Source organism: Artibeus jamaicensis, unplaced genomic scaffold, assembly GCF_021234435.1.
Source record: "Artibeus jamaicensis isolate MK-2021 breed Jamaican fruit bat unplaced genomic scaffold, CSHL_Jam_final contig_1132, whole genome shotgun sequence".
In the NCBI taxonomy this organism is placed as follows: Eukaryota; Metazoa; Chordata; class Mammalia; order Chiroptera; family Phyllostomidae; genus Artibeus; species Artibeus jamaicensis.
In genome coordinates, this window is record NW_026521221.1 from 4,952,377 (window position 1) to 5,096,555 (window position 144,179).

The 144,179-nt window shown below is 36.9% G+C and overlaps 1 protein-coding gene and 2 pseudogenes across 4 annotated transcripts; 2 read left to right on the forward strand and 1 right to left on the reverse strand.

The window, feature by feature from the left end:
• Positions 1-1,436: 1,436 nt before the first annotated feature.
• Positions 1,437-120,645, forward strand: SPRED1 (sprouty related EVH1 domain containing 1). 4 transcript variants are annotated; one of them, XM_037143756.2, is made up of 7 exons: positions 1,439-2,684; positions 54,454-54,628; positions 76,368-76,536; positions 78,764-78,813; positions 95,160-95,312; positions 116,303-116,404; positions 118,892-120,645. In XM_037143756.2, exons 1-7 carry the CDS (start codon positions 2,653-2,655, stop codon positions 119,540-119,542), a joined length of 1,332 nt encoding a protein of 443 aa, XP_036999651.1. In that variant the 5' UTR covers positions 1,439-2,652; the 3' UTR covers positions 119,543-120,645. The 4 variants fall into 4 exon arrangements, with proteins under 4 accessions (XP_036999655.1, XP_036999662.1, XP_036999651.1 ...); XM_037143760.2 differs by lacking the exon at positions 116,303-116,404 and having other exon boundaries at positions 1,437-2,684; XM_037143767.2 differs by lacking the exon at positions 95,160-95,312 and having other exon boundaries at positions 1,437-2,684.
• Positions 12,948-14,719, reverse strand: LOC119048118 (Y-box-binding protein 1-like; annotated as a pseudogene).
• Positions 89,201-91,813, forward strand: LOC119038026 (nuclear receptor coactivator 4-like; annotated as a pseudogene).
• Positions 120,646-144,179: the final 23,534 nt, after the last annotated feature.

Here is a 144,179-nt window from a genome sequence, read left to right on the forward strand (position 1 = left end):
CAGGAACAAGATTTAAAAAACAAAAGCCTCAGGTTCAGGGGTAAGAGATAAGATCTGATTATCCCAGGATCCTCTCACCCCTTCCTGTCACCAACATTACCCCTTCCTCACTTGGAGTAAGGACTATGCTGCTCCTGCTGAGGCAGGAAGCAAGAAACCTCAGAAATTAACAGAATGCTTTTTTAAGGGGGGCAAGCTAACTGGCTTAGCTCCTTTATTAATTTGTCACACATTTATTAAGCACTTACTATGGACAAAACATTGTTAACAAGCTAGTGTGAGTGCTCCTGAGAACAGCAATCCTGAAACTTCCCGGAGACAGATGGCAGGAGTCCTGGCTTGTGTGGGAGGTTCTCCTACTTTCTTCTTCCTCAGGAATTGTTCTACCCTTCAACGTGGCAGGAGCAGCAACCTTCATTCGCAGGTTGCACAAACCTGAGAATGAAGAGAAAAAGCACTGCGCACAAACCTAGGGAGATGCGTCAGAAAATCTGGAGCCCGCTTAGGATTCAGTCCCCCAGGCTGGATCAAATATAGACTGGCTTTCTAAGTAGAGAAGAGATAATAGAATTTGCAAAGCCAGGAGCTCAGTCCTCTGGTCCAGGAGCCCCTATACTACAGCCCGAAACCTAAGCAGGTTTTTGTGCAAAACCCTTTTGAGATTACTGCATACATTGTCCTCTAACAAAGCAAACGTGACAGCTGCCTATTCAATTCTCGTCCCGCCTCCGTTCAGAGGAGTTCATGCCACAGAAGCATCTTCTGCGCTATAGTTATGCAACCTCTCTCGCAGCGGGACTTATTTCCTGTGCTTCTGGCTGCGCCAGATTCATGTAACACGCCTACCCTGTGCTTCAATGGAAGTCGTTCTCCATTAACAACCATGCTAGCTTTCGGAGATGAATGCTCTGCACAGCATACCCCTTGCGCAGTAAGGATCCAAGGTATTAGAACCAACTCTTTCTCTAACACACGCGCGCGCGCGCACACACACACACACACACACCCGCCGGGCATGCAGCTAGGACACTGCAGCAATGCAAGCAGAGGACAGCAGGCGGAGCTCTCTTTGTACAGTCCCTCTTCGAACCCCCACTAACTAAAGATGAACTCATGCCAGTTCCATTCTTTGCAAGAAGACACACACACGACATATACACACATACACACGTCAGATCAGAGTAGCCTCCAATATTGTCCTTGAGCACACAGTCATACTAGCCTCTTCGTTCAGGCAACTTGGATATTCCAAAGCCAGTAACTGGGAGCACCGCGCCGCAACAATGCAGCCTCCCAAGCAGCTCCCAGTGCAGCTCACACCCCCGCCCCCTTTCGCAGCGTGCCAAGAGTTTGGAGCGCGCGCACGCTCACCGAGCCCGTTGCCTAGCGTATCCCTCCGCCTCCCTCCTCCCTTTCCCCGTTCAGTGGCTTGACAACGATTTGGGAAATGAAGGGAGGAGGGAACTACTTTCCTGAAACTTGCTATGCTGCACACGACTTCGAGTTGCAGTGATTCGTCCGGAGACCGCAGCTTTTAGTCCTCCAACCCGCACGCCCTCACTCCCAGGGCACCCTGCTCGGCAACCCCACCCGGTGGTCACTTTGGCCCTCGGGGGAAGCCGGAGGCCGGGAGAAGTCGCCAGGGACTACTTCGCCTCCTCCTGCGGGAGCCCCCAGTTCGGGCAGCAGCGGCGGCGGCGGCACGGCGGAAGGAGCGGGCGGCGTGAGCGCTTCCGCCGCCCCCCTCGCGGCTCCCCTCTGGCGGGTGTGGGGAGGTGAGGAGCTGGCCCGCGGAGCTGCTGCCGGGCACTGGCTGGTGGGGGACTTGCGGCCGCTCTCCTGGCTCTCAAGCTGCTTCTCGGAACCCTGCTCCCCGGGAGTGGCTGGTCTTCGTCGGCCCGGCGGGAGCGATTGGCTTGCTTGCCACCGCCGCACACGCTCCCCGCCGCCCCCTCTTCCCCCTCTGGAGTCGTCCCGGCTGGAGCGTGTCTGGAGGAATCTGCCACCGAAGGCCCCTCGCCCGGTTCCGCTCGTTTTTGAGGACCGCCCCACTTGCTGCCTGGGGCTGAGCGGGTAGCCTGCAGCGAGGCGGGAGATGGTGGGGTGGGCTCCGGTAGGACCGCGCCGCCGTTGCCGGGAGCCTGGGCTCGGCACCCCCCTGCCGGCCCCCACCAAGCCGAGCTCTGCTTCCTCCTCGCTGCATCCCTGAGGGAAGCGCCGCCTCTGCTCCGGGCTTCTTTGCTCGCCCGCCCGCTCGCCCGCTCTTTCCCTGCCGGACCCTGCCGGACCCCGCCGCACTCCACCCCAGTGGCGGGAGGAGCAGCTCTCCAGTCAGCCCTTGCAGGACCCCTTTCTTTTTTCCTTTCCACGGACCCTCCCCGGCCTCCTCGGATCACTTGGCTGGGCACTGAGTCTAGGGAAGAGGCTGGGGTCGCCACGGCGGAGGTTGTTGCCGCCACCCCCCTGCGGGGGTGGCCAGGGTTCCCGGCTGGGGGGGCACCGTTCTGGGTGAGGCATCCACCATGGTGAGGCCCCTGAGCCGCTGCCCCCTCGCCCCCCCGGCCGTCGCTGCCTCCTGCCCCTCGGTGCTGCTGCTGCTCCTCCGCCTACTGTTGCTCCTCCATCTCCAGATCGGATCACGGTGAGGGAAAGATGAGCGAGGAGACGGCGACTTCTGACAACGAGTAAGTGCCTTATTGATCTTGATTACTAACCCCCCACGCCCCATCCGTCCTTCCTCCGCTGACCCCCAGACCCCTCGAAGACTTGGGTGCCGGAAAGCTTGCAGCCCTAGAGAGTTCGGTGCATCTGCAGATATTTGATTTCTTTAGCTTTTTTATTTTATGGCAGCAACCCCTCCACCCCCCATTTAGTTGTTTCCTTCTGGGAAGGGGTATTGAGGGTTGGGGTTGGAAGGCAGTTTTATGTCCAGGAGATGGAGTCATGTGGATGGATGGATGGAGCCAGGATAGAAATTACCCGTTTGCCTGGAAGACCTTTGGCCTGTCCTTTTCCCCTTTAACATGCCAATCAACATACCCTGAATATCCATCCTGATTCCTTTATAGCTGTTTCACTTGCAGACTATTGTGTGGGAGCACCTCTTGCAGCAAACTGCTCTTGAATCTTAATTCGATGAGTCAGTGACTCTTAAATACCGATTAAGCCTCCACCCCCACCCTTCCTTTTTTAAACTTATGACCTGTAAGATTCGTGTAAAAAATGGGGCTAGGGAAACAGTTTTAGAATTTAATAAGGTAAGGACACCTGGAGTGTGGGAGATGTTGAACTAATATATTTTACCTTCGCGATCATTCGGCATGCCTTTATCAGGTGCATAGAATAATTTCGAATGTTAATTTTCACTCCTGAAGTATATTAAAACACACCGTTGACGTTGACTTAACAGTATTTACATTGCTGAACATGTTGGTGACTCCATTGATTAACTTCTGGAACATCCCGTTTAAGATTTTGCTTATTTTGGCAATCCTTATATTTTACAAACAAAATACTTTGCCTTTAACATATTGTGCTTTAACGTAACAACTGCTTGGAGAAATAATGGTGCTGTGACAATTTTCTGTTGAGACGCGATTTAATTTCATGCAGGATATTAGCATAGGTTTTCTTGTAAATCAGGTTTTGTTTATCTTTCGAGGGTTGGAAAGAGTTAAGTGAGTAAGGGCTAGTCCTAGGATGCATTCCTTTAAATAAAGTGCATTCCTCCAGTTAGACTTTTCTGAGAAAACTTTAAAGTCCAAAGCCTAGGCCTGTTTAAAATAAAATAGCTTGAGAAATGCAAGCAGCGTTTCTCTTTCCCATTCCTCCCCCCAACACACGCTTCTGATGAGCGGGTGTGGGAGAAGGTAGATTGCTGCAGTGTCAGTGCAGTCTAGAAGCAGAAGTGGCCGCCATGTTCTCTCTTTTTTTGTGAATCGCCTTCATTTGCATAGCACACTCTTCATTCATAAAAAAATAATTAAACATCCATCACCTTGGACATCTTGAAAGGATTTCCCAAGGAAAAAAATTCGAAGCTTAATAGTATTCATGTAGATTTTTGAGTTCGGTAAGTAAGGAGAATTCGAAGTTATAAGTTAAAGTAAAAAACATAGGCACCCACAAATAACTACCCTTGTTCTCAGAATGTTGACACAGTTATGTGGGAAATATCAGTTCTGGGAGGTGCTGGGATCACGTGATCGCCTCCATTCATAAAATACCTGGCTGTCCATTCACAGTGCAGTACACTGTCTCACTGCCTTCTGCAGATTAGACCTACTTTGAGAGAGATCAAGAAGTACTGTATCTCAGATAACGCCTAGTTAGAAGAAAAGCTTCGAAAAATTCCGAGCGGAATGATGATAATTTTTATTAGTATCTTTTAAGAAAGTAGCTTGGATCAAACTGTCAAATTTGTTTTAGAGATAGGAAAAGACTAATTAGCATATTTAAAGTAAAATACTGAATACCTCTTTGTTGGATTCAGCTAACAGAAAAGCGAATGAGAAATGTGAATTGACACACACATGTAAATATAGTTTCTAAATGGTCTCTATTAGCAATACTTGCCATGGACAAATTCAGAGTGCAGGGTTTTGGTGTAGTGATGTCTGTGTGCTATTACACGAAAAAATGAGTAAATATTCCCAGTGGTTTAATTCCAAAGATGTTGATACCTGAAACACCAAATGGCTTTTTTTTTTTTAAACTGGGAGAATTGCTGCTTTGTCTTTTTTCTTTTTTTAAATTTTAATTGTACTTAGTATGGGACTCACCCAGGCTTTTAGAATTCTATTTTTACAAATTTATCCTGCTTTATCGATGAGTTAGTCTCTAGGAGCTTTGTTGCAGGACAAAAATAATGTTTAGCATGTAGTATTTTGCTGTTAGATGTTAACTCTTCACGGAGACAAATTATTGGAGTTTTACTTTTTTTTTAATATTAGAAAGTGATGTGTTTATCTGTTAATCAGTTTTATTAAGGGCAACATTGCTCATTACCCAAACCACAGGAAACTTCTTTGGAATGTAGCTTTTTTTTTTTTATGTGTTGATTTTAGAGAGAGGAGGTGGGGGAGCAGAATAGAGAGAGGGAGGGGGTGAGAAAGAGAAACAAATCTAATTTGTTGTTCCATTTATTTATGCATTGTTTGCAATAATTTATGCAAAATTTATCCACTGGTCAATTCTTGTATGTGCCCTGACCAGGGATGGAACCAGCAACTTTGGCCTATTTGGAGGACGTTCTAACCAACTGAGCTAACTCGGCTAGGGCTGGAATGTAGCTTTTATTCTGATAGTTTATGTATCTTATCTTTAATATATAAAGTAACATTTCAAAATGGCAATTTATTATTTATAGTTATATATTATGAAGAAACCAGAGATTATTATGGCAGATACCCTTCAAGCCTTACCACACTTTAAACCTGCCCTGTAATGTGGATTTTACCATTTTACTTACAAAATCTTCATGTATATTTTTTCTTTTTTCTCATTGTTTTAAAAGCCAAAATTAATAGGAATTTAATTACAGTAGAGATTGTTCTTAACACTTGAATGTTTTTTCACCTGATTTCAAACTTTAGAGAAAAAGTGAAAATCACCAATGTCTTGAGACACCTTAATTTAACCTTTTTTTAGCCATTATGGTAAAATCCAGTAAGGCCTTTAGAAGCCTCATTTTTAGATCCTCTTATTATATACCATATTATTTGAAATAAGAGTTCTTTGTAAAGAGAAATCTTCCAGAAGTTGATTGTGAGTATATATTTAACCAAGAATTAGTGAAGGATCTATTACGGGTAAGACTTTGTCTTACGCAATACCAGACTTGGTAAAATTCAGCTTTTCTTCTCCAACCTTCGATAGGAACTGGAAAGGAATTAAAAGTGCAGTTTAAAAACGATGATTTCCTCCACTTAGGAGTAAGAGTTTATTTCGGATAATGTACAAAATGGTCTTTAAAGTGAGTACATAATAATTTGTTTGCATTTCTACTACTAAGATAGTGTCTTAACATTTGATATATAAGCATGCCTTTCCTTTCCTATGATGTTGATGAATCATACTCATTTATTGGATTTTTTACTATGTGCCAAACGCTTTAATAAATGCTTTACCCATGCATTATGTGACTTATGTATATACATGTATTTTCAACAGAATGGAATTGTGCAGTAGATACTATTATAGCTTAATATTTTGTGAATCTTTTCCTATGTCATTTCTTTCTAGAATACTATAATTTTAATGGCTACATTATATTCAGTATATAATATACATTGGTTTAAAAATATACTATTTTTGGATATTTCTGAACAATGCTACATTTGATAGTGACTTCTCTCTTCATCCAAAAATATAGTTTTTCTTTGAGATACTTTAGGAATGGAGTTAAAAGAGATGCAAAACTTTTTATTTTATCCTTTCATCCAAATTGTCCTCTAGTAAAGAAAAACTGAATGTATGAGAATGCTTATACCTTGAAATAGTCTCTCCCGTTCTAGAAAGAAATATTTGCCAGTTTTGAATGAGGAAATGAGACCTTGTGCCTATTTTAAAAAGGTGCTAGATAGTAAAATAGTTACTTAAAAAATTATGAGATTGTTTTCAGGTAACAGAACTATTTTGAAATAATCTATTGTAAATAGAATTACATTGTATGCGATCATACAACAGTCATTTGCAGATAACTTATTTAACTTTACCAACCTTTATGCAATATGGTATAGTGTAAAGAACATTGGACTTGGGAGATGCATTGCTGTCCTGTCACTAATTTATTCTGTGATTCTGGGCAAGTGACAGCCTCTGTAGGCCTCAGTTTGTTCATTTGTAAATCCAGGTATTTGAACTAAAGCATTATTATCAGCACTTCCTGTACTAACTTACCTACCCTAAAGTAATAGGTTGGTAGACATTTTGCAAGTCACTAGACTTGTAACATACATATTTGTTAATTTATTATGTTGTTTTTGAAATATTTGAGCAAATAAAAGACTTCTGGTAGAGATTTGGTAGAATGGTGCCTAAAACCATGAATTTTGAAGGACCAAGATAAAAAATTTAGAAACAATTGGTATGTTAAGAATTTTTAAAGATTTTTTTTACTTTATAGCCGTGTGTCTTTGATGATATGTCATATATATATCATAGGTGGAGAACTTTGTGGTGCTGTTTTTAAGCCTCCTTTTAAGGCCTTTGGGTTTAAACACCAACTTGAGTGTTTCTAAAAGGAATACTTATATATACTAACAAGATATCAGCCCTCTTGTTTTAATTGGCTGAGAAGTGCCAAGAAAAAGTAAGTCTTTTCATTTGGCTTGTTACTTATCTTGTTACTTTAACACTAAAGGATAATTCAGTAGATTAAGAAGTTAACTTAAATAATGTATTTTTTATTTTTTTAATATTTAGATTAGGTTTGCTGTTTATGACAAAAAATATTTTCATAGCAGCATCTCATTTTAGAGGCCAGATCCACAGTCATTATAGACTCCTAACAGGTTGATTTTTGTGTTTTATGGCACTCAAAAAAGTTTTGAATGAGAAAATACTGATGTAATTTTTTTGTTAAAATAGATTATCATTTTCGTTAAAACAGTTCATCAGTAGCGGATCATAGACTAATGTGTTACATTGCTTGAGACATAGAGTTCTTGGAATTCAGGCTACTAATCTCTGACTGAATTATGAATTGCATTCATAATTGAGGGAAATGCCAAAAAACCATAATAGAATTAGAAGTCCTTGTAATAGCAATTGTATTAGTTCCTGAAGGTTGCCATAATAAAGAACCACAAATTAGGTGGCATAAAACAACAGAAATTTATTGCCTCATGGTTCTAGAGGTTAGAAGTTAAAAAAACAAGGTGTTGGCAGGGCAGTGCTCCTTTAGAAATGAGTAGGGGAATCCTCCTTTGCCCCTTCCTAGCTCATGGTGGTTGATGGCACTTTGGCATTCCTTGGCTTGCAGCTGCCTAATTCCATACTTTATTTTCATGATCACATGGTGCTCTCTCTGTGTGTCTCTGTGTCTTCACATGGCCATTTTATAAGTACACTGTTCATTGGATTAGGAGCCCATCCTACTCCTGTATATCTTCCTCTTAGTTAATTATATCTGCAATGACTCTATTTCCAAACAAGTTCACTTTCTGAGATACTAGAGGTTTGGACTTCAACATTATTTATTTTTGGAAGGATATAATTCACCCAGAACAGCAGTAGAAATCAGGTGTTTTTTTTAAAACAATTATTGTCCAGCGGTTAATAGGTATGTTGAAATAGCCATTATTATGGTCTCTAGTATGAACTTATTATAATTATTAAACTACTGCTAGAGCTTATATTTTGATGTTAGTAAAGAAGCACTTATTTTATATTACTGTTCAACATTAAAATACTTTGATAATTATGTCAGTGATTTCTTATAATCCCATGTATTTATTTTAGGCCTTTAATATTGTTCTGAGAAGGGGGCCATAGGCTTCATCAGACTGACAGAGACATCCATGGCACAGGGGGTTAAGATCTCCTGCTGTAGAAGCCTGAACCCAAAGATATGTATGTAAATTGGAAGATTAAGAAAACGTGAAGGATAAGATGAATAAGTTCACCATACAACTAACAGTTCCAAAAGAGATAATGGAGGAGAGGAAATATTCAAAGATAATGGCTGAGATTTTTCAAGAAGTAGCAAGTTAAATCCAATTCAGTGAACTAAACACAAAACAAAGCCTCACAGTCAAACTGGGTTTATCTTGAGATTGCAAGAATGGATTGATGTAAGAAAATCCATGTAGTTTATCTCATTTGAAGATTAAAGAAGAGAAATGATACAGTCTTAATAAGTGCCAGAAATGCGGTATTGTTACCTAATCTTTGCACATAATATGGAAGTAAATGCTCATAATTTATAGATTTATAATTAAGTGTTCATAAATACAGATTTATGTTATTTCCATGTCCTAGAATTTTAGACTTTTTAATTTTTCTGATTGAAAATGAGAGTATTAGATTTGATCCACTTGAGGATTTTTTAGTTCAAGAATTCTAGAATCCTGAGTGATTTTCTTTGTATTTCTGAGCCATATTTAATGTAGCATTTCTGTTACTCATAATATAGAATTTACTAGTGAAGGTTTCCTTGTATCTGAAATTTTTTATCTTGGAAGGCATTTTCTTTCTACATTTAGAGTGCAAAGAATAAGCTTTAATAAATTGAGTGATTGGAAGTAACATTTAATCTGATTTGTGTTATAATTTTATTTGTATAACAGGGATTATAATTTAGGTAAAGGCCATTATGACTTGAAAGTAGAATGTAATTGTTTTGCTGATAGTATTTAATGATACTATTGCATATGATTAAATACATCTCACTTGTTAATTCACATGTTCAGAGATTACTTTTGCAAATACATGATGTTTGCTATTTGTTAATGACTTCTCTGTATTCTTGTCTTAGCATTACAAGAAATTTAGATGAAATTTAGTAAATCGTGACTCTTCTCATGCCACTTTTTCAAAGTTATTGTACCTTTCATCACATCAGAATGTTTTAGTAACTTGGGCATAAAGTCACTGATTTTTTATTTTTTACTGCTTTACTGTTAAGTACATTGATATTTTAAGGTTGGAATTAGGGATCACTTTTGGGGTTGCCCCCATAATAATATGTGCAAGCATTTCACAGTTTTAGTGGTTGAATTATGTTATGTGGATTTCTTAGAAGTTTTTCAGGATAAATACCATTATTAAATTTTTCTTCAAGAAGTTCATTTCAGTGACATATGAGAGCCTGCTAGACACTTGACTTTTCCTTAGCCTTGGAGATACAAAGATAAGTAAAACCTGGTAAGTGCTTTCACTATCCAACAAGGGAACTAGATCCTTCTGAAATGCGATGAGTGCTCTGCTCATGAAGGTCTTCAAGGCTGTAGGGAGAACGTGATTCTGGGGGTGGATGGCAGGGTGTGAGTTAGTGTGGGAAGGAAGGCTGCAGAACAGAGGTGGCATTTTAGGGGTCAGTCAGAGATGAGCTGGAAAGAGAAGTTATCCCCAAAAGAGAGGGGGGAAATAAAACAAAAACAAGCACAAAAGGTTTGAAGATAAGCAACCACCTTTTTTGCTAAACATGTTTGGAGGAGTGGTTGGAGATAAAAAAAAAAAATGTGGGCCCAGTGAGTAATCTGTGTATCACCAGTCGAGGGGCAAAGAGGGACTGCTAGGATCGGAGCCTGAGGTCCACAAGATAAACGTGACAGAAGCTCTTGGGAACTTTCTCAAAACTTTTTAAAAGTTGAGGGAAATGTATTAGTAACATTAATTGTGAACATAACTTTCATTTATTTTTCAAATAAAGCACTAAGCATTCAAAGAAAATTTTTTTCTTTCAACTACCCTCCCTTCTTACTACAACTCTTAGGTCAGTACGGGTAGTAGTGAAAAGCCCCAGCTTAAGTCTTTATCGTGTAGGCAGCAGGGGAACCATTATTTTAAGTGAGGAAGAGAGAGCAAATTTGTGTAGAAAGCTAAATGTTGGGGCTCTTTTGGACAGGTCACTAGAGAGAAAATAAAATAAAATGAATTCCATTTGAGGAAGAAGATATAATAACGATCAAGGTAAAGAACAGCTGGCAATAGTTCATTTGGAACTGTTGAGGATGAATTTGTAAGGCAATTCAGATTTCCAGTAAGGATGATTTTATGACTGGATATGAAGGAAGGACTAGGAAGAATGGGGGGATGACTTCATTTTAAACTTGGGCTGCTTCGATGCTCTTAAAGTGGGAAGAGGAAGAGAAGGGTTTTAAGAGGAAAATAACTCCATTTTGATCTTTTTAAATTTATGGGTGCCTCCTAATGTATCAAGGTAGAAAATGTTCCATAAGGTGTTTTAATTATAGGTTTGGTGCCCAAAGAAGGTTAAGAGGGCAGAGTTAGAGGTGACAATTCAGCATGTGTAGTAGTCAAAGTTAGTGGAAAATTGCCTAAGGAGAATATTAAGTACAAATGGGAGGTTGAAGTTAGAAATAGCAGTGTTTTTAAGGGACAGTAAGAAGGGACATCAAAAAAGAGTCTTGAGAGGTAGGAGAGTTCAGAGAGAAAGTGTTTAAAACACAATGGGAAGTGATGAAATGGAGACAGTAAAGAGCAATGTTATACTCTTTAGGGGGAAGTTAGGAGCTGAGATTATTTGTTGAATGTGGTGATGTCAGTTCTGGAGGGGAAGAAAGGAAAGATGGGTAATTGAGAGCAAGGCCCAGGAAAGAGGAATCTATCAAGCTGTTTTACTGCTTGTCAGACACGGTGCTAGATTTAATCCTTCTAATAACCATGTGAGCTAAGTATTAGCCATAGTTTACACACAGAGATATCTGAGACTTAAGAAAGGTTTAGTTAACTTGCCCACGGCCACACGAGGGAGTAAGAGTTAGAAATGAAATTCAAATTGCATAGTATTTGTACCACACTGTACTCAGACACTTAATGGCTAGACTTGATTGTAAGTAAAAAATTAATCTTGAAGTGATAGGTAGACACACAGAATTGACAGCCCTTTTGAAGGACTGGAAATGTTAATAAAGTTAAAGGACACACAGAGTGGAACTGGGACAAATTGAAAGATTTTGATAAGAGAACAAAACTTCACAGAGTGATGACACATGAGGGAAGATTAAAGTAGAAATAGGTTGTTGGAGTGGAGGAGTCAGGATCTGCTCATTTATTATAAATGGTCAGTAAATAATGTGGGCCATTCGAGTTGCTGGGTGGGTATGAGGACGTGACTCGGAGAGGAATCCTGAGCCAGCACCATTGTATTTAATGTGCCTGTGGGATGAGGGACTTAGAGTGGTAGTATGAATGCTGACATCTGCCTCTACAATTTAAAGAGACAGGATCTTGGATTGGAGGTTGAAGAGGAGGGTGTCAGGAAGAAGGAGAATAAGAAAAGGGAGGGGGTTCCCTGGGAGGAGTTGAGATTATTGGAAATGAAAAGATCTCATAATGGCCCCATCAGGAATGAGAGCTTTGGAAATTAGAAAGTAGAAGGAAAAATAGACCTGTGAATTAATTATCCAAATTCGGATTTTATTAAGAACTTTAAAGGTTTTTGAAAGACGAGCCAACATGTTGACCTTATCCAAATAAATTATATTGTCCGACAGAAGATTTTCTATTCTTTGGGTACTCCAATCTTAATGGTTAGAAAGGCCTTTTCAAAACAAAATTCACTAATCAAATTTTTATAATTTGGTGTTTACAATTAATTAACATGATCCTGTGGTTACTGCTGACTGTCATATTAAGACTTTGACATAAACTGTCTTTGTGCTTGATTCTCCATCTGTACAATCAGGATAATGTGTCTCTACTTCAGAGGGATGTTAAGATAAATGTAACCTCCCTTCCCTTGAAAACATTTTTTGATTAGAGATAAGAGAATATTAAAAAGAACTTTTAGTTCTTGAGAAGAAAGGTACTATGTTCATGAAATAATCAGTGCTTACTTTCACTTGGGTAGGGTTACTTTTTGAAAAAAAATATTTAAGACCTTTCTGCTTGCAGTTTGTTGACTTTTTTGAAAGAATCAAGTTGTAAATTTTTATTACCAATTACAAATGAGGTTCTTCAGATCTCAACTTGAGCAGATATGAAACAATTTTAAAATCTTTAAAGATGTATTATTAAAAGCCAGGCTTAAAAAAAAAACACATTCATCATTAACAAAAAAAGATGTCTGTACATAAATATAATAAAAACCCCATGCTGCATAGATAATGCAGATAGTTTTAGTTATCTGGTCAGCGGGCAGAAAACAAGCACTTATGGTGTTCAGCTCCAATCTTTTGTTCACTCCTTATTACTGGGATTTCATATTTCTTTTTGTTGAGTGACCAAACCAGGTGATGGTAGAGATAGTAAGCTGGCATTTACTCAGTCCCTCCCTGCTCAGCCTCAGCTGGTGGATCTGCCACGTTTGTCTCTTTGCCATCTGGTGGTTTAGGGTTTTCTGGGTCAGAAATTGAAGTGGCAGCAGTCCTGCTGCTGAGCTGACCTTGGGTCTCAGCTCCCTGATTTTCCTTACCTTCTTTATTGCTGTCCTCTATAGCTGACTTTGGTGAGGAGGGCCCCTGTGGAATCGTGGTCTATAGCCCTGGCACATGTTCTGTCTCACTGGTCTACCTTGTTCTCCGGCGTCCTGGTTGTTAGCACACTCCATTACTTCCTCCTGTACAGGAGAGTTGGAATATTGTGGTTGATGCCCCTGGGGTCTCACATATAGTGAGGTGGGAACTAGGGCTGTTGGGCCTGGACGTCAGGAGCACTCTCTAGCCCCTCATTCTTTTCCCCACTTTTACTATTCAGGTAATAGTGTGGAGGGCCCCTGCAGTGTGGATGGTGTCTGTAATGGTTCCAATCTGCTGCATATTTACTGCCTTGCACTGGAGCTCCACCAGGGCCTGCAACATTTGCTATCTTTTCATTCTTTTCTTCTTCACCAACATCAGACTCCATAGTCTCTCCATCTCCTACACCAGTGAAGGTACTTCCTGGGGTGGGGTTATTCTACTTTGTGGCAGTCTGGTGTACAAATATATTGTCCTTGGTGTCATTCCTATTGATGAGACCCTATCAGTTTCTTACATTGAACCGTTTTACTGTTCCTAAAACCTTCGTTGGGATGACCTTCTTATACCCGTCAGCAGGTACCACCAGTGTGGTGCCATGCTTGGTGTCAGCAGCACTGAAGGTGGTGATGGAGGTGATGATGACAGATGGTGGGTGGCCGCTGGGCCTAGGCCTCACTGCTCATGGTTGTGGTAATGATGATGGGGGCTGGCTGTGGCAGCCCTGGCTCCTCCTGGGATGTGATGGTAACTAGGCCGCAGTAGCAGTAAGGCTCCTTAATGCTCTCTGGGTCCACTGTCCTCTTGGTAGGGTTACTTTTTGAATTTTTTAAAAACTGATTTTAGAGAGGTAGAGAGAGAAACATGGATTTGTTGTTCCACTTATTGGTATATTCATTGGTTGTTGATTCTTGTATGTGCTCTGAACATGGATTGAACCTGTAACTTTGGTGTACTGGGAGGATGTTCTAACCAACTGAGCTATCTAGTCAGGGTAGTAGGGCTATGTTTTTGTTTGTTGTTTTAATATTTACTTGAGGATGTGCTTATTGATTTTTACAGAGAGATGAAGGGAAGGAGAGGAGAGAAACGTTGTGAGAGAGGAACATCCATCAGTTGCCTCTCTTATGTGCCCCCCTGTTTGGTACTAAACCTACAACCTAGGCATGTGCCTTGAACCAGGAATGGAACCTGCGACCTTCCTGTTTATGGGATGTTGCTACAACCAGCTGAGCCACACCAGCCAAAGCAGGACAGGTTACTCCTTTTAAAGACCTACTGAAAAATTTATATTTCAGTTTAAATGTTAAAATGTAGCTTTTTAGAAAAACTTAAAATCTAAAAATTCCAATAAGCAGAAAATACTATGAATCTATATTGTGAACATTTTTCCCATATTCCAAGTAAAGATTGAGTAAAGAGGATATACCAAGTGTTGGGTAAAGACCTAGCTCTAGCCAGTCTTTTTGTTTGTTTGGTATTTAGACAAGTATTATAGTTAGTTATAAAAGGAGACCTTTTTGTAGGTCTCCTGCAGGCCTTAGTAATGAAAGCATTTAAGTACCTGAACACATTTTGGAAATTTAAATAGATTTGACTTCTGTCATTTTCACTGGAAAATATCCATCTTTCTCAAATGTAGGAGCTTTCAAAAAATATTGTACGGAAAGCAAAAATCTACTTCCATGGGAGAGAAGGGGAAACGAAGATTTTTTCCAGCTTACTAAAGATTTAGATACTTAATTTTATGCAACCGTAATCAAACGTGGATCCCTATTAATAGATTAGATCTATCAATACTATTAGGGATCCTTGTGATAAGTGATAAGCTAGATCTGTTAGTTAGAAGCTCCTTGCTCTTGATGTAATCTCTTATCTTTAATTGGCACAGCTAAAGGTCTATAAGTTTATATTTTAGTTCATTTTATAGTCATTAACAACTAAAGCAAAAACTTGTTTATATTTTAATTTAGCCTGATGTTTAGCCTCATTATTCTAAAATGGTATAATTACTGAAACTTGGCTTAGGAATTAATTTGAAGTTAACTCAATATCTTAAATGAACGTAAATCAGGAACTTAAAAATATGATGATTAAAAATTGTATGTATTTTTTGATGAGAGTTATTTGAGCCAAAAAGCAAACGTAATTAACTTAGTAAAAATGAACACGTAACAAATAACTGTAATAATGTCAGATTAAGATATTGTTTAACTCTGTATTATGATCATTTTTTAAAGGAAGGGAAGAGATAGATGAATGAGTGAGACAAGCTAACCTCTAACCACCTGAGTTTTCTGTAGCAATTTTTCTTAGTCTTGATACTTCAAGAGAACAAACTTAACTTCAAGGTCAGTCAAAAAGAAAAAGACATGGACGTACCTTATGTTAAATAGACCTTATTGCAGATGAGTCTGAACTTGTATAATGTATACTGTCTATCCATAAGCCTTAGCATACATCAAATAAAAGACTAGTTTGATTTACAGTTACTGGCTAACTTCTAGTCGTGTCATTTGTGTATATACCCTTTCTCAAATAGATTTAGCTAGGTAGTGGTGGGAAAACTGAAACTGAGCTAAATTCTTTTAACTGTTATGGTCTGAATGTTTGTGCCCCCAGACTGACCCCAAATTCCTTTGTTGAATTCCTAACCCCCAATTAATATTAGGAAGTGGGGCCTTTGGGGGGTGTTTAAATCATGAGAGTGGAGCCCTCTTGAATTGGGATGTGTCTTACATATAAAAAAGGCTCCAAGTAGCCTAGCCAGGTGTCTTAGTTAGTTAGAGCATCGTCCCCCATATGCCCGATCTGTGGGTTTGAACTGTGGTCAGGGCACATACAAGAGGCAACCAGTGAATGAATAGATAGGTGGAAAACCAGTGAATGAATAGATAGGTGGAACGGAAAATCGATGTGTTCCCCTCTCTCTTTTTCTTTCTCTTTCTCTCTCTCTCTCCCTCTCTCCCTCCCCGTGTCTCAAAAATCAATAAATCATAAAAATTATAAAAAGAGAGAGGCCCCAGATAGGTCCCTAGCCCTTTCGATACTACGTGGGGGAAATGAGAAGGCCTTGGCTGTGAACCAGGAAGAAAGCCTTAATCTGATTATGCTGGCATCTTGATCTTTAACTCCCCAGCTTTCAGAACTGTAAGAGACACATTTCTGTTCTTTATAAGCTACACCTCAGTATTCTGTTATAGCAGCCTCAATGGATTAAGATACTGACTTTTTTGTTGCTTGTTTTGGAGAAGACAAGGAGCAATAATTACATGGAAGAAAGAAAGAAAGAAATCAATTAAAAACCCAACACAATTTTCAGTTGATTCTAGATCCATGTGTATATATTTTACTTGTTTTAGTAGGGTATGTACGAATATTTATTATTCATTTTTACTTGATAATACATAATATAAATAATTTCTATGCTTGTACATAGTTTTTTAGTAATCATGATTTTAATGCCAGTAATATTTCATTGAGTTATACCATAAGTTTTCATAGCTATTATCTTCTTAGTGAATACTTTAGGTTTCTAGCTCTTTGCTATTATAAGTGACATTGTAATAAGCATCAATTTGCATAGAATTATTTTCTTTGTTCAGTTAAATTCTTTGGATGAATTATAGGAGTGAGATAATTTTGTCAAAGAGTATATGTATTTTTTTAATAGATATAAATTGTTGATTCCAAAAGTTCACATTTTTAATATTGTGGATTATTTATAAATGAAATTCATTTCCATATTTCTTACATTTCATTTTTGTTCTTTAGTAACTTGTACTTTTTGCGATAGCTCCTAGTACATAATTAAGTGATAGATAACAATCGTTTTAAATACAGGGGTTGGAAGTATATTTACAGTTGTGAGTCCACAAAACAGTTTATTCTTACATTACTTATTTATTATTATTAACCTACGTCTGCCCACCCCTGTAATAGTACTGTTATTACCCTTACTCACAAACATAAGGAAACTTGAGGCTTAACAAAGTTAAATAGTTTGGCAAACATTACATATCTGGTAATGACTCTGAAGCCTTGCACTAAAATAGTGCCTTTTAAACTTTTGGTTCTGACAATACCAAATACATTATACCTTTTGACTCTGTGTGTGTGTGTGTGTATATGCACACACAAAACCTTTCCTAAAACAACTTAGGCTTACTGTGTGATGACATAGGCTGACTTTTGTACTCCTGTTCATTCTCAGTAAAAAAATACTGCTGGTCAAGACATTTAATGTGAAAAATCCCCCATCCTGAACTGCAGTGCAGTGTATGGGATACTGTCTTCTAAGGATGTATCTCCTTATTGGCACTGAAGAATAAATTTTCGTTCAGCTTATTATTCCCTGAAATAAGAGATAATACTCAAAAGTTACAGGATCCTCAAGAGAGTGCAGTTCAAGGTCGAGGTCTGAGAGAATTGCAGGGAATTCAGACATGAACTACTATAGCTAGAGTAAAGATAAGTGTTACATCATTGCTTCTCAGATTTCTTCACTGAGGTGCTCTGACAGATAAGGAAATGCATTCCAAAAGCAGCCTTTAAAAATAAAAAGTGCAGAATTATTTTGAAAGCTAGAAAACTATCTTAAAGATTAATGTGAATATGTAATTCTAATCAGTAATGTGGTTGTAATCCTAATTTGAAATGTCTTGATAATATTTTTATGTTAGGAAAAATTGGAAAGCTCTTTATCCACAAAAATCTTTTGTGCATTTACATCCTATGGCATTATGTGTCCTTAGCCCATGTGGCGCATTAATGGAGGTGTGCTCTCTTGAGAGAGGCAGCCTTTGGGATATACCCAGAGTGTGCGTCTGAATCCAGGGAATGATTGTGCACTGTTACGGTGGTTGCATTTTCAGAGAAAAAGTAGGAACATATTGATTCAGCAAAGATTAATATAAACATATTAAAGTATAATAACAATATAAGCACACTATAGGGAATTTGGAAGGTGACGGATAATACCTATAGAAGAAATTTCCTTCGTGGACATATTTATATTAAAAGTATTATAAAGGCAAAAATATATAGAAGAGGTCTTAAATTTAAAATGTGTTGTTTCTGTAAAAACTTAAGGTAGGTCATACAATTTATATAGACAGTGAATTACCTGTGGAACATTAGCATAGTTCCTCTTGGAGCAGTTATACTAATTGGCACTCTATAAGAAATCTGCATTGTTGTTAGAAGAAGAAACTCAGATTGTCATCTCAATTTTACCATTTATGTATGTGACAGAGCAAATCTTTTCTTTTCTTTTTTTTTTTAATTTTATTTAGTTATTTTTCAAGTACAGTTTTTTGTCTATTTTTCCCATCCCAGCCTCCCCCGCCCCTTGCTCCCCACCTCCCTCCCATTTCCACCCCCCTTAGTTCTTGTCCCTGTGTCCTTCCTATTTGTCCTCCAAATCCCTCCCCCTTTTTCCCCTTAACTTCCCTTCCTTCTCCCCTCTGGTCACTATCCCCTTGTTCTCTATTTCAGTGTCTTTGTTTTTTGTGGTTTTTTTTTCTGCTTGCTTGTTTGTTTTGTTGTTTAGCTTCCTGTTAAAGGTGAGATCATATGGTATTTGTCTTTCAGCACGATTATATCCTAAGAATCCTAAAACATCAATATCAAAGAACCTATGCGCCACAGTGTTCATAGCAGCACAATTTACAATAGCCAAGAGTTGGAAGCAACCTAGGTGCCCATCAGTAAATGAATGGATCCAAAAATTGTGGTACATATACACAATGGAATTCTATGCTGCAGAGAGAAAGAAGGAGCTACTACCATTTGCAACAACATGGATGGAACTGGAAAGCAAATCTTTTCATATGTGAGAGTATCTCTGCTAATGAGGACAGTAATCTTTTCCTATTTATAAATTACTTTCTCATGAAAATTATATACAATGGGTTTATCTGTATGAGTTTTGATTTACTTACAGGGAAAAAGGGGGTTTTCTAGAGGATTGGAATAAAGAAGGCAGACAAGTATAGAAAAGGTTTTTAGCAAAACCTGAGGAAGAGAAAAAAAACTGAGGAAAGTTAACCTAGACTTTAGATTTGAAATGTGTAGGCCTGCTTTGGGAGATAAATGAGATCTGTATAAGGAGTAGTTATGTTAAAGGTTATATAACCTACGTATTGGGAAGTTATATAAGATATTTACATAGTTAAAATCAGTCCTAGAATTTTGGTGGTGGTGTATCAAATGAACTGGAAAATGCTCTTTTAATATATTGATTGTAACGAAACAAATTCATAAGGATATTGAGATCATGTAACAAGCAAGGGGAGACTCCAAACATCTGTAAGTGATCAGGGGATGGAAAATGAGAGTTCATTATGCTAGACCCTTTACTTTTAAAAACTAGGTATTACTGATATTCTGTCATTTGGTCATGCTTTCATTATTGCTTTATTAATGAAGGTAAGGTAATTATAAGAGTTTTCATAGACTCTAATGTTGAAACTGATGTACAACAAGCACTAAGTGTTGGCAGTATGCATTCACATGTGGCCTTGGTATCTTAACCTTATTTTTTAAGTTTTTAATTCCCTTCCTCAACTGTAATAATAATTTTATTATCTTAGTTTGGGAGCCTGTGTTAGTACATCTCCAGCCTTTGAAATCATCAAACCATAAAGGAAGTGTAGAAAAAGAAAACTTATTTTTACTACTAGCTTTTAATTTATTCTCTCACAGTTATTTCAAGTGTTTCTGTTATTTTATTGAAAGATGCTTTTTTTTATGTTAAAATTTGTCTTATTTCCATTTGCTACCATTCGGGCTTTTGACTATCTAAAGCTGCACTTCCATTGGAACTTTCTGTGGTGATGGAAATGTTCTGTTTGTGCTGTCCAGTATGGTACCTAGTATGTGGCTGTTTTGCTAATGAGTACTTGAAATGTAGCTTGAGGGAATAAAGAACCAAAATTGTAATTTTATTTAAGTAGCTATATGTGGCTAGTGATGTCTGTTTAGATAGTACAGATCTCGTGTGTTTCTAGTTCTTGAATCCCAGCACACTTTTGAAAACAGTGAATGACATCTTTTTTATTCCGTCTTAGCCAGTTTTTGAAGAAGGTTAAAAATATCTTTAACATGGAGTTATCTTGAGGTAGTTCAGCTTTTTCCAAAGTGTGGAACTTGCCCTGCTATGTAAGACAATTCTAGTTTTATCACAAACATGGCATTAAATTAAATTGGCAAGTTATTTCTTTCTCAAGACTTTTCGCATTTTAATTAAGATGTTTTATTTGTGCACGTGCATTTTTAATCAGGAAGAAGTACTATCATTCTCAGTCTCTGGTAGATGAGCCAATATTTTTTATTTTTACTGTATTAAAATTTTTGATACTATGTATTTATAGTTTATGATAGTTTAGGTTTGTTTTTTTTTTAATTGACTGTAGTGATTAGCATCTTTCCTTTTAAGAACAGCATTTTTTGGATAATATATATGGGTATACATATAAAGCAGAATGTTGATGAAGGTAGTAAATGTCAAAACAAAAACAAGGTTGTTACATACCTACCTAGCAGGAGGAGAATTGGATTGGTAAAGAATTAGGAGGAGCCCTGTGGGGCCACGAGTTTCCTGAGGCGCTCTGTCTATTTTAGGTAAGGTTTCTACTTTGGCAAAATGGGAAGAGGTTGGTTTAGAGTGACAAGCGATTTAAATTTTTTTCAAGATTGTATTTATTTATCTTTAGAGTGGAAGGGGAGGAGAAAGGGAGAGAAATATCAATGTATGGTTGCCTCTCATGCATCCCTGCTGGGAACTGGCCTGCAACCCCGGCATGTGCCCTGACTGGGAATCGAATAGCAATCCTCTGGTTTGCAGTCCCACATTCGATCCACTGAGCTACACCAGCCGGGGCCAATTTTAAATTTTAAAATGTACTTTATTCTGTAATAACTTCTGATAGATCATGTTTTATTAAAATCCTCACCCAAGGATGTTTACTGATTTGAGGAGGGGGTGTTGTGAAGAGAGAGAAATGGAGATGAGAGAGAGTCATCCTTTGGTTGCCTTCCATGCCGCCCTGACAAGAGATTGAATGGTAAACTTTTGAAGTACGGAATGACACTCCATCCAACTGAGCAACCCGGCCTGGGCAAGATCATAACGTTTTGGGTGGTAGCTAACATATATTGAGTATTTCACTAAATGTCAAACATGAATTATCTTCTTTAATCCTTTACTCCAAAGTAGATTATACTTAACCCTCAATCCATTTTAAAGAACCTCTGATGCACCAGTTATAAGTCACAGAATGGAATGTGCAGTATTGGAATATAGTTATTAATATGGTAATAACTATGTATGGTAGCAGAATTGTCATCACTTTATAAGCATATAAATGTTGAATCAATATAATGCACACATAAATATTGAATGTCAACTATAATTAAATAAAATAAAAAATTAAAAACCCTTAGGTGGCCCTGGCCATGTGGTTCAGTTGGTTGGAGCATCCTTAGGTGCACTGAAGTGTTGGTAGGTTAGGTCCCCAGTAGGGGTGCATGGACTGGGACGGGGGGCATTGTGGGGCAGCCTCTGGATGCTTCCTCTCATAGATGTTTCTCTCTCTCTCTCTCTCTCTCTCTTCCTCTCCCTACCCTGTCTCTTTCTCTGTCCCCCCTCCTCCCTTCCTCTCTCTCTAAAAATCAGTGGAAACATGTCCTCAGGTGAGGATTAAAACAGAAAAAAACCCTCTTGTGCACAGAATTGGATTAATCTTTATCTTGGTTCATGCTGTCATCATTGGTCTGTGTATGGACCTCTGAAGTCTATTATTTTGATGTTTTATTTACTTGACAAAATACCCAGGCACAATACAATATAAGAATCAGAACCTTAGTGATACATCTACCTAATGTGCGTCTCTCATATTCCTGTGTCTTCTCAGAGGTCACTGTAACCTGAGTTGTATGTTTACTGTTTCCTTCCTATTAAAAAAAAAAAGTTTTATCACATAGATGTGTGCTTACACACTGTCTCATTGTTTAAATATATTTGAACTCTATAAAAGGAATATATTTACTTATATGTGAACACCTGGAACTTGATTTCTTTTTCTCAATGCATTACTAAGATGTATCATTTTGGGGTTTGTTTTCTTTTTTAGTGTACTTTTTAAAAAGCCATTTGCACCCTGGCTGGTGTAGCTCAGTGGATTGAGCACGGGCCTGCGAACCAGACAATCGCAGTTTGATTCCCCGTCAGGGCACATTCCTGGGTTGCAGGCCAGTTCCCTGCAGGCTAATTCCCAGCAGGGGACACACAAAAGGCAACCATACATTGATGTTTCTCTCCCTCTCTCCTTCCCTTTCCCTCTAAAGATAAATAAATAAAATCTTAAAAAAAAAAAAAAGATGTTGAATTTTATAAAATGCTTAAAAAAAAGCCATTTGCACTACCATATAATATTCAATTTTGTGAAGTTACCACTGTCTTGTATAAGGCTATTTAGACTGTTTCTAGGTGTTTGCTATCATGAACATTATTATGTAATATTACATAAGTATATGTAATATATTTACTTATATTTGCAACATGCTTCTGATACAAACCTGCTAAATATTCTCTGGAATGTATATTTAGAAGTGAAATAGTCAGGTTGCAAGATATGTTGTGAATTTTCAAGTTTATAAGGTAATGCCAAATTGTGCCCCAGTATAGTTCCAATTTGTACTTTTACTAGCAATGTAATAGGATGGGTATAAAATTGTACTTAATGGCCTTCTTGATGTGCATTTCTTATTAAAGATAATAATGTTTGCCAAAATTTTTGACTGTTTACTATGTGCCAGTCTTCTAAATACTTTAATGTAATTTCAATTAATTATTTCTTTAAATTAATTTTAGCTTAATTAAAATTAGTGAATTTATTGATTTATTAAAATTAATGACTTAGTTTACTAAAAGACAATAGATTCTTTTAATGCCACAACAACCCTTTTCTGTAGATACAATTATATTCATTTACAGATGAAGAAACTGAGGCTCTATGAGGTTAAGGGAGTAAATGAAAGTTGGAATTTATTTATTCTTATTTTTAAAAATATCTTATTGATTATGCTATTACATTTGTCTCATTTTTCTCCCCTTTATTCTCCTCTGCCCTGTACCCTCACTCCCACCAGCATTCCCCCACCTTAGTTCATGTCTGTGGATCATACATGTAAGTTCTTTGGCTTCTTCATTCTGTATACTATTTTTAACCTTCCCCTGTGTATTTTGTACCTAAAATTTATGCTTCTTATTCCCTGTACATTTTCCCCCATTCTCCCCCTCCCCACTGATAACCCTCCATGTAATTTCCATTTTTGTGAATCTGTTCCTGTTCTATTGTTTGCTTATTAGTTCATTTTTGGTTTTGTATTTTTTTTAGGTTTGGTTGTTGATAGTTGTGAGTTTTTTGGCATTTTACTTTCATATTTTTTATCTTCTTTTTTTTTTTTAGCTAAGTCCCTTTAACATTTCATGTAATAAGGGTTTGGTGATGATGAACTTTAACTTGACCTTATCTGGGAAGCAGTTTATCTGCTCGTCTATTCTAAATGATAGCTTTGCTGGATAGAGTAACCTTGGATGTAGGTCCTTGCCTTTCATGACTTCAGATGCTTTCCAGCCCCTTCTTGCCTGTAAAGTTTCTTTTGAGAAATCAGCTGATGGTCTAAAGGGAACTCCTTTGTAGGTAACTCTTTCCTTTCCTTTCCTCTTTCTTGCTGCTTTTAAGATTCTCTCTTTATCTTTAATCTTGGGTAACTTAATGATGACATGCCTTGGTGTGTTCCTCTTTGGGTTTAACTTCTTTGGTACTCTCTGGGCTTCCTGGACTTCCTGGAAGTCTGTTTCCTTCACCAGATTGGGGGGTGGTTTCCTTTATTCTCTGTTCAAACAAGTTTTCCATTTCTTGCTGTTGGCTCTTCTCCTTCTGGCACCCTTGTAATTTGGGTATTGGAATGTGTCAGGTTATTCCAGAGAGTCCTCAGCCTCTCCATTTTTTTGGATTCTTGTTTCTTTGTTCTGATCCAGTTGGATGTTTATTTCTTCCTTTTGTTCCAATTCATTGATTTGAGTCCTAGTTTCCTTCCTGTAACTGTAGGTTCCCTGAATATTTTGTTTTATTTCACTCTGGGTATCTTTCATTTTGTGACCAAGCTCAGTTAGTCCTGTGAGCATTTTGATTACCAGGGCTTTGAACTCTCCATCAGATAGATTGGCTATCTCCTCGTTGCTTAGCTCTCTTTCTGGAGTTTTGCTCTGTTCTTTCATTTGGGCCATCTTTGTCTTGGCACACCTGTTAAGTTCTAAGGAGGCAGGGCCGTAGGTATTCACCCTAGTAGGGCAACCCTCCTTGTGTGGCACTACCTGTCGGAGAGGGGCCAGAGAGGGAACACTGCAGCTCGCCTGCAGGGTTCTAGCCCCACTTTCCAACGGACCCTCGTGTGAGACTGGGAGTTTCTCCCACCGGGGCAGCCCCTGCAGTGGCAACCCCCACACAGTGGTCCATAGCCAGCTCTGAATCTCAGTTTCCCATTCAGCCAGACCTGCCTGTGTGATCCACCACCTCACCACGGGTTTTCTTGGTCCATATTAAGTAGTTAAAAAATTCTGAAGTGGATTTTAATTTATACTAGTCTACACATAAGCTTTTGTACATAACATTGTGAACTGAATGAAATTTTTTCCTTCCGTATTTCTAAGTAATGTCCTTGAAGTATTTTGTTATTAAGCCAATCATCTTTGTTTATCAGCTGCTAGATCTCAGTAGATGTTTTGTGTTTTATCTTGTAGGTACTGTTTTAAGATAACATGTTACTTTAAAATTATAATTTTTGGGGGGGGAGGTTAGGTGGTGAAGGGATTTAGCAAAAAGGAAAAAGGACTCATGGATGTGGATATTGATTGCTTGGGGGAGGGGGATATAAGGGGACTAAATGGTAATGGAAAAATATATAAATTAAGTAAAAAGTAAAATTATAATTCTAATGTAGATAATTTATTAACTTAATAATTGTGGAGTGACAAAGTGCTAGACCCAGTAGGGCACAGCTGGTAAACACCAGGCCTGCAGGCTGAATCTGGCCCTCCACCTTGTCTTATCCAGCCCAGCACCTTGTTTCTATTGGATAGCAGTGTTGAGCTCTCACTTAACTATTAAGGAGTAGTTCTATTGTACATTCCCGAAAATTACATTCAGTCCTTTGAAGGCAACCTCGAGGCCAATGTGGCCCCTGGTGAAAATGAGTTTGACACCCCTGCGGCAGGATATTATCTAAACTCAGATGTTAAAGTGTTAAGGTTCTCTAAAAACAGTGTCCAGGCCTTTTTTATAGACAGAAGTGTTCTGATTCATGTGTAAGTGTATACTGCAAGGTTTAGTAGTAGATAAATGTTCCAGTGCACCGGCCACAAAAGGATCAATCACACACATGTGTTGGAATGGTTGGCTGATACAAGCAGCCAAACAGATGGAGATCAGGATGTTGCATCATTTATTATTAGTCAAATTTAGTCCATTTCCTGGATTTTACATTGCCCTTAGGTTTGGCAGTCATTAATGCTGATACTGAATGAAATAGCTATAACAAACATCTATTAAGCATTTCTTATAAGCCAGAGAAAGGATCGGAACTAACATTTTTTGAGGTTTACTGTGTTGCAGGTGTTATGAGGCTTTGGGGATGTAGATGAATAAAATCTGCATCTTTGCCCTCTAGGAGTTTTCAATCTGATATTAGAACCAAATGATACATTCTTTGGTAATGAAGAACTTGGAAACATTGATTTCCTGCTAGTGGAAAGTATAGTTTTCCCAGAAGAGGAGAAAAGCTATTAAAAATAAAAATTACTACTTTTTAAAAAAAAAACTTCACTAGAGGATATGTTCATTTTACAGAGAGAGGAAGGCAAAGCGTGGGGAGGTGGTAGGAGGGGAAGAAAGAGGGGGAGAGAGGAGGGGGGGAATGTCCATGTGAGAGAGAAACATCAATTTGTTGCCTCCTGTATGCCCTGACTAGGACCTAACCCCAACCCAGACTGGAATAGAGCTTGCCCTTTCGGTGTGTGGGACGGTGCTCCAACCAACTGAGCCACCTGGTCAGGGCAAAAAATTACCACATTTTGAAAAGGCATCTTTATGGATTATGCTTAATATATATAGGTCAGTAGTCTTGTGATCTGACAAAGTAAATAGAGCCTTAAGTGTCTGATTTACTTTGAATTTTGTATGGCAGGATAGATTGTGTAAGAGGGGTGGCAGGCTTAGTGTCAACAACTTAGAGCTTAAGGATGAGGTGAATATTGTGAACCTGGTCTTTTTATAACTTTATCCATTATGTGTGGTAAATAAAATTTTATATATGAATGATATTTTATTATTTATGGGACATGTGTCTTCAATCTTTTTAATTTTTTTCACTAAGCAAGAGCTCTGAAATGAGTAATTGGTAACTGATTAGCCCAGTTGGGTTAGGCTGTAATGTAAGAGCATGAGATGTGTCATTCTAAGTCACATAAATGGTCCAGACAGCTTAGATTTCTGATTGGAAGACCAAGGGGCATTTTAGGTGAAGGACACTTGCAGCTCCAAACTTCACAATTAAATTATCATAAACTTACTGAACTATAATTTTTCTCCCTTTCTTCTCAGTTATTTGTACTACAACTTGGAGATTTTTTATGGGTGAGAGCTGAAGGTAGGAGTAATGAAGGGATTGTGGAAATTTGTGGTCTGTCATGATCTCTTACCAGCCTAGGTAATCTTGAGAATCTTTTCAGTATTAGAGTGGAACCTCGGTTCTCCAACTTAATTTATTCTGTAAGGCTGTTCGAAACAGGATGTGTTTGAACATGATCTCCTTTGTCACCTGAGGGACCTCATACAGGTATCAGCAAGAACCGATTGTCAGGTTGAGAACCCAGGTTTTTTCAACAGCCAAGACATTTGTCTGGTGAACAACTTGGTCAAGAACTGAATTGTTTGAGGTGGGGGACGTTTGAAAAGAGTTGTTCAAAGATAGGTGGCAGTTATTGATAAAATAAATATAAGCTAGTATTCCTTCAGAAAATTCATGTGTGTGTGTATATATTCATTTTCATTCTGAAATAATTTCAGACCTATATACAAGCAGGAAAAATACACAAAGAATATCCACATTTTTCTTCAGCTGGCTTTCCAAAACATTCACCTCTAAATAACATAGCCAAATCAGTCAATTAACATTGATAATAATATTATTGTCTTCTGACCTAAATTATTGACGTTACATCAGTTATTGCACTGATGTTCTTTTTTCAGTTCAGGTTACAATCCAGTATCACATATTATATTAAGTATCCATGTATCCTTCCTTAGTCTCCTTTAATCTAGAAAAGTCTTTCATAACTATGAAAACTTTGGAAGATGGTCAGGTATTTTATAGAATGTTTCTCAGTTTGGGTTTGCCCGATGCTCACTTTTGATTAAATTCAAGTTAAGCAATACCCTCGTGGAGGTGTCCAACCTGCAGCCCAGGACGGCTGTGAATGCAACCCAACACAAAGATCTTAAATTTACTTAAAACATTATGAGGGTTTTTCTTTGTGATTATGTGTCACAGTGTATTTAATAAGTGGCCCAAGACAACTCTTCTTTCAGTGTGGCCCAGAGACGCCAAAAGGTCGGCCACCCCTTCCTAGAGTGACGGTGTCCCCATCCTTCAAATCAGGAGGCCCGTGATGTTGATACATCCCCACTGATGATGATAACTTTGATCATTTCGATAAGATGGTTTCTTAGCTGATAACTTTTTTTTATAATCGTCTTCGGAGGAGAGACACTTTGAGACTGTAAACACCCTATTTTCTGTTTTACACTTGACCCCTATTTTTAACATTTGTTGATGATTCTTGCCTGCAACAATTGTGATATTTGCCAAATGGTGATTTTCTACTTCCATCATTCCTTCCACTTTTATTAATTGGAATTCTATAGACAGGTTTTCTCTTCTCACATTTATTTATTTATTTCTGTCAGTATGGATTATAATTCTTTGCTATCATCATTTTGATACTCTTGTCCCAGATTTGGCCATTGGGAGCCCATCAAGGTGACTTCTGTGCCCTTTCGACAGGTTTCTTCATTTCTTGAGCACTTCTGTTTCGGCTTCACAAGATGTTCCAGGCTCATCTCATATTTTCCCTGCCCCAGCTTTAGAGTCATCCCGTTTATCCAAGGAACTCTTTCCATTTGTTGGAAACTATATTTAGAAACCATTATCCAGTGCTGGGTGTGCTCATTGGCGTTGGTATGAGGTTGGTGGTACAAACCCTATTTTACAGATGAAGGAAACCAAACTGAAGGTTTGTCATTTTCACAACCCCCAGATAAAAGCGGTAAGAGTTGGTGTGTACATTCTGAACATGTCAGTCCAAAGTCCAGGTTTTCTACTTATTCTCTGTAGTATTCCTTCCTTACATTTGCCTTTTCCATCAATTTTGTTACTTGTTTTTTCTGGCAAGGGTAAGGCATAATCTAATTTTAACATTCAGGATGATTATTTGCCAATCATAGGTATATAGCTATTTCAAATCAGAAAAGTAATTGCAATTCCAAAAACATTCATTATATGCATGCTATGGGTAATGCAGTGTGCTAGCCTATATATAATTTGTTGAGAATTTTTGTTTGCTGTGGCTTTTTTTCCCCTTTTATATAGTTAAGGGATGGGGTAGGGGTGATAAGGCTATTGTAAATTAATTCATTATTCATGAATCTACCTGGTTATTTACATGTTAAATGATATACTGCATAAATATATACATGGTATTTAGATTTACATATATTTATGTGCCACTTTTAAGTGCTCTATTATTTCACAGTTTCAGTAATACTATATAACATTAAATGATAAGTGCTTACTAAGCACACTAAAACACTTTGTTTTCACTTTTAATTCTTACAGTAGCTTCTTTACAGTATTTGTTCCGTATTCCGCATGAGCAAAGAGACTTAAATGACTTGCCTAAGATCATAAGGTGGATTTAAATACAATTTTTACAGTCCCTACTACGTGAAGTAGTGTTTCTGTACGTATTATGTTCAGGTTTTTAGAGTATTCCTTAGTTCTGATGTTGAGGATTTGGTGAACAAGTCTATTCTCTACATCTTTGTGGGGGCTTTTGAGTTCATTCTGTCATGGTTGAAGGCCCAACTCTAACTCAGCTAGTTTTTTGATCTTGGACTTGTGAAAAACTGTATCTGTAAAATGAGGATAATTATACCTAGTTTGGAAGGTTATTGTAATAATTAAACGTAATCCATGTGAAGTGTTGAACTGTGTCTGCACATAGCAAATGCTGAAGTGTTACCTACTTATTACTGTCAGTAGTAGAAATGCTACTTAATTGATTAAAAAGAAACATCAAAAGTTCGTGTGATAGAATAAATACTAAATAGTCATGTGACAAATGTTTATGGTGAACTACCTGGGATAATTTTACAAATCTTGGTATTTCATGGAATCAAATTTAGAATGAGAAAGAATTTTGATTAGGTAGCATCGTATCTCTACGTTTTTGGATGAGAGTACTCAGCTTAGAATCAGCAAAGAACTTGCCAAAAATATTACACTTGCATATGTCAGTCTCAGGGTACAATTTGGCTTCATGACTGTTAGTTGAGTGTTCTCTCCACTATTGATTTTTCCCCCACCATATGTCCCTGGAAACCCCAATCTCTAGTAAGAGAAGTAATTTATTTGGGAGTGTCATCTTTATTTTTAGGAATCGTTGATATCAGTATCAACACTGATTTCTAAAGCATAGCCAATGTAAGTCAGAAGAAAAATTTATAATTTACCTTTTTAAGGGTAAATTATTAAGATAAGCATAATAATGCTTTATAATCAGAATCCCTTTGATAATTTAGGCTACACATGGGTCAGTGAAAAAGCTTCTCTAAAAGGACATCATTCAGATTCCGATGCTAGTAGGGTCTTGTCACGATACAGGTTTTTTAGCTTTTGGGTGAGGTGCTCATTGGTATATATTTTTAGAAATGTAAAAGACAGAAAAATACAAAGATATCAGTCATTTGTACCCTTATTATAAAGAATTAATCATTTATCTTTGTCCCAGATTTCTAAAGAAACTCTGTTGTTTGGTGATGATAATTATATTAATAATGGAACTGGCTATTAAATCTATTTCACATAAAGATAGATAAAAAGTGAAAATACTATGATATTTTATTCTTGGTTACTTAGGATATTTGGCTGGGCACTGTGCTCATTAAATTAATGAGTCTATTATGTGAAACTACAAACTGTATTTACTTTATGAGGAAGAATATTGTTTGCAAAACCAAATGAGTTAGAATGAATATGTGCAAATTATTTAGCCTCTTATGACTAAAGGAAATATATTTACATTGTGAACTCATGTGACCATGACTCAGGAATATAATTGTAAAATGGGCAGCATATTAAAGGGAAAGCAATGAATCACTTTGCTCTTAGTGAGCTTAGTTCATCACTTAACATCTGTATGTAAAAGTTTATTTTTCCCCATACATACATAACCATTGTGATAAATTCATAATATACCAGTATGATGAGATATTTAGAAAGTAACGTAAGATGAGGAAAAGTCATAGGAACTTGTCAAGTTGAGCTTGGAGAACAACTGATTAATGAAAAATATTAGCTATCTCAAATAATTGAAAGTATTATAAAATATTAGGAGTAAACTTACCTTGTCCCTGAGAATAAAGCTGGAATCAGTACATGCTGGTTTAAAAAGGGAAGGGATGTAAATATTTTATACAAAAGAGAGTTTCCTAATGATGTGATTTGACTGATAATGGAATGGACTGTCGGGTGAAGTTGAGAGTTTCTCAACTTGTTAGTTATTTTCATTCTGAGACAGAAAGGATTAAGCATCTGTGTGTAGATCCTTTCAAAGTGAGTGCCGTGTTCTTTCAGTTTCCGTATAAGTGCCTAGGTCACATGCTTTTAATTTTTATGTATGTAATATACTATATATGTTTTTGAAGTGTCCAGTTTGTTAAAAATGTACATTTTGTGTAAAATTAAAATACCTGGCTTTAGAGAAATACCTTATACATTGAGATTTATGGATAAAGAAAAAATTAGCAATAACCATTAGTTTTCTGGTTGAAAGAAAGTACACATACTCAGTTTATTATGTTCATACAATTCCTGAAAATTTTAAATGTAAAGTGATACCTAGTTCTGCATATTTTCTTCTTTAATAGATACCATAAGCTCTTAGGGGGCAACAAGAGTGTTTTGTGGCTTTTTAAATTTATGGAATATCTGTATGAAATCTACCTATTGAATGGGAAAGCTTTCACTTGTTTTAAGTGATTCACTATTGATGCTGCTTTCTGAATTGTCAGATTCCAGTGGACACCAGCATTACTCCATACTGGTTCCATAATAACATTGGGAGAGTACATGTGGATTTACTCCATATGCATTAAGCATTCCTTTTTCTGCTCAAGAACCCGTGGATACTGTCTTTGATTCATTTCAGCCATGTCCATGTAAAAGCTACTGACTTGTGCGGATAAGCAGTGTTCCAATAGCTTGTGTTTTCAGACTTTGGAAACTTGGAAGTTCTTATCTATGCCTATTTCTTAGTATCAATGGGAAATGAATCTGTACATCTTTACTGTAATCTTTTATTCATTACAACTTTTGGGATGAAAGTGTATAGGTTATAATTTGTCTTACAATGATTAAAATTCATCTAGTGATGATTGCTTTTATTTTGCCATTGCCTTCTTTCCTTCCTTCGGATTTTACTTATTTGTTTCCAGAGAGAGGGGAAGGGAGGGAGAAAGAGGGAAAGAAGCATTGATGTGAAAGAGAAACAATGAACAGTTGCCTCTATGCTCCAGGACCAGACTGAACCCTCAACTCAGGCATGCACCCTCACTGGAGTGGAACTGGTGACCTTTCACTTTGTGGACTGATGCCCAACCAGCTAAGCCATAGTACTTTGAACTTTTCTTTTTTCTCTTCTCTTCTCTCTTTTTTCTTTTTTCTTCTCTTTCTTTCCTCCCTCCCTTTCTTCCTTTTTTTTTTTTTCAGTTTAGTGTGCCTTGTAATTTTTTTTTCTTTATACCCAGACTTGATGTACTGGGTAACAGGAACTGCTATAAATAGGCCTTTAATAATGTAGTGGTAGTATGGGGGTATGAGAAGTGCTTTATAGTCGTCTTATTAGGTCTCAGTCTCCCCCTCAGCTTTACTGAAGTATGATCGACAGAAATTATTTGTACTTCAGTGTGTATAACATGATGTTTTGCATTATGAAATGATTGCCACAATCAATCAAATTAGCATATCCACCGCAGCATATAGTTGGCTTTTGTCTTCTTTTTTTTTGTGCTGTAAGAAAATTTAAAATGTATTGTTAGCAGATCTCAAGTATATAATAACAATATTGTTCATTACAATTACACCACTGTACATTTGATCTCTAGAACTTACTTATTAGGTCTTAGTCTTTTTGTGCTCTTGTGTCTCTGGATTGTGAATTTTTCAGGATGCTTTTTTTTCTCCCCAACCCTTTTTAGGTAGGTCAGGATAGGTGGAGGGAGCTGTCGTTGAGTATTTCCTTTCTCCTAGATTAGTTAGGTGCTGATAAAACTCCAGGATGTTAGGCTGCAGCTAAATAAATTCTGTTGGGGGCCAACTTTGTTAAGAACAGGGTGGTCTGATATATTGGGTTTGTCAAAAAGTTCATGTCGTTTTTTTCTGTAAGATGGCTCTAGTAGCGTATAGTTGTTTTTAACTTCATTTGAATCAATTTTGTTCGATTTTATTGTGGCAGCTATCATATCAGTGTGCATTAAAAAACTAATCAAAATTGGTGAATTTTCATATAACCATTTTAACATTGAAGATGGAAGAAAGTACATAACATTTTCAGGATGTTATGCTTTTTTATTTCAAGAAAGGTAAAAATGCAACTGAAACGCAAAAATACATTTGTGCAGTGCTAGGGGAAGGTGCTGTGACTGAGCAAACATGTCAGAAGTGGTTTGCAAAGTTTTGTGCTGGAGATCTCTCACTGGACAATTCTGCACAGTCGAGCAGACTAGTTGAAGTTAATAGCAATCTAGACATTAGTTGAAAACAACCAACATTATACCACGTAGGAGATAGCTGACATACTCAAAATGTCCAAATCAATAAAGTTATTGGTGAAAGGAAATATATGTCTTTTATTTTATGGAAAAAAAAACTCGACAGACTTTTTGGCCAGCCCAGCATTTCAGAATGCTTTCTTTTCCCCTTTCCTCTGGAAGCACAAAGGGGTTTTCTCTGATATTTGCTGTCAGGATTTGGTAGATCTCCAAGAGGTAAAACTCACAAAGTGTGGGGCACTTCAAGGACGGGATCTCCTTAGAGTTTTTATCTCATTGCTACTTCAAGTTTTCCTACCGTGGCATTGTTTCCCACAGAGGTCTGTGCTCTCCAGTAAGTTGTGGTTCTCTGTGCTTGGGGGGCAGCAGTTTGTCCTGTGACTTTACTTCTCTTATGAACCTGAGAAGAGTTACTGATTTTTTCAGTTTGTTCAGGTTTTTACTTGATAAGCCCAGATTGGAGGCTTCCAAACTTCTTACAGGCTGGATTGGAAACGGAAAGTCCTCCTTACTTTTCTAATAAATAATTTGCTTGTGTTTTCTTTGGTAAACAATAATATAATGTACAAATAGGGTATCTTTTAAATTGATATTTATATTTGTTTCTCTTCCTACCTCATCTTTTAATCATATTACCATAATGTTAACTTTTTAAAGCCTTTCTAGTAATATTCTACTTCTGGCTATAATAGAAATGCCTCAGGTGTTTCACATTAAGGTATGGTAATATTTATGGTGCTTTTAACAGCTTTTACCATGTTAAGAAGTATCTTTCTATATTTCTTTACCTGAAATATTTTTAAGAATTAGTATTGAATTTAAAGGTTTTTGTTTGTTTTTTCAAGCATCATTGAAAGCAGTAAAGTTTTTTTTTCTGAAATAATGGCTCTCAGTTCCTAGTTTATTTCCCTTTTCAGCATTTGAATTTTGGTGCACACTATATAAAAGTGAGACGGTCCCACTTAATTAACTTTATTAAATTTATATTTAAGATTCTACTCCTGTTTTCTGTATTTTATACTGCATATTGTTTTTTTGTTACTTGTATTATCTGTAATGCTATTTAATAATGCTATTTAGATGGTGAACCCCTTGAGGAAATAGGAACTCTGCATAAAATAATCTTCTGGCAGGAAAATCGTTCTTCCTCTTCCTTCACTTTTACCCTTCTAATTTACCTCTGCTCATCCTTCAGCTGTCTTAGGATTCAGAGTGTACCTGATTCCTAGAAAGTCCAGCCATTTTGAGTATAATAGAATTAGGGTGGAGGGAAGCTGGGTGTTGGAAGTAGTTTAGACTGGGTGTCCACTTTGAGGAGGATTCTGTTAGCTGACGCTTAAGGAGGCAGCCAATGGGATACCTGAGGGGAGCATGCGCATAGAGGAAAGAGGAAGTGTGGAGGCCAGCGGGTGGATGAAACTGTTTAAGGAATAGAAAGAAGACTGTTGTGGTTGGAGATAGTATGAGTGAGTTAGGAGAACGTCAAAGAGGTATAGTCTTGTAAGTTATAGTAAGGAGCTATTAATAGATTTTATATTCCTGACCTTTGTGCTTCAGTTGGCTGAGTATCATGCCACAAAGTGAAGGGTCACTGGTTTGATTCCTGATCAGGGCACATGCCTGAGCTGTAGGCCGGTCTCTAGTTGGGTCCCATGGAGAGGCAACCAATCGATGTTGCTCTCATACATCCATATTTCTTTCCCTCCCCTTCTCCCTCCCTTCCCTCTCTATAAAAATAAGTAAATTAAAATTTTCTATTATCAAGCTGTCTTTAATCAGTGTTTTGCTTTGACTGGAGTTTTTGTGTAAGTGCCTTTCTTTAGAACTTGATTTTTAAGATTATCTTAAGACCCAGGACTTGAGTAACTAGTTACATTGCTTGAAGTGGTAGGGAAGAAATTACTCTGAATAGAATTTTATAGTGATTACCTTTCTGTTAATTTATTCAAAATTAAGTTTAGTTCTGTGCACCCCAATGTTCATAGCAGCACAATTTACAATAGCCAAGAGCTGGAAGCAACCTAGGTGCCTGTCAGTAAATGAATGGATCAAAAAATTGTGGTACATACATATACACAGTGGAATTCTATGCAGCAGAAAGAAAGAAGGAGCTCCTACCCTTTGCCACAGCATGGATGGAATTGGAGGGCATTATGCTGAGTGAAATAAGCCAGGCGGTGAAAGACAAATACCATATGATCTCACTTTTAACAGGAAGCTAAACAACAAAATAAATAAGCAAGCAAAATAAAAACAAAGACACTGAAATAGAGAACAGGGGTACAGTGACCAGAGGGGAGAGGGGAAGGAATTTCAGGGGAAAAAGGGGAAGGCTTTATAGGAACTCATATAAAGAACACATGGTCAACAACTAAGGGGGGTGGAAATGGGAGGGAAGAGGGGAGCATGGTGGGGGGCTGGGATGGGAGTAAAAGACAGAAAACTGTACTTGAACAATAATTAAATTTTAAAAAAAGATTAGTTTTATAGTTTGCTAATATTCCCAAATACAGCTATACATCGAACTACTTCAGAAACTTAAAATACAGGTCTGCTAAGCCTCATCCTTTAGGAATCAGGGAATGGACCTTGGGAATCTGTGTTTTTAGAAAGTTCTCCAGATAATACTCAATAGAGCTAATCCTCAGACATGAATTTAGGAACCCCTGAGCTAGCGGAATTTTTATCTAGAACATTTATCTAGTGATTCCTGGTCACTTTGGTCATTATTAAATGAATTTTCTGGGATTTTACAAGTTTTATATTTCATGTTTAAGATCAAAGTGTATTCTGAAGTTAAAAATGTATTAAAGTGACATTTAGTTTAAGGAATTCAGGATAAAGTACTAATTGGTTAATTGCTCTTTCTTGTTGCTTGCATTATTTGGGAGATCCTAAAATAAGCTATGTTTATTTATCTAGTTTTCTAGTTAAAAAATAGGTAAATACAGTGGTAAAATGGATAAAACCAATTTATATTTCTGTTGAACTAAATATATCATTATTTTTTTGAGACGAGATGTGAAACCAGTTCACATATAAATGAGCCAGTATTTTAAAAATTAAGAGATTTCATATAGGCAGAATTTCTAGCTTCCCTAAAAATATCAAAACATTTTCATAGTACTGAGCCTACATCCTTACAAGACAGCTGCTGGAGTATAGAGGGTTAAGTGTTCCCTTTACATGGGATAGTACTGCAAGTGTCATAAACCCTGAAAGCAGTAATCTTTCCTTATTTATGTTTGTTTTTACCTCTGTTTTAGCATCTAAGGCAATACTAAGGTATTGGTATAGGCTGAATTTGAATCTTCTGTGGAGTGACTAGAGATAGAAAATGGGACATTTATTTATAAATAAACATTTATAAATAAACATTTATTTATAGCTATTAAATTCCTTTAGAAAAGGCAGGCTATCCCACTTAAAATGATTTGGCTTAACAAATTGATATTAACAAAATGTGAACTGTTTATTCTCTATTATTGGAGAGATGAGTATGCCACATTTATTGGTATGAATTGATTAGTCGTTTTGCATTCAAATCATACTTTCAATAAACTAGCATTCTCTCTTGCAATTTAAGACAAAACTGTTGTCTTGGCTTTTATTAAACTTTATTCTTCAGATTTTCTTGCCTATCTTGAGCCTCTGACCCTCATCACTGATTCCTCTCTTCTTCATTAAAAAAATTGTTTTAAAGCTTAGTTTCAGTGGTACATTCTACTTTTCTTTTACACAGGCTTCTGATTCACTCTTGAAGCTTCCTTTACCAGGATTAATCAGTTGTTCCTCTGAACTCTGATGGCAGTTTTGAAAAAATTACTGCCCTTATTATTTATTCAAGTTACTTGTACAGGGAATTCTCAGAGTCCAGGGACTGCATCTGTGTCTTACTCATCTTTGGATACTTTCTGTTTAAAATATTTGGTTTGTAAAAGACATCTAATCCATCCATTCATTAATCAAACATCTATTATGTACTAGGTTCTGTTGAATTGCTTATGCTTTCCATGGCTTTTAAGTTATTTCCTTTCAGTGTTCTTATCACACTTGACATCTGAACTTATATTCTACATTGACGACAATTTCTTTTCTACATCCTTTACACAGTGTATAACACCACTGGACTGAATCTTTACAGGCCCACAGTCTTGGAGTTTATCTTTGACTCCTGTATTTTTTAGTACCCTCCTTTTCTTACTTCCACAGTATTTGTTCTGTCTGAGTTTTGTTGAAAATAATAAACGTAGGGTTCCGCCTGCTGCTTCTATCTATAAAGACACTGCTCTATTCACAGACTTCATTATTGAAATAGCATTTGGATTCAAATAGCATCTTCCTAGCTGCCTTTCTGTCTCTGCTTCTGACTATTCCAAGCTTTCCTGATCCTATTTTTCAGTATAATTATTTTTAGATACCACTTTAATGATATTTCCCTTGCACAGAAGCCTGGACCAGTTCCCTTTTGAATACACAAGGCTTTCACCAGTAGATCCCTATTTAGTCTGAATCATCTTTGTTGTCTTCAGTAATCTTTCAGCTCAAGCAAGAATAACACATACATTGCATACTCTATGTCTACTTTCATTATGTGCCACTCACTTTAGATGATTTTTTTACCTTATCTTAAACCCACTTCCCTGTACCTTCCTTCAATATGGTAGTGGCTGCTGTTGTTTTAGTATGCCAAGAGTACCTTAGTCTTCTTCTATTAAGAGTGCCCTACTTTTCTTTGGAATCTCTTTTTCATTTTCAGGCCTTTTAATTAAGTTGGGTTGACCCTCTGCATGATGATTGGTTTAAGAATTATCCAGTAACCCAAGCCAGACAAGTCAGAGACAATGGGACTCAATTCCAGCACTTTTGAACTCTGAGAAGAGATACGGTGACCATAAGGATTTTGTGTACCTAGAGCTAATAGGGTGGGGAGATAAGTAACCTTAACCAGAACCAACTTTAAAATGAAGTCAGTTTTACTTAAAATTAAAACCCTTTTGATTTGAAGCATTGTTAGTGCACCTAAAACAATGTCATAAGCAGGGGTCCTGCTGAATTTCATATTGGCAGTTCAGTGTTGTGTCCGCTTGCAGGCACCATTGAGTATGGAAAAATTGAGGAGTTAAGGAAATCTCACTGAGAAAACCTAGCTCTGAAATTAAATCTGAGTTATTTTAGTCTAACTGGAGAAATATTATTGAGAGAATGTCTTTGTTTGTATTCTTAAACGGATCCCTGTTCTTATGGTTAATTGGCATCTGCCAAGACTTTCTTCTCAGAAGACTTGACTCAGAAGAGCAGATGTCCTGCCTTTCCACTTTTAAAGAATATACTTTGACTGGTGGCAAACTCTCACCTGCACTCTTTCCCTGCTCTAGACACATATTTGATGTTCTTTCAGAGTGTTCCATCACAGTTCACTTTTTAAATAAAATGCTATTTGAATTTTGTCTGCCTCTGTGAGTGACATTTTAGGTGATGCTTTGTTGGAAGATACCTTCTATGTTAAAAGCAGCAGTGTTTTTCAGATTTACAACTCAGATTATTGAAAATGACAGGTTGTTTGCTACTGATTTTTATACAGTTAGAATATTATTTTAATGAATAAATTGCATATAATCAGGCAAAACCAATATTTAGCTGATATCAGTAAAGTGAATTACAATAAGAAAACAGGTCTTTAAGATATATATTTATATAAATGTGTTCCCATAAACTTAGCAGTTACTTAGCACCTTTACATAGTAATAAACACTACCAAATCTATTCTTTCTTATTGAAAAAATGGCTTTTGGTTAACTTTTTAAGCTCTGGTTCTCTGGAATCCTGATAAAGAAAGATTGTTAATTGTATTAGGTAGCGTTGTAAAGTGGTAAACACCACATTGACCTGAAGGATTGTGAATGAACTACAGTAGTACCCTCTCATCCATGAAGGATACTCCTAAGACCCCCAGTGGATTTCTGAAACCAAAGATAGTACCAAATCCCATATCAGCTGTTTTTTCGTATACACATATACCCCTGATAAAGTTTAATTTATAAACTAGGCATAGTAAGAGATTATAATAGTAATTAATAATAACCTAAAACAATTATGACAGTAAAAATAAGGGTTACTTGAACACAAGCACTGCAATACCATGATTGTCTATTCCGATAACAGAGGTGGCTATTAAGTGACTAAAGGGAGGGTAGCACATACAGTGTGGATATGCGGGGCCAAGGGTTGATTCACATCCTTGTGGGAGATGGAACAAGGCAGCGTGATATTTCATCACACTAACAACCGCACACAATTTAAAATTATGAATTGTTTTTTTCTGGACTTTTCCATTTAATATTTTCAGACCCCAATTGACAGCAGGTAACCAAACTTGCAAGTCAAAACTATGTATAAAAAGAGGGGATTAGTGTCTGTGCCTGGTAAAAAACCAGAGCTTTGGTCTGTCCTGAGTGTGGTATATTCCTTTATCTGTGTATATCTCTTGCCAGGACCTAAAGAAATTCGTCCACAGGACTGTTACGGGATATTTTAGTCCCTGTATGGAGCACGGGGCTTTTTAGCCTAGAGTGATTTTTACCCATGGGGTTGTATTTTTTCATAACTGAACTATCAGTTTAGGGAGCTAAAGAATAGTCCCTTAGTTGCTATGAGGGCTCCTGCTAGGGGGAAGTCTTGAAGTTGCCCTGCTGTGTTTTCTGTTCTTGTTTTTGTTTTTGTTCTTGTTTTGAGTAAAGAATGCTAAGTAACCTAATTCAGGTTGTATGGACTTTGATTTCTTTAGTTCAGCTGAAAACCATCTGTTAAGGGTGGATGTTGCAAATATCCTTTTGGTGTTATCACTGTCTGCATGTGAAATACTGTTTATTAGTTGTAGTAGCAAGAGAGTTCCGATTGAACAAGTGATGGTGGAATGTCAAGTTCTTGCTCTACGTGAGGTACTATGGATGGTACAGGGCAGTTTAAGATGTGGTAAATAGAAGCTTGAAGTTAAATAATGGAAGATTATGTTAGAGGAATCGAGGGTAGTAACTGCCTAATGAAAAATGTACATGATAAATACATTGAATTCATCAGGAGAATTTCTTATTGCCTCTAGAAGCCAAGACACGAATTAAAGGTGAGTTTTTAAATACAAAGGAGTAAAGAGCAATCCAGGGGAGAAAATGCAATGAAAGGTAATAATTGCATATATTTATATTTATGACTTCTGGCTAAGATGGATGTATAGGTAGGCACACTGTGTCTTTTCACACAACCAAAATAAGGACAACAATTTAGAAACAAAACAACAACCAGAACTGGCAGAAAATTGAACTGTATAGAAGTCTGACAACCAAGGAGTTAAAATAGACAAATTCATCCAGACTGGTAGGAGGGGTGGAGCCGGGGGGCAGGGCGGAGAGGGGTTCTGGCAAAAGAAAGTGATGGCAGCGGGTGGACACGCAGACAGTGGCTGGCAGACCCTGGACGTGGAGTGGCAACGGGTAGACCCAGCGAGATGGCAATTGTGAAGTGGGGCACGACGTGCAAGGTAGCAGGCAGACCGGGCAGTCCCACATTTGTGGGCAGATAAACCAGGGGAAACTGGGGAGCGAGACAGACTGAGCAACCCAGGGCCCCAGCTCGGGGAAACAAAGCCTCAAACACCAATTGAGAACACCTTGGGGGGTTGAGGTGAGACTCCCAGCCTCACAGGAGAGTTTGTTGGAGAGACTCACAGGGTCCTAGAATGTACATAAGCCCACATACCCAGGAACTAGCACCAGAAAGGCCCAGTTTGCTTGGGGGAAGCATTGGAAGTGATTGACACCCAGCAGAGAGCAGAGCAAGCTCCATTGTTCCCTCTGGGACCCTGCCCTGACATACAGCATCACAACCGAGCAACTGGGTTGCCCCGCCCTGGTGAATATATAAGGCTCCACCCCTCATACATAACAGGTGCAGCAAGACAAAAAAAGTCCCAAACGGAAAAACAGATCGAAGCTCCGTAGCAAATACAACTAAGCAACCAAGAGATAACCAACCTATCAGATGCACAATTCAAAGCACTGGTGATTAGGATGCTCACAGAACTGGTTGATTTTGGTCATAAATTACATGAAAAAATGAAGGCTATGCTAAGTGAAATGAAGGAAAATGCACAGGGAACCAGTAGTGATGGGAAGGAAACTGGGACTAAAATCAGTCGAGTGGGCCAGAAGGAAGAAAAAAATGACCAAGCAGAAAAGAATGAAGAAACAAGAATTCAAAAAAAAAAAAATGAGAGGCTTAGGGACCTCCAGGACATCTTTAAATGTTCCAACATCCGAATTATAGAGTTACTAAAAGGGGAAGAGGAAGAGCAACAAGTAGAAAAGTTATTTGAACAAATAATAAAGGAGAACTTCCCCAGTCTTGCAAAGGCAATAGACTTCCAGGAAGTCCAGGAAACTCAGAGTCCCAAACAAGTTGGACCCAAGGAGGAACATACCAGGGCGTATCATAATTACGTTAGCCAAGATTAAAATGAAGGAGAGAATCCTAGAAGCAGCAAGAGATAAGGAGACAGTAACCTTACAAAGGAGTTCCCATCAGACTGTCAGCTGATTTTTCAAGAGACCTTGCAGGCAAGAAGGGGCTGGGAAGAAGTATTCCAAGTCATGAAAGGCAAGAACCTACATCCAAGATTGCTCTATCCAGCAAAGCTTTCATTTAGAATGGAAGGGCAGATAAAGTGCTTCTCAGAGGAGGTCAAGTTAAAGGAGTTCATCATCACCAAGTTCTTATTTTATGAAATGTTAAAGGGACTTAGAAAAGGAAGATAAAAAACATGTATAGTAAAATGACAGCAAACTCACAATTATTAACAACCACACCTAAAACAAAACAAAAATCAACTAAGCAAACAACTAGAACAGGAACAGAAACACAGAAATGGAGATCACATGGAGGGTTAGCAACAGGGGAGTGGCAGAAGGAAAGAGGGAGAAAAGGTACAGAGAATAAGTAGGATAGATGGTAGGTAGAAAATAAACAGGGGGAGGGCAAGAATAGTATGGGAAATGTAGAAGCTAAAGAACTTATGACACATGGACATGAACTAAAGTGGGGAAATGTGGGTGGGAGAGGGTGTGCAGGGTGGAGGGGAATGAAGGGAGAAAATGGGACAACTGTAATAGCATAATCAATAAAATATATTTTTTTTAAAATTGCATATATTTTTTAGTTTATAAAAAAGGCGAAGGTAGTGGGAATTAGCTACAAGTATATGCTAAAAAATGAGCATTCCAGATAGAGTATCTTTCAATATAAGCTTACCCAACAACTTACTTTTGTAAGCTCCCTGTCCCGTATGGTCACTGTTAGCCATATGTAACTATCAGGCACTAGTCAGATTCAACATGTGCTGTAGATGTAAAATGTGCACCAAATTATGAAAACTTGGTTGAAAAAATTTAAAATAGCTCATTAATTATATTATTAAAATGATGCTGTGTTGGATATATTAGATTAAGTAAACTATAATATGAATATTTCATGTTTTTAGCTTTTTAAAGAATTAAGGTGAAATTAACTAATTTAACGATTTAACAACTAAAACCATTGTAAAGTGTATGATTTAATGGTGTGTAATACATTCACAATGTTTTGCACCCATCATCTCTGTCTAGTCCCAAAACATTTTATTGCCCTAAAAGTAAACCCCCCAAACCATATCCATTAAGCAGTTACTCCCTTTTATCCTCACCCTTAATTCACTGACAATCACTAATCTGTTTTATTGTCTGTGGATTTACCTATTCTGGATATTTTACATAAATGGGATCCCATAATATGTGACCTATTTCATACTTTTTCTGTTCTTTATTTCCTCCATTTCTCCCATGTTTTGTGCATTTGATATTTTTGTAGTATTTTTAATTCTCTTCTAATTTGTTATCCTATTTTTTTTTAGATTTTTTCTAGTGGTTACCATGGGGGTCACAATTAACGTCCTAAGTTTATAACAACTTAAATTGTTACTAGCTAAACTTTAATAAGATGTAAAAACTTTGCTTCTATACAGCTTTTTACTCCTTTTTATATTATTGTCACAAATTACACTTTATACATTATTGAGGCTATGAATATAGATTTATAACTAATGTACACAAAAAGAAGTTATAACCAAAAATACTGTAATAAGGGTTTATATTTACCTATGTAGTAACCATTACCAGGGTTCTTAATTTTTACATATGGCCTTGAGTTCATGTATAGTGATGTATAGTGATATTTTATATTAAACTTAAGGACTCATTTTAGCAGTCATAGAACTAATTTACTATTGTCAAATTCCCTCAGCCTTTTAATTATCTGAGAATGTCTTAATTTCCCCTTTACTTTTGAAGGGTAGTTTTGCTGTGTGTAGTTCTTGGTTGACTTTTTTCCCCCAGCTCTCTAAATATGTCATCTCACTGCTTCTTGCCTCCTTTGTTTTCTGTGAGAAACAGGCTTCATTTTATGGAGATTCCCTTGTGTATAATGAGTAGCATTTCTCATGTGTCTTTTAACTCCTTGATTATTTATGTGTTTTGGTTTCTAGCTCTGTGTCCTTTTTGAAGTTTAATTCTTAGATGTACAGATTTATGTCTTTTATCAAACATGGAAAGTTTCTTGGCCCTTATTTCTTTAAATATTCTTTCTTTGCCATTCTCTTTTCTTCTGCCCATGACACATGTACTGGTGCATTTTACAGTGTCCCACAGATTTCATAGGCTCTGTTCTTTTTCTTCATTTGGTTTTCTTTCTGTGCCTCAGACTGGATGGTTTCAGTTTACCTGTCTTTAAGCTTACTAACTCTTCTCCCTGCTGGAATGGGCTATTGGAACTTTCCAGTGAGATTTTTATTTTAGTTACTGTATTTGTTAGCTCCAGAATTTCTTATTCCCAGATTAGTGTGGCATTTTTAGAGGAACTCTTTAAACCTCCCTTTATAAAGTGAAGTGTTATTAACACTGTGTAATCATGTACCAGTATCGTGAGGCTCCTAAATTTCGACTACATTCTCATTTGAGTAATTATTTAAGTCACTTTGTGCTGTCGGTTCTCTCCAAAAGCACTCTTGATAGGTAGTCTTGGGAAGAGCTGAGCATCCTTCATCCGCTTTCCTTTATTTCTGGGTTCAACTGTGTAAGTGCTTATGAAATGCCTATTTTACAGAAATATTCCTAGCACTTATTTTCAAGCATTGGCCATTTCCAGGTCTCTCAAAGTTAGTGATTTTTAATATTATGTGTGGAACTTTCTTTTTCTGAGGTTATTATTTTGCAGATTTTTCAGTCCCTGACTCTTGACTCCATATCTTTTTAGCATCCTTGGTTTGTTTGCTGGATCCCTAAAGAATTGTCATTTTAGACATGCAGGGTTGCCAGCTTACCCGTTATTCCTCTGTCCTTTGCCGTTAAATGCTAAGATGTTTTATGCATGGTTAGATACATTCTCGGCATGGTTAAGCTATAATCTAAATACTTGCTAGGTGCATTTTAAAAAGTGAGTGCTTTTCACTTCTACTAAGTAAGGCTGCCTGTACAGAACCATAGAGGAGATGGCAACATATTAAAAAAATTGTGGGTACTAAATGCGAGGGAGGGATTCCACTGAATTTCTTCATGAAAGTTTTCTTTAAAATGTTGACAGTGAAAGAATTACCTCCTTACTGTCAAGAGAATCTCCCTGAGTATGTTCTCTGACCAGAGAGAGCATTAGTCTCTCGCTGAATTCTCTTGCCATTGCCTGGGAGTGGTCAGGAAAGTATTGCTTCATCTTTGTTAAAAATCCACATTTTTTCATTAATATTTCTGGTAGCACAGATAAGATTAAGCAATATAATTTTACTGAAGACACCGAGAAACAAGAGCAGTAGACGACTATGCCTTCTTCCTATAGAGAGGAAAGGAACTTCTCATATAATAACTACACAAGGGTACACACTCAAGAATATCATGTACCTAATTTAAATAAGAAAATGCAACAGTGTTTGCTTTTTGCTTTAAGTAAGAGTTATTAACCACAGCTAACCATCAAGATATCAATTACCTGAGTCTCCTACCCACACCTTACATGATGGAAGCATTTATAGAAGATGCCAAACTCAGTGATATGCGTCAGGGAAGACTTTCTGCAGAGTAAGAAATATAGGAAAAAATATATATAACTAGATACTGCATTACACTTTAGAAGTCATCCACACTCACTCTAGTCTGTAAGAATACATCTCTGTTAAAGCTGTGCCTGCTTTCAAAGGGGGAAAATCATTTTTCTTCTACCACCAGGAATCCCTATCAGGCATAACTTTCTTTCTTGAAATATCTGTCTAAGGTGCGAGAGGACTCTGGAACTCCCTCTTCTGCCTATATACCCTTTGAGTTCATATCTTCTCCTTTAGAACATGCCTATATTTGTATATCCACTGTGGAATATCCAGTTTTCTTCAGTTAGGGCCTTATTTGCTATCTCTTCTTTCACAGAGCAGCCACTTTGTATAGTAAAATGATCCAACATATCTTGAGAAGAAATACACGTATATGATGTGATTTGTGGGATGTTCCACATTCTCAGATTATGTGGGAATGTATGTGGGAAGTATGTGGAGAAGGCTGGGATACCAGCTATATTTGAACAAGTCTGTGTGTCTGGGGAAAACTACAAATTGTAAACTGCTTCTATTAAATGCTTCCTTTTTCTTTAACACCCAATTCTCTGTAATAATATTTGATATTTGGATGATAATGTTTACTTAAAATATATTGTAGAGAACAAGATGTTTTGTTACTGTGAATATTCCTCTGTGGAAAAATGTTATAAATTCTTTTTGTACTGAACAAGTTTTAAGGGATTCTAAGTACCGTTTTCTTTTGAGGCTGTTTTGTTTTGGTACTGTTGTAGTCTGGACATCAGAAGTCCAGATAATTTCACTGGGCTAAAGTCAAAGTATCCGTAAGGCTGCCTTCCTTCAGGATGGGGGGGTCCGGGGAAGAATCGGTATTCTTGCCTTTTCCAGCTTCTAAAAGGACTGCATTCTTTCTCTTATGACCCTTATCTGTGTTCAGAGCCAAGTAGTGTGTGTAGCATTTTTGAATCTCTGATCCTGACCTCCTCGTCTGCATCTCTTTTCCACTTTAATTGGCATTATATTGGTTTTGCTTTCATTTTTGAATGCTACTTAACATATTTTGTTCTCTTGGAAGTATAATAATTTTATGGTTTACTTGAGAGAGGAGGATGTAACTTAACTGGCATTTAGGTCACTCATTTGATAGGAAATTATCATCCTGATAGATCTGTAAATTATAGAACCTAAAAATAATCACAGGTCAACATTGACCTTTAGACCAAATATTCTTAATCTTAGGTTTGTAAAACTCTTGGAATAGACTGAATCCCCAAAGTTGTATTCAAATATGAGTTTTTAGCTATATATGTATTTTTTCAGGGAAATAGTCCGTAGCTTTAATCACAATTTCAGCATCATCAGTCATTACCCTAGTACCTCAATTTGAGAACCATTTCTGATAACAAATAAACAAACAAACAAAATGGCTTAAACAGATCTAGCTTTGTCTCACGTTTCTAAATTTGTGTACATTTCTAATTGCCAACTGGTCATTTATAATGTAATAACGGTTTTTAAACAACATTTCTAAAACACTTTTCTCTTGTTTCTGTTCCTTTCTCCTTTTTTTCTCTCTGCTGTCTCATCCAACTCCACCTCTGGACTCCATGCTGACAGCAGTTTGATTTCAAGATGTTAAGTTTAACTTGTAATTTTTTTCTTTTACTTTTCTGCCAGAGAGTCTGCTTATATCTCTTCTCATTTTCTTTAGTTCCCAATTTTTACATGGGAAGCTTCCTTTACAGATAGGTTTAGTATTGTGACAATGTATCTATCTAAACATCTCTATTTATTAAGATAGGTAAAATTTGTTATAACAACTTCCTTAGTAATCTCTCTGCCTACAGTCTGTCCATGTTTGAAATTTTTCTGTGCTTTCAAGCTTCGTAAATCTTTATTTAATACCCTCTTTTGGTAGGAAACTTATTTAAGTAAGGACATGATTGATATATATTGGCAATATCATTATAATACTTTGCCAGTTTCTTTGTGAAGATATAGTGGAGTGCTATTTGAAGTAATGTTAAATATATCAATGATGCTTAAAAAAACTTGGAAGTTTTAAAGCATGAAAGGGTAGAAGGGCTTAGAAGTTGGGTTAAGCTTACAAATGGAATGGGGAACTTTTCTGGTGCAATTTCATGCTAGACCAGAATGGGCCCTAGATATGAAAAAAAAATTGTGGAGGTAGGTCTCTTAATTCAGCAGTACTGTACACAGTTTCGAAGACCTGGCTTCCATGCCCAGGAGAACACAGAATCACATGTTGCTGAGAAACAAGGACTAAAGTGGATTTAACTTCTGGGCAGTGGAAAAGGACGTGTGTGTTATAATTCAGTAAATAATGAGTGCTAGCTGTGCCTGACATAGGTGATTTAGGGGCTTTCTGACTTTCACAGAAAAAAAGAGTATTCTATTTGCTAAAGTGGCTTCAAAAGAAAAAGTTTTATTTCTTAATATGGTGTAAAATGTTTAAATAATAGGTATGTATGATATCTTATAAAAAGTCAGCAGCACAAATCATTTCACCATGGTAAAATAAAAACGTTGTTCTTTAAAAGACAATATTGCCCTGGCTGGGGTGGCTCAGTGGGTTGAGTGCTGGCCTGCAAACCAAAGGGTCGCTCATTCAGTTCCCAGTCAGGGCACATGCCTGGGTTGCTGGCCAGGACCCTCATTGGCGTGTGCAAGAGGCAATACACATTGATGTTTCTCTCACTGTCTTTCTCCCTTCCTCCCTGATTTGTAAAAATAAATAAAATCTTTTTTTAAAACAGGGGAGTGGGAGGACGAGAAGGTACAGAAAATAAGTAGCATAGACAGTAGATAGAAAATAGATGGGGGGGGGCAAGAATAGTAGGGGAAATATAGAATCTAAAGAACTTGAGACACATGGTCATAAACTAAAGGGGGGAATGGTGGGGACGGGGGGGAGGGGAATGAAGGGGGGGAATAGAACAACTGTAACAGCATAATCAATAAAAAAATTTTTAAAAAGACTATTAAAAAAATAAAAGAAGTCACAGATTGGAACAAGGTATTTATAATTCTCACAACTGGCAATAATTATTATCTATAATATAAAGAATTTCTGCAAATCAGCCCAGGCTGGTATGGCTCAGTGGATTGAGTGCCAGCCTGCGAACCAAAGGATCACTGATTTGATTCCCAGTCAGGGCATGTGCCTGAGTTGCAGGCCAGGTCCCAAGTAGGGGACGCCTGAGAGGCAAACACACGCTGATGTTTCTCTTCATCTCTTTCTTCCTCCCTTCTCCTCTCTCTAAAATAAATCAATAAAAATTTAAAAAATTATGCAAATCAATAGAACAAAGACAGACAGCCCAGCTGAAAATTAGGGATAGTACAAAAAGAATGAGAATAGCAGGAAGGCTGATGGGTAGATAATGTGATAGGCTTGGTAATCACATAGCAAGAGGTTTCTACAAGGGAGAAAAAAACTAAAAAAAAGGAGGCCATTTATCTTTGTGTTCGGTCCTCTTTTTACCTTAACTTCATTTAAATACCACTTGGAAAATTTAGAAAATAAAGCTCATGGGTACTATTAAGAATTTTAGATGATTTAGAACTCTTACTGTGTAGTTTTAACTTCATCATCAAACCTTTTGGCTCTTCTGCCAAAGTAGACCTAAACCAGTCTATTCCTCTGTGTCCATTATTATCACCTTAGTCCAATCCAGCATTACCTCTCACCTGGACTTCTTCATTAGTTTTCTAAGTCCTTTACTGTGGGTTAAAGAATATATTGGATATAATTGTTGAAATAAGATCACAGATTAAAAGTTGAGATACAATGTAAATTTTGAATTAAATAAAGGAAGTCAAGCAACATTTTACAATAAGAGCCTCTTTGTTAGAAATAAAGCTAGGCTGAAAAAGTGGTTGTTATGTAGTTCATTGTTAAAATGAAGAGTAGAACTTCAGTTGGAAGTATTTTTTAAAATAATATTAAAGAACTAATTATTGTCAGATTTGACTTTTTAGATAAATCACTGGGAACAGATGTCTTTCAACTGAGTAGTTTAAAGAAGCTCAAGAATGAAATTCCTGAGTTTTTGGCTGTAAGAATATGTTGTCATAAATGGCAGTTGTGTGAGAGACTGATAGATTGCAAATATGATACCCAGAAGGCAAAAATCCAAAAAGGTTTTGGATTTTAATTTCATGATGGTCAATATTTATATATATTAAAGATTTTATTTATTTATCTTTAAGAGGGGAAGGGAAGGAGGGAGGGAGAGAAACAACAATGTATGGTTGCCTCTCGTGCGTCCCCTGCTGGGAACTGGCCTGCAACCCAGGCATGTGCTCTGACTGGGAATCGAACCGCGATACTCTGGTTCGCAGGCCCGCGCTCAATCCACTGAGCTACACCAGCCAGGGCCTTATTTATATTTTTATTTATTTTCCACATTTATCAGAATGGGCTTTTGTTGTTTACATGATCAGGGAAGAAAGTTTATTATTACTTTAAATAGAATGTGATTTGGTTTCTTTTAAGTAACTGTTATTTAAGGAGGGAATGACAAGTGCAGATTTTATTGTGCTACAAGGAAAAGCGTGACAGAGTTTAAAGAGCTGCCATCAGTCTCTGGGGGCTGGTGCATGTTTTAGACAAAGAATTACTGCTTTTATTTGGGAACAGAGAAGGACATTTGAAGGAGAGAAGGTTATGGGATTAAAAACAAGTAAAAAATTAGCCATGTCAAAAGTGAAGGTTTTGTCAAAAATATATAACACAATATTGAACAACTCGAATTTTATGGTAAGTATTCTAGGTTTAGTTCTTGAAGTCGAAAGCTGAGTTGTTAAATTATAAACTAATGATGGCTACAGTCAGAGGAATAGTAATTTACATAGGATTTTGGAGTATTTTAAAGTTTGAAAGATCAGCTTGAGTAGGTGAGACAAAGTTTTATATATTTGGTATGGTTGAAAATATGAGATTCAAAAAAGGTTAAATTAAATACTGGCTAGCTTTCAAACCTCTTTTGTTGCATTAAGGTGAACAATGTATCAGACAACTTTACTCTTCCAGTAAGGAAATCGTGTTTTATTTGCTCTTTCTGGAAAGGACATTGTATCTCTTTTAGGTGGCATTTACATATTCCTCTATTTGAGGAAGGAAGGGGAAGGAATTGAGGGTATTAAGAGGAATTATGTTAGGGGATACTTTTGTTTAAAACATTTATATACTGTTAAAAATAACATTCTAAATGTTTATAATATCTTGCATAAAGCCAAAGAATGTTAAAAGGTGGGGTTTTAAATTTAAATTACTTATAGTTTATAAATATGAATTAAAATAATTATTTTTGGAGAAACTCAGAAATGAAGGGAAAATAGTAATTTCACCATTCTAAATAACTACTAGGGTTTTCTCATGTTTTTAAATAATCTTATGTACATTTTTATATTTTTAAAATACGCCTGAGAATCATTGTACAGATTGTAAATAAGAGTTAGTAAGATTCAGAGATGATACAGTAAAAGTCTATGCCCTAAAAAGGATAACAACTCTCACACTCTGAAGTCAAGATATATTCCCTGGAGCTTCTAAATTGGGTATTTTACTCATTGGGTCATCCAAGTCTTAAAGGATCTAGTATAAAATTCTTAAATTTCCCAGTTTATTACATAATTAGACAAGAAGGAAGTCAAGATTCTGTAATAAAATAGACACTTAAATGATTATTGGGAACTTTAATGTAGGTTTTAACCTTCTACTACCTTTTGACTTCGGAGCTTCACTGAACTTAAAGTGTGTTGAGCTTCAGATGTGTAAGTTTAGTTTACATACATTTAAATCTAACATGTCTAAGTTACGTACGATGCTTTTAGTATATCCTTAGGCTTAAATTCTTGATAAACCAAATGATCTTCATCTAGTATGAATTCTACTCCTACAAGTCGGTTCTCACTAGAATAAATTTCCCTGTGTTCTTGGGGTACATGTCATGTTTTCAGCAGAGGCACTTGTACCAACCCATCCCAGGAGGATTCCAGTTTGATATTTATGTCAGTACAGTCTTTATGCACCACACCTCCACTGCCCAGTTCTCTGAGTTGAAGACTGGTAAGAATTGGGCCCAAACAAGAATTAGAGCCTCTGAAAAGCTGCATAATGAAAACCCTTAGATAGAGTGGTCACCTGTAAAGCTGAAGACTTTTGGAGCTTCTATATAAAGAATTATTTTGACACCAAAAATAGAGAATTATGGTTGACCATGTAAATTTGATTTTTCCCTGCCTGGCTTTGAATTACCAGAATGGCAGCTATATTAGTTTAAAATTCTTTGTGTGGTAATAATAATTAATACTTCTGTAGTGTTTATTATATGTCAGGCATTGTTTATATTTATTCAAGGTGGCTTTGGTAACTTTTTGAGGACACACAGCTGGTAAGTTGTTGAGCCAGGATCTAACTTATGAAAGTTTGACTCAACCACAACACAGTATAGCTTTAAAAGCGCGCAGCTCTCTGACAGGAGACTTGTTCCAGATTATATAGAGAACTAAGAAAAATTAGTGACAGAAGACAGTGTAATAAAAACAAAATCAAAAGACTTAAAAGGAAGCCATACAAATGGCCAGTAAGCATATAAAAAGATGTTCAATGTCATGAGTCATCTGGAAGATGAATATTAAAACAACATAGGTTACTGCTGTATATTCACTAGAGTGAATAAAATTTAAAAATCTGAAAACATCCAACATTGGTAAAAATGTGGAGCATCTGAAATTACCATGCCTTACTGATGGGAATATATAAGGGTATAACCACTTTGGAAAACAGTTTAAATACTACCCTATATGACCCGTCAGTTCCATTCCTAGGTGTAATTAAGGGAGTTGAAAGCAAACTTCTCTCTACAAAAAGACTTGTACTAGAATGGTTTTTAACAGCTTTATTCATAATAGTTAATAACTAGGATCAAGCCAAGTGCCCATCAGTATAAGAACTAGTAAATAAAATATGATGCATTTATTCAGTGAGAGGACTACCTAGCAGTAAAAAAGAATGAACTGCTATTTCAACAATGTAATCAGTGAAAAAAATCAGATATAAAGGGTACAAGTAGTGATTTTATTTGATTACATTTATATGATGTCCCCTTACTGAAAAGAAACTAATGTATAGAAGAGTGGTTTGTATGACATCATTGTAACCTGGCAGTTAAGGAGAGTGGATTGGGATGTGTATGCATGAACATGACTGACTTCACTGTACTAGTCAGTGGGGGACATAGATGCTGTTGAGTGAGCATGTGTACTGTGTGGCCATCACATTCAAAATGACTGAGCAAGTAGAGCAACGAATCTGCATTAAACTTTGCATTAAGCTTGGACATTCCTCTGTGGAAACCACTTGGATCATTCAGAAGCTGCAACTGTGGGCAATTGATGATTGGCAGCATCATCACGACAGTGCTCCTGCTTGTGTGTCACATTTCATACAGAGTTTTTTGGTGAGAAGTCAAATCATGCAGGCAATTTAGCTTTCCTCCACCCCAGATTTGGTGCCCTGTGACTTCTGCCTGAAGTTTCCCAAAACTAAAATCATTCTTAAAGGGAAAGAGATTTCAGACCGTTGATGAAATTCAGGAAAATACAACAGGGCAGCTGATGGCGATTGGAAGAATTGTGTGAGGTCCCAAGGTGCCTATTTTGAAGGGGATGGAGGCGTCATTGTCCTACATACAGTGCTTCTCATAGCTTGTATTTTCTTCAGTAAATGTCTCTATTTTTCATATTACATGGCTGGATAACTTCTGGACAGATCTTGTACTTTAGAATTCAGAACAATGGTTATCTGTTTGATGGGAAGGAGATTTAAAGGACATTTCTGGAGTCACGAAAATCTTATATCATGATTATCATGTTGGTTATGCAGACATGTACATTTATCAGAATTTGTTGAATTATATATTTAAGATTGATATGTTATGTATAAAGAATATTTCAATAAAATATGTAAAGTAAAAAGAAATGGGGAGATTTCAGACAAGAGAAATGACAACTGGCAACTTAAGACTTAGAACATACAGAGACACCAAGTAGCATAGAACTGTTACATAGAACCTTAATTAATAACAATCAAGACAAGTTTAAGTTATATTCAGTATATTTTTCAAAGAAGTCAGCAAGGTGTACTATTTTTAGAAAGGATTTTATCAATAATTATATAAAAGTTTTAGAACTAAAATGTTTAAATGTCAGTTATCTAGAACATTAGTAGATTAAACATACTTTTTAGATTTTATGTAAAACATAGTTGTGGTTTTTACTGGCAAATGATTCTGAATGGAACTAGCATGTAATCTCTTAAGAATAAAGTCTGCCAAAAAGAAGGCACGAAAGGTTTCTATAGAACAATTTGCTTGCTAAGTTACTGAAACAGAACGTTTGTCTCCATATGATTTGTGTGATTTAGATTCCCAGTTGTTAGAAGAAATAAAAAGTGTATTGTCTGAGTTCAGCATTTTACTAATAATATATTCCAGAAATGTTAGAAACTTAGAGGTGTCACTATGAAATGTACCGAAATACAATAATTTGTCCTGGTTGTATTGCAGCAGGTAACTAACTATATATATATAGAGAGAGAGACAGGTTTGATGATAGCCTGTGTAATCTGACAGTGTGTGTCCCTGGGGTTTTTCTTTAGTTGTTCCAAAGCAGCCAAATGTGCTTGAACTATTCAAATAATGAATTGAAATGAGAGTTCTGTAGCCTTTTATATGAGGTTAGTCTTCAAAATAAAGGTTGACTTTTTAAGTTAGTTTGCGGTTTTTGACCTCTTTCAAGTAGGTTACTATCTGTGGACTATTATGAAAGTAGTGAATATTTTAGTTACTACATTTTAACTAATGTGGTCTTTGGTTTTTCAAATAAGACTGACAGCTTGGCTGTTTTGTTTGTTTGTTTGCTTGTTTTTTATGGGGAAGCTAATTTGTGATCTTTGCATCTGTTTTAGTAATAGTTATGCACGAGTGCGAGCTGTGGTGATGACCCGGGATGACTCAAGTGGTGGCTGGTTACCGCTTGGAGGGAGTGGACTGAGCTGCGTCACGGTCTTCAAAGTCCCTCACCAGGAAGAGAATGGCTGCGCTGACTTTTTTATCCGTGGAGAGCGACTCAGGGACAAAATGGTAATTAATACTGCAGCTATTGCTGTAATTTTAAGATTTTGTAGAATGAATTACCTACTTAAAATTTTGATTAGTCTACCACAGTTCATGAGAATTATTTTTGCCCAGGATCAATGATTGTGTTTCTGGAGCTCTTTTAATATTAAACACAGTGAACTATGCCTGTTTGTTGTTGTTTTGTTTGTTTGTGTTTGTTTTTTTTTGCTTTTTTGCAATTGGAAGTACCATTAATATAAACATGTTAGGAAGGAGCTGCTTCTCTGGGTAGGTTTGATGGAAGAACATTCATGGATAGTCCCCCCAGTTACTAACCAGCTACACCCTGCCGCCCTTTCCCCTACTATGTCCCTGGATTGGAAGCTGGCAAGGCATAGTTCACAGGCCAAATCCAGTCCTGCGTCCCATTTTAATATGGTCCGTGAGTTAAGAATGGTTTTTAGCATTTTTAAATAATTGAAAGTACTCAAAAAAGAGTAATAATTGTGTGGCACATGAAAATTATATGAAATCCAAATTTCAATGTTTATATATAAAGTTCCGTTAAGAGACCATAAATATCTGGTCCCTTAAACAGAAAAATTTTGCTGACCCCCAGCCTAGACTTTTGTATTTTGTATTCTCAGGTACTTTCTCTTTCGTTTCCTGTTAATTTAATAATTCTAGCCTCATAAGACTACCAGGTAGCCAGCTTAGTTTTTCAACACTATTATCTTCCATGCAGATAAGTGTTTTCTTTCATGTATGTATTTTAAAATATGAGTCTTAACTTCTGATAATATTACATACTTTTTAATTAGTATAGAAAGCTCTTTCTCCTTTATTTCATTTGTAAGCCATAGAACAACTCTAATCATATCTGAAAAGCTGAGTAATGTTGGTGTAATTCCTCCATCAAGCAAAAGGAAAGCATACACTTAGAAGCATAATGAGAATGAAGTGCCAAAAATTTCTAAGACCCTTGAGAATAACTATAATTCCTTTAAATATATACTTGTGGATTGGTTTGTGAGCTCATTTAGTATCTGATGGTATTTCTATGTATTTTAAGTTCCAAATAATTCTTTTATATATGAACTTTTTAAAAAGATTTTATTTACTTATTTGTAGACATAGGGAAAGGGTGGGAGAAAGAGAGGGAGAGAAACATCAATGTGTGGTTGCCTCTTGCATGTCCCTGCTGGGAACCTGACCTACAACCCAGGTATGTGCCCTGACTGGGAATCGAACCAGCAATGCTGTGGTTCACAGGCCAGCACTCAGTCCAGTGAACCACATCAGCCAGGGCTCATATATGAACATTTTTAATAAATTTACTTTTAATTTTGGTTCTTGGCTTCTGGATAATTTGCACTAATAAATTATTTCAGTACTTTAACATGCCTTGTTAAACTAATTTTTCCTGTTCCCCAATTTCTGCCTCAGTGAAAGGGAGAGTTATCCTAAATCATCTTGAAAGCCTTCTTAACTCCAGTTTTTTTGTGAGTTTATAATTAACTCCTGACAGTGTATCTTAATGAACCAGAATATAGTTTTAGGATTGTAGGAAACCCCAGTTGAATTTAGAAGTATACCTAATAAATTTAACATGTCATCTCTAAAAGTTTAAATATTTAAAGGTGATTCTGGTTTTTGATAAAGATGGTGGCTGGCATATGCTAATGCTAATTTAAAATAAGGCTTTGTAGGCTTCTAAGAAAGATTCTGGTGACTTGTTCTGGAGTATGATGCTTCTCATCTGAGCTAATGGCAATTGGGAAATGTTTTGGAGGAAAATTTGTGGATTTTAGAAACAGTAAAATAGTAAAGATCGAACCATTGGCTATATTAATGGACAGTTTACTTTAGGGTAATTTAATAAGGGACATAATCTGCATAACTAGGAATGAGGCTGGTCAAAGACAGTCAGACTGATGGATTAGTCTCATTGTGGCTTTGACATAAAGCTTGTGAGAATAAACTTGGGATTCAGAAAGGACACAAACGTGTTCTCTATGACAGAACTTACAAAGAGCCCTTAGGTGCAGAATCATAACAGACTAACAGAAAGTACAGTCTTCTGGTAGAAGCACTGACCTAGGCATCAGACCACCTATTGTTTTACCTAACCATTTCTCCTTGAGGAAGCTTGTTATTTGTGTAACAGAATAATAAATATATCACAGTGTAGACATAGAAGAAAAATTATTCAGTTGGAGGGTTACCATGTTTCCTGTAGAGATTAGCTGTATAGTAAAGCATTTTAAGTTATGGGAACTTGTATGATCAAAGACAGAGTCAATAATGCATGTTTATAAATTGAAAACATCAGTCTTGTGGGGTGTCAGGACAGATGGGACAAGTGACACAGTGACACTGCACTGAAATAAGCAGATTAATTGCCCCCCTTTCCTGACCAAGATACTTTTGAAATAATATAGAATTGAAGTGTATATTCTTTTTCATTATTACTGCCTTTTGGAATTATTAATGTCCATTTCTATAGATATTTGTATTGATTGGTTTTATTTAAATGCAGTTGTCTAAGTTCCAGGCTTTTTAATTTATCTAAGAAAGAAATACTCTGTGACTGTTGAGTCTATAAATTTATGAAGTTCTTCCCAAGTTGGTAGTTTTCTTTAAAATTCTTCTTGGTGAGCCCTGGCTGGTGTGTCTGGGTGGATTGAGCACCAGTCTGTGAATCAAAGGGTCACAGGTTGGATTCCCAGTCAGGACACATGCCTCATTTGCAGGCCAGGTCCCCAGTTGGGGGCATGTGAGAGGCAACCACACATTGATGTTTCTCTCCCTTCATTTCTCTCTCTGTTCTATAAAAATAAATAAAATAATAATATTCTTCTTGGTGAGTAAACTATATTTTAATAATATAAAAGATATTTGCTAAAAACTCTTCTTTACTCATTTTGCCTGTCAGTTACATCTTAGAGTAATTTTAGAAATGAAGTACGGTATCTATCCTTCAAACCGCAAGAAAAACTTGTGTTCTTTAGGAAAGAATTGATTAATATAGTCATCGATAATTAGCACATGTGTAGCTAATAAAAAAATTGATAATATTTTACTTATTCGTCCGAGAAAGAGTGAGACATCAATTTTTATTACTCCTTTTATTTATGCATTCATTGGTTGATTCTGGATGTGTCCTAACTAGGGATCAAACCCACAATCTTGGCATATGGGGACAATGCCCTAGCCAACTGAGCGACCTGTCCAGGGCTTAAAGAGTGTTTATAACTTAGAATACTGGTAACAGTGGTGACGAAGAAAGCTGGCTTTTCTCAAGGGTGAAAAAAAGCCCCTTTGGCAGAAGAGTTTTCCAGCCTTTGATCTGCAATTACTTGTACTAAAAATAAGTCTTTTATACTTCCCAAAGGGTTATATTTACTTCTTTTTTAATAAGAAAAGCAGCACAAATAAAGAGCAGGCTGAATGGGGATTTCTTTTTTCAGGAAGGCAGCATTGTGTGTAACTGAGCGGTACTCATTCATTTATTGGCTTGTTCATTCAGAGTAATTAGAAAGTATTTCCTGTGATGTTTACCTATAATTTCCTTGTTTTTATGATGTTTACAAAGGTAGAGTTTGTTTTATAGGTTACCCTTTTGATACTCTAAACTAGAGCTTCCCTAAGCTGTGTGCCATGAAAAATAGTGGCTGGAGTCTCTGGGCTTGTTGCCTCTTAACCAGTAGCAGCTCCTGTTTCATAGTTGCCTTATAAATGTTTTTTTAAGTGTGCCTGAGGAAAATGTTGGAAAGCACTGCTCTACATAGTTGGCTTTTCACACTTTATTGATGATTGAGAAGGAATTCAAAATGAACACCAGGCTTTGGTGTTGTATTCTAAAGGTAATCAAAGTACTGCCTTTCTCCCAGGCACTTGGCCATGGGAATGGTCTTTAACAAGAATAGAGTCTCAGAACCACTTTTCTTGATCTGAGTTGTATCCTCCATTTCCTTCTAAATCTTTATAGCCTTGATTTCTTCACTTAATTTTTTAGTGTGTTAGTGTTATCCTGGATCACATATTTCTTAAATGCTAGTTAAAATTTAATTGTCATGTATAGATTATATCTTTGTACCTTTTTAGTTGAATTGTATGTGATGTGTAAATTTAAAACACTCTTCCTAGAATCTTTAGAAGTAGCTGAATAAACTGTCCATAACAGCATTAAAGGTTTGCTAAAATATTTAGTACTACAGTTTAAAATTACCATGGGGATATAAATTAGATATACCTATATTTATGTAGTAGGCAATAAAATATTATACATTTACAAATTTAATTAAAATTATGTATTAAAAGCATGTTATGTGCTAAGATGACAAAAAATGGAATAGGCTACATAGATACAATAGGACTCAAAACATTTGGATTACTTAAGATATATATGGAAACAAGAAAAAAGCACAGTGCAATTCAGCAAAGTTATGAGATAGCTGTCATTATAAACTTATAATGACAAAGATAATAATGGGTAAAGCTAAAATAATAAAGGTAAAAAGTGAAGAAAGGGAAGACAAGAAACATTTCAAATTTAGCAGGTAGCCAAAGAGATAAAGATAATGTTTTTTTGGTTTACTAAGTATAATTAGGTTATAGATAAAAAGTGGCTTATAAAAATAAAAAATGTCCATAAGCTAATAGTTTTACTCTTTGAATTGACACATTTTAACAGGGGAGTTTCTTTCCAGTTATTAAAACTTGAAACAAAATTAGAGTGATTGTTTCTAGGAAGAAAATAGTTACAATATAGGAGCAGTTTTATTAACAATGAGACTCACCCCCTCAAGCTTTAAAAGACCAGAGGAACATCTTTCTGCCTTAGATTAGATTTTATAAAAGTACAGAACAACAGTTTCCTGCTTAGCTTTTCCCACTGTGCCTCTGTGAATTATTGCATTGTGAAACCTCAGTCTTCCACTAAAAACCAACTGCATTAACTAGTTTTTCCTTTAAGATTCAGCAACTCTCTCTTGAAAGATACTGGTTCTCCTATTTACCATAATATCACAGGGAGGAAAATATCACAGGAGTGGAAGTAGAGATAGATGGTATCAGTATTTTAAATGTGCTTCATTTATTTGCCTTAACAGAGTGTTAGTGTATCAGCCATATCTACAAATCCTGTTATTGACACTGTACCATTCAGATCACCACCCTCCAACTTCCATTTTCATCTACTGACCGTAACTATTCCTGTCCATAACCAACTCTTCCACATCTGAACCTCGTCGTTATTCGTGGCTAATTTGCTTTGCACAGTCATGACCTTTTGGTCTTCATTTCAGCATCCTGAATCTGGTTGTTACTCAGAACTGCTTCATTTGAGAAACTTTATAATTTCCTGTCATTTCTTCTTTATTCCCCTTCTCTTACTCTACAGTTTCATACTTACTCTATTACTTTGTGCCTCTGATTTTATCCCAATTTCAGTAGATTCCTCTGGCTTGAGTATTTTTTATTTTCTTCTTTCTAAATCCAATGTAATTTTTTTGGTCAGTTGTTTAAACTATTTCTTCATGTTTCAGTAGACAGTATGTTGCTGAGGTCTTTTTGTGGCTTTTTTAATGTTATTTGACACTAAAATTTCATTGAATTCTACATCATTAAAAGAGAATATTCCCTTTTTATTTATTATTACTATTTTTAATCCTCACCCAAGGACATGCTTATTGATTTTAGAGAGAGGACAAAGGAGGGAGAGAGGGAGAGAAACATCAATCAGTTGCCTCTCATGCACCTGACAAGGGACTGAACCCGCAACCTAGGTGTCTGCCCCAACTGGAAATGAACCCATGACCTGGTTTACAGGATGGCACTCCAGCCAACTGAACCACACTGGCCAGGGTGAGAATGCTCCCTTTTTAAAGGCAAGTCTTTCCTGCAACTGTTACACAGTGAGAAGCTACTGTGTGTTCAACATTGTTCTAAGGACTGGGAATAACTAAATGAACAATGACAGGAATTCTAGCTTTTAAGATAATAGACATTACGGTGAGGGACAAAGAAATATTATAATAAATAAGGGTAATAACCTGCTAGTCAATTGTAAGTGATAAGAGGAAAAACAAATCAGGGGACAGAATTATAGGGAGTTTTTTGTGGGGAGGAACTGTAAGAATCAGACCTTTCCTTCCTTTGTCTTAAATCTGTCTGCCTATTCCCAAAGTCAGGCACTTCCATGATGTTGCCTTACTTAGTTCCTATTTACCAAAAGCAAGCACTGAATTTCGGAAATGCCCTCCGGTCTTTTACAGTAACTAAATAACTATAGACAGTATATTAAAAGTATATGTAGAGTGGCGAATGTAGACAGATTGCTAGTCCTGAGGGAACAGCAGTGGCAGGAACAATTTCCTTTTTGTTGTCACGGGTAAGTCATAGATGGAAAACCGAGTTAGAGAAAGCACTTTGGCAAGTCAATTTTGCTGCGAAGGATTGGAAATGGAGGAAATGTTAATAATAATAATAACAACAACATTCATCTAGTCCAAAATTGCCTACTCATTTTAGGGTCAGTCCATTGAAAAGATAATAGATAAATTCTACTAAGGACTTTTTTTTAATACTGTGTTTTTTAAAGATTTTTATTTATTTATCCTTAGAGGGGAAGGAAAGGAGAAAATATCAATGTATGGTTGTCTCTCGTGCGTTCCCTGCTGGGAACTGGCCTACAACCCAGGCATGTGCCCTGACTGGGAATCGAACCTCAATCCTTTGGTTTGCAGGCCTGCGCTCAATCCACTGAGCTACACCAGCCAGGGCTAATGACTTTTTTTATAACCATAAATTTTGTGACTTTCTTTTGGCACTTGTGTTTCAACAGTTAACTCTTTAATATTTCCAGTATTCCTGGAAGAGAGAGGGAAAACCCACCTGTTAGGATATCCATTATCTTTCTCTGGAGTCATGTGATAGCTGTTTTCCTTGAAAATTAAGATTTGTCATATTCCCTTATTACCTTCCTACTTGCTTTTATTTTTTTCCCAGAAAACTTTAGTTTAACACTTAATTTCCTTCAGCACTCTACAGAATATACTAGACTTCCTCGTTATTCTTCAATTGGCTTGCTTTAAATTAATGTCATTTCATTCTTTAGTTACTAATTTATACTGGTTGCTCTGGTCTGTCAGGCTCATCAGTATTATTTTGGCTTCACCTTTCTCCTTTGTACTTAATCATGATGTATTTCACATTTCTTCCATTACATTTCAACTGTCATTAAATTGTTATAATAGTTATGACTTCACTAATAACTAAATTAAAATTCAAACTTTTTAGTCTCACTTTTTAGCTCTCTAAATATTCCATCACTATTTTTGCCCTATTAGAATCTAACTTATCATATAACTGTATCCTGGTTTTAATTGATTGGTTGATTGCTGTTATTCTTTTAATTAATCAACAGCTGCTTGAATACCTTCATGTATTATATTAGTTTGCTTGGGCTGCCTTAAAAAAAAACAACCAGAGAGTGGCTGGCTAAAACAGCAGAAATTTATTTTCTCACAGTTCTGGAGCCTGGGAAGTCCAAGATCTGGATGCTGATTGATTTGATTTCTGGTGAGAGCTGTCTCTCTAAATTTCAGAAGGGTGCAGTTCAATCTCTACCACTTCCTATTTAATTCTACTTTTTTGTCTGTCAATTCTTATATGAATGTTATACTCTTAAAATTAGTTTTATGTAGAATATCTGCTGATACTAATTTTCCCCTCATTAGACTTTACCTCTTTTTTGGATATAAACATATATAAAAATTTTTATGACTGTAGCGTATGATTTTGGGCTCATTTTTGGTCTTTTCAAGCTTATTTGTACAACTCGTCTTCTGTACGTGCAGTAGCTAGCCAGTGACAATGTTGGCTTTTTTGTGTATGTGTGAATGTGATGGGACTTCTGGTGCCGTAGAGACGTAGGATGTTAGCTCTTGTTCTGAGACATCATTTATCCCACATCAGAATTTGATGCTGATTTTTCTGAAATTTGGTTTTGCAGATATTCCATAGACTTTTGAAACTTATTTTTTATTGAGATAGTTAGAGATTGTTAACTGTTCTAGTAAGGAATAATGTTTAAAAAGATTCTGTTTTCCTTTTACCCAGTTTTCCTAGTGATAACATTTTGCAAACTAGTATATTACAACCAGAATAAATAGTCACATCTACACAGTACATTTTACTCAAGACTTTCCCAGTTTTGTACTCATTTGGGTACATATATAGGTCTATATAGTTTTATCACATGTATCCACTCCATAGAAAGAATACAGAGCAGTTCAGTAATCATAAGAATCCTTTTCCCTGTTACTTACTCTTCAATAAAGACACCTACTTCCCTCTTGTCCTGGCAATAACTCACCGGTTCTCTTTTTCTATAATTTTGTCATTTTGAAAGTATTATATAATTGGAATCAGATATATGTAACTTGAAGATTGTTTTTTTTTCCTCATTCAGTATAGTTCCCTGAGGGTTGGGTATGTGTTCCTTTTTATTGTTGACTGGTATTCTATGATAACTATGTACCAAAGTTTAACCCCATTGACTCACTAAAGGAAAAAGCAGGCTGCTTACAGTTTGGGACTATTGCAGATTTAGCTGCTATGAACATTCAATACAAGTTCTTCTGTAAACATAAGTTTATTTCTTTGGGATAAATGACCATAATGCAATTGTTGGACTGTGTGGTAGTTGCCATGTTTAGTTATGTAAGAAACTGACAAACTTTTCTCCAGAGTGGCTGCAGCATATTACATTTCCACAGGCAGCGAGTGTATCAGCGATCCAGTTTCTAGGCATTCCTGCCAGTGTTTTGTGTAGTCACTATTTTTGATTTTAGTCTTTTTGATAGGTGCGTAATGATAGTTCATTGTGATTTTAATTTGCATTTTCCTAATGGCTAATCATATGTTTATATGTACCTTCTTTGGTGAGATGGCTGTTTATGTCCTTTGCCATTTTTATCATTGGATTGCCTTTATTTTTCCTGTTGAATTTTGAGAGTTCTTTATACATTCGAGATACTAGTTCTTCATTGGGATATGTGGTTTACAAGTATTTTCTTCCAATCTCTTTATTCCTTTCACAGGTTGTGCAGAACAAAGTTTTTAATTTTAATGAAGTTCAGTTTATCAGTTTTGCTTTTCATGGTTCAAGTCTAAGAACTCTTTGATTTTATTGTCAAGTCTAAGAACTCTTGGTCTAGCCCTAGGTCCTGAAGATTTAGCCTATGTATTTTTCCTAAAAGTTGTATAGTTGTTCATTTTTATGTAAGGTATGATAATTATGTCAAGGTTAATTTCTTTTGCCTGTGAGTGTCAAGTGTTTCCAGCACCATTTGTTGATAGGGTTGTTCTTCCTCCATTAACTTACTTTTGTACTCCTGTTAAAAATCAGTTGAGTATTTTGTATATGTTCTCCATTTTGTTTCATTGTTCTGTTTGTTCCTCTACAAGTATTACACACTGTATTGTTGTAGCTATATTGTAAACCCTAGTATTGGGTAGAGTGATGTCTCTTATTCTTATTTCTCAAGATTGTTTTAGCTATTCTAGGGTCTGTGCTTTTCACATAAATTTTAGAATAAACCTACCCATGTCTACAAAAATCCTTACTGGGATTTTTGATAGGAATTGTGTTAAACCTATAGGTCAATTTGAAGAGAATTGACATCTTTACTGTGTTGAATCTTCCAGTGTATGAATGCAATATATCTTTAGTTAAATCTTCTTTGTATTCTTTTTTTCTCCTTTGAATTCTTTTACCAGCATTTTGTGATTTTCAACATATAGATCCTATATACATTTAGTTAGGTGTATAGTTCAGTGTTTCATTTTTCTTGGAGCATTTGTAATGGTAGTGTGTTTATAATTTTGGTTAGTGCATGCTTATTGTATGTGTATGGAAATGCAATTAACTTTTGTTTATCCTGTTTTCTTGCTGACCTATATGGTCTGTTAGATTCCCTGGGATTGTTTAACACAGACATGCCATTTCAGATGTGAACAGTTTTGATTCTACCTTTTCAATCTGTATGCCTTTCATTTTTTTCTTTTTTATTGCAGTTCTGTGTTGATCAGAAATGGTAGTAATGGACATCCTTGCCTTGGTCAGATGTTAGTGGAAACACATTCAGTCTTTCACCTTGAAGTATGATTTTGGCCATAGGGTTCTTAAAGTGCAACCTTTATAGAACTGAGATAATTCCTTTCTCTTTCTAAATTGCTGGTAATTTTTATTATGAATGTGTGTGTGAATTTGTCAGGTGCCTTTTCTGTTAACATATAGAACATCTTTAGCTTGATGACATGATAGATTACATTGATTGATTGATATTTTATTTTTGAATGTTGACCCAGCTTTGTGTACCTGGTTAAATCCCATTTGGTCATGGTGTATATAATCTTTTCATACATTATTGGATTTGAATTAGTACTATTTCATTAAGGAATTTTATGTTTAATTACATGAGGGAGATTGGTCTGTAGTTTTCTTTTTTGGTTCTTGTCAGGTATTGGTATCAGCTAAATTAGTTTCATAAAGTCAAGTGAGAACTGTTCTCTCTTCTTCTGTTTTCTGAAAGAGACTATGTAAAATTGGTATTACCGTAGTTCCTCTTTAAATATTTGGTCAGATTCTCCAGTGAAGACCTCTTAGTGTAGAGAGTTCTCTTACTGAGAACTTTTAAAGTGAAAATACTCTTTCTTCATCAGTTATAGGACTATTCAAGTTAACATTTTTGTTTTGATAATGTTTGATTTGCATAGAATTGGTCCATTTTCTCTAAAAATTGTCTAATTTATAAGTCCTTAGTATCTTAATTATTCTTTTAAAGTCTGCAGGATCTTTAGCAATATCCCATTCCATTCCTAAAATTGGTGATTTATGTTTTCATTTCTAATTTGTCAGTATAGCTAGAGGTTTATCAATTTTCCTGTTTTTTAAACTAGCTTTTTGTTTCATTATTTTCTTCATTTTCAATTTTATTGATTTCTGGTTTTTGTTCATTTCTTTCTGCATGCTTTGGGTTTTATTTTCTTCCTCCTTTTTCTAATTTCTTAAGCTGGAAACTTCAGTTATTGATTTGAGACCTTCATTTCAACATCCACAGACTTTTAAAACTTCATTAAATTATTTAATTGTATAACTTTTTTTTGTTCTCCTATTCAGAGCTGAAAATTCCCAACCATCATTATGTCTTTTGGTATTCTTAAGTTTCTAAATAATGTTTGTATCATAGATATTGCTGTATAAATCCATAAATAGAGGTCTATGGCTGTTAAATCATTAAATCATTGAGATTGGTTCTATCAGAATTGTGTGGGCTCTTCTCTAAATTATGCAGACCCAGTTGAGGGAGAAGAGAATTATTTAAGCTTTTTTTGTGTGTGTTATGTTTTTTGTTTTTTTCTGGCAATTCGGAGATCTTACAGGTTATGGGGATTTGGGAAAGAATCAAATAAAGAAGCAAGAATTATTACGTGTGCCCAAGAATTTTATATTGTTCTTTAGTGTGGTCACCAAGAGTCAGAACCGCGTCCTAATTATTGTGACAGTTCCCTCCTCTTTTTGCTGTTGGTAATCTCGGTTCTCCACAGGGAGTGGTCTTCTTCTTAGGGCCCTCGGAGGCTGGCCAGTTTCCTAGAGGTGCTGATGGATCCCACTGTGTCTCATTCCTCCTCCCCTTTCATTCTCACTTCCTACTGATGCAGGCTCTTTAATGGTTGCAGGTCTCTAATGGTTTTCTATTCTCAATCAGTGAGTTACATTTTTTTCTAGGAAATTGGTCATTCACTTAGTTTTTCGAATTAGGGGTCATAAAATCCTTACATTGTATTTTATTATTTTCTAAGGGTTTCGTGTGCCCGCAGTTTTGTCCCCATTTTCATGTCTAATACTATTTATTTGTACTTTGTGCCTTCCTTTGTCCGTTTCCCTAGTCTTGTCAGAGAGTCAGCTTTCAGCGAGAATAGTACGAGAGCTCCTATGCGCCCCTTGCCCAAATTCACCGATTTTTAACATATGTCACATTGGTTTTATCCTTTTCTCTCTCCCCCCACATTACACACACATTACACACGTGCACACACATTTTTGAACCCTATGAAGTCACATACATCCTGCCTTTTACTCCTTAATACTTCAGTGTATTTTTCCTAAGAACAAAAATATTTTCTTACACAGTCACAGTATAATTATTTTATTAGGAAATTTAACATAAATACAGTGCTTTAATGTACATTTCATATTCGTTTTGTAACTCACCTGATAATATTCTTATAACATTTTTGTTCCTTCAGTACAAAGTCATGTGACATTTAACTGTCATGTGTCTTTATTCTCTTTCAATCTGGAGAAGTTCCTCAGTCTTTTCCTTTATGAGTTGGACATATTTAAAGTCTTTTTATAACATAGACATATTTAAAGAATATTGGCTTCCTTTCCTCCCTGTTATGTGAGAACCATGCCATTGTTCCTTTTTAAAAAGGTCTAAAATTCCACTCAACTCAGAACAGTGTTAAATATAAAATTTTATTAATAATTGGTAAAATAATAATTAATAAAATGTTATTAATGTGTAAAATACATGTTTAATAACAATATAATTTTATGTATCATAAGATGCCATGGTGTCCTTCATAGAGGATACAGTTTTTATATTGTCTAGAAGACTGAAGTTCATGAGGCAGCTGTTTGAGATACCAGTTATTGATTTTGGTTGTCACATAATTTGAATTTGAAATTTTTCTTGGGATTCAAAAGTATTTCAGAGTCTCTACTAAAATTGTTTAGCTTTGGTTACAGACTATATTACTTTTTAGATAATGCTATTTGTAAATATGTAATTATCTACTCGTAAGGTAGCAACTATAATAAACTACATAGTAGTTTGAAAGTACATATTTAATTTTACTCTGCCCTCCCAAATTACTAGTTGTTGTTAGTGAAACAAAAATGCATTTATTGACATTTTGGGCTTGGTCTGTTTTGTTTTTATTTTATTTTTATTTTATTTTATTTTATTTTATTTTATTTTTTGGCTTGGACTATTTTAAATGCTTATGGAACACAAGTGTAGTAATTTTATGATAGGAGTTTTGCTATATATTTCCCGAAATAATGTATCTTCAGAAGTTTTAGTTATTCAATGACCTTGTTGTTTCCTCCCCTGCCCCACCCCCTCCCAAAAATACCCTAGAATTTTTTTTAGAAAAAGGAAAAATATTGGGTGATTGAAATGTTTTCACTGTTTTTAGAATCCATTAACTTAAGCTCTTTAGAATCTATTCACAAGGTCTTTGAGATCCTAAGTACCTTTATCATTCAAACTTTTCCCCTTCCATTCTGTAACAAGGTCTCCCCTCATAGATAGATAATAATCTCCCAGCCTTCTCATAGCAACTGCTCTATTTGGCCTAGTGATATCACCTAGAGACCGACCTCTTCATTGCTACTAATATTTATTGAAGTTTTATTGCATCTCAGGCAGATTTAAGTATTCTGTACTACCTCATTTAATTGTTAAAAGTCGGATGGATAATAAATGGTGGAAACTGGATGGCACCCAGCTGATCTTAGCTGCAAAGCCCACAAACTTCATTAGTTACTGTTCCAAATTCCTGTTACACAGTACTAACATATGGGAGGGGGGAAGAGGAGTGCAGTGTGCCCAGTTCCTGCACCTTCTATTATTCATACTTTAAATCGTTTTATTTTGGACACTTTTCATTCAACCACCTTTCTTATTCTGCCTTTCTCTTTTAACTCCTAGCCTGGTACGATAGGGAAATCACTTCTTCTCCCTCTCTCTCTTCATCTATATCAGACTTTTAATATATTTACGCCGATATTCAATTCACTTTTCTTAAATTTAGACTTCACCTGTTCATGTGTATTTTTGTCATAATTAACATCTATTGAACCTTAATAAGGAAAGAAAAAATTTCTTTTGTTACCAGTAGGTTAAAAGACTTTATGACCTCATTAAAATATTCATGGTTCCAAAAGTATTTAGCCAGAAAAGTATTTAGACTTGTATGTCTTAGCCGACTTAGATCTGAGTAGATCTGTATTGGAATGCAGAGCTGTTCTTTCAAATACCCCTATATAGTTGTATTTTTCCTCCCTCATCATTATGTGCACCTTCCTAAGGCTGGCTCCAGCCAGTCAGTTTGCAGCAGTTATATTCTGCTCAAACCTGGTCATGTCTGCTAAGGTGTCAGAGTCTGAAAAAGATTTTTTGATGCAGTTGTTATTAACATTTAAGTGCATTCGAATCTGTTGCTACTTTTTTCTAGCTTTAAAATCCTTCATCATACATTATATTGTTTGTTTATAATAAATAATACTGCTGATTGTAAAACATGACTCTGATTTGTTCTCATTTGTTAACAAGCCACATTCTTAATGGATCTTAAAGTTTATTGATGTCAAATTATTTGGACAACATATTCTTTCATGGTTACTCTTTTTGATTCCATCTTATTAAACATTTTATAATTGCTGTTTCCACTTTGGATATCTTTATATTAATTTTATATAAAATGTCTTCTTTGGGTAGAGATAAAATAAAGGTAGGGCCCCTGATCCTTTAATTTATCTTTACTCCATAATTTGTAAATGTTATTCATTGTTAACCGTGGAGGTTTGATGAAATTTATGTACTTCCAGAACTCCGTAACCCTGGAAAGAGATACATTCAACTATTAATTAGGATTAGTTAGAAATGTGTTTCACTTGACTATATACAAATATTTTTCATATGTCTAATGGCAGTGGTATTTGTCTTTAGGATAGTCTTAACAGGATTTAGAATTATTTATTTTGTGCCAGATACATGTAAAGAAGCCCTTAAGAGTAAGCGTAGGTCATATATTCTGGGAGAGTTGTAACCGCTTCAGGACTATGTGTGCCTTTCCCACGTTGGTAATTAGTAGGTATTTCTCCTTATTGACCAGAAATAGTTTATCCCATTACCTATTTTTCCTGCAGAGTAAGTATATCACCTGTTGATGTTATTGGTTGATTATAATTGCTTGGCAAAAATGTAGCTGCCATTTTCTGCAGTTTGGTTGCTTGCTAATTATATACCAATCATGAATATGGTAAAAATTGAACTCTGCTTCTTGTATGCCTGTTATTAATATTACTATTATCTTAACATACATAATTGGTATAGTGAATATTGCAGTGGACTAAAGTCAGACCATAATTGTTTTGATACAATTTAGGGGCAATGGAAGGAGGGAGGCAGCAGAATGCACAGTTTTTAAGAATTCTTCCAGCCCTTAAAACTTTTGTTTTTAAGGAACGCAGATATAGTATTGATCACATGATGAGTAAAAGTCTTTTGAAGACATACATTTTTTACTTACTCCTTTTAATATAACTTTGATTATATTGTTGATTTTCTTTTCTTTTCTTTTTTTTTTTACTTTGAGGACAGTTATCCTTGTTACATAAAGTGTGCAGTACGTTATCTTTAATGTCATGAGAGTGCATTTCTTTTTTAATGCTACTTAAAGTCAGAAGCAAAACAAATTTCTATTATATTGTATGACTTAGAGGAGAAATTGAGAAATTGTTATACTTCAGACATGGAGGCTTTGAGATTATGTAAGATTTGAGGGATGCAGAATGTTTTAGGAAGCATATGAGTATTTTTTAAATTACATGGAAAGAACAGTGGGTAGTTGTGCCAATAGATTACCTGTTTTTTAATAAATCTCACTTCCTTTTCCTAAATTATGAATGGTTACTACCATAGTAGCCTTTCCCTAAGGAACAAGACTTTTTATTTTACTTTAAATATATAACATGAACAGTAAAAATATTTTTGTTTCCTAACATCATTTTACAGATAAATGTTAATAATACAGATTGACATGTAGTTTATAATTAGTTGGTGATATGGCATGTAATCTCAGTATTTGCATGACTTTTAGGAGTAACATTCTTGCATAGGAATTTGTGTGAGTCAAAGAGCTAGTTCATTATCTCCCATTTCCTCTATGTATTTTAAAGCTCATTTTTTAAAAAGTCATTTTAAAAAAAGTTGCTAAAACTAGATGCTATTTGTAAACAACTGGTAAAGATTAGTGTAGATTATGTAGACATTATATTTTCTGAAAGAAAATATTTGGAAAACAACCTAGGAAAATTTAAGATGGGTTAATTCAGTAGTATTTTCATTATTAAATGTTAATTTAGTGATATTTTTATGTAATAGCTATAAGACCAAATTTACTTTATGTCCTCTTTTTTGACAATTTTAATTTAGCTTTGTTTTCTAAAATACATATTGCTTTCTTTACTGTTTATGAATACAGTAGAAATGTTGCAGTAATCCATACAGCAATCTTAACTTCTTTAATTTTATTATGAATTTTATTATTTATATTGCAAATCGTTGCTGTGACAAATAGTAAACTCTTCAGAATGCCCTAACAAAGACCTAACACATAAAAGCCCTACATAAGTGTGAAGTCTTATGTTATACAAGTAGAATCATCAGAGTATAGGAAAGAAAACTTGAGGCATTATGTTGTCTCTAACAGGCAAGGCAGAATCTAGTCACTTCTTGGTTATTTCAGAATTAAGACTTATTATAAAAAATTATTAATTCAGTGATAAGTAGGTAAAGGTTTAACAATCAGCACTCCAAAAGGGAGGAAAAGGCAGTGATTTGTAGCATTTACATACCCTACCATGGCTGATTTTAGTCAATGTGACATCATTGCATACGGAGTTGGGAAGAGAACAGTAGCACACCATTATTTTTTCTTTTGTTACTTGTGTTTTTGGCATCATATCCAAGAAATTATTGCCAGTTCCAATGTCCTGAAGCTTTTGTCCTGTGTTTTCTTGTATTTTATTGTTTAATTCTTATTTAGGCTCTTGGTCCATTTGAGTTAATTTTTGTGTACGGCTTAAGTAAGAGTCCAACTTCATTCTTTTGCATGTGAATATCCAGTTTTCCTAGTACTATTTATTGAAAAGACAGACCTGGGGAACATTATGCTAAGTAAAATAAGCCAGTCAGAGAAGGACAGATACCGTATGATTTCACTCATGTGGAATCTAATGTACAAACTGAACTAGCAAGGAAAATAGACAGACTCATAGATAGTGAGTAGGCTGACAGCTGGGAATGGGGTTTTGAGGGTGGAGATGCCGAACTAAAAACAAAAAGGACTCGTGGACATGGACAACAGTGTAGTGATTTTATAGGAGGCAGGCAGGTGAAGGTGGAAGAGGATATAAGGGGGATAAATGGTGACAGGAAAAAATACAGTAAAAAACTGTCCTTTCTCCCACTGAGTGGTCTTGACATTATTGACAAATATGTTGAGGTATTTTCATTCTAGTTCTAGTTGGTTGAGTGTTTTTTATCATGAAAAGAGTTTTAATTTTGTCAAATGCCTTTTTTACATTAGTTGAGATGATCATATAGTTTTTTTATTCATCCTATTCATGTGACATTATATTGATTAGTTTTCATATGTTGAACAATCTTTGCATTCAAGGAATCAGTCCCTTTTGTATATAATCCTTTTAATATGCTGCTGAATTTGGCTTGCTAGTATTCATTGAGGAATTTTGCATCAGTGTTCAAAAGGCATATTAGGTTACAGTTTTCTTATAGTGTCTTTGTCTAACTTTGGTATCAGGGTAATGCTGGCCTCACAGAATGACTTCGGAAGTGTTAACCTTCGCTTCAGTTTTTCTAGAAAGTTTGAGCGTATTAGTATTAGTTCTTTAAATGTTTCGTATAATTTACCAATGAAGCCATCACTGTCAGAGTTTTTCTTTATTGATTGAGAGATTTTCTATTACTGTTCAATCTCTAGAAGTTACAGGTCTATTGAGATTTTTTAAATTTATTTCTGACTTAGTCTTGGTTTGTTTTGTTCCTGGTAATTTGTCCATTTCATCTAGGTTATCCAATTTGTTGCCATTGTGTTGTCCATACTACTCTTATAATCCAGTTTGTTTCTGTAGAATCAGCAGTGATGTCTGTACTTTCATTTCTGATTTTTGTAATTTATATCTTTTCTCCTAGTTCACCTAAAGGTTTGCCAATTTTTTCATCTTTTTCTGATAGAACCAATGCTTGGTTTCATTGATTTTTCTCTAGTCCTCTATTCTCTATTTTGCTGTTGTTTGTATTTCCTTTTTCTGCTGGGGTAGGGATTAGGGGTTTTTTTCTAGTTAGGTCAGGAAGTTACATTATTGATTTGAGATTTTTCTTTGTTTTTTTTTAAGGTGAGTGTTTATAGCTATGCATTATTAGCACAGCACACCATAAATTTTGGTATGCTGTGTTTTTGTTTTAGTTCTCTGAAATGTTTCTAATTTCCAAAATTAATGGCACAGTTAGGAATTCTCCAGTTTTCCTTTTGTTAATGATTTCCGAATTCATCCAGTTGTGGTCAGAGAAGATACTAAATATAATACCTCTATTTTAAAATATATTGAGATGTAATTTGTGGCCTAAGATATGGTCTTTCCTGAACAATGACCCATGTGCACTTCAGAAGAATATGTATTCTTACATTTAAATGTTGTTGGGCAGAGTGTTCTTTATATGTCTGTTCAGTTTAGTTGGTTTATTGTGCTAAGTCCTCAGTTTCCTTAACTTCTGTCTGGTGGTTCTGTTGCTTATTGTGAGTGGGTATTGCACTTTCAGTTATTATCTTAGAACGATCTATTTCTCCCTTCAGTTACACCGTTTTTTGCTTTGGGTGTTTTGATGGTATATATAGATGCACAAATGTTTTTTATATCCTCTTGCTTCCTTGTAACCTTTTTGATTTTGCTTATTTTTTATTTGCATGGAATGTCTTTCTCTGTCTTTCATTTTGAACCTACTCATTTCTGGATTTAAGGTGAGTTCATTGTTGGCAGCATAGAGTTGGATCACATGCATTGATCCATTCTGCTAATCTCTCATTTGGTTGGAAAGCTTAATTCCTTTACATTTAAAGTAATTACTAATATGGAGGGACTTCTGCTGTTAAGCTGTTTGTTTTCTATATGCCTTATAGCTTTTTAATTCCTCATTTTCTGTATTCCTATCTTCTTTTGTGTTTAGTCAATTGTAGTGAAATGCTTAAATTCCTTTCTCATTTCTTTTGTTCATAGTTTTTTTGGTAATTATGGAGATTACAGTAATATTTTAAAGTTAAAACACTAACTGAATTTATACTAGTTTAATTTTAATAACATACAGAAACTACTTCTTTACAGCTTCATCCCCATCTCTGTCAGTTGTTAACGTTACAAAATTATGTCTTCATACATGGTGTGCCAAGAATCATAAAGCAATAATTCTTTTAAATACATTGGTCTCTTAAATTTTATAGATAACAGTATTTGGGGTTAAAATTAGTTACACTAATAACTAGCTTTTACTTTAGTAATTGTTTTTTTTTTCTTTAAATGTGTTAGCTCTTAAATTGAGGTTTTCAAAATTTTTATATAGCATTAAAGTTACTATCTACTGTCATTTCATCTTGTAGAAATGACTCCCTTGACCGTTTTTTTTGCAGAGCAGATCTGGTGGTAGCAAACTCATCTTTTGTTTATCTGAAAATGTCTTAATTTTTCTTTCTCTTTTGAATGACAGTTTTCCCAGGTATAGGCTTCTTGATTGACAGGGGGTTTTTTTGTTTTGTTTTTTGTTTGTTTGTTTGTTTGTTTGTTTAGAACTTTAACAGTATTAATCTGCCCATTATCTTCTGGCCTCCAAAGTTTCTGAAGAGAAGTCTGTGGATATCCTTATTTAGGATCTCTTGTTTGTAATGATTAACTTCTCTTTCTTCTTTCAGGATTCTTTGTGAATTTCTTTGAGTTCATCTCATTTGCAGTTTGTTGAGCTTCTTGCATGTTCATATTCATGTTTCTTATCAAATTTGGATAGTTTTCACCCTGGCCGAGTAGCGCAGTTGATCAGAGCATTGTCTTCATACACTAAAGTTTCAGGTTTGATCTTCAGTCAGGGCACATACAAGAAGCAACCAATAAATGCATCGATAAGTGGAACAACAAAATTGATGTTGTTCTCCCCCTCTCCCCAATCAGTAAATAGAATGTTGAAAAATTAGAAAGTTTTCAACCATTGTTTCTATAAATATTCTCTCTGTTCCTTTCTCCCACAATAATGTATTTTGCTTCTCTTCAGGATGTTTCATGGATCCTTTAGACTCTGTGTACTTTTCTTTGTTTTCTTTTCCTCGGACCTAATAATTTCTGTTTTGTTTTCAAGTCCACTGATTTTCTTTTCTTCCTGCTCATATGATTTTTTAATTCCTCTAGTGAATTTTTTGTTGTGGTTATTGTACTTTACAGCTCCAGAATTTCTTTTACTTTTTTTATTGATATTTCTATTTTGTTCATACATTATTTCTTGATTTTCTCCATATCTTCATTTAGTTCTTTGAGCATCTTTAAGGCAGTTTTTTTAAATTTTTTAAATTACAGTTGACATTCAATATTATATTAGTTTCAGGTGTACAGCTCAATGGTTAAAAACTTACGTAACTTACAAAGTGAACACCCAATAAATCTAGTATCCACCTGATGCCATACATATTTATTGTAATATTGACTGTATTCTCTATGCTATACTTTACACCCCTGTGACTGTTATGTAACTTCCAATTTGTACTTTTTAAGACAATTTTTAAAAAGCCTTTGTCTATTCTGCTGGGGGGATCTTTTTCAGGAGCAGTTTCTGTTGATTCCTCCTCCCCCCTCTTTGAGCCAGTTTTATTTTACTGTTTCTTTGTATGCTTTGGTATTATTTGGTTGAACACTGGGTATTTGCGTCTAATAGTGTGGTAACTCTGGAAATCATATCTTCTCCTTTCCGAAGTTCTTGCTATTTTTGTTACATCATCATTATCTTCGTCATTGGTATCATCAGTCTCTGTGCCAAGGAAAAGAATAAGATAAATTTAATGTCTTCTCATGCCTTTTCTGGGCCTTTCCCTGGGTATACATAGTCACTTTCTAATTTTTTTCCTTATATGCTGTTTCTGCACATTCTAGTCTTTAATGTCTTCCAAAATGGAAAAAGTGAAAAATGACAGCTAAAAATGGAGCTACCCCTTTAAATATCATGGATGTTACTTCATTCTGACAAGGAAAGACTTGCAACAATGAGAAAAAGTACAACAGCAGTGGCTACCCTCTTCTTTCTCTTTATCTCTGTGACCAGAGGCAGCAGTCAGGGATCAGAACAGCACAGATACCTGATATTTGGAGGACAGGGTCCTTTTACCCGTGCTGGCTCCCATGATTTGTGTACATACTGCTCCAGCAGCACATGTACAATTCCCAGCCGTGTCAGCTGGATGGATTGCTGCTACTGTGCTAATAATTGAAACTGATGGAAATTAACCACAGTTTACTGTCTATGCCTTCCCCTGGAAGTTTCAAGCCTTCAGCAGACTGCAGACTTCCAACACTGTTACATCAGACAGATCCTGCCAATGCAATTGTTGTCTAGGTAGGAGGGCAGATTCCTAGCAATTCTTTGCCATCTTCCAGAATCCTCTTTAGTTTCATCTTAATTTCTGTATTGAGCCACTTTGTAAAAGAGATTCAGTAGCAAGACCTCTATATTAATATAGGGTTGAAATACTCATTAAAATATAATAACTCTTTTTTACACTCCAGTTTGTATTTAAGAGATGCATTTGGCCATATGTGTAGTAATTTTTGGCATTTAACTTTTGACAGGTGGTTTTGGAATGTATGCTTAAAAAGGATCTCATTTACAATAAGGTCACTCCGACATTTCACCACTGGAAGATTGATGACAAGAAATTTGGCCTTACCTTTCAAAGTCCTGCTGATGCGAGGGCTTTTGATAGAGGTATTCGAAGAGCTATAGAGGACATTTCTCAAGGTAACTTTTCTTGACTGTTCTTAATTTGTTCATCAGTTCTATGCAGTAAAGTAGAGTTACTTTAAGCAAGTCAGGTTTCGTGATATGTGATCAGGCTTTGAAAGTTCACTGTAGATGAAGATAAAAGAATGGGCTCTTTAGTCTGTTTTCTATTCATTACATCACAATATATACCAGTTACATTTATTACCTTGAGCAGCCCAGCAGCAGCAGCCTTCAGGTACTTCACGTGTTTTCAGATAAGAGCTTGAAGAAGAGGGCAGCCGTCGGGTACCGTTTTCAAAGTCCTTGCGTGTATGTTATAGCAGTCATATTCTTGTTTTGGTAATGATGGAGAGAAAATTTCTAATGATCACACATAAGTAGACTTCAGTTGTTCTATGGCAGAGCACTTTTCTTTTTACCTGATTTCATTGTTGAGCGTTGGCAGATACCACAACCCCATGTCCCTCTGCGATACCTTTCCAATCTGTTAAAATGATTAGCCCTAAAGTTTGCAGGTTTTGAAGAGTAGAAGAGCGTATTTACATGTAAGACTGGCTTCTGCATAACTGAACAAAAGAAATCACATTCAAACTTATTTCTTCCACCAAAACAAGTCAAAACTTGATTTGTTTTTCTAATTAAGAAGGAATATTATCTCTATTCACAGCAATGACTTCTATATAAAGTTACTAAATCAAGATATTAGAAAACATTGTGATTTGCATGTTTTGAATATATTATAAGAAAAGAATTAGAAGAAATGAACTAATTATGAGACAGGCCATATGCAAGAAAATAGAAATACTTAGTATAGATTTGTATTGATAGTACTTAAAACGGTGGTTAAATAATCTATTTGGCTACTTTAAAAGAGTACAGTTTGCTAAATAAATAATCTTTGACTTCCAGTTCAGAAAAAAATTCTATGAAATGATAGCAGTCATTTTATTTTTATTGCCAGTACCTATAAATTCTTTTTATGTCAGTGTTCTTAATGTTGGCTACATGTATGAATTAACTGGGAGGCTTTTGAGAAATAGAATAACTGGTTCCCACTTCAGGTCAGTTGACTGAAACTGTTTGGGGAGCGGAGCTGGTACATTCCATTTGTTTTATAAGTTCTTAACATTTCAAATGTGATGAGGAATTATTATGCTAATTGAATGATTATATTATGAATTTAGAAAAACAAATGTGAATGCGTATCCTCAGATTCTTTAACAGAGGTTGTGGTTCTCAAATTGCTGACAAAAACTTAAAAAATGCGTGATTATCTATGCCTCGCCGCACAGAGATTTCTGATATCACTGATTTGGTACTATACTCTAGCATCAGTATGTTTTTTAAAGTCTCCCAGTTAATTTTGCTATTTAGCTAGTGGTTAAGAACCAGTACTTTAAAGAGAAAATCATTATCCACACTCCTAGCCATGTGGAATAGACTGCTGTATTCAACTTCTCTTGTTATTTTTAAACATTATTTCAAAGGTACTGGATAGCACATTTGTATCGGTCACCATATAGACTGATTATTTCTCTTCCTCAGCTTTCTGTGTAAGAGAAAAGCTATGCAACCCTTTTCAAAGGGCTCATCTCCATGCTAGCCATGTCTGTCAAGGGTAGCATAAACTCAGAATTTATTGCTAGGAAAATCCATTTTTTATTAATTTGTTGGAACTATAGGGGCTCTCGAACATAATGAAAATGCATACAGAGACACTAATGCACAAAGTTTAGTACAGTTGGCCATTGACTATCAGTAATGGAATGAGGCTCTCTTGTTTATTTTCCTTACTGTAGCAAGTAAATCCTACTTTTTGGTACTAAATACTGTTTCCTGGGTCAGAATATTTCAAAAATTTGAAAAAATCATGCATGGCCATCACCTAAACACCAGAGGAGTGTGTGGTACATGTACTCTAACTAGCAGTTTGAGTGTTTCAGAGAAATCAGTAGCAGGACTTTCTAGAAACAGTATACTTACACACACACACACACGTAATAAACATCTTTTCAATAAGTAACTGGGAATTGACCTGTAAAAGAGGAAAACATCAGTTTATTTTCTGTTCTTCTAATAAAGGGACAAGTATGAGTGACCAACATCTGACTGGTTGCCACACAGCCCAGAATGGTCTCTGATTAGTCTCCTGTAGTATTGTAGGGATATAATCAATTAGTCAATAATACTAAAATCTAAGACAAAATTCTTTGTTTAATTAAACTTTAACCTGTTTTCTTAGGATGCCCAGCATTAAAAAATGAAACTGAAGGAGCAGAAGATGACTTACAAGTAAGTAGTTGGTTTGAAAGAAGTCTTTTAAACATAAAGGGTATAGAGGAGATGACTTGGCTTAATAAATAAACAACTCGTAAATTTTAAAGAAAATTTCCAATACGCTGTATTTGTCAGGAAATATAGAGAAACAGAACCAATATATGTCTTTATGTACATATAGAAAGTTTTCATTTGGAGATATATAAATAAAATGTTTTGGTTTGAAGAAATTGGCTCGTGATTTTCAAGTCCTAAATCCACAGGGTAGGCAGGTGTGCTGGAAGTTCTGGTACTAGTTGATGTGTGGTCTTAAGCCAAAAGGCAATCTCGAGGCAGACTTTCTTCTTCTTTGGGGTCCTTGGTCTTTTCTTTGAGTGTTTTTATTACAAGATCTACCCACTTTATGGAAGGTAATCTTTACTCAGATTCTACTGGTTAAATGTTAGGCACCTCTGAAAATTATCCTCACAACAACATTTAGACTGGTGTTTGACCAAAGAGCTTAATATCACAGATTAGACAAGTTGACACATAAAATTAACTATCACAGATACCTCACCCCTTAGGCAAGATACTTTCCTAAAAAATTTACAGAAAAAGAATTGTAGATTTTTAATAAGCATATATGGACACCCATCTGTTTTATCTCACTAATAATCAACAAGTAGTGTCAGTTAACATATTTTAGTTACCAAGTGACCAAAGGTTTAAAAAATTGGTATTACTCCACACTGTCTGTCCATGAAATTGACAGTGATGCACTGGTGGAGAAAATGTAGAAAGCTGTGTGGTAATTTGTATTAAAAAGCTTTTAAATTAGAAACATTCATGCCTGTTCATCCAATGCATCAATTTCCACTAATCTATACAAAAATTTTTATACACGGATTTTTGAGGGTGTGTGTATAAAGTATTGATAATAAAAATAAGCTATCTAAATAGAATAGGAATGGTTGAATTAACTAAGGTATATTTTGTTATACAACTATTTAAATTTTATTCTTTATGAACTTCCTTGCAATATATTGATAATAAAAACAGACAAAAATTACACAGTGTTATCATTACTCAGCTAAAATGTTAATATTTTTATTAGTTATTTTTGGATTATGGGATTCTGACCTACATGGCTTTTTTTATTAGTACTTATCTGTATTTTTAAGTGTGCTACAGTAATTTAATATTTTTAGAATGGCACTAAAAGAACCCAAATTTGTATGAATATGTCATAATAATAATCAGTTATTTATATTGTAAAAATAGTTGTGACCTAAAGATATGGAAAAATGTTTTATGTACATTTGTAGTCAGAATATAGAAATGTTTTCATTTTATTAGAGAAATACAGTAAAGTTTAAAGTAAGAAAACAAATTGTAATCCATGATAACCACCATACATATTTTTAAATATAGTCTTTGGGTTTTTTCCTGTACATATAAATGAATACATGCACGTATTATTATATTATTAACTGAAATCTGTTTTCCCACTTATATAACATTTTATGTTTTTCTAAATGTTTTCAAGTTTACAATTTCTAATGGTCTGTTTTTGTTCATAGTAAATATATACTAATTACTAGTCCCCTATTGTACATTTAAGAGTTTGTTTAAATATTTGAATCTGTTTATTTTCGTGATGGTTAATTATTATTTTAAAAATATAGTGAGTGGAAGTTAAAATTAAGTATAAGGAATAAGTAATAAAATGCAAAATAAATACATCTTTTTAGTTAAGCTTTTCCAAGATTCCATTTTGTTCTAGTATCAATCAAAATATGGGACTAGGAATGGGGAACATGTTTTGATTTGCTCCCTATGATTAAAGTAAACTTGGTTAAAATTCAGTTTTAAAAGGGGGACCAAAAAATATGGACATCACTCACTCATAGTGTTGCCACTAAGTGACATGTGACACACATACAAAAAAAGACAGGGAGAGACTAAGAGCTAGCAGACATGTTAGGTAAATTTTTCTGAGCAGTCTGATATTTCTTAAAAAGCACCAATGTCCAGCCCTTGCTGGTATGGCTCAGGTGTTTGGAGCATCCTTAACCAAAAGGTTGCAGGTTTGATTCCAGTTGGGGCACAAACCTAAGTTGCAGATCCAGTTCCTGGTCTCCGCATACCATACGGAAGGCAACCGATGGATGTTTCTCTCACGTTGATCTTTCTCCCTTCCTCTCCCTCTAAAAGCAATGAAAAAGAAAGTCCGTGGGTGAAGATAAAAAAAATAAATGAATCAACAGGTAGAATTAAACTACCAAAGAAAACTTTGTAAGTTTCCTTATTTCATAATATGCCAAAGTTTTTGCCATGTTCTCATTTTGGAATAATATATTGGAGGTATAAAGTATTCTAATTTATTTAACTACTTTGTTAGGGTAAAATAAATCCTGTTTCATTACGCACCTGTGGACTTGGGATAAATATTTTGAAATTATTTTGAGTATAGGTTGACTGATTTATGGTAGGTTATGTCAGGTTTACTTTAGTATTTACTTTATTGGTGATGATTTGCAAAGACAACTAAAATGGTTTTAAAAGTAACCCATTATCTAATTTTTTAAGCCCAGAAGAGGTAATGATTGTTTTATTTAGATCATAAATGTAACCCATTATCTAATTTTTTAAGCCCAGTGCAGGTAATGATTATTATATTTAGATCAGTCTGATGGCATTAAGCATCAGATTAGAGATTCTGTCCATTTTGAGTATTTATTAATTCACTTAGCAAATATTTGAACACCCTTTCTGTTTTAATAACTATGCTAGACATTGATTATTTACTGAGGGACAACTTTCTCCTTTCAACATAACCAATATCCTCATCAGTCATCATAAATTAAGAGGAAAACCTTTACCTCCCTATTTCTTATCTGTCTTTGAAGGGTTTCATAACACATTGTTACCTGGATTTAAAATTTTATCTTGTGCATCTTTCCCAATGTTTAGTGCAGCACCAATTATATATATAGTTGGTACTCAAGAAAGGTTTATTGGAGAAAAATCTTCAAAATTAGGACTTTTTTTTAACCTAAGCAATAATAAGATAGGAATGTTGTTTTTATTTGGTTTCTTTCTTTGACTAATTTAATGAGCCCATTAAGGGTTTCTTCTTTGTTTTTAAGTGCTAGTTTATATTTGTTTTAAGGTCAGTTTTATACTGTCTCTTTAACTGGAATTTTCAGTTACAATAGCTCTACATATGCTAGATTGGTAACAAAACCCATAAAGTTCACCTCATGACAGACTAGGTTGTTCGAGGCAAAGATCTCAGATTTCATGCTTTGGGGCAGTAGAAAGATGACACCTATTTGATCTGAAGTGAAAAGTTTTTGTATCTTTTGGCTGAGAAGTACTTGACTGACTTAAGCTTTTTTAAAATTGGGTACTGTCATTTCTGAGGCAAAATGATTAAAGGCTTGTGATTTATGTTTACTGTTTACAGCAGTGATTTTTAATCTTTTTCATCTCATGGCACACATGTAAAGTACAATTCTTCAGCACACCAGAAAAATACATGTTTTACCAGTGTGACCAAAAAGTAATATAACTTTGATTCATTCCCACTGGCCGGCTAATGTTATATTGACTGTTGCCATTTTTTAATTTGACAGTCTAAGGAAACAGAGGTCAGGTATTGCATGTTTAAAAGATTATGGCGCGGCGCTTGAAAATTGTTTGTTTAAAGTAATTTTGCTATGGACTAGGAGGATATAAATTGTTTGTGGACTAATTTTCAAAGGTGGTAATATTTTAATGGTGCTGTATATCTGAAAACTAAGTTAATGGATAGGTTTTATTTACTTAGCAAAATGGGTTTTATATAACTATGATTTATCACCATCCTGTATTAAGTGCCATCTCATATAGTTAAGTTTCCCCAATCTTACTATATTTTAGAGTTTTATTTATTTTTAATAAGGGAGAAAGTATATAACCTTTTATGTAATGTTTTCTCATTGTTTAATTTTTTTCTTGACTCTTAGACTAGTACATCTTCATGTAGAGTATCTGGATAGTTAGACAGTTATAAAGAAGAAATAAGGAATTATTTATTCCCAGCCAGAGATAATTGCTATTAATATTTTAGGTACTCCTGCCTAGTTTTTTATTTTTTTAATTTTTGCATGTTTTACTTAAATACATACTTCTCTTTAAAAGCCCCATTAGCATCAGTCTCTTCCATTTTTATTGTGTTTTTGTTAAGATTTTTGTTTGTATTAGTGATGGTAGTGGTGGTGGTGCTTGAATTTTAATAGCATAAATCATAAAATTGGAACCCACATGGTTCAAATATAGCCATTGTATTTTGTAATAGTACTACACTGATATTTAGCCAGTCACATTTCATTCAACATTTATTTTCCATAACCTTTTACGTTAATTGTTGTTGGCATTTCTGAATGTAACCTGAAGATAAAATTTTAAAAACAGATTTGCAAGTTAAAGGATTGTATAAAGACTTATATAGTTATCAGGAACTGTGTAATTATTGCCTATTAATTCAGGTTTAAAGGCAATAAACAATCTCTGAAAATCTAATACTGCTTTTAAGTCAAACTAAAGTTTCATTAGAAAGGTAGTTCAGTTTTTCTGTTGCTTAATCTTGGGGTGGAGGAGTTGCTTTCATTTTCTTTTTAAGGCTGGGCATTATATCTGGGTACATTTCTCTCATTCCTTTTGTATTGTCCCATCACCGATTATTGTATTCACTTTGCTTAAACAAAATACTATCTATGCTATTAATGTTTTCAGACAAAGCTCATAGACAAATGCCAAATTAAAAACTCAAATGTAATTAAACTAATCAAAAGTAATTAAAGATATCTAATGAAGTAACAGGAGACAGTCGGGGTCAAAATCTAAAATGAATTGGTACTGGATTGTTCATAGAATAGTTAGTCATTTTTTTCCTTCTCTGTGCTAAGTTTCATAATTTGAGTATGTAGTTTTAAATGCCAAAAACCACTTTGGTAGCATTTTCAACATATGCAGTGCTAAAATATAACATTTCTTCATTGAAGAACATTTTAAAGTTCTTCAGTCATGCTAAAATAAACTAATAATATAATTATTAAAAACTTATTTGGTTGGATATGATGCAGCCACACATTTTGAAACCTGTGATTTGTGATAATGCAACTACAAAAATGAATTTTTTGAGCAATAAGTAGACTCTGATACCACTTTTTTGCATTATTTATTGGGAAATATCCAGTCAGAAATAGTTGCAGAACAACCCTTAGTTTTTCTCTGATTCAGAATCAATAAAGGAAGAAGGGACAAAGGGAGGAGAGGAGCAAAATATTTTTTATCCTCTACTGCTGTCACTCAGCCTCATATACTGGCAGAGAGCTACTGTCTGAATTATTTTATTGTTTTGCCCAGCATCCTTTTGCCTCTACATGCAAAATTGCTATCGTAGTGTTGCAAAAAGAAAAGGCTAAACAATCTCTTAGCAACCATGGGAGAGTAATTATTATAGCGATCTCCGAGAGTGAAACATTTCTACTGTACATTAAAATTGGCATGGGTTACTTTAGAGATAATACAGATGAGCTTATGCCAACACAACACTTAAAACATTGAATGTGGGTATATATAATTGTGGTATATAATTTTTAAAAGCTGAACATTATACACCTATACATACAGTCTTTATGCATATTAAATTTTCTGCTCTTGAGATTTTTCCCATTTCCCACCACCTAACTTTAGATTATGTCCATAGTCCTACAGTAATTTTTTAAAGGTTTATAATTCAGTAAAAACATTCAAACTTGACTTAGCCTGAATACTTTTATATCCATTCATATCCTAATTAAGAAGGTATTTTGGTTGTTGTTAATTTTACTTGTGGAAATGGTACAGGTAATCTTTTTGGGAAGTAACAATACAAATGTTTTCTCAGACTGGTGATGATTGGCAATAACACCACTATAGGCAGAGATGTGAAGAAATGACCCCTGTCATGTACTACTGATGGATTTTCAGATGATACATAAGCTTGCTAGAGGGTGGTTTTGTAATATAATTGGAATACATGCATATCATTTTTTCAGTAATTTTATTTCTTATTTTTTTTTAATTTTTAGAGAGAGGGGAAGGGAAGGAGAAAGAGAGGGAGAGAAACATCAATGTATGGTTGCCTCTCACATGGCCCCCTCTGGGGACCAGGCCCACAACCCAGGCATATACCCTAACTGGAAATCAAACCCTGACCCTTTGGTTTGCAGCCCATACTCAACCCACTGATCTATACCAGCCAGGGCATCAGTATTTTTATTTATAGGAATTAATCCTAAAGAAATGATATTACCAGTGCACCAAGACATATTTATAAGGAGTTGTGCATTGCTATGTACATAACAAAATGTTGGAAGTGATCTAACGCCCAAAAGTAGAATATTGCCTATAGAATACATGATGAAAAATACTGAACTTTCCAACTGTTTCAAGTCATGTATGTCTTTACATATTGACATGGCGAGATGTCCATTATAAATTATGAAGTAAAAAAGGCACTATGTGGATCTAAAATATAAATGGAATCACAATATACCTCGGGGTAAATGTAGATGCCTGCATTAAGAAGTCTAGAAAAGGTATGTCAGGTAATAATAGGTGTTATTCCAAGGGAGTTGGATTATGGGAACAGTTTTTTTAAGTATATTTTATTGATTGTCCTATTACAGTTGTCCCAGTTTTTCCCTTTTGCCCCATTCACCAGGTACCCTCTTCCCTCCATCAGTGCTCTCCCTTAGTTCATGTGCATGGGTCGTGCATATAAGTTCTTTGGCTTCTCCATTCCCTATACTGTTCTTAACATCTCCCTATTTTGTACCTACCAATTATGTTTCTTAATATCTGTATCTTTTCCCCCATTCTTCCCCCTTCCCTCTCCTAGCTGATAACCCTCCAAATGATCTCCATATTTATGATTCTGTTCCTGTTCTGATTGTTTGCTTAGTTTTGGTTCTTAGATTCAGTTATTTAGATAATTGTGAATTTATTGCCATTTTAATGTTCATAGTTTTTATCTTTTTCTTAAATAAGTCCCTTTAACATTTCATATAATAAGGGCTTGGTAATGATGAACTCATTTAGTTTTATGCTGTCTGGAAAGCACTTTATCTGCCCTTCCATTCTAAATGATAGCTTTGCTGGATGGAGTAATTTTGGTTGTAGGTTCTTGCTTTTCATCACTTTGAATACTTCTTGCCAGTCCCTTCTTTCCTGCAAAGTTTCTTTTGAGAAATCAGCTAACAGTCTTATGGGAACTCCTTTGTAGATAACTCTCTGCTTTTGTCTTGTTGCTTTTAGATTCTCTATCTTTCACCTTTGACTTTTGATTATGATATGTCTTGCTGTGGTCCTCTTTGGGTCCAGCTTCTTTGGGACTGACTCTCTGTGCTTCCTGGACTTGTATGTCTATTTCCTTCACCAAATTAAGAAAGTTTTCCGTCATTATTTTTTCAAATAAGTTTTGATTTCTTGCTCTTCCTCTTCTTCTGGCATCCTTATGATTTGGATGTTGGCAGTTTTGGAAATGCCCCAGAGTCTTCCTATTCTCTCCTCACTTTCTTGAATTTTTGTTTCTTTGTTCTGTTCTGGTTGACTGTGATTTCTTCCTTATGTTCCAAATCATTGATTTGAACCCCAGCTTCCTTCCCTTAGGTTTTGGTTCCCTGTGGATTTTTCTTCACTTCACTCAGTGTAACCTTCATTTTTTTCATTAATGCTTTTGCTGTACTCAGTGAGTTCTCTGAGCATCCTTAGCACCAGTGTTTTGAACTCCGCATGTCTCTGTTTTATTTAGTTCTTTTTGAGGGGTCTTGTTCTGTTCTTTCATTTGAGCCATATTTTTTGGTCTCCTCAATTTAGCAGCTTCCCTGTGATTGTTTCTGTGTATTAAGTAGAGCTGCTTTGACTCTCTTGGCATATCTGTTACATTGTACAGGGCAGGCAACCGTTTCACTGCTGTGTTGCTCTATATGTGTGGGAGGGGTCAGAGAAGGGACAGTGCTGCTGCTTGGCTGCTGGAGGCTTATTCAGTACTTGCCCCATTTCCTGTTACTTCACCAATTTCCCGTGTGCAATTAGCACCCATCTGGTGGTGGTGGTTCCTAGAGTGGATGGGTTTGCATACGTTCCAGGACTGTATTGGGCCCTTTAAATGGACTCTCCTATGAAACTGGCAGTTTCTTCCACCACCCCACCCACAACTGGCTTTCTACAGCCAGAAGTTTTGAGGCTTTATTTTTCCAGTCTGGAACCCTGGTCTGCAAGGTCTGGCCTAGAGCTGGGATTGCTCACTACCCTGGTATCTCCAGATTTTTATCCACCACACATGAATGCGGGACCACCCTTTCTGCACTGCACATGGCGCCCCCTTCACCCTGGCTCCCTGTCTCCCTATCTCCCTGTCTCTGCTCCTCCTGCTCATGTGGATGAACATGGCTTCTTTAAATCCTTGGTTGTCGGACTTTGATACAATTTGATTTTCTGGCAATTCTGGATGTTTTTTTGTTTCGAGGTTATGCAAGGAGGCAAAGCGTGCCTACCTATGCCTCCATCTTGACCAGAAGTTCACACTGAACTGGGAAGTATTATTTTTGTGTAATTTGAACTTTTAATAATTAACTAAAATTAATTCTTTTGTGAGTGAAGGTTTTGTGTTGTTGTTTTTTCCTGTATTTTTTGTATTGTACCAAATTTGCTCTCAAGGGTCTATGTTAATATTATGTGATCCAATTCGTGAATTTTTGCACATCACACATTATTTATAGGGTATTCATTATGTGCCAGGCATAGTTTAAGCTGTAGGGATAAAACACAGAGTTATTACTGGTTTATAGGAGAAATATAAATAAAAGAACATTTAGAATAAAGGGTAACAGAGACAAGTATGTTTCGGGAAGTTCAGAGGAGAGTGGGTAATTTGGGAGTGGATCAACAAGGTCTTCGAGAAGTTTATGGCTGAGTTTATACAGGAATTTTGCTAGTGGAATGTTGAAGATAGTCGTGTGGGCAGAGGAGATGACATGTAAGGACTAGAAGTGTGAAATGTCAGATGGTACTAGAAAGAAGCAAGTACATCGGTATTAATGAAACAAAACAGGTGAAAATGCAACAGTAGTAGGCGTCATGGTAAGAAGTAAAACCTTATGCATTCATTTGTTTGAACAGTTATTGTTCTTTTTTTTTCATTCTTAAAATTTGTGTAAAAAAAATTTCTTGTTCCCTAAAAATTGAAAACGATTTATTATTTTAGAACTTAAAACAGCATATAGATATATGAGTGTAAGTTGTAAAAATGTGTAGTCTGTGAAAATATGGAATGCTGCTTATGGATATGTGAAAATCACCTTAAAAATAATCTTTATTGTGTAAACTGGAACATATGTATATTCTGTAATCCAGCATTTCCACTCTTGGATATGTTAACACTTGTAGCTATGTCCTGTGAGGCCTGCACAAGAATGTTCTTAGCAACATTGTTTGAAATAGCAAAAAGATAACTTTTATTTTAGGTGAATTACTTAATCTGTGAGTTTTAGTTTCTACAGACAGAATAGAGAGGTAATAATATCATACTCTCTACTTCCAGGGGTTGTGAGATTAAATGAGTTAACCCTTGCAAAGTGCTCAGTACAGTGTCTGATACATAGAAAATGCGTGATATATGTTAGTTACCATTGCTACAAAGAAATGAGAAGGAGTGAGCTGTTGCTCCATGTGTCAGCATGAGTTTCACCAAAAAAAAAACTGGAGCAAAAGCAGGAAGTTCCATAATGTCCCAAATAGCATGATATCAGTCAAATAAAATTTAAAAGCATTTGTAACTAAGTATTGCTTATGGATAATACTTGTGTGGTAAAACTGTAAGGAAGAATAAAAAAATGAAAAAAAAAACCTTTCAAGATGATGTTTACTGGTTTGTAGAGATAGGGTTTGCTAACATGGAGAAAAACATAGGAGCTGTTTGTTGTATTGGCTGTATTCTCTTTCTCAAGTTGTATGACAAATATTCTCCCTTCCTATCAATTAGGCAGATAGAATCGTGTCATACTGACAGTTCTAGAGTAGGTGGGTTTGCATACGTTCCAGGACTGTATTGGGCCCTTTAAATGGACTCTCCTATGAAACTGGCAGTTTCTTCCACCACCCCACCCACGACTGGCTTTCTACAGCCAGAAGTTTTGAGGCTTTATTTTTCCAGTCTGGAACCCTGGGCTGCAAGGTCTGGCCTGGGGCTGGGATTGCTCACTCCCCAGGTATCCCCAGATTTGTACCTAGCTTTTTTTCATTTAACAGTATCTCATGAGTGCTGCATACACATCTTCTTAATGTCAGCATAGAATTGTCATATATTTATATAGTAATTTTTAAACCAATGCCCTCCTGGTAATAGCCATAGGATGATTTTCTTTTTTCCTTTTTTGTTAAAAATAGTGCTACCATGATTATTTCTACACGTATCTCTATACTCACCCTCCCGAAGTAGAACTGCACTCCCCAGCAGTGCGCAAGCATTCCTGTTCCTCCGCACTCTTTTCAACATTGCTTATTAACCTTTTCCATCTTTCTAGTCTGTCTAAAAATCGACATTATATTTTTGTCTGTAACCGAATGAAATGCAACATTTTTTCCTATATTCATTGTCTATTTTTGCCCTTATGGAATAAAATTGGACTTATACCTTGTGTTTTCACAGGGACAGGTTTTGTGCCTGTGAACCTTTTGTCTATTTTTTTAAATTGTTCCTAAGACAAGACTGATTTTTTTATTGCTAGTATATGCAAGCTCTCCTAATACAGCTTTATAATTGGAAATCTTAGAAGGATTCTAAGTAGAAAAACCAGTCTTTTATACTTTTATGATTATGGTACAATAACATTTTATATACTGTTTAACACTAAATATTTCCCCACTTAGTAGATACTATTCATAAACCTGATTTCAAGTGACCGCTCAATATTCTGTTAAGTAGGCATAGCATAATTTACTTAACTAAGTCTTATTTGGGGGCATTAGGTTATTTCTTTAACTATCAAAAATAATTCTGAGAAGCTGTTGGCTTTTGGCACGTGTCAGGTGGTGTCTTTCTACCAAATGTCCCTTTGGATCATCCAGAATTGTCCTTGTAGCTAGAACAGTGAGCAGAATGAGAATCCCTTTCGAGGTGTTGTGATGCACAGAGGGATTTGGAGCCTGCTATTGGTGGAGTTCTCCAGGCTGAATGGCAAATAAAGCTAACTTGGAAGGAATCAAAGCCCACATTCACAGCTGCAAAAAGCCCATCACTTGGAATGCCTTCGAAGCGATGAGGTGTGGTAGTATGAACAAGTAGATCTCATCTGTCAGCTTGAAGAGGAGACACTTCAGCAGCAGGTACAACAGCTCTGCCTGTTACTGGGCCAGTTCATTTATCTTATTCTTCAAGTGGAGTGCACCCAAAACAAGAATCTAGCCAATCAAGTCTTTGTATGCCTGGAAAAACTGGGCAGCTTGTTTCTCAAACCTGAAGATTTGACCGTCTTACTCTTTGAAGCAGACACAACTGCTCTACCCCAGGCCATTACTGCATTTGGGTCCCTCAAGACCATCTACATTCCTGAACAGTTGGTGGCTCATACTAGTTCATCAAATATTGGATCCTTCATGGAGCAGAAGTCAGCATTTAGCACCGCAGTTGTCCTTTTTAGTGAATGGCTCCTTGGAAGCAAACATGCCAGTGGTCGTCAGGCTTCTTACACACCTAGCACTAATTTCTATGACTGGCTCACCCAAAATCAGACTTTGGAGAACAGTTAGACTTCTGCCAGAGCCTGCGATTTCTTTAATGTCTGAGGCAACCTTTAAGGAGCTTGGAAAACTGGTTCCATAAAGAGGCAGCAACAAGAAGTTTCTGAAAAACCAAGTTACCAAAAGGGTAACAGTTATTCTACCACCAGTTCTTACTCCATAGTACCTAAAAGGTTAAAAATCTAGAGCTTCTCGATCAAGGTGAGATGGATTTTTCTGATTGGCTGGTGACTCCCCAGGAATCAAACAAACTGTGAAACCCTGGGAATGGCAGCTATGAAACCAGTGAGAATTTTAAGCTCTTGTTTTGGGTGTTCCAGGAGTGTTATAGAGTGAATGATTGGATTGTCAAGCCTGGCTCCTATACCAATTGTTGGAGCAACCAGCCGTAAGGTGTGGAGACTGAAAACTTGGGTGATCTGAAGTGCTCAAGGGACCATATGGAGGCCAAGAAACCCTGACCTGCTCCCAGCATGATAATTGAGGATTGACTTGTACCGAACCATCAGGACCCAATATAAAGTAAAGGTCTGTCTGCAAAGCCAGTGAGCCCTGTACAAGCTTTGCAGAGTGTATCATGATGAAAATTGTGAAAGGGAAGCTGTTTGTAAATAAATGGCTGCTGGAGAAAGAAGCAAAAGAAAAAATGCTAGACCTGTGCAGCCAAACCTGAATATGAGAAGTATATAGATTCCCTGCATACAGAAGTGGCTCTGTCTTTTTGAGAAAAGAGGCAACAAAACAAGCTAAGATGCCAAAGGCAATGGCTCTTTCATAACCAATAAAAAAATTTAAAAAAAAAAGAATTGGTAATTCCTTTAAAGTGTTATGGAACAGTACTTTGTCAGTGGCTCATCACATCCTAATGCAAAGGATACACCAAGAAAGTGCCTAGTACTGAGAACAGAAATGGCAAACAAAAGCTTATGAACCCTGGGACCGCTTCCTGGTGTCCCTTTAACACAGCTGATTGGGTCTTGCCAGGAAAGAAGACAGGAAACCTCAGCCAGTTATCCTCTGGAGAAGATAAGTGGCTACTTCCAAAGAAGGCCGAGGAAGTGTTACTTAATTTACCCCTACTGTGGAAATATAGCTTTCCCCAGGCTGTTATAGCCTCCCAGCAGCTTGTGATGTCTTTGCCTCTGTGCAGCTTAAAGTTGACAAAGAAAAGTGGTTGCATTGAGCTCCTCTACAGATGTGAAGAAATGGAGTACTAGCATCAAGCACCTTTTCTGCAAATTATCACACTTCCCGTGATGAACCAAGTGACTGCAACTTGCTAAAAACTATTGTGTTTCTGGGTGTTACCAGTAAGCTTAGTTCTTTTCCTGCCTAATTTTGAACTAGCAAAGAGAAGGAAGTAATCAAATTATGAGTTACTGTGTAAAAGAAATGGGCTATTTATCCATGCTGAGGTGATTCATTTTCTTCTTACAAAGTATCAACTTAATTCATCCTTAGTCTAGAAATGCAGCATCTTGGTGAATATTTCTTTCATAAGCCTCTGTGGCTCCTTAGATTAGGTTGTTACTAGTACATTAAGGCACTGTAGTTTTAAAAATGAAATAGTTCTATAATTAAGATGTTGATTAAAGCTAGTAAACTAGCTTGAAAAATGATAATTCTGAGAAAAATATATTGTTTCTAAATCTTTTTTGAGGTAGTACTTTTTTTTCTTAACACTAGGTTCAAGAAGTGGTCAAAATATGTGACTGTTTTAACTTTTTGATACATTTTATTAAAACAGTTTTTCAGAAATTGTCATTGCAGATTTTACTCTTGTGTTAGAATTAGCAATGGATGAGAATGGCTCATCACCACTTTTTAAAAATTTTTGTTAATACACATCAGAATTTATAACTTACTGAGAGATAATTAAGTAGTAGGGAAATACTCTTTTCCAGTTTAGAATTCTCTAAAAATGTTCATTTGTTTCCCCAAATTCATGCATAACATATGCCTTATAAAGTGTAGCTCTGAATTTTCAAACAGTGAGGGTTTTGTTTCTCGTTTTCATTATGTCAGATACCTGAAAGATGTTTTAGTTATTTTGTAAGCTGAGACCCATTTAGGTAAGTGGTTGAATTCACTGTGTAATAAGAAATATTTTGAGTTAGTTAATAGGTTAATTTTTTTTCACCAAAATAAAATCTTGGTGAAAATTTTTAAACTACTTTTGATACCCAAATACATATATTTTTGTTTCATAAGAAAACAGGAAACACTTGGGATATTTCTCTTTTAAAAAATACATGTGTTTAGTCTTAATAAAAATGAAGTGTATTATATTACAGTTTAATATATGGAATGTAAGTAGAATTAACCCAATTGAGTATAGTAAAACACTGTACTAATAACCATTTTATGTTTGTTTAGGTACAGATTTTAAAGTAAGCTTTATTTGTATTTTATAATTCTTAATCGACTCTACAGTTAGATTAAAATTCAGTAAAGACAACCTGATCCAAATAGTTGTCACCATTAAAAGCATAGTTACTTTATAATTACTACTGGTACAAGTATTGCAATTCATGCTTTTTTGTAGTTTTCTAATCTCATGGATATCTTTTTTTTTTTTAACCCTCACCTAAGGATATGTGTATTGGTTGTGGGGGGAGGGGTAGAAAGAAACATTGATGTGAGAGAAAAACCTCCATCAGTTGCCTGCTGTACCCTTCCCCACCCTGGGTTGAGCCCATAACCTTTTGGTTTCCAGGATGAGGCTCCAACTAACAGAGCAACCCTGCCAAGGCTCTCTTGAGTACCATAACTAACCCGAGATTTTTAGTACAAAGTGTACACCCAATTTAGAATAATAAATTGTGATTCAGAGAAGTGCATTGCTTAAATTTTATACCCTAATTGGTTGAGGTTTCAACCTAAAGCCTCTTCTCTCGGGGGTGTCCAATTTGTGAGACTGCACACTGCATGTGGCTCAGGATGGCTATGAATGCAGCCCAGTACAAAACTGTAAATTTTAAAACATTATGATCATAATGCTTAAAACATTGTGAGAGTTTATTTTTATTATATGGTACAATGTATTTAATGTGCTCAAGGCAACTCTTCTTCCAGGGTGGCCCAGAGATGCCAAAAGGTTGGACACCCTTAAACCTTTTCTCCCCCCAGTGTTTTCTGCTATTTAGTTTACTTAATTTTGTTCAGTTACTTGAGTTATTTATTTTAAGAATTCTCTGGAACAAATAAATGTGGTTTTACTCTTTCAAAATTTAATCATGCATTTTGAAAGAATGTTTGCTGGATACCAGTATTTACCCAACTCCTTTCCAATAATTTTGCATTAATTGTTGTGACACATTTGGACAACTGCTATGAAAATTAGCTAAATAGCAATTAACTTCCTTCAGCATAGTTTTAAATAAAAGATTCTTATATTTTTTATTTCAGTTTTGTGCTCCCTGATAAAATAACAGCTTTTAGTTTTCAGAAAATTTTCACACATATTATCCTCTCACTAAGTCCTTGTAATAATCCCTGTCATGAAACAGTATAGGAATTACAGTTATTTGAAAATTGAGGCACTTGGGTTCCAAAGAAATTAAATATCACAAGGTTACTTTGTTCCAGAAAAAAGACTAGAACTTGCATTTGTAAATTTAAAATATCATAGCCATTTAATGAATTTTATGGCTTTATTTTAGAAGTAATACCAAAAACTTTAAATGTGTTTTTTTAATTTAACAAAAGCTTATAAAAGTTTATACCTTTAAATAGCCCCTAATTCTAAATTATTTTAGAATGAGCCAGTGTAAGTGTTTTTGTCATTTTTAATTGGCTGTCACTGCTTCTTCTGAAATAATTATATGGTAATGGGAAAAGTTACAGCAAATAGCCATCTCACTTCTTTTTTAAAAAAAGAAACAATTAAAACTCTTTTAGGGCTTTCTGTTTTGTAGTATGCTAAGTATCACTTAACATTTATTTCTCAGAAATCAAGTGTTTATAAAATTTTAAAAGCATGTTTTTGACTGAGCACATTCCCTTTCTCTAAGTCTTACATGATTTTAATCTTTTGAAATAATCAACGAGTTCAGGCTACTTAGTTCATTCAGTACTCAACAAGGTCATGACTGCTATCTTTCTTTTTTTTTTTTTTTGATTTCCTGTTGTTACATAGTACAGAACAGTTCCTGGTATACATACCTTTCTTTTAACTTGCAAAAGAACACTTGTTGTTTTGTATTTTCTTCCTAATATTTTCTTCTTTTTTTGTGTACACTATCATTTTTAATTCTAACTGAAGGCTTCATTATAACTAGGTATCTCTTTTACCTGTCATGGTTAGTCTTCCAGTTCTTCCTAAGTTGTTTTCTATAAGAAAGCCCAGTTTGCTCATGAAGTTGTTTTTTTTTTTTTAATATTTTATTTTGACATGGTTCCCTAGTCACATACATTTGAGTTTTGGGAATTGCTATTCATAGTGATGGTAGTGGTACATTCTTATTGATTTGCTGAATACTTGTTAGAGTGAAAGTATCTATTTTTTTATATCCTGGTAACTAACGAGTTGGGGGTTGTTTCATTAGGCAACTGAAGAGGATACTCCCAGTTCTCTAGTGAAAGATCATCTTTTCCAGCAAGAGACAGTTGTTACCAGTGAGCCTTATAGAATCTCAAGACCTTCTCCCTTTGAAGATTTGAATGCTAGAAGAGTCTACTTGCAAAGCCAAGCCAATCAGGTGAGAAGCTAAATATTTTCCAGTGTGTTACTTACACGTATAGAAGTCGGATGTGTTAGACAAGGATGTTAAGGCCATCTGCCCTTTATCAGACAAAATTAACAAATAACAACAAGAAACCCAGGAGAATATGATTTATAATGAATCAAAGCCAGAAGAAGATAATAAATATGTAGGCCATAAAGTCCCCTACAGCTGTAATAATTGAGCCATAAATTTGACTTTAAGTTTTCAGTGACAAAGATGAAAAGGAGGAATGTATCAGTTACAATGCTTGTACACTATGTCAATTAATGTAGTTAAAATCCTACCCATTCTATCTACAGGCCAATCAAAATGGTTTTTAAAAAAATTTTAAAATAGTTGCTTCTTCCTGCTAGATAGTATCTGTAACATGTATTAGTATCCAGTGACATAGTGGCTCTACCTAAAGCCCAGCTGATTTCTATTGAATGATTCTCATTTGAACTGAAGACTTCAAACATGTAATTTGTTAGGAAAGAAATGTGCTTACACTGTAGATAAAGTGAGACAAATGAACAATATGATAAAGCATTTAGTTTAACAGATTATTAATATTAATTATTTTATACAATATGTAAGACCCTGTGCTTTAGAATCGACGGATAGAAAGGAAAATAAACCATGGTTTGTGTCCTGAGTGTTTCTGGCGAGGTAATAGATGCATTAGCATAGTGTTACGGGAGCACAGGAGAGGGGCATTGGACTCATTGTAGAAGGTACATATGCCTAAAATTTTTTTCTAGGTATGCCTAAAATTTTCAAGGCAGGAACAATTAACCAATTAAAGAGGGTGGGGCTGGTGATGAGGATTGGGGGGAAAGGACCACCAGGAGTAAGGGGATGAAGGTTTTAGAACAAGTATATTAGCTTGCTCCGCCATAACACAATAGCATAAAAAAGAAATATCTTTAGAGTTCTGAAGACTGGAATCCCGAGATTAGGGTGCCAGCATGGCTGACGTCCTAGTGAGGGCTGTCTTTCTGGATTACAGACAGCCACCTTCTCTCTGTGTCCTCACCTGGCAGAGACAGAGAGAGAAAACATTAAAGTGAACAAGCTCATTGGTGTCTCTTCCTGTAAGGGTGTCTCATTAGACCAGGACCACACCCTTCATGAACTGTTTTAAATAAAAGTCCCATTTCCAAATACCAACACCTTCAGCATTAGAGTTTCATATGAATTTTGTTGGGATATGAACATTTAGTTCATAATGGGAGCAACGTAAAGCAAAGGCATGCATGATCTAGGGCAGAGGTGTCAGACTCATTTTCACCAAGGGCTACATCAGCCTTGCAGTTGCCTTCAAAGGGCCAAATGTAATTTTAGGACTGTGTAAATGTAACTACTTCTTAACTAGGATCAAGGTGCTTGGTGCCACTCCAGTAGAAAAAGGTGTGGGCCCAGATAAAACAGTGGAGGGCCGGATTCAACCTGCAGGCCTCCACCTGCGGTGTTTGCCACCTGTGGTCTAGGGGAAAACCAGCATGGAGAATAAAAAAGAGAGGCAAGTAAGACAAGGGCCAGATTGTTGTGTTTTTGTGTTCTGCAAAAACACTTTGGGCTCTATTTTATTTGTTGCTTCACAAACCTGGGTACACAGTCATGTGCCAGATTTATGGAGTATCAGTTTTACTCAAAAACAAAAACATTCCCAAGTGGTACCAGTTTGCCTTTCCACAAGTGGTGGGAATTTTCCTGAACAATTGGTGCTGCCCGTTTTTCCTCTAAGTTACTTCATTTGGTGAAGTAAAGTAATATTTTATTGTGGCTTTCATTTATAGTTTCATGATTGATACTGATGTTGAACAACCTTTTTCCATTGCCTCTTGACCATTTAGAAATTGTTTTGTGAAGTTTCTGGGATTTTTATGCATCTTATTTTGAGTTACCTTTCTTTTCCTCATTGATTTATAGGCATTATTTTATTTATTTTAGAAATCATTTCTTTTGTTGGATATATATATATTGTAGGTATGTCTGTTGCTTGTGGTTTGCATTTTCACTCTTAATAGTTTCTTTTTCTTAATAAAAATTCTTTATGATCAATAATTATTCAAGTAGTTTATTCCATTATTTATTGTATTTTTTATTACCATTTATCCCCCTTATGCCCTCTTCCACCTCCACCCGCCCCCATCCCCCACAAACACCACACTGTCGTTCGTGTCCATGAGTTCTTTTTTGGTTTTGCTCAGTTCCCCTGAACACCCCCACCCAGAGCTGTCAGCCTGCTCTCCATCTGTGAGTCTGTCTCTGTTTTGCTTGTTAGTTCCGTTTGTTCATTAGATTCCACATATGAGGGAAATCGTATGGTATCTGTCTTTCTCTGACTGCCCAGGTCCATCCATGCTATCACAATGAGTAAATTTTTCCTTTTTACTGCTGAGTACTATTCCATTGTGTAAATGTAACATAGTTGTTGTAGCCACTCAGCTACCAGTGGACACTTGGGTGGCTTCCATGCCTTGACTGTTGTAAATAATGCTCCAATGGACGCAAGGATGCATATATTCTTTTGAATTAATGTTTTGGGTTTCCTTTGGATAAATCCCCAGAAGTGGAATCACCAGTCATAAAGCAGATCCACTTTTAATTTTTTCAGGTATTTCTTGAGAAACCATACTGCTTTCCACAGTAGCTATACCAATCTGCATTCTCACCAGCAATGCAAAAGGGTTCCTCTTTCTCCACATTCTGACCAGCACTCGTTATTTGTTGATTTATTGATGATAGCCATTCTGACAGATGTGAGATAGTATCTCATTGTGGTTTTAATTTGCATTTCTTTGATGATTAGTCACATTGAGCAATTTTCATATGTCTATTAGCCATCTGAATGCCCTCTTTTGGTAAGTGAGGGCCTTTGCCCATTTTTTAACAGGATTGTTTTGGGGGGGTATTGAGTTTTGTAAGTTCTTCATAGCACCATTTTGAGCTGATTCTGCAGTTATATCCTGGTATTGCTTAGCTAGTAATATATTTTTTCAAGGAGGAAGATGAATGAGTCGGCTTAGGGTAGGTTATTATAGCATAAACAGCTGTTCACTCCAGAGTTACAGGATGGACAGATTAGGCAGAGACTAGATAAGATAATGAGCACTTTATCCAACAGTACTGCTTTTAGACTGAGCTCTCATTCCAGTTTCTCACAAGCTTATGGCTTCCCTTTGTGTTCAGTGCCAGAGCCTGGTTTTATCACAGTTGTGGCTGTTTCAGAGGAGAGTTACTTGGCTAATCATCACAGCCTTTGAGTAAGGAGATGCTTCTTGCTGCTTTGTGTAAATTGGATCTGTGAGTTTTGCATTTCCTGCATAGACTTATTATTCTACTATTTTTCTTAAGGTCTGTTTACTTACTAGACTCAAACTAGGCATTAGGGAAAAATTATTCCCTGGATAGACATTTTTGCAGCAATGAGTAAGATTTTGGATTTTAGTCACAGGCAGATATAACTGTAGCTCTTGGCTTTTTAACTTACTCAGAATTACAAAGCTATTAATGCTCTCTGTCTTCCTGTTTCCTAATGTAAATAACAATAATAATAAAACTTCCACAGTATTATTTTAGGGATTTAAAAGTTTATTCATAGGGGTTAATATCCAAAATTTATCAAGAACATACAAAACTCAATACCAAAAAACAGTCCAATTAAAAAATGGGCAAAGGACCACAATAGACACTTCTCCAAAGAGGATATACAGATGGCCAACATTCATATGAAAAGATGCTCAATGTCACTAATCATCAGGGAAAGAAATTAAAACCACAATTAGGTATCACCTCACATCTTTCAGAAGGCTATCATCATAAATCAACAAACAAGTGCTGTTGAGGATGTAGAGAAAGGGGAACCCTTTTGCACTGTTGGTGGGAATGCAGATTGGTATAGCCACCGTGGAGAGTAGAGTAGTATAGAGATACCTCAAAAAATTAAAAATGGTTCTGCCTTTTGACCTAGTGACCCCACTTGTGGGGATTTATCCAAAGAAACCCAAAACACTAATTCAAAAGAATATATGCACCCTATGTTCATTTCAGCACTACTTACAACAGTCAAGATATGGAAGGAACTCAAGTGTCCCTCAGTACCTGAGTGGCTAAAGCAACTATGATACCTTTACACAATGAAATAGTACTCAGCTGTAAAAAAGAGAATTGTGCCGTTTGTCACAGCATGGATGGACCTGGGTAACATTACACTAAGTGAAACAAGCCTGTCAGAGAAAGACAAATACCGAATGATTTCCCTCATGTGAAATCTAATGAACAAACTGAACTAACAAAACAGAAACAGGCACATAGATGGGGAGTGGGATACAGCTGGGGGGACAGAGGTAGGGAGTGAAGGGATTGAGCAAAAAGGAAAAAGGACACATGGACAACAGTGTGGTGATTGCTGGGTGGCAGAGAGTAGGAGGGGACTAAATGGTAATGGAAAAAATACAATAAAGATTAAATTAAAAATATAAATAAAATGTAGACATTTAAAAAGTAAAATCAAAATGCCTGGCAGTAGTAGTTCGTTGCAAATCTATAGTAATTCTCTGTCTGCTATGTTAAGAAGCGGGATAAAATCCAAACAGGAATGACATTGGAAACCCACACTGTGCAGGGAAGAATAGCCATTTACAGAATCACTTTAGAACATTGACCTTCCTTTCTTATAAAAAATATAAAGCATACATTGTAATTCTCCCAGTTTCTAATTCGTTGGTTTCTGTGGTTGTGGGAAAACTGTAATTTTATCATATTGTTAAAAGTTTATTTCTGGTCCTGGTTGGTGTGGCTCTGTTGGTCAGAGCTTCATCCTACAACCAAAAGTTTGCAGGTTTGATCCCCAGTTCGTGCACAGGTGTGTGCAGCCCCTGGTCCAGCCTCAAACAAAACCCAGTCTCAGCACATCAGGAGGCAACCAATTCATGCTTCTCTCTTGCATAGATGTTTCTCTGTCTCTTGAAAAGCAATTTTAAAAAATCCTTGGGTGAGGATAAAAGAAGAAAATCTTTTAAAAAAAGTTTATTTCTGTTCATAAAAAAAGCTCATTCATATTCATACACACATTGATATGTATGTCACATATATGCACGTGACGAACGTTAGAACACCTGTGTGCCAGGCCCCTGTTCTAAGCCCTGGCAGTAGCTTTGCACAAGACTGATATGAGTCTCACAAAGGATATAAAGGATATAAAGGGATATATCCTTTTGAGCCACGAGGGAGATGGATAATAAATAACTTTTATAACCACTATTATTTCAGATAGTAGTAAGCACTAAGAAACAAAGTAATTGGAAATGGAATAGTAGAAGGACAGAAAGGCCTATGTGGCTGTAGCTTAGTTAACTAAGGTGGTAATACTACAAGTCACAATTAGAGAACCTGGTAGTGTTTGCATAGTGTAGGCAATTGGGAGGGTTTGGAATGTTGTTTTGGTTTTAATGGAAGCTTTTCAAAGGTGTTTAATTTCTAATAAAGGCCTTATTTGCATTTTTAAAACATAGCTACTACGTGGAGAATGGACAGAGTATGGTCATAGGTAGAATTATGACCAGTTTGTCTAGTTAAATGATGTTGATAATTTGAACTAGGAAGAGATGATGAGAAATGGTTGAATTGAGAGTAAATTGTTAGGAAGGGGGGAAAAAACCACTTCATACTGGATTAGACATGGAATATGAAGGAAAGAAGAGTTGATAACTTCTGAGTTTGAGGTCCAAGCACTTGAGTGGATGAAAATGCTATCACCTGAGATGGAAAAGTTTGGGGAAGACTATCTCTGTCACCTCCAATATAATAGCACTGCCACTTCCTTCTTGTGTCAGGGAACATAAGAGTGATTTGCCTGATCTCAAAGAGCTATTTGTTAGAGACCACAGGCATTTTTAGAACATGTAGCCACTTATATTCTGAATAAAGTATGTCACAATTAAATAAACTGTCATGATTATTAGTGGCTGCAAAAGACATAACTTGTCCTACAGCCAGCACAAATGATACAAAATTTTAAAAGTCAAGAAAAAATAAAGCAGTACTTTAAGTAATTAAAATAAAAAATTAAACTGCATTTGAACCAAAAACTGAGAAAGTGGGGGTAAAAGTATGCCAAAGAATAGGTGGAGTGGAGTGTAAAGACACGTTTCCCAAACTGGTATGGAGTAGGAAATTACAAGTGTGAAATCTTAAAGGGAAACAGCTTAAAAAGGAAAAAATATATAGCAATTATTTAAAAAGCAAACATTTAAGAAAGTAGAGCAGTAAGAGGGGTAAATGATAAATTTAAGAACAATGAAAAGAAAAATATTTTCTAAACATTATGATGATTTGAAATAGTCTGGAAACATCCCTGGCTGGTGTGGCTCAGTGGATTGAGTGCTGGCCTGCGAATCAAAGAGTTACCAGTTCAGTTCCCAGTCAGGGCCCATGCCTGGGTTGCTGGCTAGGTCCCCACTAAGGGATGTGCAAGAGGCAACCACACATTGATGCTTCTCTTCCTCCCTTCCTCTCTGCCTAAAAATAAATATATAAAATTTTTTTAAATGTTAAAAAATGAAACCGCCTAAAAACAAAAGTTGAAGAAATATATACATCCTAAGATACTATTTCTAATTTTGTTGTGGTTACTGGTGCTCCTTGTTTTAATGTAAAATAGGCAGGACAGAGCAAATAGTTAATATGTTTTATTGTTGCCATTTATGTAAAACAAGTCATAAATTGGTATGGAACTTGACCTCTTACACTGTTAGGGTTCCTTGAAAAGGATGACATGACAGGGTGAATTGTCCTCAAGTAGAGAGCTAAAGGAACCCTGCATCAGATCGAACACTCACTGTTTCAGCTTTTGCCTCAAGTTAGGTCCAGTAGACGGCTAGCTCTTGGGGTGGGCGGTGGGGGTGCATGTGCTTGCAAGCACGTAGATGTACTTGTGAGCACATGTGTTGGTTTTCGGTGGAAGAGGCATGGTAAATGCTGTGGTTGGAGGGCTGCTGTGTTGATCTGACATAAAGACAAGCCTGATTCCAGGGGTAGCACTGCTAGTTCTCTTCTGAGTGAATTAAGCAGTCCATAAGTAAACATTTATTTTCACTATGATCTTGCTGGATTCATGACTTCGTAGAACAGGTTAAATGCTAGCAGACTTTAATGCTGTTATGGCCATGGTATCCCCCCTTTTTCCTGAGTAAATTTTTTAACCCCCCCAGGAACTTTGGTCACTCAAGGAAAGCAGGTCTCAGTAAGAGTCACAGTAACAGTGTGAATCTGTTATCTAGTTTTTTGTGATGATTATCCTAAGTATTTCTCATGATAATATAGTTTTCAATTATTTTTACTTACCTGAAATTTTACTTTTTCTACTCACATCACATTTCATAGCCCGTTTCACTTTTGTATTGGCCATTTTGAAACACATTAGTTTTGTCATCAATTCTCAGGATGATTTTTTTCTTCTCAAAAGACAAGCGAAGGCTCTCGTTTCTTTGATAGTATTTGATTGTCTTATTTGTTGTTCTGTCAAACACATGAGTGTTTCTGTTCCCCACTGCATTGGAACTGCAACATACACTATATCCTTGACCTTTTTTCCTCTCACGTATTGCAGAAGAAATGGTATGTGAAGTAGCATAATGAAACCTGTTAGTATTCCTGCCATTTGTTTTCCATTAACTTCTACAGAAAATAAATATATTACCGAAAGCAACACTCAAATTTCTGAGAATCATTCTGCTTTTACTTTGGGGAGGGTGACTCTTGTAGGCAGACTAGCTGTTAAAGTGTTCTGTTTGTTTTTATGTTTAATGATTTATTCCGCCTTTATAATTGTCTCAGGAAATCGAAAAGACTGTTAAAAATAAGAATGAGATTTTATAGCCCTTTGGTGCTTCACTAAATGCTTTTGAGTCCAATATTTTATTTGAGCAAAGCCAAAATCTTTAGTTTTTACCAGTGAAGAAATTCATGCATAGAATCATTAAGTGCCTGAACAAAGTCACTAGATTAGTAATTGTTGAATTATTGAAATTCTAATGTTATTTAGAAATGGTAAGTAAGCTTCCTCCTTCTTTTTATTCTAGCTCAGATTAAAATGTTTCCCTTTATGGCATATAGGCAGCTTTATATTTCATAAAATCTGATGATTACAGTTTTTAATCTTTATCATAGCTGGTGCCTGCTCTGTGCTGAGTACTGTTTAAAGTACTTACGTAATTCATTTTAATTCTCACAACAGCCACTATGACAAACTGCCTCAATTTGGGGGTAGAAATTATCTATCATTTATGCATTTTTGTGTAAGTTTATTATGAAATACAAGAAATGCAGGAAAATTTTATATTAAGATATTGGCACCAGAAGAGGGGGGAAAGGTAATTCTAAACCCGTTTTACTTTGAGCAATATAATAGCAAGAATAAAAACAAAAGGTAATCTACATATCCTTTTCAGGAATTGGGGACATCAGAACATTATCTGTAGTGATATTTGCTCATAAACTTCAAGGATTCTTAGTAAGGCATTTTAAGTCTTGAGATACACACTTGAACACTTTTTTAAAAAATATATTTTATTGATTATTCCATTACAGCTGTTCTATTTTCCCCTTTTATTCCCCTCCCCTCTCCACACCCCCTCCCCCACCACTCCCCCCCTTTAGTTTATGACCATGTGACTCAAGTTCTTTAGATTCTATATTTCCCATACTATTCTTGCTCTCCCCTATCTATTTTCTACCTACCGTCTGTGCTACTTATTTTCTCTACCTTCTCCGCCCTTATCCTTCTCCCACTACCCTGTTGCTAACCCTCCTTGAGATCTTCATTTCTATGATTCTGCTCCTGATCTAGCTATCCTCTTAGTTTGCTTTTGTTTTAGGTGTGGTTATTAATAACTGTGAGTTTGCTGTCCTTTCACTGTTAAATATTGTACAAAATATGTTTTAACATCTCAAGTAATGGGCAGAAAAACTCATCTCCTGGGAGGAAAGAATTGAAATACGCACATCCTAAACTAAGTCACTGATTAATACCATTGAGCAAGAAGAGAAAGCCTGGTGAATGTAACACAAACTTACAGTAGACTAATAGTCATCATCCAGATCCTAGGAGTTTGCTTCTCCTACCTTCTTTGGCTGAGGGAACCATAAACTTGTAATTTTTTTGTTTGTTTGATTGATGGGAGGGAAAAGACTGAACTCTTCTTCCAGAATGGCAAGAGGTGATGGTAGTGGTGTGGTGGTTGAGGGAGTCACCATGTAGAACAGTGCGACATGATGCTCCGTAACTGCGGGGAGGGACGTGAGCGTGTCCGGGAGGTAGCCCTCACCATGGGAATTTTGAACATGGCTTCAAAATTCCCATGAGCCAGCCAGACTATCTGAATCTCAATTCCAGCTTCCTTACTATTGATACTTTTCTTCACCTCCAAGATTGATGAAACATAGAGAAACAAGAGTTACAGTGTATGAGTTTGCATAACTAGATGTTTAAACATTTGCTGATGTCAAAATAAGTGAACTTAGTTTATTAGGAATTAGAATGGAATGGAAAACCTATTCCATTCTAATTCCTAATAAATATAGATTTAATAAATAAATATTGCAGGAGTTTCTTAACAGGAGTAATGCACGGTTGCGTTCAGCACAGTACTGTTATCATTGTGTACCAGTTGTCCATTTGGATGTCACCCAAAAGATCTCACAGGATGAATTTTTCTTAGTACAGAATCTAGCCTTCAGCTCGCAGATCAGAAACCTTATTTTGTCATGATATCAAGGCTGGAGTCATCTTTCAAATATTAAAACAATGAAGTTCAGGAAAGCAATATGTAAAAGTCATACTGTGAAATTTAATTTAAGCACTGACCAGTGTGGTTCAGTTGTTTGGGTGTCGTCCTGCAAAATGAAAGGTTGCAGATTTGGTCCTCAATCCAGGCATGTGTGAGAGGCAACCAATTGATGTTTCTCTCTCACATTGATGTTTCCTTCTCCTCCCTTCCTCCCTTCCCTCCAAAAATTGTAATTTAAGCTATCACATGGACTGTAGTACTCATAGCAGCTTGTTTGGTACATAGTTTGAATAAAGTAGATCTTCGTGAGATACCCTATCGCCGCGTAAAGGTAGCTTTGTCTGTGTGTACCCTCAGCAGAGTAGTTAAATGCTGTGAATGTTTAACTGCATTTGCCTGGAATAGCTTGACAGACCCTTCTCTACAAGAAAGGAACAGCCTTACCAAAAGAACTAGACTACCTCAATGTCAAGAAATATGATGAGTCTAAGATTTTACTTAAAAATTTCTAAGTTAAAAGCTAACGTAAAAGCTGTGAAGTTAACTCGCCAGTTGTATGGATGCTGCCAGAAGGCTAGTGGGGCTAGTAGATCAGAGACAGAGGACTTCATTGCTCACAGTACAATAAAGAGGCTTGAGCTTCATGTTTGTGTTGGTTCCCCTTGCCCCCCGAGGCCCACGGGGATGGTGCTGAGCTGCTCAGGTGGATGTTACACACACACTGAACACCTTAGCCCAGGGAACCCAAGTCTTTCCTAATGGGCAATAAGACTACCTGACTTTCATCATGGAGGGAGACTGCTTTTGTTACACTGGACACTAAACAATCTAACTTCAAAGGGGAGACACTGTGTCTTTCAAGGGTTTCACTAAACACACATCTTTGAGAAGACAGCCTGAAACACAGGCAGACTGTGCATCCCTGCTCACTAGATCTGCAGAAGACCCATGGAGAATTGTCACTAAGACTGGCTTTAGTTTTTTTTTCCTCCAGTGTTTGTTATTGACTCCATGGGCTATTTAAATCCTTTTGATGGATAGGTACATTCTTTTAAAATGCTAATGCTCTCATTCAGGTTTTAGTTCAGTCTAATAGGCCTAGAAGCTATTAATGACTCCTTGACTAAATTTTGCTTACTTTCAAGTTCCTGGAGGTCATTTTACTATAAAGAAATAAGAACCCATGTATCAATGAGCTTATGATCAAAGATTTATGACATATTTCATACATAGAAAACAAGACATTGTAATAAACACCCCCATTCCTATCTACTTGACTTCATCCCCAGAGGTTACCATTACCTTGGCTTGTGTTTGCTTAGATTTCCTCTGCTTTTTGATTCTTCTGCCACAGATTTTTTTTCTGCCAGTGGGTATTTCAGTTGTTCCCATAATTTTGTTATTAGGCACACTGCTATTACAAACTTTCTCGTCCCCAGCTATTCATGCATGAGTTTCTCTAAGGCTGTATAGGAATGGGCTTTTGAGGTTGATGTGCTACAAAAGTCTCTGGGGTGAATTAGTCTATAGCAGCGGTCCCCAGCCTGTTTGGCACCAGGGACCAGTTTCGTGGAAGACATTTTTCTAGGGGGAGCAGAGGGGATGGTTTGGGGATGATTCAAGCACATTACATTCAGACTCACCTCCTGCTGTGTGGTCCAGTTTCTGACAGGCCCAGACTGGTGCTGGTCCGCAGCCCAGAGTTTGGGGACCCCTGGTCTGTAGGATTCACGTGTTCCATGAGTGCAAGAGATGTATACTGAGGATTTGAAAGACTATAGAAACAGCTGTGGTTGTTCCTTTACAAACTAGTTTTAACTACATGTTCCTTATGTATTATAATAACCTTGCTACTAAGTGATAAAATTTTCAGTGTCACTTCTCCTTTTTCAGTTTTATTTGTGGCAGTATCACCGAGTTCATGGTTGCATTTCACTCTCTGTAGGGGTTTGGTGAACAGACATTCTAAATTTTAATGCAGTTGAATTTATCATTCTTTTCCTGGTGGTGGTTTATAAATGCCTCCCTATCCTTATTTCAAAGATTTTCTCTCTATTCTGGTCTAAAAGTTTTAGTTTTGCCTATAACCCAGTTTAAACTGATTGCTCATCTGTGAGAGGAGTCCAGTTTTATTTTTACCATGTGTGTAATTAATTGCTTCAGCTCCATTCGTTGGGATCTTTCCTCCACTGACACAGAGCACTGTGTCTGTCGTGTGTACTGTTTCCACACTTGGAGAGACCCGGTTCTGGTCTTCCTGGTCTGGTCTGTTGGTCCTCTTTCCTGCCATCGGTGTCACCTTGTCGTCTTCTCCTTTGTAGAATTACGGGAGCTCTGTAAGAAGCCTTACTATCTGTAGAGTAAGTGCTCCTACCTTCTTGTTCCTTTAGATTTAAAACAATATTTGGCTGTTTTGGAGAAAATGTAGAATCAGCTTATCAAATTTGGTGAGAAATTCATTTGCAGCCTGCATTTTAATTGCACTGAATCTCTATTAGTTTGGGGGAAAATTTAGCCTTATTCATGACTATAATCCGTCCCTCTGTTTAGCTCTTCTATAGCTCTCAATAAAGCCTTGCACTTTCTTCATGGAAAAAAATCTATGAGATTTATTCTTTGTACCATTGTAAATATAATCTTTTTAAAATTCCATATTGTTACTCCAAGGACCGTATACTAATACCATACGGACCCCCTACTGGACTCAACTGTCTGTCGCCAGTAGGAAAGACATCTTTCAATGCCAGAGATTAGTGAAAAGGCAAGAAAATGTTTATTTAATGCTATACAGACTTAAAGTAGCGACCCAATGTCTTCATTAAAATATCGAAGTCCTTCAGGATACCCACAGATGCCCACAGCTTCCTTCTCCCCCACCCTAATTCAGAGTACCGTAACTCAGAAAATGAAGCAAAACTCCAAGGTCCAGGCTCCTGTCTCCATCCAGGCAGGATCTCTGATTACTCCAAAGCCATGTGGCACCTTCTCATGGTCTGCTGGCAAGAGTTCTTTGCACCCATTTTCCAGGCAAAGTCTCTTCTTTCCTTCACCAGAGCTTCGGGGGTCTGCACTCTGGCCAAACTCTGTGGACCTCTTTTCCTGGCAAAGCCAAGAGGGGGTCCTCACTCTGGCAAAACCTCTTGGCTCTTTCTCAATGGCTGTCGTGTCTGGGTTTAAATCCCTGTGCCAGTCTTCCTCTGTACCCCCATTTCTGTCTCCTCCCACAATCAGTTGCACCTGCCAGCATTCCTGTATTATTCTAAGTTTATTGGGCTGCCATCGTGAGTGTAGGCAGGTATGGCCCCATGTCATGGAGCCAATCCTCTCCAAGCTCCCACAGGGCAAGCGCTGTAACTTGGGGGACCTGCCCCCCAGTTACATCTTGGGGAGAAGTGACTTCCATCCCCCTGGCTCCAAGCACAGGCCACAGCTATTTAACATATCTAAGCCACCCACCAAAGGCTATAGGTATGTTAAATGACCATGCCATGGTCCAGAACTGCAAGGCTGTGGCTGTACAAAACAGCCCTGCACGTTCCTTCTCCATGTGTCCCTTCCCCCAACTCACACCTGTGGGGGAAGGGGTGAGGACATCTTATATGTCTCCAACATTTCCTAGACACCTTGAGTTCTGGACCCCATCCTAAATCCCTTTTTGCCCCACCCCCCCTCTTGGCTGCACCCTGTATCAGTATTACCAGCTTTGAAGAAGCATCTCCCATGGTTTCTTCTACTAATAAATCCCTCTAAAGACCTAGAGCAATAGCATCACACTCCCAGGGTATTCAAAGCCGTGGTGAGTTGGGGTGTGTCTCACAATATCTGTGCTTAGTGAGTGCAGGGAGTCAGCGTGGTCTGTCTTTTCACATAAAGATTGGGTGAGAGGATTAATATTAGACTATTAACTCAGTTTCAAAGTGTGTTTTGGTGCTGTTTGTGACTTTTTGTCTGAGGCAGTCAAATTGGAGTAGTAAGTTAAAAAGTGGGCAATTTTACTTTTAAAAACAAAGCTCAAAAATGTGTTTAATACATAACTTGTTATTGTATTTGTTTTGAGAACTGCATCTATTAGGGAAAAACAAAAAATCTTCTCGCTACATTCTTTTGTATAATGCTCTTCCATTAAAAAAAAATCTGAACAAATGCTTGCTTTATTCAGGGTTTACTTTAACTTTCTTTTTCTTTACGAAGCTTTCCCAGACCATTTAATCATAGTGATTTCTTCCTCCATTAATTCCTGAATTCTTACATATTTCAGCTGAAGTTTTAGTTATATAACTTTGAAGTTTATGCCTTATCATCCTACCTGTGAGGATAAGAGCCATTTTTATACTTCATTGTGCCTTCCACAGAGATGAGTACTGTGTACTTGTTAGGAAATCAAAATATAGTTGAATATTGAAACTAAAAGTAAAACTGCATGGGAAGTGTTAGCTCCTAATTTTTCATACTGGGCAGAAGTAACTGGACGTAGAAGAGTGGATAATAAAGATGGTTTAGAGAATATCTCCACGATCCACTTCATCCCACATCAGTCCTTTAGTTATACAGCATAATTAAAGTTGAAATGCTTTTGTTTCTCTTTATGGCTTATGTAATTAAAGTACTAGTGAGAGTGACATTTCAAAACTATAGGGAACAGGCTGAGAAGGAGATAACCTCTTTAGTTTTTAACTAATTTTATTAAACTTCCTTCAGTATTTAAGACACTGAGTAACTGGTTCAAGTTGGATATATCCATTTAAATTCTTTATTGAATCGAAGTACACAAACTTTTTAATTCAGAATTTTATTTTTAGGGATTTGTGGTACAGATAGACCTGGACATCTGTACTAAAGGTAAATGTATAAGATATTTGTTGCAATACTGTTTATAACATCTGAAGACTGGGAAAAGTATGAGTATATTAACCAGACTAGTTAAATTAATTGAAAGTCATTCATTTGATGAAATATTGAGCTGCTATTAAAAAAATAAGGGTAGGAAAAAAAAGACAAAACCAAAAAAGAAAGAAGAAAAATTTAATTAGAAAAAAGAATAAGGTTATAATAATTAACAGAAAAGTGTCTGTGATGTATCATTAAGCATAAAAAACAAAGCACAGTACAAAGGGCCCTATTTAAAATTTAAAATGTTAAAGATCCATATATATTCACGCATGCATTTGTGAATGTAAATTAACACATAGCCATAAAGCGGAAGTTACCCCTAGAGCAGTACATTTGTTATAATTACATACATTGACACATCATAATCATTCACAGTTATAGTTTATGTTACAGTTCACTCTTAGGGTTGTATATTCTCTGGATTTAGACAAATGTATAATGACATGCATCTGTCATTATAACTCATAAAAAATTATTTCACTGCCCTAAAAATCTGTGCTCTACCTATTCATCTCCTCTCCACCTACACTCCTATAACCCCTGATAACCACTAATATTTTTTACTATTTCTATTTTTACTGTTTCTAATATAGCAGTATATCGTGCAGTTGGAATCCAACACCACGTAGCCTGCCCAATTGGTTCCTTTTGCTTAGTAATATGTGAGGTTCTTTGCCTTTTCTTTTTGACACTAATATTCCATTGTCTGAATGTAGCACAGTTTATTCATTCACCCCATGAATCTTGGTCACTTCCAGGTTTTTTGACAATTATGAATAAACTTAATACAAACATTTGTGTACAGGTTTTTGTGTGGACATAAGTTTTCTAATTCTTTGGGTAAATACCACATGGTGCGGTTGCTGGGTCATATGAAAAGAGGATCTTTCATTTTTGTAAGAAATTGTTGTACCATTCTGCATTCCTACCAGCAATGAGTAAGGTTTTGTTGCTCCACATTATCACCAGGATTTGGTATCGTCATTGTTCTGGATATTGGCCATTCCAACACCTTAGGTCCTCAAGGTCGTTTCATTGTAACGTGGATGAAATGCCTACGAACTTGACTCTTGCTTGTATGTTAGCCTGTGGTAAAGTTGGTTTTGTTATGTCATGTAGCTGCAGCTCAGGAACCTATCAGTGGTGTTAAGTGAGGGCTTACAGTAGCTGTGTAATGCTATCTCATTTTAATTTACATTTCCCTAATGATTTACAGTGTGGAGCATCTGTATATCTTCCTTGGTGATGTGTCTGATGAGATCTTTGGCCCATTTTTTAATCACATTGATTGGTTTCTTCCTGGATTTTTTAAGAGTTCTTTGTATATTTTGGATAAAAGTCCTTTATTGGATATCTTTTACAAATATTTTCTCCCAGTCCCTGTCTTGTCATCTGATTCTCTTGACATATTTTACAGAACAGAAATTCTTAATTTTAGTGAAATCCATTTTATTTGTTTCCACCAAATTGTATGTTTTTAATTCAATCTTTATTGTATTTTCTCCATTACCATTTTTATATCTCTCATTGTCCACATCCATGAGCCCCTTTTCCTTTTTGCTCAGTCCCTCCAGCCTCTAATATCCCCACCCCACTAGCTGTCATCTGCTGTCTCTGAGTCTGTCCCTGTTTTGCTTGTTAGTTCAGTTTCTTCATTAGATTCCACATATGAGTGAAATCATGTGGAATTTGTCTTCCTGTGACTGACTTATCCATTTTATCATTTATTTCTTTCATGTATCAACATTATTGACCTCGTATCCCACAACTTTGCTATAATCATTAACTAGTTGCAGGAGTTATTTTGTTGTTGATTCTTTTGTATTTTTTACATAGGCGATCATGTTACTTATGAATAAAGGCAGTTTTATTTCTTTCCTAAACTATATCTTTATTTTCTTATTGCATTAGCTAGAAATTTACTATGGTATTTAAAAGGAGTGATGGGAGGGGACATTCAGGTTTCTTGCCATTAATTTTGAGGTTAGTAATTTTTTTGTAGATATTCTTTATAAGCCAAGGAAATTCTCTGCTATCCCTAGATTACTGAGAGTTGCTTTTATAAATGGGTGTTGGATTTTTGTTAAATTCTTTTTCTCTATCTATTGATGAGATCGTGTAATTTATCTTTTTTACTTTGTCGATGGATTACATTAATTGATTTTTTTTAATATTGAACGAGCCTTATATAGAATAGGATAAATCCCATGTGGTCATAATGTATAATTCTTTTTATACACTGTTGGATTTAACTTGCTAATATTTTGTTGAGGATTTTTGCATCAATGCTTATTTGAGGTACTGGTCTATAGTGTTGTGGGACTTGTTTTGTTTTGTTTTGTTTTGTTGTCTGGTTTTAGTATGGGGGTAATATTAGCTCATAGAATGAGTTAGGAAGTCTTTGGAAGTATTTGGATCTTGTTTGGATCTTCCGTAGGAGATTGTAGAAAATTGGTATAATTTATTCCTTAACTGTTCGTTAGAATTCACTAGTGAATCCATCTGAATCTGGTGGTGTTTTGAAAGGGTAATGATTCAACTTCTTTAATAGATACAGACCTCTTCATATTGTCTGTTGAGTTTTGGGAGATAGTGGCTTTCAAGGAATCAGGTTCATCTAGGCTATCAAATTTGTGGGTATAGAGTTGTTCATAATATTCTTTTATTATCCTTTTAATTTCCATGGGATCTGTAGTGATATTTCCTCTTTCATTTCTGGTATCAGTAATCTTTCCTCTTTTTCTTAGGTAGCCAGACTAGATAAAGGCTTTTCAATATTGTTGATCTTTTCAAAGAACTAGTTTTTGAGTTCATTAGTACTCCTTTGATTTCTATTCTAATTCTACTCTTTTCTTCTTATTTTGGATTTAATCTTTTTCTGCTTTGCTAAGGTGGGAACTTAACAGTACCGATTTTAGATGTTTCTGCCTTTTCAGTGCTATCAGTTTCTGTCTAAGCATTTGTTTCACCATGTCCCACCAAGTTTGGTAAGTTTTTATTCCATTTAGTTAAAAAGTACCTTTTAATTTTTTTTAGATTTGTTTTTGACCCATATATTATTCAGAAGCATGTTATGTAATCTACATATATATTGGGATTTTAAAATCCTTTTCTGTCAGCCATTTCTAGTTTAATTGCTTTGTAGTCTGAGACCAAACATTGTATGAATTCATTTTTTTAAATTTTGTGAAAAGTCTGGTTTTTGGCCCAGAATGTGATCTGTCTGGGTTAATGTTCCATGTGAGTTTGAGAATAATGTATATTCTGCTGTTGCTGGGTGAAGTAGTCTATAGATGTCAGTTATATCCACTTGATTGATGGTTATTGAGTTCAGTTTTGTCCTTAGTGATTTCCTGCCTGTGGGATGTCTAGTTTCTGATAAAGGGGTGTTGAACTCTCCAGTGTGATAGTGGGTGCATCTTTGCTTCAGTAATTTGTCACTCTTTTGTTAAGCACACACTTGCTAAAGATTGTTTTGTCTTGGAGAATTGACCCCTTTATCTTCATGTAATGCCCTTTATTATCATTGTTAACTTCTTGCTTTGACATCTATTCAGAAGTTAATGCAACTACTTCCACTTCCTTTTGATTAGTGTTAGTATAGTATATTCTCCATCCATTAACTTTTATTTTATGTATTTCTTTCTATTTATAGTGTGTTTTATATAGACAGCATATAGTTAGGTATTATTTTTTTATTCACTCTGGCAGTCTTGTCTTTTAATTAGTATATATAGGCCATTAATGTTCAAAGAGATCATTGATATAATTGATATAATCTCTATCAAATTTTCTATAGTTTTCTATTTGTTACCCTTATTCTTATTCTACTTTTGTTTTCCCCTTTGCCAAAGTATTTGGTGCATTTATTAAACATTTTATATGATTTCATTTTCTCTTCTTTTTCACATATCAGTTATACTTTTTAAAAAACTTTTCAGTGGTTGCTCAACAGTTATGATTACTTCATGTCCTTTTCAAATAACACCAAACCACTTTACAGGTAGTACAGGTTATCTTATAATAACAAAATAATCCTCATCCCTCCTTCCCATCCCTGTACCCTTGCTGTTATTTATTTTGCTATATATAAGCATATATATGTATATGTATATGTATATATAATCATACATTATCAAATTATTACTATATTTTAGAAAAAACTTTGTTAGATTAATTAAGAAGAAAAATAAAAGGTTATTTTCAATTTTTTTTTATGCTCTTCCATTTTTATTTAGATTTGAGTTTCTGGCCTATATTATTTTCCTTCTCTTTAAATTTAGAACTTTTATTACCATTTCTTGTGTGGCAGGTCAGTTGTCAACAAATTCCCTCCGTTTTCGTTTGCTTGAGAAAATCTTTATATCTCTCTCTTTTACTTTAAAAATATTTTTAAAAGATTTTATTTATTTACATTTGTAGAAGGAGAGGAAGGGAGGGAGAAATAGAGGGAGAGAAATATCAGTGTGGTAGAGATATATTGATCAGTTGCCTCTCACATGCCCCCAGCAAGGGACCTGGCCTACAACCCAGGCATGTGCCCTGACGGGGAATTGAACCAGTGGCCCCTCTGTTTATAGGCCAGTGTTCACTCCATGGAGCCATAGCATCCATAGGATTCTCTCCTTTACTTTTGAAGGATAATTTCACAGGTAATAAAATTCTAGGTTGGTGGCCTTTTTCTCTCAACACTTTGTAATAATGTTTCATTCCATTGTCTTCTTACTTGCATGGTTTCTGAGGAGAAATCAGATGTAATTTTCATCATTGCTTCTTTATGAATTAGAGTTCTTTTCTGACTTCTTTTAAGATTTTTCTTTATCTTTGATTCTTTTTTTTATAGTTTGAAAATATGCTTAGGTGCACTTTGGGGGGCATTTATCCTGCTTGGTCCTCCCTGAGCTTCCTGGATCTGTGGTTAACATTAACATAGGTAAATTACCAGATGTTATTACTGCAAATATTTCTTCAGTTCCATTCTTCTTCTGATACTTCTGTTTCACATGTTACACCTCCATGGTTGTCCCATGGTTCTTTAATATTTTGTTCATTTCTTTCTGTCTTTGTTCTCTTTGCCTTTCTTTTGGAGATATGTATTGATGTATTCTCAAGCTTAGAGATTCTTTTCTCAGCCATGTCCACTCTACTAAGCTTGTCAAAGACATTCTTCATTTCTCGTAGGGTTTTGGATCTCAAGCATTTCTCTTTGGTTCCTTATTAGGATGTCTGTCTCTGCTTTCTTTGCTCATTTGTTCTTTTTTAAAAAATTTTATTTACCAGCTTGAGAGAGAGAAAGAGAAACATCGATTTGCTATTCTACCCATTTATGCATTTATTGGTTGACTCTTGTATGTGCCCTGACTGGGGATAAAACCCACAACCTTGGCCTATCAGGACGACACTCTAACCAACTGAGCTGCCTGGCCAGGCTGTTCATTTGTTCTTGCATGCCGTTTACTTTATCTGTTAGAGCCCTTAGCATATTAATGATAGTTTTGAATTCCTGGTCTGACAATTCCAACATCCCTGTCATGTCTGGTTTTGATGCTTGCTCCTTCACTTCAAATTCAGCTTTCTTTACCTTTTTTTTAATAGCTTGACATGATGTACTGGATAAACGGAGCTCTTATAAATAGTAATATAGTTACTCCTTTTAGTAATTTTGGGCCAAATGTAGAGTTTCTTGCCCCTAGTTAAGGAGTAGTTACAGTTATATAGTCCAAAAATTACATTTGGTCTTTTAAAGGCAACCAGGAGGCTGATGTGGCCTCCTGGTGAAAATGAGTTGGATACCTCTGCCATATAGCATTTAACTCTCCAAGTTTTCCACACTGAGCCTCCAGCAGTTCATCGATTACAGTTCAGCTTTTCCTACCCAACACTGGTTTCCATGGCATTTATCATGAGTCCGCTCTGTGAAGCTGTTACTACCCTTACTCCCCTGTCCGTCCCTCATGTGGAAGCAGTGGTTAGCCTTGCCTGTGGACCCAAGAAAAGAAAAGTTGTTTTGTTTTGTTTTTCCGGTTCAGCTTTTTCTTTTTAACTTCTTAGGACAGAGTGGCAACTTTCAAGTTCCTTGCATGCAGAACCAGAAATCAGAATTCTGTATTACTTTTTAAATTAAACTTTAAATGTATAAGGAAAGACCTAAGTTTATATAATAAATAGGATGACTCAACATTTTTTAAAACTTTACTACTAATAGGTAATATAATTTTGGAAAATACACTATATATATAGTTTTATTAAACATAGATATGCATTCTTTTGTCACTTAAGTAGAAATTGTTTATATTTTAGATAACGTTCAGTCATCCAAGCCTAGATATTCAGGGCAGAAGTATAGAATATGTACAGCGACAAATATCCAAGGAATGTGGAAGCCTAAAGTCCCAAAATAGGGTAAGTAATCTTAGTTTATCGTCTAATAAGGAATATAACTAATGAACATATAAGTGAAATTTTCAGTCCTTCTAATTTATAACCAGATAAAACCTATAAGAATTCTATATTGTTAATTTAACTGACTGCATCAATCTCTTCACCTTCAGCCCAGACCTGGAATTTTTTAATCCCAGTACCAAGTATCTGGGGAATATACATTTGCTCCAACCTGGGTCAGGTACTTGTTTATAGAGTAGTCACTATGCCCAGGGACTGGGGCTGAGAGATACAAATATGACTTCTAGAAGGCCATATGATTTATCTTTGAAAGATTTACCTTGCTTCTTGCCCTCAAGGAGGTCATCTATCTAGATGGAGGGGCGAGGGGGGTTGTGTAAATTTGTTGTGTACATGTATGTTCATTTGATGTTGTGCGTTTAAGTCATTTTCAAAATGACTTAAGTCATTAAAAAATGACTTATTTTTTTAAGCCAAGCTTCAAAAAATACATGTTTTTGTATTAGTTTGCTAGGGCTATCATAACAGAGTATAACAGACTAGGTGGCTGAAACAACAGAAATTTATTTTCTTATGATGCTGGAAACTGGAAGTCCATGATCAAGGTGTTAACAGTTTGGTTTCTTCTGAGGCCTTGCTCTCCTTGGCTTGCAAGTAGCCACCTTTTTGTTGTATCTTCCCAATGCATTGGTCCTTCCATGCACATCCCAGTGTCTCTATGTGTCCAATTTCCTCTTCTTAGAAGTGCATCAGTCAGATTGAATTAGGGTTCATCCTAAGGGCCTTATTTGAACTTAATCGCCTTTTTAAAGGCCCTATGTCTAAATGTAGTCGCTTTTTGAAGCAGTGTAAGTTGGGGTCTCAGTGTGTGAATTTAGGGAGGATACAGCTCAACCCATAACATTTTACCCTCTGGTCCCCCTAAATTCATGACTTTCTCACATGCAAAATTCTCTCCATCACAGCAGCTCCAAAGTTTAACCCATACCAGTGTCAACACTCAGTCTCAAAGAGTGGGTGAGACTCAAGTGTGATTCATCCTGAGACAAAATAACTCTCTACCTGGGAACCTGTGAAACCAAAGAAGTTACCTGCTTCCAAAATATGATGGTGGGAAAGGCATAAAATAGACGTTTCCATTCCAAAAGGGAGAAACTGGGAAGAAGAAAGGAGTTGTGACAGTTGTCTCAAGTCCAAAACCTAGCATAGCCAATTTTATTAGCTTTTATTCCTCAAGAATAACCCTGTTTGGCTTAATGGTTGGTTCTCCAAGAGGATATCTCCACACCCTTGACCCTGGGCTTCCAGGCCAACAAGAAGTGACCCCATCCTATTGAACTGAGGAGACAGCCCCAACATTCCCAGTGCTTCCCTTAAAAGATAATGCGTGTTAGTCCTGGCTGGTGTGGCTCAGTTGGTTGGAACGTTGTCCTGTGACCAAGAGATTGTGGGTTTGGTACCCTGTCAGGTCCCACACCTGGGTTGCAGGTTTGATCTGCTGTCGAGGTGCATACAGCAGACAACCAGTCGATGCCTCTCTCTCACATCAGTGTTTTCTCTCTCTTTCTTCTCTCTTTAAAAACCATGAAAAGGCTCCTTGGGTGGGGATTTTTTTAAAAAGATAATGCATGTTTTCCGCCAGATAGCTCTATTTGCCAGTTCTTATAAGTTATAAAAACTATAATTTTGACAACCTTGATTCACTTCCTCTCAACTCCGGTCCTGTTTAGATCCATCCTGCAGCATTTCAGCCGAGATGGCTGGCAGGATCCATGATTCCACACCTTTGGTATTCTCTTCAGAACATACTTACAAGTTCTTCCTTCCACAAAACACTAGAATACAATTCATTCACATCTTTCACTGCATTATAACAAGGATCATCTTTCCTCTGTCCAGTGTTAAACATTCCTTGTTTCCATTTGGAGTCTCACCCAGAAGTACCTTTAATGTCCATATTTCTACCAACAGTCTCTTTAAGGCTTTCTAGGCTTTTTACAACATGTACCTCAAAACTCTTTCAGCCTCTACCCATTACCCAGGTCCAAAGCCATTTCCACAACTTTAGGTATTTGTTACAGCAACCCATTTTTGGATACCAAAATATGAGTCAGGGTTCTCCAGAGAAACAACCAATAAGATGTGTATATATCCAAATTCGTGTAAGGCATTGGCTCATGTGATACTGAAGGTAAAGGTACCTACCCAAAATCTATGGAGGGTAAGCTATTGGGCTTCAGATGCAGAGTAAAGTTGTAATCGGTCTTTGTTCTGTTAATTTGGATGAGGTCCACCTATGTCATGGAAGATAATTTTCATTCATCATAGCCCACCAGTTTAAATGTTGATCTCACCCAGGCAAGGTCTTTACATAAAACATTCAGAATAACGTTTGACCAAATATGTGGACACTGTGACCCAGCCAAGCAGATACACAAAATTTGCATTTACAGTCCTCATTGCATTTTTCACTTCTTTCCTTTTCAGTTTCCTGTGAAGTCAATCCGACATGTCAGCTTCCAAGATGAGGACGAGATTGTCAGAATAAACCCTCGAGATATCTTAATACGTCGCTATGCAGACTACAGACATCCTGACATGTGGAAAAATGACTTGGAGAGAGATGATACTGACTCCAATATTCAGTTTTCTAAACCAGACAATAAAAAATCAGACTATCTATACTCTTGTGGGGATGAGACTAAGTTAAGTTCACTCAAAGACTCTGTGGCACTTAAGACACAGCCTTCCTCATTAAAATCTAAGAAGTCAAAACGAAGAAAAGAAGATGGTGAACGTTCTCGCTGCGTATACTGCCAGGAGAGGTTTAATCATGAAGAAAATGGCAGGGGAAAATGTCAGGATGCTCCAGACCCTATTAAAAGATGCATATATCAAGTTAGTTGCATGCTCTGTGCTGAGAGCATGCTGTATCATTGTATGTCAGACTCAGAGGGAGATTTTTCTGATCCCTGTTCGTGTGACACTAGCGATGACAAGTTCTGCTTACGATGGTTAGCCCTAGTAGCTTTGTCTTTCATTGTACCTTGTATGTGCTGCTACGTCCCTTTGAGAACGTGCCATCGTTGTGGTGAGGCATGCGGGTGTTGTGGTGGGAAACATAAAGCTGCTGGATGAAAGGATCCAGTGCTGAAATGAGCTGAAAATCTTTGTTTCCAGGAACTAGCTAACTTGGATTTGTGGACGCTTTTGGCAAGCAATACGAAGTCTTGCCTGGTGTCGTAGGGGCCACACGTGCAGGAAGCAGAACTCATCAGTTCTTGGCATTTCACACATGCTAGCCATGCCTAACTTTTCCCTTGAGTGCATGGCATGTTTTGTTACAGGTTGTAAAAAGTATTTGCAAAGGGAAACCATTTCTGGTTATTGGCTATAAAAAGTGAGCCTAAAATACTAGCCAACTAAGCGAGAGTAATTTCTGGCATTTTTGTATATTTATGCATTAGGTGATGGGACTTTTAAAGGTTTGAATTCATGCACTAGGGGACAGCTGATTTCAGTCTAAGAAAAGTTAACATTTGGGAATTATAAGAAGTTAAACAAGTGCAACTAAATCATTTATTGTTTTTTGAAAGCAGTTTTATGTATAAATAACAAATGTTTATATTTAACTAAATATAAGGTACGAATTATGACATATTAAACTTTTCTTCCGTTCCTAGTTCGGAAGTAGATGTATATATATATCTACTGTCACATTCCATTATATTTGAATATTTTACTCATCTAGTTAATAACATTTTTATTCCATGTGAATGATTTGATATTTTCACCCTCATTTTCCCTTTGGCTACGATTTATATTGAGTTATGTCTGTACATTCTGGTAATCTAAAATTCTTAAAAATATTCTAATAGCCTTGAGTGACCAACTTTTTTTTAAAGCACAGATGTAATTGTCTAATGTTCTGATGGGAACATAACACTTATTTTTATATAAAAAGTGACTGAGTAAACATAGAAAAAAGAGGTTTGGGGTTGTTGTTCTGTTTTTTTTTGTGGTATTCAACCAGCAAGTTGTTTTCTTTCAGATTTTCCTCCTTCAAAAAAATTATATTGCATTTACAAATATTTTACAAGGCAAAAAAGTGTAACTGGATAGTTTAGTATAAAAGTTTTCTCCCGAGATTTCCATTTATCATTCCAGTAAACCAGAATTTGTTCAGCTATGTTACTAATTTTTTGGCTTAATCCTCAGTCCTTATTATTCACATAATAATAATAATAATAATAGCTTTTATGTTAAAGTGTATGCTAAGCTGTCCCCGGATAATCCAACTTTGTGTATGAAATATCCTGTGCATACAAATTTATTTCTTTTTCAAAGTATTGTGTTAATGGATGTTTTAATTACAAAGTAGTTGGATAAATATTCTAACAAATTGTTTGAAGTACTTTGAGATCAAATTCTCTCTTTTTTTTAAGTGTTAACATTTAAACTCTAATCAGGTGAGGGGTTCTTTAAGAACATTCCTTAGAGGGATAGAAGTGAGAACCATGCCTTTCTTTTTTAATGGCTTGAAGTTTCAGGAGTGATAAGCATTAAAATCACACTACCATTTGAAGCTCATGTTCTTCTACACAAGTTTTTAAGTGTCATTTATGTATCATTCATTTCACATTCACAGTTAAGCTTATGTTACCTGTCTTTTGCCCCAGATCAAACTGAACAATGTATATAACACTGTCTGTAAAATACTTTTTTTAAGAAAGCATTTATATTTATATGACAGCTTGAACTGACAACATTGTGTATATAGATCATCTTGAAGTATTATTTCACATTGAAAAGAAGAAAAATATATTGATAACTATAGATGTTATGAAGAAGAGGTTATTTCTAGTTTTGTACTAAAAATCAATTGGATGAACTGAATCCAAACATGACACAGTAGCAGCAGTTTTAAGTCTTGTTTTTCCTGTTTATATATTGGGGATACTGCTACATCAGATGCTCTTCATCCCTGAGGTTTTCGGCTCAACTTGGTTACCTAGGATAGACTGTTAACTTTCAAAATTAATTTTTATTGGCGGAATGGAAATAATTGGTTTTCCTTGTGAATAAATTTTCATATTTGTAAGTGTGGAGCTTATAATTCAGGTTTGAGCAAGGTGTGAATAACTGAAGAAAACAACTTGCTGGCTATATAGGAAAATGCTGTGGAAGTGAACTGTGTATATACTTCTAGGAAGAACAAATATAATAATCATTTCTCTGTTAAGCACTAATCGGTATAGTGCAACTCCTGGTTCTGTACTGTATTTTATATGCAACATATATGCTTTAATATTTTAATGTTTGTGCATTAATATTTTCAGATTGTTTTAACCACTTTGCTGCTAAGACTTTGCCGTCCTGTCCCCATTTTTTCCTTTACAATTTTAAATAAGTTTCTTCATTAAAAACTATGGTGATAAAACGGTTTTTATTTCACCTTGGATCTTTATAGTTAACACACCCAGTTTCCAAATTGGTCCAGAAGACTAACTAGTAATGTAATGTTATCTGAATCCCTATGTGGAAAGTTTTCTCTTGAGTAAATTACAGTTATAATGTGAAAACTAATGGGTGGTTTAAATTTCTTGTTTCAAATGTATATAGGTACGTTCAGGGACATTTCTTCATTCTGCATATAGATTTGGCACTGCTTAGTTGGCTTTCCCTTTAAAACCTTTCTCTGCTTTTAATCTGGTAGTATAAGCAAATGGCTAAACGAAACTGCAATGAAATCATCTTGATGGCATAATAAGAAACACCTTGGTCTGATGGCTTCTTGTGTTCAGAGCCGATCATTTGTAAGTGATTTTTCTGCTGCATTGAAGGTGGTGGGGGCCTGAGGTGAAGGAATCTTGATTTCTGAAGAAACGTGATGTATGGAACTTCAGCACCACCTACTGGATAATTTATAGGCCAGACGTGAGGTGGCAGTTAGGATCTAACAGGGTTCATCACCAGCAAAGGGCTATTTAAGTGGTGGCCACTGCCAAATGGAGAAAGCAGGAGTGGGAAATATTTCGAAACAAATGTAAAAGGAATCTTCAATGTGTCTTGTTGGTTGCTGAAAGGTTTCAAGCACTTTTTTTCTTACATATTCTGTATTAAAAATATTTATTGATATTTGAAACTGGCAATCAAACTTAATTAATGGATATGCCGAAGCATTTATAGAACCAATTCTTTCAACTTGCTAAAGCCATGACTGAAATGGTATTTTTATTTCTCTTCCCATTCCTAGTCAGGGAGAATTTTTTTAAATAAACATCACCTGTATTACATCAAGACAACTTCAGAGGGACTATGTGTTTATGTCTCTGGGGTGCTGGGGTGAGGGTTCAAATATAAAGGGGAAAACTTGAAACTACCTATTTTCATTGGCTATTCAGCAGTGCCTGGTATGAACTTTTGAAGTAACACAAATGCACTTTCAATTCTTGTTATAGTGCCATCTGATGGGTAAGTCTTGCTTTTTCTTGTATTTTTCTCCCTCATTCACCTCCTATTGCCATTTAATTGAACACCACAAAGATGTTTCTTAATATCCATGTAAGTCACCGAAGTACAGGAAACAGTACCTTCCTCCAGATTTAAAGAATCTTAAGGATGTTTCTTATGTTAAAATTGGTTTTCAGTCTTGTGATTGCACTTTAAGGCATGTGTTTAAGATTGGATTTTTAATTTTAGCCCCAAAATACATTAAGCAGGTATAACCGTTTTCTACATAAAACTTGAAACCTTAGTTACCTTGAAAAAACACAAAATCTTGACTAAACAGTCTCTTAATTTGACTTTCAGAATCATTTCTAAATATAAAAGAAAGCACTAGAAATTGCATCATTGTTGCACTTAAAAAAATGGTCTGTAGACCAGGATAATCATCTCACCATAAGGTGTTTGCAGTAAGTCAAAACATTAAAAAAATCACAACCTGAGGTGATTTATATAAACCAAAAAAAAAAGGGCTTTAAGGTATTAAGGTACTGTTTGCCTAGCAGCCAGGTGGTTATGAAACTTGCATATGCTTTGATTTACTGATGATGTTAGCCATTGTTTCTGAAAGCTCCTTAAATTGCATAAGTTGCTAGTTTTGAAATTTTTCAGAAGTAATCTAGTTGAAAAGCTTTTGTATTAAAGATACATGTAGATTTTTGTGAACATTGCCGGTGTGTAGTGTCATTTGCTTTATTCTTGATCTCAAAAGTGCCTCACTTGTACATTGCTTCCATTAAAAGCTTGATCACATTCTTTCTAATAATGAAGTATTGTTTAACTCATTTAATGTATCTCCTTAGATATAGTTAACTAGCTTGATAGTTTTTTGGGTATGTAATGTAAATATGCATATATAAGTTTGTAACTGTTTTTGTTACATCGTACCCATGTAATTGGACATATCAGATGATATCAAAGAACTTGTTTGAATTACCTGATTAAACCTATCATGAAATATAAAAGGACTTTCTCTGACTCGTCTAGAAGATAACAACTGTCACATAAGAAATAATAATTGCCAGAGGAGAAAGCAATAGTAGAAATGAAAGCTTTTGATTATAATTTTTAAAGTATATTGTTAAGTGAAAGTTCAAGTATAGTGACTTACATATTCATCCTTGATGGTATCCAGATTTTTTAAAATAGTCTGTTACCTAATCCATTATATTTATCAGTTTGGGAATAGGTTACAAGTAAGTCTAGATTAACCAACCTAATTGATAGGTGGGAAATTTTTTAACCTAACACTGCTACTCAATTGTGTGTGTGTCTCTTAGGAAGTTTCAAAGTGTGATTTAACTTGGAAACAAAGATAGCCAGTAATTTAGATGAAAAACTGTTGGGGCAATACTCAGGAACCATAGTGTATTTCAACAACAGAATAACCTTTGAATTACTATATTACAGTTACATTTGTTTGAAAATCACGAATTAACTGTTTATACTTTAACTATGAACTGTGACATGTAATCTTGTGTTTATTCACAGGTTTTCAGAAACGTGCTTTATATTCTTCACATCAAGTTAATACCCACAAGTAAGCAGGACAGATTTTACATCACAGAAATTGAAACTAGGGCTCCCTCTTGCTCATCAGTATAGTTCATGCGCACAATGGTCCTTTAAAAAAGTCAGTTTTAATTAACAAGAGCTAGAGTCAACTCATTTAAATTAACCGCTTTAAGATTTGCACTTTTAGACCCTTAAAATGATGCTCAAAAAATACAATTCATAGAAAAGTCTAACTGCAAAGTCATAATAGAAATATTTTGTCTAGCAGTCTTTATTTTTATTAATGTGTTTTAAATTACCACTATTAATCCTCAGGTAACCCTGTCATGTAGTATCCTCATTTTACTAAAGAGATTTAGGCTTCAAGAGGTTAATTAAAAAATATTTTCAAGATCACGAAAGAAGCACCAGGATTTGAGCCATAGTCTACCCACTCCAAAGCTCACATTATTAGTCACAATGCACTTCTGCTTTTTGTTACAAAAGTTGCAGACGTACTTCATAGAATACATGTTTTGTTAAAATGCAATTTTTAAAAATGAATAACTTTTAAGGGAATAATTTCTTAATTTGTACTCACATTTGTTTCAGTTCTGGCCCTGCTTTTTATCTTTCTCACTGGGTTGGGCACCGTCCACCGCATGGCCTGTGGAGATCGTGAAACTGGGAGAACAGGGATAACGCTTCAGTATGTATCAGTCGTGGGCCAGTCCGACAGAAAGCACTGAAGACACACACAGTCCAATGTGTGGTTTGGGTCATTTTGCTCAATTTGTATTTTCCTGAATATTTTGAGTCAGAGGGATTCTTTTTCACCCAAGTGATGATGCTCCCTCTTGAGACAGCAGGGAAAAAAGTGTTCTCAAATGAGTCTTACTCTGCATTCTCTTTTCAAATGGTCTGCCATTTGCATATCAGTTATTCCTCAAGGGCTGTGTTTGAACCAGAGCTGCACATCCAGGCTACCTGCACATGCGTCAGAATGACTATGTTAGTGTCCCCTCTTCCCTCAAACTTAATTTTAACCTGCAAATAGTTCACTGTAACCTAGGTTGTATGCATAAGGAAAGAAGTTGGGCAGAAAGAATTCCAGGATTTCTAACAACGAAATCATTCTGGATGGTAAAACTTAAGGCGACCTGTGCAAATTGTGTTCCCATGGCTTTGTCATTCTGCATTTTGAAATTGCAAGAGATTTAAATTTTTTTAGTTTTTGAAATTATTGTAATACAAAAGATCTTATAACCCCTCTTATATAGAGGTAATATATAACCTCTATATTTTCCTCCTTCCCCTGTTACAACAGTCATGTCCCAGCTTCTCCAGAACTCTGAGGGGAAGAATTCAGGGAGAAGAAATGTCAACAATTTGTTATAATTATTTTTAAATTCTTGTATTTCCCTCAAGAAAGACCAACAAGCTTAAATCTGTCTTTCATCAGTAAGGGAAGCCAGGGTTTCACTATCTTAAAATTTAAGAGAAAACAGTTTTATGAATTCATTAGTTTCTGGGTAGTTTAATAGTGCTTGTTAAATTGTCAAAGTAAAATCCACACAGCAACCTGAATTACTTTAGATTAGGGATAAAGTTGAGTTCGTTGATGTTTTTATGGCTGGGAGACATCTTAAAGATTAAGAAGTACAACACCCTTATTTTACAAATGTAGAAATAGGCTCAATGAGGCTAAATACTAGTGCAAAGTCATTCACTCATTTAACACATTATGCCCCAAACTGATTTTCCCTATTCTTTTTTTAAATATTTTTTTAAAAAACTATTTCTAGAGAGGGGAAGGGACTGAGAAAGAAAGGGAGAGAAACATCAATGTGTGGTTGCCTATGGCGTTCCCCCAACTGGGTACCTGGCTGGAAACCCAGGCATGTGCCCTGACTGGGAATGGAACAAGCAACTCTTTGGTTTATAGGCCTGCACTCAATCCACTGAGCTTACACCAGCCAGGGGTGATTTTCCCTAGTTTTTAGAAGTTTTTTTCTGTCTTGATGGATGATGACACCACTGGCCTTCCAGTGGACTAAACCAGAAGCCTGGTGATCATCCTCAGTTTCTCATTTTCCCTGTTTTTCACCACCAATTCTTGATTTTCTACAGCTCTGTCTCCTAAGTGTCCTTCTAAACCATTTGTGTTCCTCTTCGCCCTCACCACCGCTGCTCTGGGAGAAGTCATCTCACACACTACTGACATTGGTGATTCAGCACTGAATCATTTGAACATCTTTATTTGTTTTAAGAGGGTCTATATTTTAAATTACTGGAAGGTAAAAAATAAGACTGCAGCAAAACAATAACTAGTTGAGATACCCCCAGATTTAGACAAAAACGGTTTGTGGTGGGATTGAGGAATCAAGAGATGGTGACTTTACAGACCAGTCCGGCACCTAGAACCATCTCGAGTAGAGATCCCAACCACCAGGCCAAGGACCTGCCAGGGCCCGTGAGGAACCTGGCCACACAGCAGCGGGTGAGCTGGAGTGTGATGCCCTTGAATCATCCTGAAACCACCCACCCAGCCAAACGCAGAAGAGTGTTCTTCCACAAAGCTGGTCCCTGGTGCCAAAAAGGTTGGAGACCACTGATCTAGAGAATAAAGAGTAACTCAAACTATAAAGTATAAACTTAAAGAACTGATCAATTTTATGTATGTCCGCTTTCCTAAAACCATTTCCCTTTTTTATGATAAAAACGTGTTTGTTTTTGTGGTGGTGGTGGTGGTGGTTTTCCGAGAGCTTGGGTGAAGAAAGGAGTCCATTACTGGAAACCTTTGAAACCTTACTGCCGATCGCATTTTAAGTAAATCAATAGTTCCGTAAGCAGATGCACCTCTATTTAGAAGGTTTTTTTTTTTTTTGCTTTTTACAAATCTTTTTCCCTAAAGCAACATCAAAAATTGACTTGCTTAATATAGATTTCCCCTTCTGAAGGTCATATCTCCAGACAAAGCTGACTACTTCAAAGATGCGGGGCGGGTACCATTTTAGAAAGAGTGGTCGAGAAAGGCTATCAAATAAGGGGGAACGGAATCATCCAGGTTAAAGGGAGAGCAAAAATGTGAAGGCTGTGAGTGGGAAGAAGCTTGGATTGCTTGAGGAGCAGCAAGAAGGCTAGTCTGAGTAGAGGGCAGGGTGAAGCAGCCCACGGAAGGTGGAAAATCACAGACGGGTGCCAGACCTCGTGGGGACTCGTACATCACGCAGAGGAGCTGAGATTTTATTCTGAAGGTAATAGGAATCTACTGGAAAAGCTTCTGAACACAGACATTTCGTGCTCAACCTTCCCCCTGGCCTTTATTTTTAAATAGAAAACCCAATTCTGGTTTCAGATGTTGGGGCTGCTATCATATTACCTCAAGTTTTGTCCAGGCTTTTCTGCTGAACTGCTCTCCCCACTACACTACTACCATGTTTCTAAATCCCATGGATGTTTCATAGACATTGCTCCACTGAGCAGCTTTTGACACTGTCTTTACTTCTTTAGTGTGACTGTTCTGGTTTCCTTTTATTTCACTGGTTTCTCCTCTGCTAGATCCTTCTCTTTCCTCAGGACACAGTACTCAATTCTCTCTAATCTAGCAATATTCTCATCTCAGAGGACCCCACCCAATTCTAGTTACCCGTCATAATATGCTGGTGGTAAGCTCATTTAGATCTACTTGACCTCGTCTTGGTTGTCTTGCATTTCAATTGCAATAAAGCCCAAACGGAACTCTTGATTTTTCCATTCAAACCTGTTCCACCCCAGTCACGTGAAGAAATTATCATAATTGGGGTGCATAGGTTCTTAGGATATAATCCTAGCAGTGGAATTGCCAGGTCAAAAGGCAGTTTTAGTCTTCTGAGGAAATTCCATACTGCTTTCCACAGTGGCTGCACCAGTCCGCATTCCCACCAACATACAGCAGCACAATTTACAATAGCCAAGTGCAGGAAGCAACCTAAGTGCTCATCAGTAAATGAGTGGATCAAAAACTATAGTACATTTACACAATGGAATACTACACAGCAGAAAGAAAGAAGGAGCTCCTACCCTTTGGGACAGCATGGATGGAACCAGAGAGCATTATGCTGAGTAAAATAAGCCAGGATGTGAAAGACAAATACCATATGATCTCACCTTTCAGTGGAACCTAATCAACAAAACAAGCAAGCAAAATATAGCCAGTGACATTGAAACTAGGAACAAATGGACAGTAACCAGAGGGGAGGTGGAAGGGAATAATGGGGGAGAAAGGGGGAAGGGTTTTCAGGAATAAGGGGAGGGAGGTGGGGAAGGCTGGGGTGGTGAGGAGAGGTGGGTAGAAAAGACAGAAAACTACTTAAACAACAATAAAATTTAAAAAGAAATTATCATAATTGCCCTGGCAGGGTGTGGCTCAGTGGGTTGAGTGCACCTTTGAACCCAGAGCTCACCAGTTTGGGTCGGGGCACATGCCTGGGTTGCTGGCTGGGTCCCCAGTGGGGGGCACTTGAAAGGAAATCACACATTAATGTTTCTCTCTCTCCCTCCCTTCCCCTATCTCTAAAAATAAGCAAAATCCTTTACAAATAAATTATCATAATTTACAAAGTTGCTTCAGGAATTACTATCTGTCCTCATCAAGAGACTCAAATGTTGATTGCAGGAGTAAGCAATTCTCACCATGTACATTTCTGCCATCTCAGTCCAAGCCTCATCCAATGGCTTCCTGCTTCCACTCTGAGGTCTTCTATTTTTAGAATTGATTTATTACCTTATGGCCATTGAATATTTGTTTTTCCTTATAGTTTCAGAATTATTGTATTTTTTTCTTAATTTGACCCATTTATCCTACTCTGTTCCTTTCCTTCCTCCTTGAATAATACTTTGTGAACAGGTAATGAGGAATGAGAGCTTAATATTTATATGCCCAGTACTACCAGGCACTGTGTTGGACCTATTTATATACATTATTCAATTCCTCAATAACTTTGTGAAGTAGGTATGATTACTTCTGCTTCACAGATGAGGAAACTGAGCACATGCGGATATTAAGAATTTACCTACATTCTTAATTAAGTGTGGGGACTGAAATTACAACTCTGTTCTTTCTCACTTGCACTCTTCCCTGGCTACTATTCTGCCCGAAGGGTTTTTCTCTATTGTGTCCTCCTTACACCACCGGCCAGTCCTTGGCTTTGGTTTCTATGGTGTTATTGCTTTAATTCAATCTTTTTCCCCCACTCTAATTCCTGCCTTTGTATGTTTTATTATTACATTTTCTCTTATTGTACTCACTGAGCTATTCTTATCCACCAATGACACTCAAGTAGTAGTTTTCCAAGGACAGTCTGTAGGATTAGCTTCACGACTGCCACCAATATCAAAGCCACTTACAGCTCTGAAGACTTACATAGAAAATGACTGACTGGATAGCCAGGCTGAGCCTTTGTAACATGTCTTGCATTCTGACTAAAAGGTCTTCATTTGCTTCCTGGTAATGGGACACCTTAAACCCATTGTGGTTAGTAAATGCTGGCACCCATACATTTCTTTCTGTGGTTTGATCTGCAATTGATTAAAATCTCTACTTCTGATGACAATGTAGGTTTAATCTGTGTGTATCTTGGTAGAGAATTTCTCCTTTTCAGCATTAACCATCAATTTCTTCTATATTAATGATATTTTTCTTAGGCTTTTAATTTTTCTCAGTTTTTTATATGGGTCAACCTAGTAGAGCATGATACAGTTTTTAACCAGAATTAAACTATTTATTAGTAGTATTAGTATCTAATTTTCAAACTCCTCGTCATTCTTCAAGAAGTCAGCTGACTCATAAAATTATAAATGAAAACTGAATCAAGAGCAAGACCTCTTGAAAAGTGAAACACACGACTAAACCATCCTTGGACCACTAGATTTTCCCCAGCCGGAAGCAGGCTAAGAGAGCTGCGTTCTCCAAAGCCCCACTTCAGAAGCAGTACAGTCAAAACACAACAACATTTGTATTAGGCTGAATAATGGCCCTAAAAATAACAGATCCTCATTCCCGGAACCTGTAAATGTTAAACTTTATATAAAACGAAATGCTCTCCGGGTATGACTAGTTTAAGGATCTTGAGACTGATTGTCCTTGATTATTCTAGTGGACTCTAAACACAATTACAAGTGTTTTTGTAAGAAAAAAAGAGCGGACACAGAAAAAGACAAGGAGCAGGGAGAGATTTGAGGGCTGGAAGGATGTAGCCTGAGGCCCTTGAATGCTCGTGGCCACCGGAAGCTAGAGGTGAACAGAAGGTTCCCTCCCACCCAGAGCCTCCAAAAGGGAGCACGGCCCCGCTGTCACCCTGGTGTCCGTGCGGTGACTCTAATGGAAGAGTCTGGGCCTCCAGAACTGTGAGACAGTGGATTCATCTTGGTTCTGAGCCATCAAGGTTGCAGTCATTTTTTGTGACAGCCACAGAAAATTATTTTTCTCAGCAGAATCGGACTAATCAAATTCTTTCCCACTTCTAGGGTAGGAGGTCTCCCTGGTTTCTCCCAAGTGGGATAATTGTCGTAGACTATCGACTGCTTTAATCTTGCTTTTCCTCCTCTTTTTAATCGAAAGATTGTATTGGCATTACTCTGTTCTTCCTTCAGCATTGCATGTTGGATGTATGGAGGAAAGGGACAGATAAGTGGACACTTGGCCCACAGATCTATGGAGAACAAACGCATCTCAAAGAAGAGAAATTCATAGATCAGGTGGACATCCAGGACATTAAATTGGGCGCAACAATAGGATGGTACTGGAGTTACATCACTTGGGAATGGATTGTGTTCTTTGTGTGGATAGAAAGGATTAAAGGAATGTAACCAATGAAGGCAGAGATGGTGAGTGCTCATCCAGTGTCCATGTGCTTCTCTACATTCTGGAGCTTTCCCTCACATGTCAGGCCAGAGAGTTTAAACTTTATCCTGAAAATTATAAAAATCCATTCATGGGAAAAGGATGCCAGGATCAGATTTGCATTGTTCAGTGATTATTTCATTATTCAACAAATAATTACTATGAGGATTCCAGGGTGATCAAAACAAAAAAGTTGCCCGCTTTCAGAGGGTTAAAGAGTTGTTCAATAAAGGACTGAATCCGCGCATTAAAAGTTACATACAGAGAATGAATAGGTCGTTGCCATGCAGAGTACCCGGGCGGCCAATGGCAGCCTAAGAAAATGACTCTTGCGATACCCAAATGTAAGTAGGGAGCCAGCCTTGTGAAAGTTCGAGGAAAGTACATTCCAGAAATAGAGAACAGTTCTGTGATAAAGACTTTTGGTACTCACATCTGACTTGCTTCTCCTTGGTTTACAAAAGGATTATACTTCCCGGCATCCTCCAGGTAGGTGCGATTATGAGTTAGTTCTGGAAAATGGACTTTGAAAAGATGTAATAGAAATGATTTCCAGGCTGAGATAAGGCCCTCTAGTAGTCTCTTTCTGTACCCCAACAATTATGGATGAAGCAACATACTGAAATGGTGGTACCTCAAGATTGAGGTAGCCTGAATTCCTGAGTTCCCTTAGAAAACAGATGCCCTAAAGGTTATCCTAGCCTTACTGGATACTTGTGTGATTTGGGGATTGTGTGTTACCATAGCATCACTTACCGTCTCCTATCTAATGTAGGCCCTGAGGTGGGAACAAGTTTTGTGGTTTGCAGGAAAAGCTAGAAGACCAGAATAGAAGCATAGTGAGCGAGGGAAGACGGAAGTCAGATCATGCCGGCTTTGTAAACCCAGGGAAGGAGTTTTTATTCTGAGGGGAAATAATAAGAGGGTTTTAAGTGTGGAATGACATCTTGTAATGAACAATTCGAAAAGACCGTTCTTGCAACTACATAGAAAACCAGCTGGAGAGGAGGGAGGCAAAACAGAGAGCAGGAAGACCAGTTAGGGTGCTTTTGTAGCCATCTTGGTGAGTTACTGTTTGGATCAGAGTGGTGGTATGAGGATGAAAAGAAGTGGACAGATCCTACGTAAGTTTTGGAGGAAGTATCAAAATGTCTTAACAGTGGATGAAATGGGATGAACAAGAGGAGGGAACCGGTGAAAGAGAACAATCTTTGGGCTTACATCTGGAGAGGTGTTGATGTGGGTGAGCTTGAAAAAGGAGCAGGTCTTGGCAGGGCTGTGAAGAAAGGCATGGCGCATCTGAGGCAACTGTTAGACATCCACGTGGACAAGCTGAATAGGGGCTTAAGGATGTGAATATAGTTTTGAGAGGCAACTAGGTTTAAAGATGTGAAGTTGCTATGTTAATGTTTTTGCCTTGACACTCAGATTTCATTTTGTGGGACTCATAAGTTTAGTAATTTCATAGTCAATAAGCTTGATCTATGAAAACACCGTACCCCAGCATTGTGGAATATGCTTTATTTTCAAACGCACTTAGGAATTTTATAAAATTTGACTATGTGTTGGGTCATAAAACAAATTTTAATACATTTAAAAGGTTGGTTGTAGCCACTTCTCTGATTTTAATGAAGTTAGGAGACAAAATCAGAAATATATATATATATTCAGGACATTAGAATCACAGGGCTACATAGCCCGCCCAAACAGGGACTTAACAAGATTTAAGATTCTTTAGGCTGGAGCAATAATAAAAATAATGTATCAAATATCAAAACATGTAAGATACAGGTAAAGCAGTACTTGGAGAAAAATTTATAGCTTTAAATTCTAATATTAGAAAAGAAGAAAGTCTTTAATGAGCTACTAAAGAGCCAATTGAAAAGTTAGATAAAGAAAAATAAAGTTGAAGAAAATCTATAAAGGAAGAAAATGAGGAAAGATTGAGCTTTAATAAACTAGAAAACACAATATAGGGAAAGTCCGCCAAAGCCAACAGCTGGTCTGGAAAAAATCAATAAAATTAATAAACCAACAAAATTGGATCAAATAAACAATGGACAATTATAGAATATTGGGGTTCTATAGCCAAAAGCAATACATCTCAAAAACACAATAGTGAAATGAAAAGACTTGTTCAGATGTACGAAAGCTGAAGGAACTTATTACCAGCAAACCCCCCCACACTGCAATACATGTAAAAAGAAGTCTTTCAGCCGAAATGAAAATGATGCCAGATGGCAATCTGGATCTGAACAGAGGAATGAAGAGCACCAGAAGTAGTAACTGGATGATTAAATAAACGCTTTACTCATATTCAGTTCTTTTAAAAAGACTACTGACTATTTAACCAATGATAAAAACAATGTAGTATGTGGTTTAAAGCAGATGTAGGAATAAAATTTATGACAATAGCACAAAAGCTGGGAGGGGAGACATGGAATTATAAGGTTCTTAGAATATAAGTGAAATGTTACCACTTGAAGGCAGACCGGTAAATATTTACACTATAAATTCCAAAGTAATGTCTAAAATAGCAAACAGAGTTCCAGGGAGGTTTCCATGGCCCATAAAGGCAATAGCCCCTTAGGCTACTAGATTGAAAAGCTTTGGTGCTCCAGACTGGGCCCCAGCACCTAACTTGCATAACACAAAAGCACTCATTAAGGTGTTTTCCTAAAGGTGATCCTCGGCTCTCAGCACCAAAAGCAAACTGGATTTTGAAATCACAGTTTCTTTAGTCAGGGCTTCTCCCTCCACTAATTTCAGTCATTGCATGGAGGTCAGTGGAAAATTTTATGTTCCCAGTCCAGCGCAATCCTTTCATGTACAAATGAATCTCCCCTAACAAAGTGTAATTTCACTTGGGCAGCAACTGAATTGTTATTTAAATGTTGCTTATCCTTCCGCCCCACACAGCGTACTCTTCATTTTGATTTGTATCTCAACTTAGAAGTTCACTAAACATTTGCTGAATGCGTGAATGATTGGCAACATGTTATTGCCTATTATTCCCCACCCCTTAATGAGTGAATAAAAAGTTCATTCTTCAGTTATTTACTCACTGTTCAGGTCCCTTCTCTGTAGTTTTGAACACAGTTTGAAAGGACTAAAGAATTGGGAAAAATATAGTTAAGCAACTTTCATTCTCTCACCGAAAGGCTCAGTTTAATGCCTCCTCTAGAGAAGTGTATTTTACTTCTTAGTAATATGCAAATAATAATGTTTTCAAATACTATTTTGTACAGTTAAATTTGTTGGTCTGTCTCTGTAGCTGGTAAATCATTATGGTTTATACATATTTATTATGACAGGTTTCTTTTTAAAATTTTTTTATTTTATCTATTTTTAATTTCAATATATTTTATTGATTATGCTACTACAGTTGTCCCATTTTTTCTCCCCTTTATTCCCCTCCACCCTGTACCCCCCCTTCCCACCATCATTCATCTGCCTTAGTTCATGTCCATTAGTCATACATATAAGTCCTTTGCTTTCTGCATTTCATGTATTATTCTTAACCTCCCCCTGTCTATTTCGTACCTAGCATTTATGACTCTTATTCCTTTCACCTTCTCCCCCATTCTCCCTTTGCCTCCTCCTCACAGATAACCCTCCATGTGATCTCCATTTCTGTGATTCTATTCCTGTTCTAGTGGTTTGCTTAGTTTGTTTTTGCTTTTATTTTTTTAGGTTCTTTTGTTGATAGTTATGAGTTTGTTGTCATTTTACTGTTTGTATTTTACATCTTCTTTTTCTTAGTTAAGTCCCTTTTACATTTCATATAATAAGGACTTGGTGATGATGAACTCCTTTAACTTGACCTTATCTGAAAAGCACTTTATCAGCCCTTCCATTCTAAGTGATAGCTTTGCTGGGTAGACTAATCATGGGTGTAGGTCCTTGCCTTTCATGACTTGGAATACTTCTTTCCAGCCCCTTCTTGCCTGCAAGGTTTTTTTTTTTTTTTTTTGAGAAAGCAGCTGATAGTCTTATGGTAACTCCTTTGTACATAATTGTCTCCTTTCCTCTTGCTGCTGTTAAGATTCTCTCTTTATCTTTAATCTTGGGCAGTGTAATTATCATGTGCCTTGGTGCATACTTCCTCAGGTCCACCTTCTTTGGGACTCTCTGAGCTTCCTGGACTTCCTGGAAGTCTATTTCCTTTGCCAGATTGGGGAAGTTCTCCTTCATTACTTTTTCAAATAATTTTTTAAATTTCTTGCTCTTCCTTTTCTTCTTCTGGTACTCCTATGATTTGGATGTTGGAATGTTTAAAATTTTCCCAGAGGTTCCTGAGCCTCTCCTCATTTTTTTGAATTCTCATTTCTACATTCTGTTCTGGTTAAATGTTTATTTCTTCCTTCTGCTGCAAACTGTTGATTGGAGTCCTCATTGCCTTCCCTTCACTATTGGTTTCCTTTACATTTTTCTTTATTTCACTTAGCATAGCCTTCACTTTTTCCTCTGTTTTGCGATCATACTCAACCAATTCTGTGAGCATCCTGATTACCAGTGTTTTGAACTGTGCGTCTGATAGGTTGGCCATCTCTTTGTTGCTCAGTTGTATTTTTTCTGCAGCTTTGAGCTGTTCTTTCATTCAGGCTGTATGTTTTTGTCTCTATGCGCCTGTTACGTAGTAAGGGGTGGAGCCTTAGATATTCACCAGGGCTGGGCAACCCAAGTCACTGCATTGTGTTGCTGTATGTTGGGGAGGGGTCTGAGAGGGAACTGTGCTATTTGCTTGGCTCTCGCCCTGCTTTCAGTCACTTTCCCTGCTACCCACAGGCAAATTGGGCCCTTCTGGTGCTGATTCCCAGGTAGGTGAGCTTGTGTACGTTATAGGACCCTGTGGGTCTCTCCTGTGAGGTTGGAAGTTTCTCCTGCTGCCTCAATTCCAACAGGTGTTTTCAATCAGAGGTTTGAGACTTTATTTGCCCGCACTGAAACTCTGAGTTGCTTGGTCTGCCTCGCTCCCAAGTTGTTTTTCCTGGCTTGTCCACATTCGAATATGGGACCACCCGCTCTGCCAGCCGCCACCTTATCGTGAGTCCTCTCCACCCCGACTGCCCTTCACCCGACTGGTCTGGATGAGTGTTTCTTCTTTAACTCCTTGGTTGTCAGATTTCCATATAGTTGGAGGATTTTCTGGCAGTTCTAGATATTTTTTGGTTTTAAATTTGTTTTTGTCCTTCTTTTGGTTGTGCAAGTAGTAGAGAGAGGGGGAAAGAGGGAGAAAGAGAGGGAGAGAAACATTAATGTGTGGTTGGTTCTCATGCGCCCGCTCCTACTGCGGACCTGGCCCACAACCCAGGCATGTGCCCTGACTGGGAATCAAACCAATGACCCATTGTTTCACAAGCCAGCACTCAGTCCACTGAGCCACACCAGCTGGGGCATGACAGCTGTCTTTAAGGAAACCTTCCACATGCAATCATGCCACCTCCTACTGAAATAACGTAATTTCACAAATGAAGGTATGATGGGACAGGAAGGAATGTGAAGACCAGCTCCTCCAAATGTCAGGTGTTACAGGCCTTGCCCTCTAACTTTGCAAATAGTTCCTGGAGGTGGGAGGTTGAAGCTGGAGAACAGGAGAAAGGAGAGACGGAAAGATTAAAATTTAGAGTTGAAAAAAAGGAGAAGCGGGGTGGGAGCGCACAGAACCGTGGTCCTCTGACCTTTCTCCATTGGCTCCTCATCTCTAATTACCCTCGAATGCTGCAATAGACTTTCCACCCCAGGATGCCTTTGCTTCCCACTGGATGCACACTTGCTGGGGAAATCTCACTGGGTGGGGGGGTGTCAGCTGCCACCTGTATGCACATAACATTCCACTCTGTGTTCTGGCCCAGATATTGCTCACAAGGGTAAAATTTCCATTTGCTGGTGGAGATACCCTACTGGGTAACTGAACAGCAGCACAGGGATTGGCACACCACACAGTCTTTGGCTGTGTCTGGCCCAACATCACTTTTTATACAACTTGCAAGCTAACAATGGATTTTACTGTGGGAGCGACTTCTTCGTGAGTCCCCCCGGTGCTATGGACACGAGTGAATGAGTATGGCCGAGACATGCTGAGATCTGTTTGGGGAGGAGGAGTGGGCTGTGGCCAGTTTCTCAGAGGAGACAAAGGCCCCGAGCACCCCGCTCCATAGCCTTTTATTGGGTTGTAATACACAGGAATGCAGGGCAGCAAGGATCAAACAGTAGATAACACTTCAAAGAAATCTGAGGGCTTTAGAGTTTGAGTCAGTGTCTGTCAGGAAAAGGGGTTTGCAGAAACTTTGGGAGACATACTCATTTCCTCTCAGACCCTTATCATATGAAAGAAAGCACTCCTAGCAGAGCAGATTTCACAGGTTTATCAGGAAGTCTTTGTGGTGCCAGATTTTCCCCCAGGACACGCTCTAGCAAGGCAAGGAGCTGCACCTCTCCCCAACAGGTATTCAGGGTTAAGGGGATTAGAGCCAGGAAGCACTTCTCCCAGAGAACATGGGGACTCGGGCTTTGTCAAAGCTGGGGGGCGAGAGTCCATTGCTGTCTGTTGTACCCCCCCCCCCAGTCCTTCCACGAGGGCCTCCCAGGTGATCGAGTCTGGCTTAGGTTGCCCCCTGCCGTGAGGGGTCTTACCCGTCATTGACTTCCAACCAAGCTCTGGGGGCAGGGAGAGGAACTGAGGCAGCGTTTGCTACCAGAGACAGGCTTTGTCTCCTGTGGCTGGCATTCCAGAGGTCGTCTCTCTCTCCCCCTTAGCCACAAGGGGGAGAGATACAATTCCTAAAACTAGGCAGAGTGGTCTACAGCATTTTACATTTTAGGTGTAGCTGTGTTCCAGGAACACAAATTACAGACAACAAAATTAGAATTTCACATCATTTTCACACAGCATGAAAGAGTATTGTTTGGATTTTTGTCAACCACTTAAACGTGACAACACAATGTGCTACCGGTGGACTGAGAGGAGGCAAAAAGGAGCCTGTCGTGGTGGAAAGGGAAAGGCCGTGCTCCTCGCACCTACCGAGGTCATACTCATCGCCCCACAAGGCAGCGGCTGAAGCAACAACAATCGTCTTATTACTTGCTCAGGGTTTCTGTGGGGCTAGAATTCAGGAAGGGTGCAGCTGGGCAGTTCTGGCATGGCGGTTTACACAGCACTTGGAGTGGAGGTTTGGCAGTGCGGGCACAGGGGGACGGTCCGTGTCAGCTGGTTTGCGCACTTACAACACGGTGACTCCAGAGCAGTCAGGCTGCTAACAAGGTGGCTGGAGACTTCAAAGTTGAGTATCATTGTGAACAGAGCAGAAGCTGCATCACCTTCTATGGTCTCACCTGGGGAGTTACATAAGACCCTCCCGCTGTGCTCTAGAGCAAGGATGCAGAAACCTTTTCCATCAAGTCCCAGACAGTAAATGGTTTAGGCTGTGTGGGCCATGCAGTCTCTGTCACAGAGACCCCGCCTTTGCCATCGTGGGAGGAAAGCCTGAATGGGAGGACAGGGGGCTGGCACACAGTCCCCCTGCAGCCTGGAGTGGAACCTCGGCTGTAACACGAATGTCAAATGCTTTGTTGCAAACCACTAAGAGTGTAGAGTTACTTCTTTCTTAGCATGACTGTAGCAAAATGAGCATCTGCCGTGTGCTGAGACCCTGAGCATGTAGAGAACACATCACAGTGGATTGCTTCTGTTCTTCACATGGCCTGGTTCTTTGTGATCTGACCTCTCATCTTCTGCCATCACCTGGCAGTCTCTTCCCTGTGGCCCCGTGTCTCTGTGCCATTTGCACACACTTCTGCCCTTGGCTGCCTGCCAAATTATATGTGCTCTCTGATACTCATACAAATGCCATCTCCTTTGTAAAGCGCCTTGCAAAAGTCTCTCTCTCCTAATACCCGTATTTTTCAGACCATAAGATGCACCTAGGTTTTAAAGGAGGAAAATAGGGAAAAATTTTTGAAGCAAAAATATGGTAAAATATTTAATAACATAAATAATATTTCACCAATGCAAATGTAAACAGAACTCAACAGCAGCATTAACAACCATTATCCCTCCCAAATTTGGTGGGGGGAAAGTGTGTCTTATAGTCTGAAAAATACAGTACCTTCTCCAGCACTTGTTCGCAACCAATGAACTCTGGTCTCTGTATGAAATGTGTTTACTGGTCTAAGCCCCTTGCTAGACGGTAGTCATCTTGAAGACAGGGAGAGTGGCTTTTCCATGTTTGCATCAAATCCCCAGACCTTAGTACAAAGCCTTGTACTCAAAGAAATGTTGCCGAACTGGTGACCCAAAGTGGAGGGAGTCGTGAGGGTGAGGGATAGGTTTTAAGTTTGAGGCAAATTGTCTGTTTGAAATTCTCTCATTTCTTTCCTCCATCATTTTTCTGCAGAACAAGTCAGATTCAAAGAAACTGTAAAGGCAAGAGTAAAGGAGTCACACAAATTCATCTGAAGACTGTTGTGGTCTTAGAAATTTGGGGTTGCTGTTATATTTATAAAGCTTGTTGTGTTGGTTTATTTTAGTAGCACCACACGACCCATCATTTCCTCCTCTCCCTTCAGTGATTTGTCCTCAAATTCCCTAACCAGTGAGTTCCAGGCAACCACCCAATTTTCAATACTCTAGCACACCTTCAAAGAACAACCCTGGGTCCCTGCCAGAGCAGGCGGTTCTGATTTCCCCCTTTGCATTTTAGGGGTCTCCATCTGAGGGGGGGCAGTTGAGAATGCCTAGCGCCGATCAGCCCCCATCCAGAAGGCACAGAGGCAAGGGGACTGAGGAGCCTTTTCTGTCTTCTGTGCTCACAGCACGGGGCATGGAGCCACGCACCATTTGCTGACTGATGTGGACCGCTTGTCAGGAGAATGGGGTTGTCCTGTTAGCATGATGGGGACCTGCTTAGGCGAGTCTTAAATTGTTCATGCATTTCTTTAAAAGCCCTCTGTGAAAGTAATGCAGTAACTATCGGGTTGTTAGTATTAATTGGATATGTACTTGTTTTATTTGACTATAATCCTGGCTTGGTCTCTAGCTAGTTCTTTGGGCCTCAGCAAAATGAATGGTTTGGAAGTAACTGAGAGCTAATGTTCCCTTAAACCTCGGAGATTCTAAGGTTTCATAATGGATTTAGCAGCTGCAGGCTTTTGATGATGTGCCCAGAAATACACACCACAATTCGATTGAGATTGCGAACACGCCGATCTTTAAATAAGGATGTAGAGGGGAACTGATGAAGCTTTGGTGAGGGTAAAATAAAGTGCTGGATGTGAGCTTTAGGCAATGCTGGGCGTGGACAATGTTCACACATTTACTGTGAAGTCCTGCCCATAGTGAAGAGGGAAGCACAGCATTTGGCAGCTTGTTATCTCCTTAACAAAATCGGTGATTATTTTGTACCAACAGTGGCCTACAAAGGAAAGAAGTGGCCGAGAGCGAGTTCTATCGAGAGACGGTATAAAGAACAGAACATTTCTCACTTTGTGAATGGTCTTCTGCCCTGGCCTTGCTCCGGGAATCAGTGACGGCCACTGCGAGCTAGAAACCCAGCGTTCCTTCTGGACCCACCCTCTCCTGTGGGACCAGGGGCCATGCTTATTTTTGTTCCTCGTTTGAATCCCTAGCACCTAGCAGAGTAGGAGCTCAATAAGTATGTTTTAAAATAAGTGAATAGTGTTAAATGTCGCCCCCTTCCCCGATCCTCCCTGGAGGCACAAGCACCCTGGGACCAGAAGGCTGCGAGGTATCATCAGACCTGCTCTCCTCGGGAGGGTAACCGCCTGGAGAACACTGGGATCACTTGGTCCTTGGTGCTGCAGGTAACTCGGAGAGCAGCGTGAACCCTGAGAGGGGAGGTGGTCAGGCTCATCTGCTTCCCCTGGGACCTAGGACTGGTTCTGCACGTTGGTTTGTTCACTTGGAGATGCTACATGGGCACAGGGCACCCGCCCACTGGTCTCTGAGCTCAAAGGATGTTTCCAGTTCTGAAAACCAGAGGGAAAAAAAGTCAGGTATCATGAATAATTAAAGTAACTATAGCTGAGAGTGATAAGAAAAAATCATGTGTCTGGCCTAAATTTTATCTGCATGGGTGAGGCAGAATTAACTCACTCAGCAGTATTAGGAAGGCAGTTGTGAGGAAGGGAGTAACGTGGTTTCGTTGTGCCTTAAAAAGCCTATGTGTTGAATGGAAGGGTTCATTGGTGCAGGGCATTCTCCTTACGCAGTCTGTCTGAGTGAAAGACACCCCTGCTCAACCTCTCAGCTTCTTTCAGCACAGTGCGCCAACCCTTCCTTCTTGAAATGTCCTTCTTTTAGCAATGGGGATGCCACTGGTTTTCCTTAAACACGGGGCAGCTCTCTTTCAGTCCCCTTGGCCTCCTCTATAAACAGGGTAAACTGTACCCCAGGCCTGTGCCCTTCTATCTTCTCTGAGTGATCTCATCCAGAAACGTGGCTTTAATGACCATCTATTAACTGAAGAGCTCCCAAATTTGCATCTCTGATTTTGACCTTTCCCCTGACTCCTAGACTTGCATAGCCAAAAAACAAAAACCAAAAATGAACAAAACCCCAAAAAGCCTTCTTAACATCCCCATTTGGGTGTGGTACTGTATATTTCCCATTTCCCCATCCAGATCTGCTTTCCTCCTATCTCCTCCCAGCTCTGTGTTTTATGAGGCTGACTACCATGTGCTACAGCACCAAGCTGTCTTGTCTCTGAACAGAACCCGAGAACTGTATCCAGCTGGGTTTGTCCAATGGGACCCACTGGCCACTACCGGGAAAGCAGGAGAGTGAGGTCCGGGTATGCGTCCCTTTCTCTTCCTCTCTGCCTGCTCAGGGGTTTCCCTGTTCTGAGGTCGGCCCTTCCCAATGGCCACAGCTACTCCCTCTGGCTTCTGGTCCAACTACCCTTCCTCCCTTTCCCTTTTAAGCCTAGAGCTGGTCACCATTCTGTGCTATGGTTTTAATGTGGCCCAAATTGGACTCCTGTTTGTCCTAAACCTCCCAGTTCCCCCATCACCCAAAGGCTTGGGCAGTTCCTTTTCAGGTCCCTTTGCCAGACTCCTGCTTCTCCGTACACAGGCCAGAAGCACCAGCATGCATCCCCTCGCTCAAGCCGAGAATGTAAGACTTGCTTCTATTACAAAATGTTGATATTTTGCTGGGTCTTCATGGTTTTTACATGAAAGTTACTCATCTATGACTCCCCATTTATAACAACTGCAGAATCAGAAGGCTGGTTTCTCCTGAATACTGTTCAGTTCTACTGCAGTGAGAATTTCCTAACAGGCCTCATGCACTGTGAACCCTTCAATAGCAGAAACTTATTCTTCTTTGTGTCATTACCTAGCACAATATTTGAAATACAATAGATGCCCCAAATTTTATGTTGGATTTATGAGTTAATTAAGGTTTGCTACATATTGATGTAGTTAGAGGCACTCCTTTTTTTGTTCTTGAGTACTTGAACTCTTAACAACAGTGTGAGACTTCAATCCGATTGGTATGGTCTTCACTGACCTAGTGAATCTTTCTTGGCCTTAGTATTCTACAACTTTTAGTTTGAGTTCTTCCAAAGTACAAGGGATGAGAATTAAGCAGGAATGTTTGGGGCTTTTGAGTTGTTTTTGAGCTGAATGAGGTTCACAAAAGTGCTGGGAGACTTTTACATGGACAGCTGTTGTGTGATCCTGTGAAAGGAAATGTGCATTTTTTAAAAAGGCAGAGTATAAACAATAAACATGCTGGGAGGTCAGACTGAGAAGGGGGAAGGGAAGGCTGGGAATGGGAGACATGGGAATATTTCACACTAGCGCTGAAATTGCTAAGCTTTTTCCCTGATGTTTTTAAAAGAAATTTTAGCCATTTTTGGAGAAGAGATGATTGTGGCTATTTATGAATATCGTGTTGCTAGGTGACACCATGGGATGAGCACCATGCTAACCTATCATTCACTGATTTCCGGCACTAGCAGCGAAGGGGATAAGTGGAGGCAGGAAACAGAACCCACGAAGGAATGCAGAGACCCTGGGACAAGAACTGTCTGCAGTACATGAATCAGCTTTAGAGAAACCTTCATTTTTCTCTCTCCATTCCGGGAAAATGATCTGTTCAGGATCTTAGGTCCAACCTTTCCCCTGCTCTCCTATTCAGGGCCCCTTTGTTGCCAGCAGCCTTTTCCTCTATTATGACATTTGGCCTCCTCTGGGAGAAAAGCAGATCTGCTTCCGGCAGAAGCCGAGTCGGGAAATCACCAGGGAGGAAACCGAAGAGTCAGGCTCCCCGTACGGCGAGTCTGAGAACCCGCGTTTTCTTCTGTCTGTACACACATGGCCTGGGAATGTGTGGTTGGCTATGGGCGGCCGGGCTTAAGTGCAAGTCAAGGCTTGGAGAACGATGCTGAGTGTGCTGCAGTGTGAGGAGGCTGATGTGCAATCAGCTGAGCACCTGTAATTTCACTACATCTGAAATAATAGCAACCGGAGGCAGAGTCAATCACCAATTTGAAACGCACCTATTGGAAGCTAGGCTGCTAATGTCTACTTACCTAATAAGCATGGATTTAGGATGGGAATGTACAGGTTCACACAGCTGGCTGGAATCAGTGGATAGCCACCTGTGAGATATTAGCCAGCATCCTGGGGGTATCAAGAATTTATGAGTGTTTGGGGGCAGGGTGGTATGAGTGCACGCATTAGGTAAACCAGTATTTCCTGAAGCTACCCCCACCTTATGGAAGGTCAGGCTTCAGTATAATTGCAAGGTAGATGCTTTGAATCTCATCCAAAGCACTTACTGGAACTGGGAATGCCTTTTGTCCCCGCCTACCCCTGAGGCTACAGCGAGTCTAATGCACCTCCTAGTGGCCGTAGCTTGTGTGA

Excerpts from the sequence above, each read along its gene's own strand:
- SPRED1 (XM_053665491.1), top strand. The coding sequence starts at position 54,416 with ATGGGGAAGCTAATTTGTGATCTTTGCATCTGTTTTAGTAATAGTTAT. Across the intron at positions 95,313-116,302 it reads TGCAAAGCCAAGCCAATCAG|ATAACGTTCAGTCATCCAAG; the intron begins GTGAGAAGCTAA and ends TTTATATTTTAG. Across the intron at positions 116,405-118,891 it reads GCCTAAAGTCCCAAAATAGG|TTTCCTGTGAAGTCAATCCG; the intron begins GTAAGTAATCTT and ends TTTCCTTTTCAG.